This window comes from Trachurus japonicus, chromosome 15 (assembly GCF_045865225.1).
Source record: "Trachurus japonicus isolate A0001 chromosome 15, Traja_1.0".
NCBI lineage: Eukaryota > Metazoa > Chordata > Actinopteri > Carangiformes > Carangidae > Trachurus > Trachurus japonicus.
In genome coordinates this window covers 10341009-10464894 of record NC_140921.1, presented here as the reverse complement: position 1 = coordinate 10464894, position 123886 = coordinate 10341009, and the positions used below count along the sequence as shown (strand labels likewise).

General features: G+C 40.2%; 6 protein-coding genes across 7 annotated transcripts; 3 read left to right on the top strand and 3 right to left on the bottom strand.

The window, feature by feature from the left end:
• Window positions 1-3841: 3841 nt before the first annotated feature.
• Window positions 3842-9610, top strand: LOC146973216 (myelin and lymphocyte protein-like). The gene is made up of 4 exons (XM_085799510.1): window positions 3842-3961; window positions 8040-8204; window positions 8395-8535; window positions 9140-9610. Exons 1-4 carry the CDS (start codon window positions 3875-3877, stop codon window positions 9212-9214), a joined length of 468 nt encoding a protein of 155 aa, XP_085655636.1. The 5' UTR covers window positions 3842-3874; the 3' UTR covers window positions 9215-9610.
• Window positions 9611-11877: 2267 nt separating this feature from the next.
• On the bottom strand, window positions 11878-25938 carry LOC146973215 (myosin heavy chain, fast skeletal muscle-like). Its single transcript, XM_085799504.1, has 39 exons — window positions 25715-25938; window positions 25377-25520; window positions 24884-25040; window positions 24622-24649; window positions 24437-24545; window positions 24254-24346; window positions 20938-21001; window positions 20711-20809; window positions 20517-20620; window positions 20278-20416; window positions 20059-20177; window positions 19805-19954; window positions 19555-19725; window positions 19157-19463; window positions 18813-18889; window positions 18631-18718; window positions 18426-18543; window positions 18216-18339; window positions 17986-18122; window positions 17630-17885; window positions 17185-17427; window positions 16903-17079; window positions 16633-16778; window positions 16435-16525; window positions 15952-16341; window positions 15733-15859; window positions 15507-15625; window positions 15117-15313; window positions 14844-15027; window positions 14593-14758; window positions 14358-14482; window positions 13956-14264; window positions 13675-13878; window positions 13451-13576; window positions 13159-13329; window positions 12739-12843; window positions 12552-12647; window positions 12299-12430; window positions 11878-11996 (listed from the first exon to the last, which is right to left on the bottom strand). Exons 1-39 carry the CDS (start codon window positions 25916-25918, stop codon window positions 11979-11981), a joined length of 5814 nt encoding a protein of 1937 aa, XP_085655630.1. The 5' UTR covers window positions 25919-25938; the 3' UTR covers window positions 11878-11978.
• Window positions 25939-33776: 7838 nt separating this feature from the next.
• On the top strand, window positions 33777-41369 carry LOC146973213 (myelin and lymphocyte protein-like). Of its 2 annotated transcripts, none has more exons than XM_085799503.1 (4): window positions 33777-33987; window positions 36417-36584; window positions 36695-36817; window positions 41230-41369. In XM_085799503.1, exons 1-4 carry the CDS (start codon window positions 33895-33897, stop codon window positions 41302-41304), a joined length of 459 nt encoding a protein of 152 aa, XP_085655629.1. In that variant the 5' UTR covers window positions 33777-33894; the 3' UTR covers window positions 41305-41369. The 2 variants fall into 2 exon arrangements, with proteins under 2 accessions (XP_085655629.1, XP_085655628.1); XM_085799502.1 differs by lacking the exon at window positions 41230-41369 and adding an exon at window positions 37036-37578.
• On the top strand, window positions 38597-41166 carry LOC146973214 (myelin and lymphocyte protein-like). Its single transcript, XM_085799087.1, has 3 exons — window positions 38597-38734; window positions 40740-40907; window positions 41017-41166. Exons 1-3 carry the CDS (start codon window positions 38642-38644, stop codon window positions 41164-41166), a joined length of 411 nt encoding a protein of 136 aa, XP_085655213.1. The 5' UTR covers window positions 38597-38641.
• Window positions 41370-43922: 2553 nt separating the features above from the next.
• mrps5 (mitochondrial ribosomal protein S5) lies at window positions 43923-67575 on the bottom strand. Its single transcript, XM_085799501.1, has 12 exons — window positions 67483-67575; window positions 66434-66574; window positions 64532-64657; window positions 63629-63742; window positions 61577-61696; window positions 57908-57942; window positions 50475-50565; window positions 49873-49919; window positions 49684-49741; window positions 46190-46252; window positions 45322-45458; window positions 43923-44417 (listed from the first exon to the last, which is right to left on the bottom strand). Exons 1-12 carry the CDS (start codon window positions 67529-67531, stop codon window positions 44193-44195), a joined length of 1206 nt encoding a protein of 401 aa, XP_085655627.1. The 5' UTR covers window positions 67532-67575; the 3' UTR covers window positions 43923-44192.
• A 41131-nt stretch (window positions 67576-108706) lies between these two features.
• LOC146973211 (uncharacterized) lies at window positions 108707-109887 on the bottom strand. Its single transcript, XM_085799208.1, has one exon. It carries the CDS (start codon window positions 109856-109858, stop codon window positions 108707-108709), a length of 1152 nt encoding a protein of 383 aa, XP_085655334.1. The 5' UTR covers window positions 109859-109887.
• Between the last annotated feature and the right edge of the window lie 13999 nt (window positions 109888-123886).

Below are 123886 nucleotides of genomic sequence, written 5' to 3'. Positions count from 1 at the left end.
AAGGTAATTTTGCATATAATTAAACATACTTTGTAAAATATGTGGTTGCAACTGCTTATACCATATAAAAATGAATCATACAAACACGTAAGTAAATGTGCATATACAATTTGTGCACTAGAATATTGATGTGTAGCATATTTGGCAACATCACTCTTGATATAATAAGGATATGCATGCCACATTTCTGTATAGGTGGTAAGACATTTGTGTTTGTCATCCCTCTGGGGAGGTCAAAGGTCAGGCCCAGCTCCTCAGCAGACCCCCTGGAGCTGGAGCTCACAGGGATTCATCAAAGCACAGAGTCACTGCAGAACAAAAGTGCATCATCCTCAAGTTGAAGTTCATCTTGGTGGAGAGAAGTCCTGAAACATTTCATTTCTTCTTTATCTTTTTGTGAATGAAAAATATGTGTGGGATTTGTAAAACAGGAGCCAAAACACAATGCATTCTTTATCAGGGTTTGTGTGTGTGTGTATTACATTATATAACTACACCTGATACTGACAAATAGCCATTGTTTTTTGACGGAGCTGGCAGGGGTTCCCATGGAGGTGTTTGTGTACATAGATATGTGTGTGTGTGTGTGTGTGTGTGTGTGTGTGTGTGTAGGCCTGTAACCAGATCCAAATGGAAGGAGCTAGTCCAAGGTGTGTCTCTTTTAACATTGGCCAAATGCAGCTTGTCGGCTGCCTGGTGAGAGTTACCCAGTTTCACTGTCTGTTTATCTGGTGTTTAGACGAGCCTATAGGGCAGTTTTACATGTGGTTAGGCGAGATAAAATAAAAACAATTACATGTTATGCAGATCTTTTTTTTTTTTTTTTAACAGAATCAATTGTTGGTAAGAATATCCAGGGTATCTAACTCATACAAAACAATACCAATAGATTTTTTTTTTTAAATACAATATTCTGTATATGTTAATGGCTCTAATGTGTCAGTAGATGGATATATAGAGAAAAATATATATTTGTGTCTGAAAACCCAATAAATGACAGGTTAGAAGTAGAAACGTATCACAAATGCTACTTTATGTGAATTTATTGGAAATGTATTGTAAAACTGTTGTTAATTTGTGTGAGCATGACCTCATAAAACCTGAGAACATAAAAAAAAAAACCTTCAGATTATACTGGGGGTGTGGTCATCAAACTGTTTGGCTAATGAGCTGCCTGGTTACTCTTCAAAATAAAATAAAACATAATAATTTCACCCCCAAACTGACACTTTTCACCCCCAAATAACCTGCATTGAAACAGTGAAGGTGTCACGTGTGTGTCATTGATTGTGTTGCCAAGAATGTAGAACAGCTTTAATGAGCTGGAGGAATCTGGCAGATGTTCCTGCAGTCATGTCAGGTTCTGTAGGATTGTGTCTTGTGAACATATCAGTGACCGTTTGCTTTGCAGCAACAGAGAAAATTTTACAAACACAGTTTTAGTGAAAATGGGGCGAACAGGTTAAGTCGGGGTGAGTCAGCTTGGGCAGGACAAAGCCAGTTTATCCTGTTGAAAAGACACCTTCCCAACATGAAAGCTTAACTTCCAGAATGATTCACCACCATTTTGTACGGGCAGTTAGCCAAGGGCATCATTAGCGTGAATCCCAACATAATGCACGTTTTACAAGAAAAGACACTCCTTGCCTGAGGCTTGTTTTATTGTGAAATAGTGCAGCGATCTGTTAAGTAGTGAACTGAAACACGGTCAAAATGATACATGCACGGCACGCTCAACTTTCAGATTATGCATATGAGCCTGTTATGCGTCTTTACTACAACTCAGATACACTTAATTGTAAGCAATGGCTTTTCTTCAGTACTTTTCTTCTTCTTCTCTTGACCTCCAGAAAAATGTCTCCACTTTGTCTAACCTGGTGGTTGGCAAACAACTTTTTGTTGCATTACCACCACTTTTCTCATGTTTATTAGCTTCAAATGGAAGCTTTGAATTCACTGTCCACCAAAAAAAATGAACACAACTCAAGCACAACACTGACATTCTCCATTTGTATCCGTGTGTGTGAATGATAGGCCTATTTATTTAGTGACAACGCTGCTGAGTGACTGATATTGAATTGACAGAGATGAAAAGACAGAGCATCGTTCGACACAATGGGTTTTGTATGTTGTCCTTAGATTTAATCCTCTGGCCTGGAGACCATCACACTGTGTTTGTCAACTGGACTGGACGACACACTCAGACAAAAACCCCAACCAGATCACACACTGTGACTCACAGCCGATTGATCTGCACCTCAAAGATAAACTTGATGCTGATAATATTGCTGTATGGATGAAGATATAAACTTAGCTTAGCGTGATTAGAAACAAGGGGAAACTGCTAGCACAACTTAAGTTCACATTATAGGCCAACGCCTTTCTTTAATCCATATTAGGTTTTACAAGCATAGCAGTGGGACCAGTGCGACCAGTATCTCCCTGAGGTGTCTCATGGTTGAATCATTTATTCTCTTCAGGTGGAAAGCTACAGTGTGATGAATAAAATATTTGATCCCATGCAGCCACTCCTGAACTCTCTTTCTTTCTTTGCTTTGTTTGCTCTCTTGTTTCAGTCCAAACCACCTCATCTACTTGTGTGTTCCTGTTTGACTTTTCCTGTCCCAACCCCTTGCTGTCCTCATCCCTTCATGTTCAGCAAAGCGTGCATTGTGTTAACAAACCAAACACACTGTGTCTCTCTCTCTACCTTCGTTCATTAAGTTTTATCTTTGAAACCAGTTTAACATGAAAGAAGGTCAGTGAGTTTCTACAAAAACACAACACTCAGACCTCCATTTAGCCCATCCTCAGAAACACTGAAGTTGTGTTTTTAAAGCGTGTTCGTGCATTTGCTTGCACTATGAGTATTCGCAGCCTGTTTGTATTTTTTTTCCAGTGTTGTGAGTTTTTACAGCGCATTTGCAGCATTTGCATGTGACATCAGTTTTTGCAGTACGTTCCTGTATTTGCAAGTGTTGTGACTTTTTCTCAGTGCATACATAATTGAACCGATGACACACAACCGATGTTGCACACTTATTTGCATGTGTTTTACTGCACTGGGCTCTCAGGGCCACCATAGACATTGATATATAGGCTAGCTAGCATAAACAGCTGTTTAGTTCCCAGTCCAGAAGAAATGTTGCACATTCAAACTTTATCCTTGTTTCCCTGTTTCCACTGGTTACAACAAGCGCCAATGTTAACTCTCAACTCTTTCACATTGGAGCTACTGTAGCATAGCCCTTACTTGTCATCTCACCTTCCGATAGCGACTCACTGTTTCCTCACTCTGTGTGTTAGAAGGTTGAAATATTCTGTTATTATTTTGTTCTATAAGTCTACATAGGTAGATTAATTGATAACGTATTGTATATGAGGCAAATTGTTTCCTTTTGTGACAATGCAACAATGGCACATGACATGTCCAGAGCTTAAACTGAAAATAATATAAAATTTTCACTGTTTTTTAAACCATGGTCACAGTGGATGACGTTCACCATCAGCTCCTTTGTTAACCAATGAGAACACTTCATTAGTTGCCTCACAATCACTTTTTTGTGTACATGTAAACAGTCTTGATGCTATTTATAGACAGACAAACACTATAAACAAGTGAGGGCACACAAACACAAAAGAAAAATGCACAAAGACACAGAAACACACACACACAGGCATCCTCCTAGTGGACAAACAAACTCAAAAAGCACCTGTTGAACAGGTAGTTTCTACTAGAGGAATGGATGTGTTTAGACAGCGGAGGGAGGTGCAGGCAGACGGAGAGAGAGAGGAGGAAGACAGCCTTTAAAAAGCAGATTAAAACTGGTCCCACGTCATTCACGGTGAAATCACACGCACAGTGTTTTGGACTATGGCCTCCACCACCTCTGGTGATGTTCTGCCCACGGGCAGCGGGATCTTCACCTCCATCCCTGACGTGTTCTTCATCCCTGAGTTTGTGAGTTTCATATTTATTCATTGTTATTTCGATTTTTTCTTGTTGTTTTTTTTTTGGTCATGTTTCTTCTTTTTCCACTCTCTCCACTTCGTGAGAGAGAGTGAGTGACAGGTCACCACCTCCACCCTAATTCCTTTTCTTGAATTGATGTTTCCCTTATGGCTCATCCTCCTCCACCATCCCTCATTCAGTTATTTCACAACCTTGTTTCCTCCTTTCTTTTTCTGCCTCTGTTCAGATAGAAATCTGTCTTATGATCTTGGTAAAATGGTTGATGTTTGATCAGTCGAGCCAGCACAGAGGAAGAGAGACCACTTAACCAGTCAAGTAAAGACTGGAGGAATTGGTTGAAAAACGATCCAAGTGACTGATGAGGAGGTTAAAGCCCTACCAATTAAAACCGTTTAGCCTATACCTGATTTTGATAATGACAGTTTGTCCCCATGAGACAAAATATTCCCAGATGAAAAGGTGTGTTTCCATAGCAACATGAAAACACAGTCAATTTTAGAAACACTTGAGGTTGAAGTTTTCAATGAGGTTCAATGGTCCAATAATTGCCACTTTTTTTTCCTGAAAACAGACAAACAAACAAAAACAGTGCAACAAGATGCATCCATTCAATCCCCGAATAATAAAACAATTAAGCAGAATTTAAAGGGGAAAAAAACCTGTCAAAGGCTTAGCTGCAAAATTTCATGAAGAAATGTTTAACCTAAACTGATTTACAATTTGCCTCTATCCTATTTTAAATTCTACTTACGGATTGCCTGTGCTCTCACTGAATGCAAGATCATGTCTATATTGGGTCAAACAAAACAGCTGTTTAATGAACTATTCAGAAACTATTAGAGGCTGTTTGCAGTTTTTATACAGGGAACTTTGAAGATTAAATCTGTGTGACTCAGGTGGAAAAACAGCTTTAGTTGCAGTGGGAGGTGTAAGTCTAAACCAACCGTCTCCTGCAGGTTTAGTTGCTGCCTCTGGTCTTTTTTCTTGCCGCTGGTCATCACGCTTTTTCACAGCTGCAGCACTGGCATGGAAATATACAGGTAATCAGTAGTACTGGTCAGAGCTGTGAATCTAAACCAACACGACATTATATACAACTGGTTTGGCAGCTTTTTGCTTGGCAACAGTTCAGTTTAGTTTTCCCGGAGTTGAACTGAACGATCGAGCAAGTTCAAAGAGGGTAAGTTCAGACAGGAAAATCCATCATGAGGACATGAACCTGAACTCAAAAGCTTCTTGTCATGCAAAGTGTCCTTTAGAAATGCAGAAAGTTGACGTGTGCTACATTCGATGAATGAAATGAATGGAATGAAATGAAGCACGCCGCCAACAATGACTTAATACTGTTAATGGGATGTTGTTTGACTTGGCCACAAAGTCAAACAAATAAAATGTTGAACAAAAATAAGCACAGGCCATGCTCGACTGATTCTCCATGGACAATCCAGCCATCGACTATAAAAGGATCACGGCTTGATGACATCAAAGTATTGGAGACTGTACTCAGCTTGGATGAATAATAGTTACCATGGATTCCAATGGCAACCAAGAGTCAAAACAAATGATTACTCAAAGCGTAGCAGCGTTAAACCCTATATAAATAGGTTCCAAATACCAGAAAAAACACATTATTGGTTAAACATTTCATCATTTTTAAGGCTGCAGGAGGCGTTCACTGACAGTCAGGTTAATTTTGACAGTTTTTGCAGGAGCCGACTTCAAAGGTAGATTTCCTTTGTTAATTTAATAGGCTCCAGGTCAACCCCCTTTAACTTGGGAGAGATGTAAATAGATAAGGTCCCACTGGTATGCAGTTAAGTGAGTCTGATATGGAGAGTGGTGGAGATAAGGTTTATGTAATATTTGTTGATAATATACCACTACATGTGCAGCTCTAGGTAATGTTTGTCTGTTTGTTCTCACAGAAATCAACTGTTTAGTTGCTCCAGGCGTGTGTTCATGTCAATATTGTTTTCATCACAATCAGATATTTGACTTATTTGAGTTTCTATAAACTTAACGAGCTGTTACATCAAATGGAAACCAAAAGGCGGAGACAGTTTCGATACCGAAAGTCACCAGTTTAAAAAAAGACATACTGTTCTTGAATTAATTCGACAGAGGTTTCTATTTAACTGTAACCACGAGGGAAACCACAACTCAAATAAAACATCCAAGACAAAATCTAGGTAAACACAAAAGATGAATTATTACTTACTGAGTTCAAACAATATCTTACCCATTTCAAACACTATTAATAAAGTTACCTCTTTGTATTTTAAGGTTGTGAAAGATACCATTATATATTGAAAAAATGAGATTTGAAATGTTTTCAACCACACATGCAGGTCAGGTCAGCCAAACACAGGGCAACTTTTAACTTTTATCAAAAAGTGTATTATCCCTATGGAAAAGCAAAATGTGACCATTTTATTTTTCATGTTATATGTACAGTATCTAGACATAGAGTGACATTTAAGTTTTGAAAGGCTGGATTCTGGAGAATTAAAACCATTTGATGTGAATGTGCATGGAAACCATATGTTTAGCAGTTAAACCAACAGAACATTTGAGCATCAAACTTCCTGCATGCATGTGCATTGTTTACTTGAGGGCGTTGCACATTCTCTGCATGTGGTCAGACTGAGTGTTGCCGGCTATAAAAAGCATAATGGTTCTATTATGAAAAGATTGTCAGCAGACAGAAACCTGTTGTTTTATGTTTTTAAGTACTAATTATCTTTCATAAAAAAATGTCAAGGTTTTTAGAGAGCTGCTGAATTTACTAACAGTAACTTGTACAGTACGTCCCACTCTAATCTTTGGGTTTATTATCAGTGCAGCATAATTCGAATGATTTTTGTTTAAATTGAAAATCCGGTGTATAATTCACCTCCCTCCCAAAAAACAAACACTTTTTAACTTGGAGAGTAAAACAGGACAATGCCTTTTTTTATTTTTTAGTGTAAACAGGAGTTGTTCTCCCTCCACATGATGCCATATCAGTATTTTACTCCAGTGCCTCTCCTGCACACCTGATACTTGTAGACTTAACAGTGATTGGTTGAGCTGAGGCACCTAAAAGGGGGGCGGGGCTATGTGTGTATCCCTAAACCAGGACACAATAGGCCTATTTCCCAGCAGACATGTTGACTTGTTGTAACAGGAAGAGCAGAGGCGTTACCAACGGCACAATCGAGGAACCTGAACCTGAAGCAGCCGCAATTATTATTTTTTTTATTATTTGCACTTGTAATTTTCCTCTTGGGAATAAAAGGGCCTCTCGTCATAAAGCGAGAAAGTCATGTTGCACAATGAAGTATTTGTGGTATTATTTAATAGTCCATCTTATCGGAATAAAATGTTTGCCAAAGGAGGAGAGAGATGTGGAAATACACAGAAGTATGAATGTAGAATCCAGTTTTTATATAGAGACTAAAATATTCTTAAATCCTCAGCTCATTATGACTCATTGTTTTAAATAAGAATGTATAAATACCAGTAAAGGATTATATTTCTCACCAGAGCCTCCTCTCAGTTTTACTGAGCTGTTTTATAGTGAGTTTAAGCATCATAAGCTGTATTTTACTGTTCACTCTCACTGTAAGTGACTGGTGTACACAGTGGTGAAGTTAAAAAGCCTGGTGATGTTGTTCTACAGAAAAGAAAAGAAAGAAAAGAAAAAAACCCCAAACAAACAAAAAAAAAAGGAGAACTTTTAAGATGGGAAGTATTTTAACACTGGATTTAAATTACAGTCACGTTGCTGCTGGATGTGTGCATAAGAAACTTTGCTGACAGGTTTGCCACATCAGTTAAAAAGGTAAATGTCAGTGTTGTGTTCTTAATTTGTTTCAGTAAAATGGCCAAACCAGTTTGACATAAAAAAGCTCAACAGTATTGATTTAGTGTAAGAGTAAAGTATTTGTTAGAAGTTGTAAACATGAAAGGGGATATTCTGTCTAATTGACCGGTGTTAATGAGTCAGGTTGAGTCAATAAATTGTTATGATTCCTTTACTAACAACAACAATTTTTCAAACCCCCCTAAACCCCCCTCCCTGCAGGTGTTTGGAGGTTTGGTATGGATCCTGGTGGCCTCGACCCGAGTCTTCTCGGAAAACCCTCTGGGCTGGGTGATGTTCGTGTCCGTCTTCTGCTTCGTAGTGACGACGCTCTGGTTCTTCATCTTCCTCTGTGGAGCCAATCAGAGCAGCATCTGGCCCTCGTTGGTAAGACATCCAGCCAACCGGATTCACAGTATTTAATTAAAATCCCAAATGATTTTTGCTGGCTCTTTCCAGGCCAGACAGGAAAACTATTTCCTTCACTTATCCCATCTTCTCTTCTTTGTTTTGTGTGACACTCTCCCTCCTCTTTCCACTTCCCTCTACCTCCTCCCATCTCTCTGTTTCTCTGCAGGATGTGGGTTACCATTTTGTGGCTGCGGTTTTCTACCTCAGTGCCTCGGTAGCTCTGGCGTACGTCACACTGGTGATTGGGAAAGCTACCACCCTTTCTGATGAATTTCTCAAAATCTATCGACTGGATATTTCTGCAGTGGTATGATGATCAAACACACAGACTGATCAACACAGTTACACTAGGGACAGTATGACACCAGAGTCTATGTCTGTAGGTATGACATAATGTAAGTCACAGTGAACATATTCAGATTCATGAAAATACATAACTATCAATAGCACAGTCATTCAAAGTAAAGTTCCTGCATTTTCTGCAAGTTCTGCTGCAGTAATAATTGAACATTGTAGGTAAGTGCAATAAATGATCAGAAGTAAAACTACTCATTATACAGATTTGTGCTGACTGTCCTCAAGATGTCAGTATGATTCCAGTAGATGATCCTAATTTGCCTCTGACATATCAACTGGTTGATGTTATGGGTTGTATCTCCCCTTTTTTAAATCATGGACTGAAATGTAGATCTGCAAACAATCAGACAAATGTAGTAAAGTAAACTGTATGACAATGTGGTGGAGTAACAGTATAAAATAGAAAGTGGTGCTGAATTTTAAAAACAAGCTTGAGCTAGAAAGCTGTGATAGGATCAGAGAGCATCTGTACTTGTGTGGTTTAAATCTTATTGTTGATAGCTGCACTTTCCTGTGTCTCAAAGTGACCATCGCCCGTCTGTGTGTGTTTTCAGGTGATGTCCTACTTGGCCACTCTCTTCTACTTCCTCCATACCATTTTCTCTGCCCTCCGATGGAAGAGGTCCTAAAACAAAACACCAACAACCACGAGTCAAGAACAGGATGGAGAAGCCAAGCTGAGCTTTCATTAGGCTCAACACAGATTGGCTTTTTATTTTTGACTTTTTTCTTTCATGATAAAAGAGTTATTTATGCTTTTGAACCAAGTTGGAAAAGATGTTAAATGAATGAGTGGAAAACAAACAGGCTGTTGATAAATCGCCTGGTTAGTGTTGTATGTACACTATTAGTTAGAAAGGCAGAAATCCTGTCCAAGGTCAAATTTGTTAGTAGCCTATAAATGTACCATGAGCAAGGCAAGGGAGGTGTAAATTAAAAAAATAAAACTCACATCTAATTAATTCAGGAGCAAGTATTACATGATTACATCAAGATGAATTTACAAGGACATCCACAAAATAGTATTTTTGTCCTTAGATAAGAATAAAAACAAAAACAAAAAAACAAAAAAAGCTTTGCTTACCAATAACCCCAATGAGGGAGCAATTGCTTAATTATGTCACAGCTTCATAAAGTTGTATCAGAGCATGAACTTTAATGTAATATCTTCAGGATATTTTAATGTCAGCAGTTAGGTCCCAGCCTGCATCAAATATTCACAAATCAGTAGTTCAGTGCATCTAAATTACTAGTTAATCATGGAAAGTTTGTACCTTTTAAAACCTGAAGCCTCCATTATCTACAAGACTTGTTTTGAGAAAGGGTGTTTCCTCCATGTTTACTATGAACAAATGGCAACTATCTATAAATGGATAAATACTTTTTACTTTTGACTCTAAGTCCTCTCATTCAGTTTCAATACACTGGCTTGAATGTTTAAGGCTTTTTTTTTTTTTGATGTGATGTATGAATGAATGTTTCCACATGATTTGTTGGTGTTTGTTGCATTTTTATGAGAACTTAAAAAAAAATTCAACCTGTAAATATAAGATGATTTCGCATATGGTAACTTTTAGAATCTATGGTGTAAAATACATTATTAGCCTAATGGGAAATACCAACATGATAGCTGTTCAGATGTTGACAGAGTGGAGAGAGACTGAGTTAAGCCATAACGTGTCACAGGATGAACTCTATGAGACAAACGAATTGTGTAGACATGTCAATTTCACTGATTTGCCATGAAAAACAACTGATTGTTCCAGATGGTTTGCTACAGGAGGCTTTTCTCTTTATTTTAAACCATGATTAAAGGTTTATTACAATGATCCTGGAGGTAAATCGTCTCATTGCTGCAGCACTAAGAAGAATTTAAAAGAGAAAATTCAGATTTTTTACAACAGTGTATTCCAACATTTTAACAAGTTCTGACTGGTTCACATATGAAAACTACTATATCAGGACCCAGAAATCTGCCCAGTCACAGTCATGCAAGTTCAGTTTAAGTTAAAAAAGGATTATGAACACTGCTGGAGTAGACTCAACGATATTGAGTCTTCAAGATATATTTCCATCACTGCTCTGAAGATAATGACAGGTTAATGAACCTGCAGACAAGTTTATTATGTCCCCAATATATCTCTCTGCTTCTGATTTACAGGTTTATAAATGACCACTGAAGTGAAGTGGTGTTAGTGTTACACAGCCCAGGGATACAAGTTTCTCACTGGATAATCAATCTGAATCTGTGCATGTACGTATCCATGTGTGTGTTTGATTAGATTTATGCGTCCGTGGGAGAAATTTAATCCAGGGAGTTTGTTGTTTTCATTGTGATCTTCCTTTAAACTTTGAAAAAGGAGCCTTTGCTATCTGAGTTGGACATTTTTGCTGGATGACACAAAAATGTGATGAAAAAATCCATCATTGGAAACCCCACAGAATGAGAAGATAAAGGATCATCAAAAGCTTGAGTGGAGACCTTTTCTACTCCAAGAATACAAGACAAGCTTTAATTTCTTCCAAGAGACATGGTGCAAAGACTTGTATGACTTTGCAAACTACAGCTATTTACTGTCTGTGACTATATGGCTTTGCTTGGATGGAGGTTAGGTTTTTTTTAAATTATATCAGAATTTAAAAAAAAAGAAAAAATAATATTTGTAACTTATCTATTCCATTATATTGCACATAGTATGTGCAATATGCCCCCGCATAACAAGGGCAGAATAAAGTTGACCATATACTAAATATGCTGATTGAGTGTCTGAACCTATTTGCCCACAGATTTGTCAAGGTTATTTTAGCCTACTGTATAATAGATGAGGAGTGAGAAGGAAAGGGCAATTGCAGCTCTTGTGTGCATTTACTGTGTTATTAGGTAGGTCGGTAACACACATATCTCCTTCATTCTTCCAATTCAATTTTAATTTCTACTTGACTAACTTCCTCTATCCCTTACTTTGTTCTTTCTTAAGAAATGACAGTAATATAGGGATGAAGCTTTAAAAATTAACCAACTTAGCATTAGCTAAATGAAAAATAAATAAATATTGAAAACCATTTACTACCATTGTTACACAATGTTGCACGTTGGAAATCTTCCCAATGTGTAGCTACTTCTTTGTTGTACTCAATACAGACAATGGAAGAGTGCTTCTGAACTGCACTGTACTTAGAGATATAGGCTACAGTTATTGGGTTGCTATGCAGCCACTTTGTTTTGGACTACTTATTTTTCCTGAGAAACCAAATGAATTTATCATATGAAAACAGATGAAAGAATTCAGGATAGTGATCACAATAATAATTTTAATTGAAAAGTTAAAGAGACGCCAGACAGTGGTTCATATTATATGAACTCTCTTGAAATTGGTATCTGTGTGATGACTCTTACTCAGCTTTTTCACCCTAAAAAAGGAAGAGAAATATCAATTAGCAAATAATTCCATTTTTTATATTGCTTTCTTATATGGCTGTTTCAACAGGGTTCACCAGTGAGTACTAAGTTCTGGCATAATAATGTATAAATAACTAATGGGTACACATGTAGTAATATAGTTATGATTACTGACTAGTGACTACTCATAGGCTGGAATGCCAACAAGATCATTGGCATTACTATTGATGCCAATGTTTGCTTGTTTATTTCATTAATTCCTCAAATGTACTTAAAAGGTGCCAGTCAAGAATTTCTTGATCACATGACTTACCTTTCCATGATCACGGCTCTTGGCTCTCAGCTTATTAACCTGGGACTCAGCAATGTCAGCGCGCTCCTGAGCTTCTTCCATCTCATGCTGAACCTTTCTCAGTCTGGACAGGTGGGTGTTTGCCTGCTCCTCCTGTGAACGGTTTAGAGTCACAGTATGTTGCATTGCATTCAATGAATGATGAATGATCTTGTATATTATTATTCATTCGTGCAACTTTCCCATATCTAATAACACAAAAAATTTGACTCACGGCTTCTTCAGCCTGTCTCTTGTAAGCCTTGACTTTAAGCTGCAGCTTGTCCACCAGATCCTGAAGTCTGTGAACATTCTTCTTGTCCTCCTCAGTCTGTACAAATTAATAATAAGTCATCAAGGAAGTATAGATACAAAGGAAAGAAATGAAGAATTTACAATAATCTGTAGGTTTCAGACATTACCTGGTAGGTCAGCTCCTTGACTCTCCTCTCATATTTGCGGACTCCCTTCACAGCATCAGCCCCACGTCTCTGTTCAGCATCTACCTCGGTTTCCAGTTCACGGACCTGTAACATGATACATTATAATAATAATAATAATAATAATAATAATACATTTTATTTAGAAAGCGCCTTTCACGCCACTCAAGGACACTTTACAGCAGTTAATATCATCAGCAGTTAAAATCATCAAAAACACAGAATAAATCATCAATAAACAATACCAGAACAAAACACACAGCACGGAATAAACAACATTAAAAAGCACAGAATAAACAACAATGAACACATCAGTAAGAATGAATAATGAAAGAGATGGTCAAAGAGATGAATTCTTCTCAAATTCATATGCAATGAACATGTATACTATATAGTCCATACCCTGGACTCCAGCTTCTGGAGCTGCTTCTTGCCACCCTTCATGGCGAGGTTCTCAGCCTCATCCAGACGATGCTGCAGGTCCTTGACTGTGACCTCCAGGTTCTTCTTCATCCTCTCCAGATGAGCGCTGGTGTCCTGCTCCTTCTTCAGCTCCTCAGCCATCATGGCAGCCTGAAATCATGATCGGTGTAGAAATATCGTTTTTAATCTGGACATAAATGGTGAGGCGAGAACATTTTTTTGGTCAAGTTGCCTTTTAAGGAAAACAGAAGACTTGTAAACCTAAACTCACATCAGTGATGGCCTTCTTGGCCTTGTCCTCAGCGTTTCTTGCTTCCTGAACGGCATCATCCACCTCACCCTGGACTTGCACAAGGTCGGCCTCCAGCTTCTTCTTGGTGTTCAGAAGACTGGTGTTCTGAATGGTAAAGACAAGAAGTCATGTTTGAGATAATATACTCTATGCATAATGTGTTTTAAATAACACTAGTTTCTGTTGAATGAATGGAATCAAACCTGAGAGTGCAGCAGTCCAACACGCTCACTAGCATCAACCAGCTCCTGCTCAGCCACTTTGCGGCCTCTCTCTGTCTGGTCCAGAGCAGCTCTCAGCTCCTCAATCTCAGCCACCATCAGGCCATTTCTGCGCTCAACCATGACAACCTGCTCCTTCATGTCTTCCTGTCCTCTGATGGCTTCATCGAGGTGCAGTTGGGCATCCTGACAATTACAAAGAACAATGAGCAATCTGGGATTTTTGTATGCTTATTTGAATTGAATGATGAAAACACCCTTACCTTGAGCTGTCCCTGGACGTTCCTCAGTTGTTTCTGGGACTCAGCAGCCTGGCGATTGGCGTGGCTCAGCTGAATCTCCATCTCGTTCAGGTCTCCCTCCATCTTCTTCTTGACTCTCAGGGCGTCATTCCTGCTCCTGACTTCAGCATCGAGAGTGCTCTGCATGGAGTCCATCACCCTCTGGCTGTTCCTCTTGATCTGCTCCATCTCCTCATCCTTCTCTGCCAGCTTCCTGTCAACCTCACCCTTGATCTGGTTGAGCTCAAGCTGAACACGGAGAATCTTGGCCTCCTCATGCTCCAGAGTGCCCTTTGAAATTCACAGACATACCAGAAGTTGCCTTTTATAGAGATATAACCAAAATCAACGAAAGGTTATATACAATGCAATTAATCAAATTACCTCAGCTTCCTCCAATGCTGACTGGATTTCAGTCTTCTCAGTCTCCACAGTCTTCTTAGCTTTCTCCAGCTCATGGATGCTCTTTCCAGTCTCACCAATCTGTTCAGTCAGGTCTGAGATCTCCTCTATTGAGCAACCAAGACAAGGCACAGTTAGCATCACTCAAACCCCCTGTATGCAAAGTGAAATAATTATTAGGACAGTTCAATTTTTAAATCTAATTAAATGAACATACGCTGCAGGTTCTTGTTCTCTCTCTTCATGGTCTCCAGGTGATCCAGAGCCTCCTCATAAGAGTTCTTCATCTTGAACAGCTCAGTGCTGAGAGAGCGAGCCTCCTTCTGGGTTCCTTCCAGCTCGGCCTGGCCCTCCTCATACTTCTGCTTCCATTCTGCCAGGACCTATACAGTTGGTTGGTTACATTTTCATCTGATAAAATGTGTTTTTATTTCCTTTTTTTTAATTATTATTTACTAAACTACCAACCTTGTCAAAGTTCCTCTGCTTCTTGTCAAGGTTTGCTGCCAGAGAATTAGCTCTCTCCACATCAATCATGAGGTCCTCCACCTCACCCTGCAGCCTCTGCTTGGTCTTCTCCAAGGAGGCACACTTAGAGTTCACAGCCTCAATGGACTCCTCAGCATCCTGCAGACGCTGGGCAAGCTTTTTCCTAAAATGAAGAATTTGTTAATTTTTACCATTACTATAAACATACAATTGAAGGAACATAAATTAAATACTGAATGGGTAATTACATACTTGGCCTCCTCCAGCTCCTCAGTGCGCTGGATAGCATCAGTCTCATATTTGGTCCTCCATTGAGCCACCTCACTGTTGGCCTTGGACATGCCTCGCTGCAGCTCGGCTTTGGCCTCTTGCTCCTCCTCAAACTGCTCTCTGAGCAGATCACAGTCATGGCGAGCTGATTGAACACCGTGAGCCAGGGCGTTCTTTGCCTGTTAACATGACAAAACACTCAAACTTACTAATGAAGCAGAAAGATATTGTGTCAATAAGTACTTCACCAAATCAAAATGTGTCAATTAAATCATCTAGATGCATTTCATTTCCTGGTATCTTCCAAAAGGCACTTGTTAAATCATTAATGTTAAGCATTTTATGCAGTGACCACTGTAGATATTGTTGTACCTTCACTTCCTCCTCAACGTGTCTCTTGAGCTCCTCAATCTGCTGAGTGTAAGCCTGCTTGCCCCTGGTCAGCTGGGAAACAAGAGCTTCCTTCTCCTCAAGCTGGCGAGAAAACTCACCTGAAGAAAAACAGAAGAATGACTTATTTTATTACTTACTTAATTACTTACTACTATATAATCAGATAAATTCACCAACCGACCAGTTTCAAATGAAGGTGACTCACCATTCTCTGTCTGCAGTCTTGCTCGCTGTGCATTCATGTCATTCAGCTGGCGAACATTCTCATCATTTTTGGATTTGAGTTCACTCAGCTGGTCCTCAAGAGTTCTGCACATTTTCTCCAAGTTGCCCTACAACAACAGAACATTGGTGTTGTCCACTTCTTCCACCCAAATAGGACATATTACAAAGCAAATCTCTCACCTGTAAACAAACCACTCACCTTTGATTTGGCAACAGCCTCCATGTTGCTGGACAGATCATCAATCTCCATCTTGAACTCGCTCTTCTCCTTCTCCAGCTTCTGCTTGACACGCTGCAGGTTGTCGATCTGCTCTCCCAGCTCGGCCACGCTGTCGGCCTGCTTTTTGCGAAGAGCTGCTGCGGTGGCCTCGTGCTGCAGGGTTGACTCTTCAAGGTCACGACGCAGCTTCTGGAACTCGGCCTCGCGCTTCTTGTTCATCTCAATCTGAGCGGCTGTTGCTCCACCAGCTTCCTCGAGCCTCTCGCTGATCTCCTCCAGCTCCCTGGAGAGGTCAGCCCTCTGCTTCTCAACCTTGGCCCGAGCAGCCCTCTCAGCCTCAATCTCCTCCTCCAGCTCCTCAATGCGAGCCTAGATTTTGATGGTAGTAACATCGAGAAGTGCTCATTCATGATTGACTTTTTTGTTCCACTTGGTTAACAATTTGTGTAAAAATAATCTTACCTGCAGTTCCTTGATCTTCTTCTGAAGCTGAGCACCCAGGGACTGCTCATCTTCAATCTTGCTGAGTAGCTGGCTTATCTCAAAGTCTTTCCTTGATGGAGAGACCAAGAAAGTTGTCACTATCATAATGTTTTACTGTTGCAGTGTAATCTATGCAAGGAAAAAAAAGAACTGATCAGCAAATAGAGAAAAGCCTACTTCTTGATTTTCTCATCAGACTGCTGCTTGTCATTCTCCAGATCCATGATGGATTCCTGGGCCAGTTTCAGATCTCCCTCAAGCTTCCTCTTGGCTCTCTCAAGGTCCATGCGGAGCTTCTTCTCTTGCTCCAGTGATCCCTCAAGCTGTGAAATAAAGTTTTTTAATCATTTGTTGATTTCAGATATTTTAGGTTTAGAATATCAAAATAAACAGTCCTTCATGTCGTTAGAAGGCAGAACCACAAGGATAAAGCCATTGTTTTCTTACATCATCCACTTGCTGTTCCAGCTTTGTCTTGGCCTTGGTCAGAGTGTTGACTTTGTCTTCCTCTGCCTGGAGATCATCCAGTGTTTGCTGGTGAGCCTCTTGGAGTGCTTTCTTCTCCTTGGTCAGCTTGGCAATGGACTCATCTTGAGATGCCATCTCCTCTGTGAGATTTTTCACCTGAAAATAATGTGAAAGATGAAAACATGTAATACATTCAAAGGCACAGGGCATCATCATCAAATCCATTTTAGGTATGTATAGGACACTCAAAACAAAGTGAACCTTGTTCTCTGTGGCATGTTTCTCCTTCTCCACTTTAGCCAAGGTGAGCTCCAAGTCATCAATGTCCTTCTTCAGCTCAGAGCATTCATCCTCCAGCTTCCTCTTCTTGGCAGTCAGCTCAGCATTGATTTCCTCTTCATCCTCCAGTCTCTCGGTTGTCTCTTTGAGTTTAGCCTCGAGCTGGATTTTGCTCTTAATGAGTCCTTCACACCTCTCTTCAGCATCCCCCAAGTTCTCACTTTCCTATGATATATTTTGGACATAAAATAGGATAATTTACTTGTTTGTTTTTATGCTTTGGTATTATTATTATTATTATTTTTTGCTATTTATTCACAGATTACTCACAGTTAATGTATATCTTCAGAATGTAAGGACAATTTTTTTTACTGTCCGTATCTCCATAGATCTATATCTATGTATATATTCCTGGCACGTCACTTACAGCAGCCACTTGCAATTGCAGATCATTCTTCTCCTGCAGAAGGGAAACCATCTTCTCCTCCAGTTCCTTCTTCTTGGCCAGGGCAGTAGTCAAGTCTGCCTGCATCTTCTCATAGTTGTCCTTCATCTGCATCAACTCCTTCTCTGTCTCAGCACTCTTCAAAAGAGGCTTGATCTTGAAGTACAGGTTCATCCATGGCCAATTTTTCACATTCATGAATGAACGAATATTGTACTGGATTGTGAAGATGGATTCCCTGGAAAAAAAATATTTACAGATCTCAAGGAATTGCTGAGGATGACATCTTTAAGAAACACGCCATATAACTGAACAGTACAATCTTCAGTATTGCCTACCTCCTCTCCATCATTTTAACAAACTCTTTCCTCATGAGGTATCCTCTGGCAAGAGCCTGAGTCATGGTCACCAGCTCAGCCAGTTTTTCATCTCTCATCTCCTCCAGGGTACCCAGCAGACCAGCTTTGAAGAACACCTATCATGCCAAATAAAGAAAATCCGTGATAAACATGCATGGATACAAGAGAATAGCTACATAAGCAAAACTGTGGATATTTTCTGAATGTACCTTTGTGTGTCCAAACTTGTACTGTGTGTGGTCCACATCAATGGAGCCCAGCAGCTTCTCTGAAGCTTTCTTGTTATCAATGAACTGTCCCTCAGGGATGACGCTGGCATTCAATACTTTGTATCTACAATACAAAATTGTGTTGTTATTCATATTTACCATGCATTTTGGCTTGGTGTTTCTTTTACTTGACTTATACCAAAAAGTCACCTCTGCTTAAAGTCACCGTAGAGGATTCTGCTGGGGAAGCCCTTTCTGCAAATTCTGATGCCCTCCAGCACACCATTACACCTCAGCTGGTGGATGACCAAGTGGTTCTCCATAAGACCTGGAAGTTTCAAATTCATAGTATTTCAAATCCCCTTGTGACACTTTGTAACATAAAATTCACAAAGCAGGTCTTTGAGCTTCTTACCTGGGGTCTTTGTTTCATTGGGAATCAGGCAACGCACAAAGTGAGGGTGAGTGCTCCTCAAGTTGGTCATCAGCTTGCCCAAGTTCTCCTGTGAATTACCATTTTGAGAAAGTGTATCAATATGATATCAATATGAGGTTTTGAATTTGAATTTGAATCCAAAAACAAGAAAGAATACATACTCTGAAAAGAGCAGACACAGTCTGGAAGGAACCACCCTTCTTCTTACCACCCTTCTTGCCACCGCCTCCAGCAGCCTCTGTTTTTCAAAACATTACATTTTAATATAGATATTGAACAAATGTTATGTACGTATATCTTAAGTTGTGTTCTTATCTTTGATAAATTAAGAGAAACTTTTGCAAATTAATGCTGTTAGAGTACAACATTATGTTGAAATTTTAAGTCATTCTGAAATTAATTGTTCTAACCATGCAGAAGTTTGAATGAACGATGCACACGTCTATATAGAATAGTGAAATTTCTGACTCTTAATTTAATTCCTTTTCTTACTACTATTTCTTACCATCAGCTCCTGCATGAGCTGCATACAGGAAGGCCAGCAGTTTGTTGGAAGACTTCTGGTAGAGCTGGACGACTGAGTCATTCAGGGGGTCCTTGTTCTTGTCCAGCCAGCCAGTGATGTTGTAGTCCACTGTACCAGCATAGTGCACCAGGGAGAAGTGAGCCTCAGCCTTGCCCTTTGCAGGCTTTGGCTTCTCAAAGGCTTTGGTCTTGCCAAGATGCTGATCGTGCAGCTTGTTCTTGAAAGTTGTATCAGAGGCCTTGGGGAACATGCACTCCTCTTCAAGGATGGAGAAGATGCCCATTGGCTGAGAAGAATTTACATTTCTTGTTGAAATTAATCTGTAGTAGCAAGTCAACCATTAGCCCGTGAAAAAAGCAGTATGGGTGGCCACTTACCTTCTCAATCAGCTCAATACAGGCAGCCAAGTCCATACCAAAGTCAATGAACTCCCAGTCAATGCCCTCCTTCTTGTACTCCTCTTGCTCCAGGACAAACATGTGGTGGTTGAAAAACTGTTGCAGTTTCTCATTGGTGAAGTTGATGCAGAGCTGCTCCAAGCTGTTGAACTGTAATTACAGCAAGGTATTTAATTCCATTGTCAAATAATGTAAGACTTTCAGATTTCTCACCTCCTTTCAAACTTACATCAAAGATCTCAAATCCGGCGATATCCAACACTCCAATGAAGAATGATCTGGCCTGCTTTGTGTCCAGCATCTCATTGATACGGACGACCATCCACAAGAACATTTTCTCATAGATAGACTTGCACAGAGCCATAACGGAATTGTTGACCTAGAAGTAGAGAATCTGGCATTAGAATTCTCCTTGAACCATGCTGCAACATACATTATTTTAATAATTGTCATCAAGTCACAAACAATTTCTTATTTCATTACCTGTGGGACAGTCTGACCTTTGGTGACCATCTCATTTCCAACCTTGACTCTTGGGTAGCACAGAGCTTTCAGCATGTCAGCTGAGTTCAGGCCCAGGAGGTAGGCGATTTTATCAGCAACTGATGGAAAGAAAGACAAGGAGTGTTAAATACACGTGGACTTAGGAAGGAATTCCACATTAGAAAACTTACATGAGACTGACATAATTTTGGTAATTACCCTCAGTGCCATCAGGTTCTGCCTGCTCCTCACGCTGCTTCTGCTTGAATTTCATGTTACCATGATGCATCACAGCACCGGTGAGCTTGTAGATGCCCAGTTTCTCCTCACCATTGAAGCCCAAGATGTCAATGGCAGTCTGCAGTGGAAAATAAAGGAAAGTTATCAGTATTTGCAACATTCCCTCAGTCCATTGACTTTTCAACATTTCTGATGTCTCTGTCTCATATCTGTCTTACATCTGTTGCAATGAACTCCTCCACATCATCAATGCTTTTGACAGTGATTTCACCCTGACTGACCATGTGGTAGTCATAGGGATTGGTGGTGATCAGGAGAGCCTCTGGAAGAGCAAACATGAATTCATAAAGTTATCTTCTACAGTCTGCAGTGTTTTTTTTTTTTAAATTTAGGCTCAAGATGCCCCAGTTACCCAGGAGCTCAGGCTTGTGGCCGGTCATCAGCTGATAGAAGATATGGTAGCTCCTCTCAGCAGACAACTGGAAGGTGACACGGGACTTCTCCAACAGATCTATGTTCAACAAATTAATAGGAGACAACACAATGTTTGATGTATAACATCATTCAACAAATGTCTTTAGAATCTTCCAAATTATTATCTAATTGTATTAATGCAAAATGTGGGAAAAAATTACTTACATGTTTCAATATCAGCTGAGGCCAGTTTGCCGCTGGTTCCGAAGTGAATTCTGATGAATTTACCCTAAACATATTAGATTTTGGTTAGCATCATTCTCTATACGCAACTAATAGTAAGGGCAACATATGAAAATCTGGGAACTAAATCCTTACCAAGAAATTTCTTCACAGTTGTCTTTAGGAACATGCGTAGTATGACGTCTTAAAATGTTGAAATTCAACTCCCGTGGGAAACCCCCTAAAAAACGACTCAAAGTTGGGGTACCCGGTAACTGGATTTTTGAACATTCCGAAATGTTAAATTTGGCCTTGAGTAACTTGTGAGGGGTCAAACTAGGGGTTTTTCATGATTCTGAGTTGATTGCAAACATTAGTTTTACACCCAAAACACTCCTTGGTGGAAAAAAAAACAGCCACACCCACTTTTCTTGTTCATCGGAACCTCCATCACCACCACCAATAGAATGTTGGTGCAGGGAAGTTCCATAGTGCAGTTTCAGCCGACGCGACCCGGCTCAGGCTGCAGCGGCAGCACCATTCATCCTATTAACCATTTTTCTACCATTGCAATGAGTCTGGAAACATTATTTTAAGGCCGAAAAACTCCGCAATGTTACTTTAATGCAAATTCAATCATGAATTCTTTGGCCTTACCACTGCAACTTTTCTGCAAATTTGCTATCATAGACCACTGTGGCTAGCTGTGGTCAGCTGTGGCCACAGTGTTTCCATGTTTTTTTTGCATGTCTGTGTTTTTATTACTAGTTATTGTTTTCATATAACATTAAGTTGTATGCGGATCGGGAGCGAAAGAGAAGGAAAGACATGAGGTGCACACCAGATTTCACATACCAGTAAAAACGGAAACATACACATAGCCTACACACACACACACACAACCTCACTATTGGGTACATGTTGCTTTCTTCTACTTTTTATTTATTGCCATGGTAAATCGGCCTAGGTATTGTTTAGTGGTAGTTGTAGTTGGTTAGCATTTAAAAGTGAGGAATTTCGAGTTAGCTAGTGCTAGACATGTTGAAGCCATATACAACCTTAGATCATTGACAGACACTTTTTACACCTTATGTGAGAGCATAAGAACTTGAAATATGTCATGTCATTGCGTTGCGTTGATAACATGCATAAGAAACTTAAAAATTGTGGTAACACTTTATTTGATGCCTATCTCTATAATGCATTATTGTCATACTTATAATGGGTTTATAATAATAAAAGTTATAATGCAGTTATAGCACTGTATAACTATGGTTATAAACACTCATAAATGATTATAATGCTTTTATAACAATAATCATAACACACTATAAAAGCATTTTATCTGTCTTATAAGGTCAGGTATTAATATATTATAACTATTAGGAACTCACTGACAATGCCCACATTGATAATGCATTAAAATATAGTTATAATGTGTTATAATTGGCTTATAAAAGTGTATAACCATCATTATAAATACTCATAAATGATCATAAGGCTTTATAACAATAAGCATAACATATTATAGACCATTATAACTATATTGTAATACTTGACCTTAAGCCAATATAAAATGCTCTATGATGTGTTATGCTTATTGTTATAAAGCCTTATGATCATTTATGAGTATTTATAATGATGGTTATACACTTTTTATAAGCCAATTATAACACATTATAACTATATTTACGATGTATTATCGACGTGGGCATTGTCAGCCAGTTACTAACAATTATAACGTATTATTATACCTGACCTTATAAGTCATCATAAAATGTTTTATAGTGTGTTATGATTATTGTTATAAAGCCTTATGATAATTTATGAATGTTTATAATTATAGTTATACAATGCTATAACCACATTAAACTCATTATAAGTATGGTTATAATGCATTATAGAGATAGGCGTCAAAGTCTTACCAAAATGGTTGTTAGTTGGCTAACAGTAAATAATATGGTTAGTTAGCCAACTCCTATGTGCGACTGAATCTGATGACCATCTCTGACCATTTTATTTTCCTAAATGCTAGCTGACTGCTCCATTAGCTATCAAGCTAGGAAAACATGGCGTAGGCCTATTGTCATCGCAAGGATTTTTGCAGAACGGTTTAGGCTATTATAATAAAGGTGATCTACTATACTCAATAGAATACATTAGAGATAAGCTATTCCTGTGTATGACAGAGGTTTTCTTTAATGTCACAAAAAAACTTCTACTATTACTACTGAATATTTAATGTAACTTATATTCTACCTTTTTACATTGTTGGACATTAATCTAGCACACACGTCAATGTCATGTCAAAAACCTGGGGGCCAGATCTGTCCTGCAATACACTTTTATATGGCCCTATTATGTTAATAATGGCCCACCAATATAGCATTCACATTACTCACATTACAAATCCCATAATACACTACAACAGCTACCACGGCCATGACCAAGCAATAGGCCCAAGCTGGAATGAACAAGTTTGTGACACACTGCAACATCTTTTTCCATTCTTCAAAAACAACCTCTTAGAGCCTGGATGCTCGATGGAGATTGATGCTCAGTGTGTGTGCAGATTAACATGATCATGTTTGCAATCAATGTAGCACCACTGTGTATTTTTTGTACTTTTCCCATCTTCATTTAGAACAAACTTGTTTCAGTTGTTGTTGGTATGTGAAATCTGGTGCATGTCCACTGTCTTTTCTCTCTCGCTGCTTGCTACCGATCTGCATAATAAATTACATCTATAATAACTTTTTTAATAAATTTAGCGACACCACAAAATCCTGGAGGGTCTGTAGAAATATAATAGAAAAAAAAAATAGAAAAAAGGGTAGAAAGTTATATTGAGTATTTAGTAGTATTATGTAACACAACCTCTGCAATGATAAGGAATGGCTTCTCTGCAATACATTCTATTGGTGGTGGTGATGGGGGTTCCGATGAACAAGAAAAGTGGGTGTGGGTGTTTTTTTCTCCACCAAGGAGTGTTTTGGGTGTAAAACTAATGTTTGCAATCAACTCAGAGTCATGAAAAACCCCTAGTTTGACCCCTCACAAGTTACTCAAGGCCAAATTTAACATTTCGGAATGTTCAAAAATCCAGTTACGGGTACCCCAACTTTGAGTCGTTTTTTAGGGGGTTTCCCACGGGAGTTGAATTTCAACATTTTAAGACGTCATACTACGCATGTTCCTAAAGACAACTGTGAAGAAATTTCTTGGTAAGGATTTAGTTCCCAGATTGGTCAAATATCTGCTAAAATGCCCTTACTATAACAAGTAATGTTGTTTATTCATTTATTGTATCTTGACTCACAAAACGAGAGGAGTTGTCATTCCTAATGGTCTTGGCATTACCATAAGCCTCCAGCAGAGGGTTAGCTGCAATGATTTGATCTTCCAGAGAGCCCTACAATAAGATAATAGAATAAAGCTTGCATATTGTTTATTGGATATTTACAGGCACATTTCTGACCATTTCTTCAGCAAACTATTTTACCTGCATCTTGCCTGGCACTTGCTCCTTCTTGCCTCCAACCACTGCAATTGTTGCAAAGTACTGGATGACACGCTTGGTGTTGACAGTCTTTCCTGCACCGGATTCTCCACTGGGGAAAGAGAGTGATATTACTTTTTTTGTGTCTCTAAGATAATGTCATTGTGTGATTTTTTTTCATTACTCACGTGATAAGGATAGACTGGTTCTCACGATCTGAAATGAAGAAAATGTGTTAGATAATATTTTATACATTTATACCATCATATACCATGTCATAATCTACATAATTTCTTTGAGTGTGTCTTGTGTCCTCCTTAAATATAACATCAATAAAACGTGAGATTGGTTCTCATTGGTCTGAAATTAAAACAAACCTCATGAGTTCCTCTTAAGTTAAATTTGATCTACTATACATACACATTTAAACACTTTAAACTTTGGCCTTACCAGTGAGCATGAACTGATAGGCATTGTCAGAGATAGAGAAGATGTGGGGTGGTGCCTCAATCCTCTTCTTGCCTCTGTATGCATTCACAACACCAGAATCGTACACGGGAAGCCATTTGTATGGATTCACGACAACGCAGAACAACCCAGAGTAGGTCTGTAAAAATGCATTCAAATAGAGCACAGAAACTGTATCAGGTACACACACACACACATATACACAGAGTAAGTTTACTTATTTTGGCTTACAGCTTTATAAAGTCACATGCTTGATGTGAATTTAAAAGTACAAAACTTCCACCAGGGAAAGAGGACAATAACAAGCAATAGAATGAAATGAAACGGATATTCAGACAAGCTAAATAAAACCCAGAAAATGTTTTTAGCTGCTTGATGAAAATGTCCCATGAGATTAGGGATCACAGCAAAAAGGAGACAGCATTGACATTTTTGGTTAAAATATCTTGAAAAGTGTGATATCATGCAAACTCACGTATAACATCCATGATGCATAACGGTCTTTGAGGTTATACAAAACACAGGGCTCATTGAGGTGGGTCATCATGGCCATGTCCTCAATCTTGTCGAACTTTGGAGGATTCCTGGGATGGATGTCATCCTCTTTTACAGTGACAGTCTGAAATTGGAATACAGAATAATATTTTAAATGTACATGATATGGATGCAATTGTAATTGACTGTCAGAGGGAATTTAAAATACACAGAGATGAAAAAGATCATACAGCTTTACTAAGCTATTGTTTCAAATGAATGAGAACAAGGACTCAGATGGAAGTAGATAGGTATGCTTCAGATAATAAAGTCACTTACCTTTCCCCCATCTGTGTCAACTGTGGCTTTGCCACCCTCCTTTTTGACGAGTTTCCCCTTGACATACATCTCATCAGCATCAGTCACAAAGTAGGCTGTTTTGGCATCAAAAGGAGTGTTTTGTGCCTCAATCCTCTCCCTCTCTGGCTTCCGGAGGTAGATAGCCGCCGGGCCATACTGCTCCATCTCCGCGTCTGTGCTCATGGTTGCGTTTCAGGTGAGCCTGGAAAGGTGAAAGCACAAGAGACCACAGTATTTATGATTGATTTTGGTAGCATTTGTCCGTTATGGAGGTAGTTCTGCACACATGACTTACCTCACTACCCCAGCTGAGCGGCACAGATACCGTATGTTGTTGCCCAAGAATGCTTTTAAAGATAGATTGAGATGGTCATTGAACAGAACACAAAATTAAGTTAGCTACTACTTAAATATCAATACAGTTGTGGTAAATTGTACAGTCCAATAAGCCTTTGTAGTTAACTCACTTATACAAGATAAGTTCAGAATAGATAAGACAAGAAGTGTGTTTTCATGGTGTTTTTAAAAAAAATAATCATTCATAGAATATACACTGCACAATTACTAGGCAAGTGAATATTTTGACCTTATTATCATTTTTATACTTATTTTTCAGCTTCAACCTATATAAACTTGAATGTTTGTTGGATTTAAGCATTATGGGGTGATGTGTATTTGTGTATTGAGGGAGGGTGTGGCCAAAGTGATCAAAGCGGTTGTGTATTTCCTGATGCTGCATTTGCTTGTCTCCTATTATCTAACTGGCCTGTTTAACTACCCGGGTCAGCTTGTTCCTGTATCTAACTGAGAAGTCTCGGTGGTAAGTTGGTTGTTGTCTATATTAAGGTGTGTGCATAATGAGACATGGCAAGGGCAAGGAAGGATGAAACATGACCACCACTGAACGAGACTCAGGAAATATCTGAAGACACATTTTTCAAACATTTTATGGACAGATGAAATGAGAGTGACTCTTGACAGACCAGATAGATAGGCCATGGATGGAGTGGCACAGGAAAAAGTCGCATTCAAGAACACCATGCATCCAAGTACTCAACTGCATTAAGTCTCATTTCATCTGTCCATAAAATGTTTGAAAAGTCTGTCTTCAGATACAGTAGCTATGTCTTGGCCCAATTTTGATGTTTCATCTTATGAGTCTTGTTCAGTGGTGGTTGTGTTTCATCCTTCCTTACTATGGCCATGTCCCTGAGCACTGAACACCTTGTACTTCTGGATGCCTGATAATCATGCACACCTTAATATAGGGTGTTGATCACTTTGGCCACACCCTCCCTCATTACACAAACACATCACCTCATAATGCTTAAATCCAACAAACATTCGAGTTTATATGGGTTGAAGTTGAAAAATATGTATAAAAATGATAATAAGGTCAAAATACTCACTTGCCCAACAATTGTGCAGGCAGTGTTAAGAATAAAGCTTTACAGTAACTATTAAGTGTAATTGCAACATATATCTACTTCATCTTTGTGAATAACATATTTGATTATGTATTACTTGGCATTAAAAACTTATCTGATAAGTTTGAGTCATGTGAAAATTAATGAAATAATAAGTAAAAAGAGAAAATGTAAGAGTAAACATTCACAAAGCACTAACCTGTGTGGGATGCCTTCCAGTTCTCAGGGGAGTCTGAGGCTCCTTCTTATATAGATGGTGGAAATGCCTGGTCAGCAACAGCCTGCTTCTCAATTTGGTCAAGCATTCCTAGGAACACTTTATAATAGGTACATACTATTAAGCATTAGTTAAGCTTTAAATATTAAATTAACCATTTATAACACATGAATACTCATTAGAATGTAGTTTATAAACACAGTTAAACATGTTTTATTCATCATTTATAAGCACTAACTGTAATAAACTATATACTGAGTATTCATGTGTTATAAATGAAGAACTCTACTATTCATGCTCAACTAATTCTTAATAGTGTGTATTTATTTTTTAAAGTGTTACAGCATCCCCTGTCATCTCAAATCACATCCTTTGACATTGCAAGCTTTTTCTGTGTTTAAGATATAAGAATGCTTAACTTTTAAAGTAGCATTAAAACAAGAAAAAGAAAAAAATGTGTACTCAATGTAGCAGGCTGGGTCAGAAATTTTAGTGCAATTTTTGTAAGTCTAAAAATGAAAATGTGGAAACAGCTTCAAATTAATTACACACGAGGTATAAACTTGTTGCTATTGTAAGATACGTTGAATGTCACTGGCATTGAATGTCAGTGTCAGCATGGCCACATTCAGAAGTTTGGATTTAAACTAAGTACCATGGATATACTTTTTGGATCACAGTTTTCAGTAAGATAACACTTAGCATTGTTATATAAAAGTCTTACATGTGATACATTCCAGAGTGAATACTATGTATTGTTATCATATAATGAGTTTTATAGAGAAGCATGGCATTTAACTTTATTTTTGCTCACAAAATTAAAGAGGGATAGTAAAGTATGTCCCAAAATTATCTCCCTGCATTACATGGCCAACACTCATTTTCTCTCAATAAATAATTTAATCATGTGCATTTAGATTCTGGAAAATTTGGGATCGATTTCAATATTTCATTTTGCAAAGCTGTCTCTGCTTACTCTTGCAAAACATGCCCATAGCCATGGTTGGAATTTAATTTTGGAGAAGCAGCCAAGTGTTGCTGGTATCCAGTTGCAGACCATTGGCACATCACATGTACCTCTGAATGCGTGGTCCTTCCAATAAAGTTCAAGTGGTATAACCCCTTAAAAGCTTTAAATACTGAATTAATCATTTATAACATATGAATACTCGTTAGTATGTAGTTTATAAACACAGTTAAAAATGTTTTACTCATCATTGATAAGCACTAAGTGTATTTATAATCTACATACTAATGAGTACTCATGAGTTATAATGAAGAACTCAACTTTTTTATTAATGCTTATTGCTTAATAGTGTGTAGGCCTACTTATCTTTAGTGTCACAGCATCCCCTGTCATCTCAATATACATCCTTTGACATTGCAAGCTTTTTCTGTGTTTAAGAAAAAGCCTGGCACTGGCATTGAATGTCAGTGTCAGCTTGGCCACATTTAAGAAGTTTGAATTTAAACTAAGTACCATGGATATACTTTTTGGATCACTGTTTTCAGTAAGATAACACTTAGCATTGTTAATTAAAACTCTTTAAAGATGGATAGTAAAGTATGTTCCAGAATTATCTCCATGCAATACATGGTCAACACTCGATAAATAATTTAATCATGTGAATTTGGGATCGATTTCAATATTTCATATTGCAATGCTGTTTCTCTTTCCTCCTGCAGATTAAACATGCTCATAGCCATGGTTGGAATTTAATTTTGGAGAAGCAGCCAAGTGTCGCTGGTATACAGTTGCAGACCATTGGCACATCTCATAATGCCTCTAATAAAACTGAAATGTGTGGCCCTTCCAATAAAGTTCAAGTATCACACCTTAAAAGGACATGAATGTTTTCCAGTAAGGCTTAGATAAGACCTATATTAAGTCCTACTTGGATATCAAGTCTTATCCTCATGCCACATGTGATGCTATGGGTGTTGTTGCTGTTATGGAAAGTCATTGCCCTTGAAAAACTATGTGACTCTTGTTTTCAGACATTGCTGACATTGGCTCTAAAAAAGGAACTGGACTTGGACAACTGTCCAAATGCCCTTTGGGAATAATTGACACCATAACAGTCATAGGCTGAATAGAACTTTAACTGTCAGCAATTACAAGAACAAGAACAACAATAACAATAATGATAATAATAATAATAACTAAAGCTCCAAGCAGCTGTAAAGGGCTCTGGCGGCTCCTGCCCCTCCCCTCGATGGGAAAGCACGCACACACACACACACTCCCATGCTTGCCTGCTTCACCCCCACTTTCGTGCTCTCCCACCTCCTCCTGTGCACCCCCGAGTTCTGCCCCGCCCCGCTGGTGCTCTTCCACTACCCCTCCGTGCCTATCCAGATGAAGATGTAGAAGCTGATCAAGTGCCTGATTCAGTGATATTGAATAGAGAGCCGAAGTGGAAGAGAAGCTCACCATGGGACCTCAATTCGGAAAAAAATCTTCATGTAAGTGAATGGGAGTCGAACTTTTATTTCGTGATCTGATTAAATTGTGTCATGAGAAAAATATATGACCTTAAAGGGATAGTTCAACATTTTGGAAAATTGGCCCATTGCCATAATCGCTATAGTCCTAGTAGTAGGTTTGTTACCTTTAATTGTCGGCAGAAGCTATTTTTAGAAGAGCCGTGAGCTGCTCAGAGCTACGCTATGGAGGCTAATGGGATTTCTTGGTTTCCCTCATCAAACTCATCAAATACACAATCCAACAACTCCAAAACGCTCTGGTGGACAAGTTGTGACCTGCACATTCACCACGCTATGAGATAATAACAGAACGTTACGAGACGTTACGAGTCATTTTAGAGGTAAACACAGAGCCTGCTTGCTGAAAAACTGTCCCTGAAGGCAAAGTGCATCAGCGGTTTTGCATGAATTTACCTCTAAAACAACTCTGTCTGGTAACGTTCTGTTATTATCTCATAGCGTGGTGAATGTGCAGGTCACAACTTGTCCACGAGACTGTTTGGAGTTGTTGGATTGTGTATTTGATGAGTTTGATGAGGCAAACCAAGAAATCCCATTAGCCTCCGTATCGTAGTTCTGAGCAGCTAGCGGCTCTGATCTGCCGTTCTAAAAATAGCTTGCACCGACAAATAAAGATAACGAACCTACTGCTATGACTATAGCGATTATGGCAATGGGCCAATTTGCCAAAATGTTGAACTATCCCTTTAACCTATTTAAAACATTGCGTTGCATGCCAAAAAAACAGCAGTTTGTCGTAAAACGGTAACGTAAGAATTTATTTTGAGTGAAGACCGCTCTACGGACTACAGTAACAGGCAGTGGAGTAGCTGATACAGGAAAGGGCGGCATGTTGTGTGAGACATCACCTGTAGTTTTTCTGGTTACGGATTTTCTGAATTTTATTTTATAATAGTTTTACAACAAACTGCTGATTTCTTGGCATGAAACGCAATGTTTTAAATAGGTAGAGGTCATATATTTTTCTCATGGCACAATTCAATCGGCTCACAAAATAAAATTTTGAGTCCCGTTCACTAACATGGAGATATTTTCCTAATTGAGGCGAGTGTTACTTCCTGCTTCCGCTTAGGCTCTCTATTGTGGCATGTAAGATATGTTCTCCTATCTGCCACCGGGGGAGCCAGAGACCACAAGGCAAAAAAGAGACATCATCATTGTTCTTTCAGGATGGAGGATTGGGTTGCCGATCGGGGTGGCTCGCCACTACTCCAGACTAGCATCCGCGGCCGTCTCATGGTGTGCTGCCTGAAGGGGGCCGCATGGTGTAGGTGTAGTGTTTTTCACAGCCACATAAATCCCAGACTGGGCCCTGCTCAGACTGGAAGATTCAGAGCGGCGCATTGATCGTTCAGAGCATAATAGCAGGCTTGTGTCAGGGTGTCAGAGACTTATGCGTCTGGACACCTTCTACAGTATAAGCCTACTTGTTTTCATTTGCCTACTCTAAAAAAAAACCCTAAGGGGGGGGGAGGTTGAAAACACTTTTAAGGCTCATGGCGACTCATCATAAATGCCAGTATATTGTGGCCAATACTTTTGATTTTGCCTTTATATACCACGTAAAAAAATGTTTAATATGCCCATGCTTGGTATGTTTTTTTTCACCACAACTTCATCCAATAATTCTGAGAATTAATTTTTCACTTGAACCTACAGCACTTTAACACATTGGGCCTAAAAATACACAGAAATCACCAAATCCGAATTGAAAAAATAATATACTATTTATTACAATAAAAAATACAAATATGCTCAATGAACTGTTTTGGAACTTTAAAAAGTAAATATAGGTTGCAAATATGAACATATAAATGTAAAATTAAAATTAAGTATTATTTAATAAAAAAATAAAAATATTTACCATAAAAAGCATGTATATTTATAGGCATCTTTTCTTTTTTTTTTTTACCTTGCCAGCTGCAACTCTTCAGCGCGGACTAAGTGCAAAACTATACAGAGGCCTACACCAGTGCTTTGTGTTCCAAGAGTCTAAAATAGTGCAAATGTAACATAAGAGGTAAAATTGAAATGCAATAACACTATATACAAATATTTCAAACAATTTACAGTAAGGGTCGTTTCCAGGGCTCCAAGTGATGGTGTCGCTGAGCCTGTGGAGCTCTGGGGTCTCATTTATAAAACTGTGTCTCTGCATTTGCCTCTAAAACAACTCTGTCTTGTAACGTTCTGTTATTATCTCATAGCGTGGTGAATGTGCAGGTCACAACTTGTCCACAAGAGCATTTTGGAGTTGTTGGATAGTGTATTTGATGAGTTTGATGAGGGAAACCAAGAAATCCCATTAGCCTCTGTAACGTAGCTCTGAGCAGCTCACGGCTCTGCTCCGCCGTTCTAAAAATAGCTTGCACTGACAAATAAAGGTAAAGAACCTACTACTATGACGATAAAGGGATTATGGCAATAGGCCAATTTGCCAAAATGTTGAACTATCCCTTTAAAGTGACGTACGCCGCTTTCAGGCTCCGTTTTTTTGCTTATAAATGAGACCCCTGGACCTCATCTGTCTCCTCCCACGCCCTCTCCGGGTAGGCCTCAGTGTAGGGTCCTCATACCTGTATATAATTAGAGATTGTTCAGGTTATTGTTGAGCACATGGAGAGTGAATTCAAATGTGGGCACTAATTTAATTCTCTGGCTCCCTACCACAATATGAATACTTAAGAAAGAAACATTACAAGTAATAAATGAATTAACATAAGATATTTCACTATGACACATAAACACTCTTCTCTATACGCATAAACCTACCTATAACGTTATATACGCCTCTCATCACTGGCGACTCCTCTTCAGCCGATGAAGATGAAGTAACCTCACCCTCGGCGTCTTCCTCGCCATAAAACAGCCCGAGGGCCTCGTTTTCGCCTCGAAAACACTCCATACTTTTCCTAATAAAACACTGGTCTTATCGTCGCTGGCTCCCGTCGCTAAAACTCCTTCCCGCGGTTGGTTTCCGGTTCAGTGATTTTTTTTGTTTTGTTTTTGTTTTCAAACTTTATTGAAACTTGCCAGCACATACAGATGCATATAAGGGTGATTCTTCCTAGAATTTGTGTCCCTGTCAGATATAACAAAAACTTAAACACATTCCTTGTTTTTTTTATTTTTGGCACACTACATGACATGAAGAGGAACTTTGAAATGGTCTGAAAGGCTATGTTGCCATGGCAAAAGTTCTTTCATCTCTGCACTTTCACAGGTGTATCTGTTTCTGCGGGGTCTCCACAAGCTGTTTTCAGGGGTGTGGTCCCAAGTCCTTAAAGTGACGTTACGCAAGCCCGATGTCTCTCCTCCGGTGCGCTCCTCCCCTCCCTCTCCAATACCTTGCTGCGCAGCTCGAGACCTGAGAGCTCAGCTCATCCCAGTGTGCTGCTGCTGCACCTGTTGCTCAACACTGCTCAGAGGCAGCTCTTCCGCCGTGTGTCGCGGTTTCATTATAAACCAATTTGACTTGTGTCCATCGTTTTACATCTACTGTAATAGCCTACTTCATCTGTGCTCTTCTCCTTTACCAACCGCACTTACTTTCTCACTGATCATCTCCTTTGCTGTAGCTTAACAATGTGTATTTGTCACCTCTGCGATCAAATTGCATTTCTAGTGTTCATCCAGCTCTCCATCCAAACTCTCCAATGCGTAAAAGCCATTTCAATATACTGCGGTTAGCGCGTGTTGTCATTAAAACAATTAATCTGATCATCCCCCAAAACGAGCTATACGACCAAACATGCAAAAAAAAACATGCAAAACAAACAAACCCGAATGCGCATCTCAGCACGTTTTACTTTATTAATTAATAACCAGGCCCTCAGGTGTTTTGGGGCGGGCGGTGGATGAAAATGTGGGTGGTGCAGTAGATGAACGGGTTTGTGTGCAAACTGAGCTTTCTTATAAGGGTCAGCAACACCTACAGCTGCTCCATTAGTTCAGAGGAGAAGGCAGGTCGATCGCTGTTGACTCTCTGGGTGAAGGAACAGGCAGAGATGGCTGCAACTACTGCACAGCCAATGGGGTCGCTGCCCAGCGGACTGGAGATATGCACCACGGCCCCGGATATTTTATACCTGCCTGAATTGGTGAGTGGACACAACGACAGGAGGATGAAGTCTTTTCTTAAGGGAGTCTGTCCACTGCTGTATTCAGTTACTGTTAGAAATGCGTTTACATTTCTTTACAAAATTGATTTTAATGTATTTTAGAAAAAACAAAGAGCAACAAGCCATTTTTTTCAATGGCAACAATGAACCATGAATTATCTTCAAATTGTTTCTCAAATGACATCAAGTTGTGTGCTAACTAATATAAGCAATGAAATTAAAGGGAAAACATAATAACACATACAAGTATGTGATATTTACACTGTTAAACTGTTACACTAATACATTTTCTTTTTTGCATCAGTACCACTATACAAATATGAATTAATCTGCTACAGCTCAGCCCAGCATGATGTGATAACTTCTTGGTCTCGAAAACATTTTAACCAAAATTGGCTCTAATATTTTACGTTTCCAAATAAGTTGGCTATACCGATTTACAGAAATTGTTGCATTTTTGGTGAAATGGGAGATGATGAACCTGAGAGGAGCCGCCCAAAGTCACATCTCACGTTTCCCTCATATTCTATCTGTGCTACTAATCTTAGAAAGAATGCGGCCAACTCGTCTTGGATGATGACAAAAGAGAGACAGTGCTCAGATAACCGCCAGACAAATAAATTGCTCAGGGGAAGGTGGCTCTGTTTATACAGTACATCTGTTTATGTTAGCTTTTAATTTAAAGGAAGGGTTGTAATGCGGATGAACGCCCTAATTCAACTATGCAGCAAGTTGTCAACATTTATAATCCAGCTGAATCATTATTTACAGGCTGCAGTTTGTCCAATATTTTACACACTGAGTTCATTTTATGGTGGTTTTATACACTGTTAATGTTCTTTCTAAGTTTAGTTCCCTAATTCTTGCATAACTGTATCAACAACTTAATGCAATTGCATGAAAAAAATCCACTTTTACAATAAAAGCCAATCCAAAGATTTCCTTTTTTGTTCCTGTGAGGAGTATTTGATCCTTGTGTAGTTCTGCAACACTACCTGCATCAAATTCATGTTTGGTCAACAACTCCGGTGACTGACTGTCACACCCTGTTCCAGTCAAAATAATGGTACTGAAGGATGACTTAACAGTCAGTAGGAGCCAACGCTTGGATGAGACACCACTTATCATTATTTAACTTGTTAAATTCTTCCCTTCCTTAAGAAACGTTTTCCCTCCATCTGCTGCTAACCTGTCATGGCTTCAGGGGGTTTTAATAGTTAGGCTTGAAAAATGTATCACAGCTTAGCCTAAGTATGCTGCAGACAGTATGCTTGCAGGTCATCTGGGGAAAACCGTCTCACCTCAGGAGCAGAAACCAGAGTCTGAAGACATGGTTCTGCTGCTGGTAGGGTTTCAGTTCCTCAGGGAGTTACAGAATATGTTCATTTCAGAGTGACTGCAGGATTCAGTCACTTGGGCTGCCACAGTAAGACAAAGGGAACAAGGGTTAAGATGGGCAAACAGGAGAGAGGGTAGAGACGTTGAAGAGAAGTAATAACAGAGGTGTTTGTTTCAGTCTATTTGCTCTACATTATCAGATGGGTGTAGGTGGAGTACGGTTTGTTTCAGGATTGAGAAACAGTTCAGGCAATGATAGGGAAATATTAGAGTCTGAAATGTTTCCTCCCAGCGCTGCTCACACACTGTTTCTTTTCTATTACGGTATATTGAAATACTTTCTATATTCTTTTTGTTCATCAACAGTTCAACAGACTATTTTTAATTTTCAATTTAGTCTTTAAACTGGAGACATTTTAAAATCCTATGTACGTATGTACTCCAGTTTTTTTTTCTTTTTCTTTTTCAGTTTTTACAAAAACAATAGTTGAGGCTTTCTTTACTTTTCAGGCAATAAACCAGTTTTCAAACTGCCCTCATCTCCCAGTCTCGTCCTGGACTCACATAATATGAATTCAATTTTCAGACTTATACCCTCAATATATTTGGCTGCATGATGGTGGAGACAGGTATTTTAGTTTAGGTTTTTAGTGTTCATACATGTACAGAGCAACTTTTCCTTTAGGTTGTGAAGTCTTGTTGCACACGGGAGTATTATCAAATTTAAACCAACCAGCTCAACCAACTTCTTTGCTTTGTGTCTCTGGAAGGATGTTTGTTTTATACACAACTGGTAAAAGGGCTTCTGTCGCCTATAGTCTAAGCTGTGTACTGTGTAAATGCAATGTCATTATCTTAGTCTCTGTTTCTTGTTTTATCTCTCAACAACAAAGGCAAATATGCTGCTAAAGATGATCTTAAACTGAGAGAGAAAGAGTCACTTCACTGATTTTACACATGAGGTCAGTAGTTTGATGTCAGAGTGCGTGTAAAGGAAAAAGTGTACATGGAATAAAATTAAATGCTGCTTCATCTGTAGCGTACCTTAATATCATTCCTCTGCTCTGCAGGTGTTTGGTGGGTTGGTTTGGATCCTGGTGGCATCAACCCACATACAACCGGAAAACCCTCTGGGCTGGGTGATGTTCGTCTCTGTCTTCTGCTTTGTTATGACCTTCCTCTGGATGATCATCTTTGTTGCTGGCTGCCACAAGAACGGCTCTGGATGGGCTGCTGCTGTAAGACAGAAAAAAATATTGTGATTAGGAAACAAAAAATAGAGAAAAAAAAATTAAAAGCTGTGTACTTTTTATTAATTCATATTTTTATTTAACCTATGTGTGTCCAGGACTTTGCTTACCATGGCCTGGCGGCGTTCTTCTACCTCAGTGCAGCTGTGGTTTTGGCTTTTATCACCATCCTGATGAAAATAGGCACATTAAAAATCTACCAGATTGACATCGCTGCTGTGGTGAGTACTGACTTTAACACAATATAAACAACTTTTTACTGTTTATGTATTTCTTATTCCCCTTGATGAAAATGATGTAGAAATAACAGATTCCAGCTGCTACAGTGAGGGTTAAAAGGACTTTTTCATTATCCACATTAGATTTTTTTTTTGCCCTAAGATGAAGACAGTGATGTATGAAAACTACCATTTATTTTTAATTTGTGTCTGTGTATCAGGTGTTCGCTCACTTGGCCACACTCCTCTACTTCATCCATGCCATCCTCTCAGCCATCCGATGGAAAAACTTCTGAAACTTGATGCTGATCCTGTGTGACCAACAAGTCGTTTGTGTTGAGCACAGTGGAAATACTCACTCTGCTCAAATTCATTATGAGGGATTTAACCTCAATTTTGGGACATTTAAGGTTGAGCGATTGGAGATACTTAGAGCAGAATAAACGTGGAGACAAATGAAGAGCTGTAAACCACAAATGTCACCCTGTGTGTTCTTATGAAAACAAACATGGGGAGTTTTACAAGTAATTTTTGTGACCTGACAGCTCAGTGTATACTTACTTTTACAAGTAACATGAAACATTTTTGAGCCAATGGCCAATTAGAGAATGTGTTATATTAACCTGATTAACACACCTTTGTTTCTCTACAGCAATGATAAACTATTTTTTAATTGATAATTGTTAGATTGTTTTTAACTAATTTTTTTCTTTGCCTTATAGAAATACCATAACAAATGATCAGTTCTTTAAGGATGGTGAAATATATTTTGTATCGTCAACATTAAAAGTAGACCTCAATGTAATCATTGTTGTGTCCTTGTTTGATTTTCTTTCATTTCTGTGAACTTTACACCTGGTGGCATGTACAGTAGTACAGCAACAGATGATTGCAACACCTCTTATTGTTCTTCTTCCACATAGTTTGGATTTTCCATTTCCATCACCTTCTCATGCTGGGCATAGCTATGTTGTCTTGCAGCACCTTGCCATGATAACGGTGGCCATGATGTCACATAGCATCACACAGCAACTCTGTCTCGTAATGTTCTGTTATTATCTCATAACGTGGTGAATGTGCAGGTCACAACTTGTCCACCAGAGCGTTTTGGAGTTGTTGGATTGTGTATTTGATGAGTTTGATGAGGGAAACCAAGAAATCTCATTAGCCTCCGTAGCGTAGCTCTGAGCAGCTCATGGCTCTGCTCCGCCGATCTAAAAATAGCTTGCACCGACAATTAAAGATAACGAACCTACTGCTATGACTATAGCGATTATGGCAATGGGCCAATTTGCCAAAATGTTGAACTATCCCTTTAATATTCCATAACTTTCCACCGCATGAACCACTAACAAACCCACCACCTTGCTTTTTGAAATACTGGGTGACATACTGTCGACCCTTTGCTTCTTTCTCTTCTCTTAGTTTCCTTTCTTTCCAGCTTTCCTGGCTCGCTGTCTGTGACAAACGGGTGCTGATGCAGTCGGATTGAACCATTTTACGTAAATAGCGGGGTGGGGGCGTGGGGGGGTAATGTTTCCAAAACAAATGAAGTTATTGTTACCAGTACATTGTAAATAAAATATATTTGTGATTATAAGTTAGTTAATAACTTAGTGTCATATTATTTTTTGTCAGTATTACAATTTTATTAGGGGCCTTTCTGGGCCCCTCTTAATCATGGGCTCCTAGAATCCTTCTCCTTTTCCTCCCTTTTCAGCATCCCACTGAGATTTCTTATAAGAGTCGGCAACACCCACAGCTGCTCCATTAGTTGAGAAGGCAGGTTGATCGCTGTTGACTCTCTGGGTGAAGGAACAGGCAGAGATGGCTGCAACTACTGCAGGGCAAATGGGGACCCTGCCCCGCGAACTGGAGATATGCAACCCGGCCCTGGATTATTTGCACCTGCCCGAATTGGTGAGTGGACACAACGACAGGAGGACAAAGCGTCTTAGGTCTTTTCTGAAGGGGGGGGATCTGTCCACTGCAGAAATGTAGTTACTATTATAAATGCATCTCTTTACAGAATTGATTTAAATGTATTTTAGAAAAAACAAATGTCGCAACAAACTCTTATTTTTTCAATGGCAACAATGAACTATGAATTATTCTCAAATGGCATCAAAGGCAGCAAAGGGCCACCAGTTTCAGGATTCAAACCAGGACCGGCTGCAGTGAGGGCTGTAGCCTCTGCATATGGGGTGCCATAATTGATTATACAACAAACTCTGATTTAAAAAAATAAAAAAATAAAACAGTGAACAATGAATTATGTTAAAATTATTCTTCAAATGGCATCAAGTTGTGAATGCTAACAAAATACAGTATAAGTGACAAAATAAGAGGGAGTTAATGCCACTTTATGAGAAAAGTATGTGGTATTTACACTGTTAAAGAGTGGACGGATGAACTGAGTAACTTTTTTGTAACCTTAATGACTTTTTTTCACAGTACCACTCATACACAAATATGAATCCATCTGCTACAGCTCATTCCGACATGATGTGATGGTTTCGGAAAAATGAACAAAATTGGTTTTAATGTTTTACATTTTCAGGCTTTGAACTGATTTTGACTTGAAAAAAGGATCACAGCTTATAGTTCATTTGCTTGCATGTCATCTGGGAAAAAAACATAACCTCACCTATTGGCCCTCATTTATCAACCTTGCATAGGATCTGATGTAGATCCGAAATCAGTGTATACCAGGTGTCACGTGTGATTTACAAAAGGTGTGTATGTTGCTGATTTTATTGTAAAACTGCCAAGGCATTGATAAATCTTACCTGCAATATATTTGGCTATAGGGACTTTGGAGACAGGAGAGCAACTTTTCCTTTACACAAGGGAAGACAGTATTATCAATTTTAAACTAACCAACTCAACCTACATCTTATTTCAAACTTAACTCTTTTGTTTTGTGTCACTGGGGGGATGTTTGTTTCATACACAACTAGTAAAAGGGCTTCTGTGCCTATGGTCTAATATAAGCTGTGTACTGTGTAAATGTAATTTCATTATCTTAGTCTCCGTACAGTGGCGGAACCAGAACATGGCTAATGGGTAGGCCTGGAAAAATCAGGATGGGCCTGATTTGATTTGACACTAGAACCGCCCTCATCCATATCCTGTATTCTGTGATTTTCCACTTTTCATTTCTAACCGGCCCGTTTCAGTTTTTGCCGGTACACTCCCGGTGTCTCCTCTCTTTCTTTCGCTCGTACGCACAGACTGGGAGACCTATAGTTTTAATGTAGCCTAAACCCAAACGGTCTGTGAGCCTGTATCCACCTGCTCCAGTACCATAATAACCCCCCTTCTGATTGCTCATCAGTCAATCGCATTCAAGATGAAGTTGGTTTTTATGTTTTGTGTATATTATATGTATTATATTCAAGAAAATAAAAACCACATATGCAAAAAGGGGCTGCTGCTTCACCCGGCTGATTCTTTGCTAAGGTGCTGGAGACATCAAAAGTGTCCAAACTGAAGAAAAAGATCTCCGCACACTTAGATCTATGCAAAAGTGAGATTGCATAGATCTAAGTGTCTTCAGAAAATAAAAACCACAACCAAACTTTTAAAGCAAATTACAATAAAAAAATATAGGCTATTTTAATTTTTTTTTCTTCTTCTTTTTATGAATCTCACTGGGTGGGCAGTCTGTCAATCTGGGTGGGCTTGTGCCCATCCAGGCCCACCCATAGCTCCGCCCCTGCTGTACCTCTCAACAACAAAGGCAATATGCTGATGAAGATAATCTTAAATTAAGAGAGAAAGAGTCACTTATTTTTACACACAAGGGCGTTAGTGTATTTTTAGGTCAGTTTGATGTCATAGTGAATGTAAAGGACAGTGTCTATGGAATAAAGTTTGGCCTAAAGCCTAAAGCCTACCACAATAACATTCCTCTGCTCTGCAGGTGTTTGGTGGTTTGGTTTGGGCCATGCTGGCTGCAGGCGGCGTACAACCGTCAAACCCTCTGGGCTGGGTGATGTTCGTCTCTCTCGTCTGCTTTGTTGTGACCTTCACCTGGAAGATCACCTCCACTCTCGGCTGCCACAAGAACAGCTGTGGATGGGCTGCTGCTGTAAGACAGAAAAAAAATATAGTGATTAGGAAACAAAACATAGAGAAAAAATTAAAAGCTGTGTATTTTTTTATTAATTAATATTTTTATTTAACCTATGTGTGTCCAGGACTTTGCTTACCATGGCCTGGCGGCGTTCTTCTACTTCAGTGCAGCTGTGGTTTTGGCTTTTATCACCATCCTGGTGAGCAAAGTCAGATCTGAACACTACCACCTTTACATCGCTGCTGTGGTGAGAACTGATTTTAACACAGTATAAACAACTGTTCATTTGTATGAAAACTACCATATTGATTTATTTTAATCTGTGTCTGTGTATCAGGTGTTCGCTCACTTGACCACACTCCTCTACTTCATCCATGCCATCCTCTTAGCCATCCGATGGAAAAACTTCTGAAGAGTGATGCTGATCCTGTGTGACCAACAAGTCCTGTGTATGTCTGTGTGAGTACAGTGGAAATACTCAGTCTGCTCAAATTCATTATGACGGATATAAGCTCCATTTTGGGACATTTAAGGTTGAGGGTGGGGACGCTTGTAAACCAGAAATGTCAACCTGTGTGTTCTTATGAAAACGAACATGGGAAGTTTTACAAGTCATTTTTGTGACCTAACAGCTCAGTGTATTTTTACTTTTACCCCGCAACATTTCGAGCCAATGGCCAATTATTATATGAATGAGAATGTGTTTTTTTTTTAATTTTTATTATCAACCTGATTAACACACCTTTGTTTCTCTGCAGCAATGACAAAATATTTTTCAATTGATAATTGTTAGATTGTTTTTAACTTGTGTTTTTTTTCCCCCTTTGTCTTATAGAAATACCATAACAAATGATTTTATGTTACAAATGATGGTGAAATGTATTTTCTAGAAATAAGATAAGACCTAATGATTAATTTTTTTGTGTCGTCATCGTCAACATTAAAAGTAGACCTCGATGTAATCATTGTCGTGTCCTTGTTTGATTTGCTTTCATTTCTGTGAACTTACCAACTACTTTACACCTGGTAGCATGTACAGTAGGACAGCAGCAGGTGATTACAACACCTCTTGATTCTGCTTCAGGTATATTTGGGTAGGTGGTGAAGGGAAGTTTGAGTGGTGATGTTGTTCCACACACTTTGGATTATATCTACTGTATTTCCATCACCTTCTCATATTGGGCAGCTATATTGTCTTACAGCATCTTGTCATGATAATGGTGGCCCCATAGCATGTTGTCTTGTATTTAAGATTAAAAACAGCCTTCTTTTCCGAAAAAACATGAAGTTTCAAACTGCTTAAATGGATGTTACGCAACCTATCCCACGAACTGTTAATGAAAGCAAACCACACTGACAGAAAAATAACGCTTTCGTGTTTCAACTCAGTTCAAAATAACGGTTCAAAAACAAAAAAAGTTTTTCAGGGAAAAGGGTAATGCACTGTCTGGGCTGCTAGGTAACAAGACAGCGCACGAGTGGACTCTTTAATCAGTTTACTTGGGTTATGCAAGGTGCAAATTATGTCAACACATGTGTTTACCTTACAAACATCCGGCTCATTCTGCCAAGTTTATCTAATTTCCCATGATTAAGACATGGCCAGGCACAGATTTGTGGATCAAGATTTAATCCAATCTGACCATGATAATCCTGTCAGATCATGAAACACAGACAGGTGTGTGTGCGCACCATGAATATATTTTTTATAACCACCACAGTAATTAAGCAGACAAATTAATCAGCTCTCTTTTTCCCCAGGATGACGGCGGAGTTTGACCAGCCGATCATCTCAGGGGACAGAAGGCTGCTGCCTCTGAGACGACCCGCTGGTCCCAGTGGTTCCACATGTGGCTCTTCACGTCCCTGCAAACGTCAGAGCAACTTTGCAAAAAGGCGTTATAAACTGACATAATGGTGATCTAAGCGGTTACTTTCGGCTCATCCATCGCTTTCGTGTACTCTATCATTTCCAATCACTGCTCTCTGCTCCCTGAATCACATTGCATTAGGAGTGATAAGTTACTGACAGGCTAACTAAGGCCCGCCCTTGGTGCCGGGACTGCTAAAGCCTGTCCATGTCCAACTTGCTGTTATAATTATATGTCAAATGGGTTACTCAAATCACAAGAATTGCAGCTTTCCAAAGACATGTTACACAATGTGTCTGACTTAGGGTTAGTCCAACTCTGTCCACGTGTTAATTCAAACTAATCCGATATCTACAATTGAGTAGGTAAATATTAACTCTGCTCTTTTCAATATTGAAAGCCAATAAGGTGGATAAGAGTCCTAAAACTATTACAGCAGCTTTGTTCAGAAGCAGAGCTACAAAAAAAAAAAAAGTTTTTATGGGAAGGACAACAGTGTGGGAGGCCAAAGATCAAAGCTGCGACTTGTAGCAAAATTTCATACAATACATCCACACACCATCACCTTCGGCTTAGTGTTGAACCTGTGTTAGTGATGTCTGTCCCTTTACAGGACATCTTCATCCTTCCACTCTTTCTTTCAGGAGCTCTGTTGATCAGCAGCAACATCTCAGAAATGTTTCAGTCTCAGTGGAGCAGATGGCTCAATGCTTCCACCTGCTGACTCTTTTGGGAAAATACAGACACAAACAAACATTATAAAGAATCACACGATTAATCCACACAGACATCTTATCTTTTCCACTGCCTGAACGTGGATGACAAATTCAGTCTTTTTACAAACTTCGTCTTTGTTAGTGTGTAAAAAAACCTGAGTACTCTCCATCTTCTCATTTAGCCATGTGCTTTTAACAGGTTTAGAAAGTTAAAACTTTGCTATTTTACGTTGTTTCCACTGCTGAAGTGGGAAAGCTGCAGGCATCAGGAAAAGAAATGTTTTTGGCCTTGATCATCAGATGTTCTCTTTCACATTTTCTTTACCTTTCACATTTCAATTTCAGTCATTCATTCATTGTGCAACCAGATAAACGGCACATCAGTGTGAAGGTCAGTTGCTGAGGGAAAAAACACTTTCAATGAGTGAAGCTTTTTTTTTTTTACATTTACATTTTATTTATATTGTACTTTTGAACTATTCCAACAATTCGAACATTGACATTTAGGTCATTCATTCTTTACCGAGTGTGAATATTGGCCTTGTGGAGGTGTACTGTAGCAGGAGAACAATGGTGTCAACATGTAATCCAAGTCCTTGGCTGACAAACAACAACAAAAGGTTTTTGTATCACACACAACTTGGACATCTCTGGTCTTTCTCAGTCCAGTTGTCTGTCCTGTGTTCTGATCCAGTCGTCAGTCCGCTCCCATCCTACCAGATGGTGCGTTTGACACCTGCCCAGACTGAGCGTTTGGTTCCCTGTGCGGCTCGCACATCGTCCCAGTGCAGCCGGGTGTTGAGGATCTCGTCTTCAGACTCTGGGTTGGGCTGTACTCCGTCTTTAGGACTCGCCACCACCATGGGCAGCGGGCCTCGCTCTGACTGATACTCGACAACGTGGAGCTTCTTCTTGTCGGCCAGATTCTGGTGGGAATTCTGCAGAAGACATCATAATAATTATAATAAGAGGTGAAGTAGCAGAGAGATGTTACTGAGGCTCTGGAGTTGTTCGCGATGAACACGACTCACAATTGCAGCCAGATGTGTGATTAGTTATGCCAATCAACTTAAAGCTGATAATATGTCGCTGTTGTGTTTGCACTGCAGCATTTACAAAGATAATGATCAGTGAATGAAGAGGGCAAATTGTTTATCATCATCAGAGATCGTAACATTGCCAACAAAGATGTTTAAAACCCCTTCTTAAAGGGATAATTCAACATTTTGGCAAATTGGCCCATTGCCATAATCGCTATAGTCATAGCAGTAGGTTCGTTGCCTTTAATTGTCGGTGCAAGCTATTTTTAGAACGGCGGAGCAGAGCCGCGAGCTGCTCAGAGCTACGCTACGGAGGCTAATGGGATTTCTTGGTTTCCCTCATCAAACTCATCAAATACACAATCCAAAAACTCCAAAACGCTCTGGTGGACAAGTTGTTCTAGAGGTAAATTCATGCAAAACAGCTGATGCGCGTTGCCTTCAGGGACAGTTTTTCAGCAAGCATACTCTCTATTTACCTCTTAAACAACTCTGTCTCGTAACGTTCTGTTATTATCTCATAGCGTGGTGAATGTGCAGGTCACAACTTGTCCATCAGAGAGTTTTGGAGTTGTTGGATTGTGTATTTGATGAGTTTGATGAGGAAAACCAAGAAATTCCATTAGCCTCCGTAACGTAGCCCTGAGCAGCTCGCGGCTCCGCCGTTCTAAAAACAGCTTGCACCGACAATTAAAGGTAATGAACCTACTGCTATGACTATAGGGATTGTGGCAATGGGCCAATTTGCCAAAATGTTGAACTATCCCTTCAATGCACAGCTTTCTTTCCCAGTTGCACTCACCTGATTGGCTAATCCAGTGAAGAGAGCCCTGGTGATGTTTAGGTAATTGATCGATCCATTTACTTTGCAGTACATGTCTTCGATGCCGATCAGCTTGCACAGAGTGATGACTGCACGGTGGCAGTGGAGACCATAACCTGCAAACACAGAAAGACACATTGATGTCTCCAGGGCTGGACACGACAGGTGGACAATAGAAATATATTAAAATAGAAGCATGTTAAGCAAGTTAGTGTACCCCCTTTTAACTTCTCTACACGATAAAGCATTCATCTCATTTATGGACAACACTATTTTCAACCATTAATATAACATTGAATGACAGGGTTTAAATTGAGAATTTATCTCCCTCCTAATATAACAAATTTATTTCCAGAATGAAAACAGAATATCACTAATGATTTAAACTGATGCAGCTTATTAAAAACTATTCAACTATTAAAAACACATCAGTTAAATACACTGTCGTTTCGGGAATTGTATCCCATTATGATGATTAAAGTGGGCAGTGTGTTGTGTTTTGAGTTGATGCCATACACTCCATCCTGCTGCTGTAAACACTCACTAGAGGCTAAATGTGCATTAATGCAGCTGAAAATGCACTCCATACATCTATTTGAGCATCATCATTTTAAAACTACAGAGCTCAGCTGCTTTAGGAAATCACTGAGGCTTTTTTTCCCCAAAGGAAATGGGAATGAACTTCTACGTTTATGACTCATGTTTAATGTCCTCAGCAGGAATGAAAGGGCTCGCGGCCGAGAGCCACGGACCGTCGAGAGATCGTAGAATAGAGATGAACAAAACACACCGTCGGTTCGCCTTCTCCTTTCACCTCAGCCACACCAACAAATGAATACAAATGTACCTTCGCTTTGTTTCTTCATGCGCAGCGTCGTCCTCTTGAACTTGGAATCAATGTCGTGGTAAACTGTTGGGGAGGAAAACAAAAACACGACTTGCACTCAGTGACTGTCGAGCAGAGGGAACAACCGAGCCGACACATAATAAACAAAACAGACAAAATTATTCCACAAAGTCTCATTAAGCTCGTGAATTTCTGTGCCGTTTCCAGCAGAACGCGCTCGTGTTTTGTTTTGCATCCTTTCTCCTGTTCTCCCCCAGGACTCGTGTTTCTCTACCTGCCCACCAGATGTCCTTCCACATGCCAGCGTCTCCCGCTCGCCGCAGCAGCTGTGGTTCATTAGTTATTCAGACACACCGAGGCCCCGGGTGGGAGCTGTGTGCCGCTAAAATGAGGCCCTAATATAAGACGAACGTACAGCTCCAACACTCGAGGTTAAAAATCTAACCGCTGTGTCACATCGCTTTAAAAAATCCCACTGGCTGCCGGCTCCGAGACGCTCAGCTGGAATTTAACACGCTTAATGAATTAAGATTTTGTAGCTTGATGATGCTACGGAAGAGAGGAACAACAAGTTATGGATGTACTAGGGAACAAATGGAGAGGACAGTGTTATTAAAAGAAGCAGAGAATGTGGTGGTGCTCATCCTGCCGGGGAAAATGCAAAACTAAATGTCAAGCACGCACACACACACAGACACACACAGAAGGAGGGAAACATTTGCTGTGGCTGCAGGGGGTCCAGGCTCACTTGGAACAGAGTGTGAGTCTTTTGTGTCACATGTGACTCACAGATCCATACAGCGACAAAGTCTGAGTACATTAGATTAATGTGAATACAGTAGCTGTGACTGGGAGTTTTTCAACACTTTAAAAACAACTACACACAATGACGCAAATACTTCATGACTTGTAAAGCTTTTTTCTTTTTTTGGCATTATTCATAACCACATTTATATGATTAACTCTCAATTAATAAGCTCATCTTTAAAGAGACCACGAGGAGTTTGCTTTTGGTTATAAAAGAGTCTCATATTAATGTGGATGAAACTACGTTACCCACACTTGTTAATGGGTCCATTTTCAATAAGTTATTTTGTCTTATACTGTAGTTATTTTGTAATTATGCTCGCCCAGCATTTCCTACTTTCGGTTTCCTGGGAATAACGCCGCCGGATCGCTGTTTATGGTCGGATCTACGACGGTATCTGATCGTCTTCGAACCTCTGACTTTCAATCTTCATTAATGAAAACATTCTTGTTTGTCTTGTGCCAGTCCAAGAATTTCACTGTGCGCACAGAGGCTCATGGGAAATGTAGTGTGAAAACACTTCGCTTTCCAAAACTCCTCGTAGTCCCTTTAATAAAAAGCCTGTTAACACACTCACTAACCTTTAGTACACATCTACATCACTGTGCAACCCAAACCCTACCCCCCCCTAATGTAGAAATTTACATAATCATCCAAATAGTTCATCATTTACTGACACTGGTTTGTGATTGATATAATACTTGATTCAGGTTGTGGAAAACAAAACAGAAATGACCAGACATGCTGTACAAATTGTTTATATCACTGAAGCTACATGATTATTCACAAAAACCTGGAGCCTGGTCCTGGGAGAGAGGGAGCACTGGTGCCAACAACAAGAACAATAACTGGACGGTGTGTGTGGAGCTCAGACTCCTGCCAGAACTCAACACTCCTCCAGATTATCAACCTGCAGCTTCCCAGGTGTTTTCTGTTTGTTCGCCAGGTTTGTTTTCACCAGCAAAACAACCCGTTCTGCGTCTACGTTGGGGACAAGCAGATGTCCGACTTCCTGACCATCCAACACACCAATCAAGGAATGAAACTGTTAATCCTCTTGGTGGCAGAAGTCCCAGAAATGCACCGTCACCAAAACTTGATTATTATTGGTCTGATCGCTGGATTTATCAAACAAACAAAGCAGGAGGGATGAAAACTGTCCAACACTGTCGGCAACTTTGTTGAGGTGACAGGAGGAGTGATAACAGATGAGACCTAGAGGCTGTTGTTTTTAATATGATCACAAACAGTCACATGAGCCTCTAAATGACTCTTTATCTGAAAGCGTTTGCGCGAGGAAGTAAACAAACAACCAATCACATGACGGTTCAGACAGGTCGCAGATGGTCGCACAGTGCGAGCTGGCATATGGAAGGATCGTTTTTTTATCTATGGGCCTGCAAAAATTAAATATACCACAGCTCAAACTGGGTGGAAACACACACACACATACACACACTCTTCTTGTCTGGTTTCAGGCCAAAGCAGGAAGCTAACTTTCTCCTCCGGTGGGCGCGATGGAGGCTGATGACTCACGCATACGCCATTAATCTTCCTGGCTTTACTCTCCAGCAGCAGCAGCGGCAGCCAAATGGAGTTTTACAATAAGAAAGTACGAGACGTGCATTTTAACTCCTCTACCTTTTCTGTTTTTTTTTTTTTCCTCTTTAAACCAATCCATTTTTTTGATAATGTCACTTGCATGAGTTGGGGCATGAGATCGGAGGAGACGGTGCAGGAGTGGAGGAGTGGAAGGGATCCAGGAGAGGAAGAGGAAAATTAGAAACGAGATGGATGTGAAGGAGAGATGGATAAAGAGCAGGAGATGTGGGGGAGAGAAACCAAAGGGGTGGAAGAAATAGAGTTGTGATGAGGGACAGCCTATTTCGGGCACCATTGGTTCTGGAAGTCAAGTCCCATTCATTTTTTTTTTTTCAGATGAAATGTTTCATGGCTCACAGTTGGAAACTCCCTTCTCCTGGGCTGGCTCACATTTAGTGCAAACAGTGAACAGCTCTAATAAAAAGAACAGACACTATACCTCAGGTCCGCTGCAAGATAATGGATTTGCTTAGTCGATGTATACAACAAATTAATTATGCGTTATCAAAAATGACAACATTTAGAATTTTGTGCCATGAACTCCTCATGAAATAATGTAGTAAATGTCTCTTTATCTTATTGGCCTAATAAAGCCCTGGTTGTATTGCCATCTTTGTGATATCATCCATTATTATCTATATTATCCAGTGTGTTTGTATTTTTAGGATGAAAAGTCACTGATCTTAAAATTGTGTTAAATGTTTTTGGCAAGTGACAGTTGAGAAAACACATTTTACAGCTTAAATCAACATATTTGTGGATTCTAAGCGCTACAAATCTGTGTTTTGTTTCACAACTGTTCTGATAATTGAAGCAGGTATAATATAATTAAATAATCTACACCATGATAAGGAACCTGTGTTGAAAATATGAAGTTTCTACGTTCACCCTCGACCGAACTTCTAAGTTCGGTCGAGGGTGATGCATGATGCAGAAAAAACGTCGACATGTAGTTTTGTGGCTGGACATACAAATATAAATGTGAAATCAAAGTGTGGATAAAAACATCTGGGATCAGCTGCTCAGGAGAAAACAAGACAGAGAGGGAGAGGAGAGGAAAGGCAAACACACACACTTCACTTACTGGTGTGGTTGTTGTATCGATCTATGTAGTACAAATAGTGGATGGCTCTGTTCTTGGCCTGCACACACACAAACAGAGGAGAGAAGAAAACTTAACACTTAAAATACAGAAGTACAAATTGTGGATAACACAAAACTGACTGACTGATTATTATTGATCGGTAAACAAAGAGCTTTGTGGCATTATTACCTTCCTCAGAGCCGTGTTTCTGTCTGCTGCCTTTCCCAACGCAAAGCCTGGAGGGAGGGAGGACAGTCAGCATTAAAACTATGAGTGAGTGAGTGAGTAAACTGTGTTATTCATTAGTGATGTAGCCAATTATTCCAGATGTTCATGTTTTCTGATGCTGCCAAAATAATGTTATTGATTATCTAGACTCTGGAACCAGATGCTAAAGGCAGGTGAACCTCAGGAGTCTGTGAAAACCTCCCTCAGCACTTTCTATATTTTGCCACTCACTTCTGAAAAATGTGAAAAATGTCAAAACCATTTCCTGCGCATCCCTGTGTCTACAAAGAGCAAGAAAGTTATTACTTTTTTTTCTTTTTTTTTTTAAAAGTTTTCCAAACACCCTGAAGCTGTCAAAATCTTTTTTTGGTTTGTTTCAATGTTTTTAGAAACCAAAAAGTTAAAATGACTTCTTCCAAACCAGTTCCAGGTTTTAAAATAACTGCTCCCATCTTTTTTTTTATTTTTTTAATATTCATCTTTAAAATACATCATTAATGTCTTTATCATATGTGTGTATGAAGATAAGTTGGTTAATGATCAGTTAATGAATAGATTCGAACCTGCGGCTCCGTTGCCGTTTCCCACAGCGACCAGAGCGCTGATGGATCTCTTCCTGCCCTCTTTGGCCGTCATGTTGAACACACTCTTCACCTAGAAGACATAATATTACACACCAAATGAATTATAAGATGAACATATCTAACGTATTTCAAGAGAAACAACAGACTTCCTCAGTGGTAAAATGAAAGATCATCTCATAAACTCAATAGTCTGGTGATTTATCATGGTATAATAATCATTTCTCAGTGGTTAACAATGTGGAAATCAGAGATTATTCAGAGATCATGTCTTCTACCAGGGCAAATGTTTTTCAACTCACTCCACATGTTCAAAATTCTCATTTTTTATAATCAAATGTATGTTTCCAGTTTTTGCTCCAGTCAAAAGTGAAGACAAAAGAAACATCTAAGCATATATTATTTAAGTGTGTGTGTGTGGGTGTGGTGGATCCAAACCAAAATGTTGGTCCACATTCAATTTACTTTCATCAATCTGGGATTAAATGGTCATCCTGTAGTTAATAGAGCTGCAGTTTGACTTTGAAACACCAGGGGGCAGCCGTGATACACGAGTCCAGAGAGGAGGGAGGTGGGAGGGTGAAGGAGGTGATGAGCAGTTCACCGGAGAGGAGAGGGAGAACAAGAAGGTGCAAAGGAAGAGATACAAAGGCCAAAAAGAAGATGAGTGCAGGTCTGAGATGAAGGAGATGAAGAAAGGGAAGAAGGGAGGAGGGAGGAGGAGACAAGGTTGCGAGGAGAGAGGAGGGAAGTCAGAGAAGCAGGGTGGTGGTAGGAGGAGATAAAGGAGAGGGATTTAGTGATTTGTTGGGCATTAAACACAAGGAGGAAGAAGACGCAGAGGGAGGATGAGAGGAGAAATATAGAAAGAGACAAGAAAGAAAAGGAAAACAGAGGAAACAAATGAGAGGAGGAGTGACATGACAGAGCAGCAGAAAGCGAAAGGTCTCAGAGTTGATAATGGTTCGCTTCAAAGAATAACACTGTGTGATTGAATGCAGGACTTTGCCTGCGTCTATACTCGTGTGCTTGTACCTTCTTTGTGAGGACCTGTTTGAGTTTTAGTTACAGGGACACAGTGACACAAGTGCAGTGTTACACAATGAGTCGAACAGTTTTGCACAAACGAGTCCAGTTCACATTCGGGTGATAAAAACCAACCAGAAAAGCCAAATATAAAATCAACTACAAGGGCGTCCAGAGAGCAACACACTCCTCACTGCAGAGAACATAAAAAAATAAAAATAAAATTCAGTTCATTGTAAAATGTTCTTCTCTGGCTCACACCCGTCCTACAACCGAGTTCAGTTCAAACCGGGTCAAACTTTATGCGTAAACCTGCCAACAAATAAGCAATCATGCATGAAAATAAACCTGCTCCTGACAGAATATCTTGGGCCAAAGACCAACATTTTTCTTTAAAACATGACAAACACAAAGAAGCTGATGTCTCATCTCCAATCAGAATCAGATCCAGATGTTTTTACACCATTTCTATCTTCGTTTTGCATCGGTCTTTATTAATGATCATTTTAATTTCACATATGCTTCACTTATAATATGTGAAGCATCTTTGAGCATCATAAAACATACTATTACGAGTATTATTGTTAGCACTTAGCAGCAGTCGTAGTAGTTGTAGTAGTAGCTGTTGTTGTGCGGGAACCAGCAGCTGCCTTCGGGGCACTTATCTGCCCTGAAACACACAGTTCAACCAACGACGCTTTCATCCTCACCAGAGAGCACAAGTGACAGAGCAGTGTTGAATTTTAGCTGAGGGAACTTCAAAGTCGAGATCTGCCTTCAGCTCCTCTGGTTATGTAACACACACATTTCAGTAAAGGGTTTATAATTTGACTACAGGGCCACAGCAGAAGGATTGGGGTCAGGGTAGCAGCAAACACCACAAAACAGTGAAAACATACACACCCCGCAGGAGATACACACAAACCTGCACACACACACACACACACTCACACAGTGTTGTCTCTGCTGGGTCCCTTACACTTGCTAACACTGGAAACATACTGTATTCTTACCTTACTGTGCATATAGACAAGAGCGTGGGTGTTTTTATAATTAAATGTAAGACATAAATGCAACATTATACTTGCATACTATGGCTGCAGGCAGCAACATGTTGTTTCTCACAGTCACATGAGCATCTGTGTGTGTGTGTGGGTATTGTTGAGAATTTGGAAACATCGCCTCTGCAAAGATCCCAACCAGATGGGATCTTTGTTTTTTTGTCAATCAAAATTCAACATGTTCTGCGTAAATGTGATTTTGCAGCAGCTCACAGCCAGTTTCTATTAAAAGTGTGTATTGATGCCTCTGGGGGGGTTGTTGAGCTTTTGGCTTTTTTTTTTTTTTTTTTTTTAACGCGCCTCGTTTTCAGCGTAGATGCAGCAGTTTTTGGCGGAGAGCGTCCGTGGCACAGCACAGCAGATGGGCCGAGTTTCTGTCCGCCGGATGAGCGACAGCATGGCGGTGGGAGGATGCTTCTAGCTCGCTCTCACTTCTGTTTCATCTCTTATTTTCTCAATCTGTTGCTGCATGCCTCTCTATCTGTAATGTGTCTAGACTCGGCGGTGCAGGGGAGGAGTTCTCACCACATGGAACCAGAAGACACCGCAGGAGCACAAACCCGCGCCAACAACCAACACTTCTCTGACTCCAACTTTCGAACCGTTTCTTTCGCTGGTGTTCAGAGTTGATCTTGATCCTAAAAAAACACTGAATAGTGATAAGAGTTACTCCTGCACTGAAAAGATTTCTTGCACATGCTGCTGTGGAGGACAAATCCCTACAGAAGAATTATTTCATTTGAAAGTTGGTATGTACGAGTTTTTGGAATCGCTACATAGCCTGAACAGCTGTAGCTACAGCATTAATGGATGTTCACTCAAGAGTCTAGAAGAAATGTTGCACGTTCAGACTCAAATTTCATTCCTTTACCTGCCAGTAGAGGAAAGAAATATTTGCTTTTACTCTTATCTCTTCTTTCTCTGTCATTTTTTCCCCCTCTTCTGAAATTAGCAAGCTAACCAGCTGACAGGCTAATGAGCTAGCTTCTTTGTGATTGACTGCAGCATCCAAGCTAAGTTCAAACTAAGATGAGTAAATAAAGCTACCAAGGTGTTTTTTAAACTTCTTGTGAACAACAATGGCTGAAGCTCCATGTTTCCATGTTTGGTTGTGGAGAAAAATGACTTCATGAAAAATGAAATCATCTTTAACTGCATATTTAATCTGTACTTTATGTTTTATAGTGGACTAAGAGTTGCAGCGACAATGTGTTTTGTAGCGTAGCCTATATCGACAAAATGCCAACAGGATTTCCCCATTAGCTTCTGGATTACTGTAAATTACTTGAAGGTTTTTGACATTAAGATGTTTTGTTCAGGATAATCTTCACCAATTAATGCCACTTTTGTGAGTTTTTGTGGAAATTCTTGATCAGTTATCAGTTTGTTTTCATTGAAAAACACATGCAGTATTTTAATTACTCTTTATAACTTTAAATTGATGGTTTGAAGCCATGAAAATACATTAGTGAATCACACTGTAAATACTGAGCAGAAGAACAAATAAGTAAGTGTATCTCTTTCCACATTCGTTCTGCGGTGAAATTGACCGAGTTAAAGTGTAAATAAGTCTCTTGTAATGGAGCTCCTACAGAAACAGATTAGATTTCTCACATTTAATTGCAAATGCTGCAATTTACAATCAATTTGGCTTCGTGATGAAGTAGAAACTCTTCAAGTCATTTCCACAGTGTACACACACACACACAGGGCCTATTTCTTCCACGTCTTTGCTGTGGTGAATCTAAAACATCCACAGGTAAATCTACAAGACTTTCTCTTCACACTTAGAGCTAAACATTTCATAATAGACAAACCAGTTAGACAGACTAGTTATTGAGAATAATGACATTTTGACTGTTTCTATTTTAACTGGTGCACTTTTTCCAGCCTTTACAGCACTTGTCATGTGACGCTACGCAGCCAATCACTGTCACCGTGAGAGATGACGTTGGAGAAATAAGTGAGATTTCCTTTTGTATAGTTAAGCACAGAGATCTAGAATAAAGTTATTAAAGGTATATGTATATAAACACACAAGATTTGATTAAATAATCATTAGTCTATGCATCCATCCTTCTCTCAAATGTTTTCCCGGGTTGAGTTCAACCATCTTGTTCCTGATTAAAGTCGTGTCGCTAGATTAACTTTCACCAGCGCTGTGTGATGCGACGACTGTCGGCTTTCATCTTCAGATTTATGAATTTGTGATTTCTATCATCTTAATTACGATCCGTAAAGTGAAAATCTTTGATGCTGTTAAACAGTTACAATATCAAACTCAGCAAGAGAAGCACCATTAACTCATAAATCCAATGTAAATGGGATTCTTGCAACAGTGGTTTCAAAGTACAGGGAGTTTTTTGCAGCAGGGATTATTATTTCCTCAAATTTCATGCAGAGATGAGAGAGGATATGAACTTTTAACATCCTGTATCACAAGAGTTGCTTTTAACAAATTAATAACCAATGCCCTGTATGAGAATTTCACTTCAGTTATTGAGCTGTCCACATGTCTCGGGCCACTCTACTACATCCTTGTTACAATGCAATAACGTCTAATGTAATTGAAAGTTCTTGCAAAGTTGATCTCATCCAGCCCGCTGCCTGTTTACTTTCAGTAAAACTTTTCAAGGTTATTCAGTTCAGGGAAGAGTGAGAGGCTTTAAAAAAAAAAGACAAAAACCTCTGTTCTGACACTGAAGACGCTCCATCTCTGTTAATGAAATCACAGAGTCCCGTCCAAGTGGCTGCTGCTGCAGCTGGAGAGTGGCCATCGACATCACTTTTCTCTCCGTCACTCTCCTCCCATTCTTCTCTCCACTGTTACCTCTGCTCTCCGTCATCCCTCGCTCTCTCCTCCATCTCTCTCAGGTCCAACTAACTGCACCTCTTACAGAGACTCGGCCAGAGACTGAGTGATTTAACTTGATGGGAAATGTTTTCATTATCTGTCCCTCTCTGTACTCTACTCTCTTGTCTCACTGGTTCTTAGTTACAAATCCTGCAGAGATGGAGCAACGAAAACATTTTTCACTCTTTTAAAGAAAATATCTATAACATAACTTCATAAAATTCAGTCACTTTTTAAGCTATTTTTGGTCTCCACCATCTCCAGATGTAAATATCTTTCTCTTTCACTGGTAAATGCTGCACTGTTCTGGTCACTTGCTTTGTTGTCCTGCTGTCTGGTGATGAGCTGGTTAATTGAACATGATCTCCAGTTAAAATATTTTCTTTTCACTTCTTTATCTCTTAAAAAAGTCATTTAATCACAACTCCCACCAATAAATAGATAAAAACGATACTGTGAGATCCTTCATCAACAAACACTTATCAATATACTTGTATTATTAATATGAGATCTCTACTTGCCACACATAAGTAACGTACAAATCCTGTGTAAGACATGTTTCAGAGTGGTTGGAAACTTTCTGGATAAACCAAATCCAAACATTTCAGTGAGTATGGTTGATTTATATTTTAGTACCAACTCAGATGAGTCCACGGCACTTGAGACTGAGCTGGCAAGAAATAAATCTGGAACTAAATCTCTGGTCAGACTTATAATTAAAAAAATATATATATATTCGGGCCAAGTGTATGTGGCACACTGTGTTTAAAATTATGGCTTCTTTTATTTAATTCATGAATTTATTCATCAAAATAAAGTTGTTTTGGTGCTGAAAAATGTTTTGAACAGTTATGAAACATTTCCAACGACGCAGTAAAGACTGATCAAAATCATCAACCGCATTCACAGGAACTGTATAATTATGTGTAATCTCTGTATTCTGTACTCATTACTGGTAATGCATTTAGGTGATTTCATGAATATCAATTATTGGAACAGGTTTGTTGAAATATTAACTTTCTCTACAATTTAAGACTTAATTTTATTATTAATGTCACACAGTCAGCCACCTTTTCTCCATACTTTCTTCTCACCTTCTGACTTCCTAACTCACTCTCACAGTTTGTCCTCCACTCCCCCCCCCCCATCTCTTCCATTTCTCCTCAGCTTTCTGTCACCCCTTCTCTCTCCCTCCTTCCCTCCCTCCCTCCTTTCTTCCCTCCCTCCTGCTGGATGTGTTCACTAATGGCATGCCGGCATCATCGTCCTTGGGAGACAAGCCTTTTTATTCCAGTAAGCCTTTTTCATTTCATTAGGCCTGAATTTATAGTGGCACGCACACACCCAGACACACACACATACACACATGCAGACTCCACCACACACACACACACACACACACAATATTTATAGAGGGAGACGGCACCGTAAAAGCATCCGTCAGTTTCCATGGGGGGAGGCTAATGTCTGTGACACCACTTTTATTTATGCGGGCAGGAGAACTGGGGAAGACTATCAATGTGACACCAACAAATCCGTAGACGTACAGATCCAACGTCAAAAACAAACTGAAACAAAGAAGAAAAAACACTTTTGTGGGGGTAAAGTGTGTGTGTGTGTGTGAGAGAGGAATTGGCCACATTAGTTTAGCGAGGTCCATTAGTGGTAATTGGATTAAGGTAAAGTACATGAAGACAGAATCTAAATGAACGAGGTCTGTCCATGCAGCTCTTCGTCTCTTTCTCTCTCTGACACAGACACAGACACACACACACACACACACACACACACACACACACACACACACACACAGGCTAGTATTGAACTAAGCAGTGTGACCAGGGTTTGAGTGTGTAAGTGGGTGAGAGCTCATCCCTGGAGAGTTGCCGGTTCAACTCCTCGGCTTCAGATTCAGTCTTGTGTTGACAACATGAATTCAGTCTAACCATTGAAACTTAAAGGGATAGTTTGAGGAAAATACAGAGACTGCTTGCTGAAAAACTGTACCTGAAGGCAATGCACATCAGCGGTTTTGCATGAATTTACCTCTAAAACAACTCTATCGTGCAAGCTATTTTTAGAGCAGCGGAGCAGAGCCGCAACTGCTCAGAGCTACGCTACGGAGGCTCATGGGATTTCTTGGTTTCCCTCATCAAACTCATCAAATACACAATCCAACAACTCCAAAACGCTCTGGTGGACAAGTTGTGACCTGCACATTCACCACGTTATGAGATAATAACAGAACGTTACGAGACAGAATTGTTTTAGATTTAAATACAGAGACTGCTTGCTGAAAAACTGTACCTAAAGGCAATGCACATCGGCGATTTTGCATGAATTTACCTTTTATCCCTTTAACTGATGTCACATTTCTTGACTGAGTCTGTTTGCCATTTTATAAACCTGAGTTATTACAAAACAAACAACCAAGAGAAATGATGTAGAATAACACCTGAAGATCAAACACTCACCTCGATGACGCGCGAGTCAAAATCGTTGTATGTTTCTGTGAAGATAAAGAGAAAGAAAGTAGTTGGTTAAAAAACAAAACAAAAAAAACCAAACACTTCTGGGCACAGGTGCACACACTCAGACAAATTAAACCAGGCAAAATACCCAGAAGCCCTTGCAGCAGTGTAAGAAGTCAACACTTTTCATTGTCAGTGACCTCTGTAGGATGTTAAGTCTCCCAACAGCAGCCTGTTCACTTCTACCCAATTAACAACAAACAAAAGAAGAGAGCTGACTCGAAGGCTCGGAGGACACAAACACACACACACACACACACACACACACACACACACACACACACACATACACACACAAACATACACAAACAAACACCTCAGCTGGGACATTAGCCCACCATCTGTAAGAAACTAAACCTGATCAGAGACAAGCAACCTAGTTACAGCTCTCCGCACATCACATTCACCAGGGCCCTGTGTGTATTTGTGTGAGTGAGAGCGACAGACTGTGTGTGTGTGTGTGTGTGTGTGTGTGTGTGTGTGTGTGTGTGTGTTTCACTGTGTGACAAGAGAGGAAAGATCAAGGGGAAATGAAAGGAAGAAAAACCACGGAGGATGTGAGGGGAGCGGAGAAGAGGAGAGGAGAGAGTGAATGAAAAGAGGAGGAGCAACAAGCGAGAAAAATGCGCTTTGCAGACACAGAGCCGAGTCCCTGGTCTGTCGGCAGCTCGAGGTAAACAGGCTGAACGCAATCCTACCAGCACAGAGCGAGGTTTTAACGTGTAACCTAATAATAAAACTGGGGGCAGGCGGCCGGAGTGGATCCGCTGGAGGAGGTGATAAGACTAGAGAGAGATGTACGGTACCTCCGAGGGCTTCAGTTTACATTCAACCTTCAACCTTCAGTCCTGATATGAACTATTAATGGAAATATTATCAACATTTCAATGTGGAGCCAAATGCAACATCCTCATTGATGGAACTGATTATCTTTTGATAATAGTAAAGTAAACATTGTGGTGCCTCAGAGAAACTCTTGTCTACACACAGATATTTCTTTACTACGTGATCCCATAAAAAAATCACTTCCTCATCAGTCGAAATATTTTTCCAGAGAAAATAAAATGCAAAAATGACTGGAGTTGCACCATGGCAACAGTGACCAGGACAACTGGCAATAACATTCAAGGTATTTGGCGACTTTCATATAGAAATAGCCTACTGGGTTTGACGCTTAACCACAAAAACACAAGGAGGAACCAGCAGAGACAGACTGTCCTGCATCATACCATTTACATTTATGAATTATTACCATTATAATAATTATGAATATTATTATATAGTTATTTATTTTACTTTGAATTTATGATTTAGGCTGACTATTGAGAGTTACATTTGAAGCAAAACTGTATAGGCATCTGTACAGTCACTACTGCTGTGATGTTTGACAAAAAAGTTAAGTTAACGTAACTGAAGTTTGTTGAACAAATGCACGGTGAAGTCTGTGTCTGACTGGAAACACAGGTGGTAGCATGTTTGTGTTTAGCAGGTTCAGTGTTTGCAGTGGGTTGGCATAGAGACATGCCAACCTCTTTTAGTTATGGCTGATGAGCTGGTGTCATTGGTTTTGTACTGGACTGAAAACATTGACCTGTTTCATAGTGACCCATCCAATAGAAACAGTGGAGATATTTAAAGACTAAAAAAAAAGAGAGGAGTGATAAAACAGGACATGGCTCTAAAATATAGCAGAGGAATGGTCTGGTCATTCAGGGTCAAGAGCACAGAGGGGAAAAGAGACGAGTTTGTGGGAGGAAAGAGATAAATAGAGAAGGTGATGAAGAAGAAGAGGGGAAGGGGGGAGGAGAGAGAAATGGGATGAAAGACCGGAGGACAGAGAGACTGAGTGTAAAACTGAACAGCAATGACAAGAAGGTAGGAGGGGAAAGAAAGACAGAGTGACAGAAGAGTTAAAGAGACTAAGACAGAGAGGAGGGGAGAAAGGGAGACAAGTGAAAGACAGATAGAGGCAGAGAGAGTGAAGGGTATGAGAAGGAGAGAGAGAGTTCTGGAGACAGACAGTGTGACATGGAAAAGCAGGGAAAAGGAGAGAAAGAGAGAGAGAAAGAGAGAAAGATGTCGATCTAAATAAGGAAACTGTCCCACATGGTCGAATTCTTATCTTCATCAGGGCCTAATGGGCCACCGTACAGGCCTGTCGCCATAGCAGCACATCCCTTATTACTCCTTTAGTGCTCCATCCATCCCCTCCCTTTCCAACAGTCATCACCGTGTCTTCCAAACCCACGCCACTCAGTATATCAGAGTGTGTGTGTGTGTGTGTGTGTGTGTGTGTGTGTTGTCGCAGTGAGACTTGCTGTGTCATGAGATAAGACTCATTATTGCTTCACCAGGCGGCACAGGAGGAGGCAGATTTACACGTCTTCACAGAGTGTTATGCAGACGTGAACTAATGTGAACCTCCGCACAAATGCATGTTTCTAACTCTGGAGGGAACTATTGATTACAAAAACAACATTCAGCAACTACAAGAAAAGTTCATTCTGTCATTTTCAATGATGTAATTGAGGCTCTTCATAACAAACTGTGCAGTGGGAATTAAAAATGTGTTTATTTTAGTTTTTTGTGTAATTGACTAGTGAGAACAAGCTTTCATTCTTGTTTTGATACAAGTTTGGGGTTTGAAGAGTGTGTCCGACAAAACTTACAAGAAGGGACAACTATTTTTTGACTTTTTAAACTAGAAAACAAACTGCAGACTAATCTATTATAATTAGATATCAGATGCATAAATCAACACTATTACATACTTAATTGCTTCTGAAACAAGGGATTGATATATTACTCTCATTAAGTTACTGATTTGTGCAGCTCATTTGTGTCTACAGACAGAGAGCTCTTGGCCTATTAGTAAATGTTCTCTGCCGTGGGACATTGTTTCTCGTCACCGTTGGGTGTTGATGATCCTCGTTTGGCGTGAACATTGTTGAATTTTCAAAACAAGAGGTTATAAAGCGACAACAGAGCAGAACCTCGTCTTCAGTGCTGACTGAAGGTCAATGGTTATTCTCAATACATGAGTCAAAATATAATTTGCAAGATGTTTGTAAATTTGTTGTACAAAAAGCTAGAAAAGAGACTAAAAGGAGATGTACATGTATATCTGTTGTTGGAGTTAAACTATGGAATGATGCTAACCTGGATTTACGAATGTGTAGTTCATTTTCGGTTTTCAAAAAAAAAAAAATGGTATGCAGGGCAATTTTTGAAGGCTACAAATGTTAATGTTTGTTTTCTTTTGTTTTTCTCATTTTCTTTTTTTCTCTGATATTTAATTGTCTTTATTACTATATATTTAAGTACTGTACCTACTGTACCAGTACCTTATTGTTTCGGTCTTTTTCTGGTTTAGTTTTGCTTTTATGTATGTTTGTTTTGTTTGTTTCCTTGTTTGGTTTTCATATTGTAAGAATGCTGGGTAGCTTAATTTGGTATGTAGGACAGGCATTAATATAAGCATTATGCTTCTGTCTGTGCCTTTTCAGTCACTACCTTGTTGATAATGTTTGTAGCTATTATGTGATGTGACTGAATAAAGAATTTCATCATCATCAAGGACACAGTGAGCCGCTACTGTAAAGTTGTTCTTACCTCCGTTGGGTCCGGGGTCGGGGCAGCCCAGGCTGATGCCGCCCCAGGAGTTCCCCGTCCATCCTCGCTCCCTCTTCACCTTCATCTTCCTCCTCCTGTCCCACTCCTCCCTCTGACGCACTGCAGGGGACGGAGACACCAAGAAAGAGAGCAGCACATTTAACACCGGCAAACCCCCCAAGAAAAGTGTACACAGGCCGCAGCTGACTTCAAAGAGATCAACGCGATAAACACGGCGAGGCGCTATCCGTCATTGTCAAATTATCCGTGCAATTACTGTCACACACACAGTGGAGACAAAGTGGCAACTTGTACCTCACACCTGTGATGCTTGTGCTTCTCCACATTAACTCCTGATTTCCCCCCCCAGGGCCCTTCCTCTCCTCCTAGTGGCTCCTCTCCTGTTAAGTAACTGCTCTTTGCTTTAAGTGTTTGACGGATGTGATCGCAGTGACTGGTCAGCAGTTCAATGCATCTGGGCCTGGAGACACGGTGGAGACAAGCTGCTGGAGTTCAAACTGAGCATCAGAGAGAGGAGGAGAGGTGATTTAAGAGACTTTGAATGTGGTGTGGTTGTTAGTCAGTCTGAATATTTCAGAAACTGCTTACCAACCATATCCAGCATCCAATATCTAAGAAGTTTCTAAGTTTCTTATATATTCAATTATTCAATATATAAGAAGTTTCTATCCACAAGCTGTCAGGCTCCTGAATCAGAACATGCCATGAGCATCTCTCTATCTCTCTAACTCTTTTGCCCTTTGGTTTGCACTTGATCTGCTTTTTAAACTTGGATGTTTTTATACTGAAATGCCTACTTGCTGCACTAATGAAATTATTTTCTAACCTTGTCTATATTTTAAATTTGTTATTTATATTTACTTAATTTTTTTAACATGTTTTTACTCGAGGGACAGCACAGTCTGGGGGGTGTAGTCAGGATTTCATTTCACTGCTTGTTGTAAGTGTACACTTTAACTATGCATGTGACAAATAAAGAATCTTGAATCTATCTGTTATTGCCAGTCTCTAGATCTCCCCTTCTCTGCTTTTGCTTTGATCTTTTATTATTATTATTATTATTATTATAACCTTTATTTATTCTCGAGAGACATTGAGGTTGCCCTCATTTTCAATGTCATCTTATTTGACTATCTACTTGTATATGTATTTTTGTTATACTGATGGTTTTTAATCTCACTTTTTGGGGTAAGGACAGTCGTGAACTACGTCATTTTGGTTTGGATGGTGGTTTGTTCTTCTTCCTGTTTTGATATCTTTGTGAAAGCAGAGAGCACAGAAAAACAACCATATCCTGGGTTTTTAAAGGAGGATGGTTTGAAAAAAAAAGATAAAATATCGGTAGTTCAGAGGTCGAAAGAACTCAACTAACTCCAATACCCATTCGTTACAACCGTGGGATGCAGAGGAGCATCTCTGCATGCTCTGGTCTAATTAGACTGTGATATTCAGAGGGTCAGAGCGTGGTGTAAACAACGAAAGCCTGGATCCATCCTGCCTTGTATCAACTGTTCTGGCTGCTGCTGCTGGTGGTGGTGGTCTAACAGTGTGGGGGCCCACAGTCAACCTGACTATAGCTGCTGACCATGTCCATCCCTTTATGGCCACAGTGAACCTGAATCTTCTGATGGCTACATCCGACGGGATAACGCACCATGTCACAAAGCTCAAATCATCTGAAACTGGGCTGAGATGAAAATGAGTTCACTGGACTCAAACGGCCTCCACAGTCTCCAGATCTCAGTCTAATAGAGTTTTCTACTTTTGGGATGTAGTGGAACAGGAGAGTTGCTTTTATAGTGTCACATAGCTGCAGCAGACCGATCTGCAGCAGCTATGTGACGCTATAAAACCAAAGATGAGTGTTTCCGGCACCTTGATGAATCTGAAGTCTGAAGGCAAAAGGGTCCAACCAACGCCAGACTAGCAAAGTGTATCTAATAAATTTCATTTCATTTAAAATGAATGCTCATTACGTAACGTGTGTTTGTGTGCGTGCGTGTCTGAAGTCGGAGCATCCAGTGTCTGTACCTAACTCCGCCTGCACCTCCAGCTGCTTGGCTTCGCTTCTCCGAGTTATGGTCTGCATAACCTGATCCTTTACCACCGGGCTGTTGAGACCAGGCCACAGGAAACCACCTCGACCTGCGAGCGAAAGACACAGACAGAGAAAAAATAAAAATGGAGAGAGAGAAATAGTGCGAAAATACATGACACCTTTTAGCTTAGTGTAAAAAAAATAAAACAATACGACAAAATGTGCCTTGTGTTTACAAAAAGAAAGAGGCTGAGGAGATATTTACAGTGTGTGTATCTGTTTAAAGTGTCCACACCTATGAAAAAATGTATTTTAAGATTTTAAACTTCCTCTCTAGAAATGAGTAGCTAAAAACTCCATTGAATAATGAATGAAAAACACCGTAGAACAGTTTGGTTTTTTTAAAAAAAGTACATATCCAAGGACAGACGTATGAGTCGTGGAGGTGTAAAGGGTGATAAATGAGAGACATTTAGTTAAAGTGAGAGCAGAGATGAGCAGAGACACTGTGACACAGAGACAGAGACTGAATGAAGACTGATGGCTCCTCTTAACAGAAAAGTGAATAAAGCAACTCAGGAACGCAGGAAACAGAGACAGAGACAGGCAGAGAGGACGAGGGGGTGATTCCTCTCCTGAGCAGCAGAGCGCTGTCATAAATTAATCAACACTAACTAATGAATATTCTAGTGTGTCGTGTCCGTCAGCTGCTTATTAGCATTAGGAAGACACAGTGGTGCTGACCCACAACTCTGCAGCAAAGCAGAGGAAATGGTGACAACACACAAACAGAAAGATGTGAACAAGCACATTTGTTTGTACATCAGCAGAGAATGAAAGACAAACAGAGAGATAGAGAGAAGAAGGGAGAGAGAGAGAGACAGGTGATGTCTCACCTTCTCCGATGGTCTGTCCCCGGTTCAGGTCCTTCTTCATTTTGCGTTTGGTTCTTTTCCCTCGGCCCTTTCTGGCTCCGGCTCCCGTCTCTGCCAACACGCCTTTCCACAGCTCATCAGCCGTCACTGTTAAAACACACACACACACACACACACACACACACACAAAAACATGAACATAATGATCTTTACTTTTTTATCTATGAAAGAGAGGAAGGAAAAAGAAGAAGGAAGAGTAAAAAAGGGAAGAAGTAGAATAAGAGTAGGAAGAAGGAGAGAAGATAGAAGAATAGAGCAAAAAGAAGAAGGAGGAGAAGAAAGAAGGGGGATGAAAACGTAGGAAGGACAAGAAACAAGAAGAAGAAAGAGAGATGAGAAGGAACGAGGAAAAGATGAAGAAGAAGGGATGGAATAAGTACAGTAAGAGGGGGAAGAAGAAAAGATAGGAAGGAGGTAGAGGAAGAGGGGAAAGAAGGATATGGAGTAAGAAAGAGGGAGGAAAATAAAGATGATGGAAAGAAGGAGAAGAAGAGAAAGAAGAGGAGGATATAGAGGAACAAGAAGAACAAGGGAAAGAAGTAGGACAGGAAGAAGATGAGGAGGAAGAATAGAAAAGGAAAGACGAAGAAAGAAAGAAGCATAACAAAGAGGAAGGAGAAAGAAGAAGGAGAAGGATAGAAGAGGAGGAGGAAGAAGAAAAAACAAAAAAATGTATATTCAGCTAAAACACACCAACACCTACAGTATTTGACTGTAAACTCCCATTGAAGTCTACTCTAGACTGTTTGTTTCCATCAGATCCTGAACTTCTCACCTCCACAGCTCTGAGCTCAGCTCCGACGCTGCTAATGACTCTGTGTCCACGACTCCACGCTCTCCGAGCCCGTGGCTAAATCTCCAATCAGCAATTTCACTTAGAAAACTAAATTAACGTGTGGCACTAAAACAAGCCGCAGTGAGGATGTATGGAGCCTGTGGGCTGTAACGGCTGCGAATAAAGATGTCCAACAAGTGACATATGGGATCGCCAAGGGACTGTAATTAAAGTACACTAAACTCTTAGTGTTTGCAAAGGCCTGACACCTCCAGTGGGGACAGCACAGACCCAGTTTAGGACCTGCAGTATATCCACAGATTAAGACCTGTCTGAAATCACCGCACATCACTGAGCTGGATACTAAAAATAAAATAACACAACTCAAACTCTACTCAGAGTAAAGATTTTAAGACTCTTTGTGGAGAAATGTTTAACCCAAAAACAGAAACAAAGACAGTGTGTTGACATCCCTCCTATCTATCTATCTATCTATCTATCTATCTATCTATCTATCTATCTATCTATCTATCTATCTATCTATCTATGCAAACAGAGGATCTAAGGAATCGATTAAAGAGTAACCCCAGATCAAAGGTGCAAAGTTGTTAAATATCAGGGATGTCCACGACTTTTGGCCATTATTTAATTGATTATCTTCCAAGGAAGCACAAACGTGCGAATAAAAGGAAAAAGAGAGGAAGAGAGAAGAGCAATAACTGTGGGGATATTGTGGTTTAAAGAGCAAATCTCCAGCCAAAACTTTTGTGTTTTTGTTGAATCCATCAAAATCAGAGCTGCAGCTCATTATTTTTTGGATGTTGTTAAAAAGTTGTGGTATTTCAGCTCAAGCACAATTTAATCCTGTGGTATCACAACTACAATAAAAAAAACAACAACATCACTGTGGTAAAAATGAACAAAGCCATTCTGTTGCATGTAACATTACGATTTGATCCAAACTCACCGGTGCTTTTCTAAAAAATCTAGTAGGATGATTCACTGTGGGCTCTACCTGGGAATCAGTTCTGTTCTCCAACGTGGAGACAAGAGATTATGGAAACAACATTTTGATAAACTGAACTTACACTTGTTGAAGAAGCTGCCCTGCCTGGTTTGCTGCCATGCTGTTGCAGGAACCGGGGGAAGCGCAGGATTTCTTTGGAGCAAGGCAGCTGAGGCTCGACTCACCTGAGCTGCTCCAACAACGGTGCGGAGAGGTGCAACACCTGAGAGAGAGAAAGAGAGATGCATCAAAATTTGCATGAAGCAGCTTTAATACAAAGGCACACCTATGAATATAGAGAAAACATGTTATTGTTTTTGTTTTGTTTTCATTAATTTGACCTTTTTAGGTTGAAGTGTTCAAGAGTTACAGCGGGTTCTAGGAAATAAGTGTTCATCTCATCAATATGCAAATGTATGAATAAAGAGGTTATCATAGTGTCAGGAGCTTCTTTTATTCAGAGGAATTGAAATCCCCACAGGAGAGACAGAGAGGAAAGTAACGCCTGATTTAAGTTTGTTAAGTGTGCCGAGTTAAAGCACACACTCAACCATTGCACAACTAATCTAAAGTCATTTTCTCAGATGCGTCTGCACCAGTAAGTAGACAAAAGTAAATTAAATTGAAAGAAATTTAAATGGAGTCTGGTCATCTCAAAGAAGCCAGTGGATCACGAATCATCAGCACTAATATTAGGCTAACACGCATAAGACAAGTATCACTATAGATTTAAGAGATACAGTAGTAAACAATAAAAGAAATACCACTTAATATCTTGATAAATAACTATTAGAGATCAGAGCACGTGAGCAACACCCAAGATATAGAGCAAACACATCGCCATAAAAATCTGAAATGCAAAGGTCTGAATATTTTCTCAACTGGATAATATACATAATTTCATACAGCACTGACATTATAGATATTTTCCAGACACATTAGATCACAGTCGGTCCTGCAGTAATGACAGCAGGCTAATGATAGTCTGGTCCGGGGTCAGTGAACGCCCCACGACCAGGACCAGAGCAGAACCGTCTCACTGCAAAAACATCGACACTGAAAACAAACTCATATATAAACACTGCACAGGTTTAACGAAGCTGTGGAGGATAAGAAAGAGAAATAATTCACCTCCGACTGTGATGCGGAGGGCACAGCACACCCGTACGGCCGCCGCCATGTTGGATTTGAAGGGTCCTTCAGAGGACAACAAGGTGACCGATGTACGCCTGTTGAAAAATACGGAAATGTACCTTACAGTCTATGAAATGTACAGGATCCTGATTTTTTTTTTTTAATTAAATTGTGTGTATTTTATATTGAGCAATGACAATACAATATTAAACTATTATTATATTACATTGTATTATAGCCTATCATCATATCATATCATGTCATATCATATCATACCGTATTACAATTGTCACTGGCTACCTTAATTTTGCATTTAAAACATGGCCAGTTTATAAAATGTGATGCATTGTTACAAGGCCCAACAACAAATAAGTGTTTGAAGCACCATATTTGCTGCTTTTCAAGCTGCTATGAGTGCACGACTTTCATTAGTAGGCCTATATGAAACAAGAAGAAATAATTTCAGCATGAATGACACTAAATGCTTGTGTCGTTTCTCTGACAAGCTCACACTACAAGGAGGCAAGACAAAATCAGAGCAAAACCAGAATTAAGGAGATTTTCTTTCAGGAGGATGTCGGTTGATTGGCTGCACATAATTACGTTTTTTTTTCTTTTTTAACCTTTTCCCCTGATATTAATCATCACATCAAGATGAGAAGAAACAAGATGATTATAATGTGGAGAGGAGGAGGGGAGAGGTAGCAGAGAAGGGAGCAGGTGTTTACAAATGTGTTCATGCAATAGGCTATGTGTAGCCTATTTGTATTCTTTTTTTTTAAAATTTCAATCAAGTATTTTGTGAACTCAGTTTTTCATCATTTTTCATAAACATATGTTTTCCTAATTTCAAGTCAATTCAGTTTTCTGTTCAAACTCAGAACTTGTATTATGACATTTTATTATAAAACAATGCAAATCACAATAAAGGCTGATACTAAATTCAGCTGCTGTAAAGTTCCATTAACTCACATCTTGATTTGCAGTTTCTATGTGCACCAAAAACAAAAATCTGTGAAAGATGACACACTTGAACACACAAATGTGTCATGTGGATGTATAGGCTATAACACAATGCACACACACAGGCATGCAGCTGCCTCTGAGCGTGAGCAGCAGGCCTCCAATCAGCACTTTTAGCTTTTGGACATGACTGAAATGCAGCAGAGTGACTGGTAATTATCCACTGTGCGTGTCTCAATTTCACTTTATTCAAGAACAATTTCCTCAACATTACAGCCATTTTCCCCTCCTAAATACAACGACGTGCTGCTAAAGCGACGGACAGCCGTCCAGCTGTGTGACGACAGGAGGTGGGAGTCGCTGTGAAAGAATCAATGCCTTTCCTCCAATTTTTCCTCCAAAATAATTGCCCCGTAATGACAGCTTCATCCAGGGTTTTATGTAAAAGAGTGAGTCACTTTTCTCGGCTTTGTACAGCAGTGAGCGGAGGAGTGAGGAGTGGGAAAATATAATATTTTTTGAGGTAAACACTGCTGCCGGAGTTCAGTGCAGCTCAAGTCGAAGTATGAGAAGTTAAAGTCTTGAAAAAATACAGAAGTGCAGCTCACTTAGAAAGTGTTGGTGATGCAGTTTCTGACTGAGTGGGCTGCTTCAACCCAGAAGGGTCAGTTATTTGTCTGTTAAAGAGGATTAGACTGAGTTATTTAGATGTTAAGTTAGATGAATTATTATGGGAGTCCTGGATCATGGATAAAAGATGACTATAAGCATTATTTTTAACATCTTCTCCATCTTTCCTTTGCATGTTCTCTGCTCATTTGCACTGGAATACAAAGCACAGCTGAAGATGGGAATAAAAGTGAGTTGGAGATCACATGTGCTTATAATATTGTGTACTAAAACATTAACTCTTTAAATGTTCCTTGCTTAAAAACAACATAAATTCCAAAAAAATCAAAGCAAAATCCAAAATAAAGATCCAGCTTTCGCAAAAAAATAAAATATAGGAACCGCCTGAGGCGCTGAGGGAGTGTGTGAGGAGTAAGGCCCAGAATAACCAATGTTAAATCTTGAGCTCATGTTGTAGTTATAGTAGCTGAACTTGAACTCTGTGTTTTCCATCAAAGACCTGAAATAAGACCTCTTTTCACCTCCAGCTGCGGATTCATAACTCTCCTACACTCCACCGCGCTCTTATCTGGAAGTTCAGCGTCACCTCTCTGCTCAGCTCTTATTGCTTTTCTCCACTGAGTCTTTCTCTCACAAGATCATTCAGGCTTCAGCAGATTAGACGATATGATCTGTTGTCTTTTAGCTCCGACCTCGACTGCCTGGATTGTTCCTACTGTTACTGTTTGTACCGAAGCTCTCCTCCGAGGCCGCTCTGTGAAACAACTCATCTCTAAAGTCTGTCTAAATCTTAATTGCTCCTTCGTTTTATGATGCAGGAAAATTATTAGGCTACATAAAATGTTTACTTCTGGTATCTGAGAAAGTGTTATTGTCTTGTACTTTCATATAAGCCTATTTATTCGACATTTCAGGAGATTGATTACAACAAACTTTATAAAAGTTGGTATGGCCTCGCTCTTGTACATCAACCAGCAATATTTTGCTCATATGCAATTACATTTTAAGCTAACATATACCCATCAGTCATACGGTAAATTTATGAAGCTGTCTTTTATGGTCTGTTGTAGTTATCCATTTCATAACATTCAATGTAAAAGTTGCTTAGATATTTTACTGAAAATCAAGGTCAGATTCATATTTTTGAGAACATGCACAAACCCATCTTGGCACAAATCAGGATAAATATGTTCAAATTTGTCACTTGTCAAATATTGGCCTTCACAATGTAGTTCAGACTCTGACACACACACACACACACACAACCCTCACATTCACACAATATGAACAACATGAAGAAGCAAGACACAGACAGAAAAGGACTCAAACAACAGAGGAACAAATGCTTTAATTCTTCCATCTTCTGCAGGTGGCTTTAGAGATTATAGGTAGACATCTATTTCACTGCCAAGGACTTCTCTCGTTCAGGACTGTGTGTGTGTGTGTGTGTGTGTGTGTGTGTGTGTGTGTGTGTGTGTGAAAGAACAGTTAACTTTATTTATGAATCCCCCTTTAAACCCAGAGAAGGAGATAAGCTATAGAGCAATACAACCGCAAATCTGCAAATACCAGCGAAATAAAACAAGAAAAAACAACATTATAAATACGACAGTGCATTCAAATAGTTTTTAAAGTGAAGTGCTGACCCAGCTGACCTGAAGAGGAGGCTGCTCCATATCGCTAAAGCTGAAACTTTGAAAACAGCTTTTGTTTTGTTTTTTCAGCCTTGACCAAAGAACACGAGGCAGCTGTTGGTCAGCAGATGTGAAAAGTGCCGATGTTGAATATAGAGGTCTACACTAAGATTCAGTTTATGGGAGTGAGTGGGAGAACAAGAGGACACAGTCATCTTATATTTCTTATGTTCCTCAATTTCAATTTTCTCAGAGCGGTGTTGTTCCTGCACCACATTTTCACCTGTCAGTCAAAAATATTGGTCAAACTCACACCTTCCTCCTCAAGGTTTCTGGGAATTTTACTAAAGGAAAGTGAAACTTTCTGTTTTTGAAGAAGTTTTAGTTTTAGTGTCTGTCACTTTATTGTCAGTCTGTTGTTTTTAGTGGTGTATTAAGTATAAAGTAAAAAGGTTGTTTCTTTCCTCAGGGGACAAAAAGTTAGGTGACAGTTAAGTTTTTTTTTTTTTTTTAATATTTTCAAATTTATTGAAGATCCAAAACCTGAAATCTGTCATTTACACAAAGTATTCAGACATTTTGCTGCAACACAGTTTAAATACGACTGAATGTCAAAACAAAAGCCAGTAAAGTTTGAACCAGGGCTCAGATACAAAACTGCAAATATTAATATCAATGTGACATTTAAGCTTTTGACATTCAATAAATTGGCAATTTGATTTTCACATTGTCCTTCTGTTTTGGACTGATGAGCAAAAATGTCAATTCAATCAATTTATAATTAAATCTACAAAATAATTTTGTGATGGATGGACAAAACTAATTTAAGAAGAACTGAATTGTTCTGTGATGCCCTGAGTTACAATTACTGTAAAAATGTGAAATACACTGTTTGTGTACATGGGAGTTAGTAAAACACAACTTTAGGCAATCACATACTGACAATCCTCATGATAATGTCAATTATTCAGAGGCTGATTTGCTCATAATCAGGATGTATTGAAGTGGGATGAGGCAGTGACACAGCAGCAGAGATTAAGAGCAGAAACCGGCAGGAAATAGAAAGAAAGGCAGATGAAGACTTCTCCCGGTGGACTTGACTTTGGGTCATTTTAACCTGACGTGGATCGATAGCGTAACTCCCTGCTGTCCCTTCTCTGACACCTCCTCCTCACACAGACAGGACAGGAGGCGACAGGAGGTGACACCACCACCACACCTAGCTTTAACTGCATGAAAAAAAAAAAAAATCTTGTCACAGAGTCCTTTCTAGCCTCGTTTTAATCTCTTTGCTCCAGGAAGAGTTTGGAGGCGTCCATCTCTCAGGGCGCCTGACAAAAGATAACTAAACCAACTTCAACTTTTTTTTTCTTTTTTTTATCTCTTCATCAGCTCAGTGCAAATGAGTAAGTAAGTAAACACCCAGAGCAGCTGAGCATAAAAACAAGAACAGTTTAAAGGAGTTCTTTCTAAGTTTTCTCTACTGAGGAATGTGGCTTGATGCAAGGGAGCATAAGAGCTTCAACCCATCATTGCATGTATAAAATAACAGATTATGAAACACCTACTGGGTAACACTGAAAAATGGGAGGCTGCAGTCAGTTGCTATTGGAGAGTGATGAAAGACAAGTGTTGGTATTGGCATTACTGTAGCTCTTATCGTGTTAAGGAATAAAGTGTGATGCCAAACTCATAAAGTTTCTCCTAGATTTGTAAGGAAACAGATTGAATTTGATACCACATGGGTCTTAAAATCAATGTAATCACTCATCTATCAGACGATGTAGCCCAAACTTTGTTCAAAATTATATTTTCGAGTAAATTGTGAAAGTGGGGTAGTTTTTTTCGCATTGGATAATGTAGGTGCGCGAATTATGCGTGACGTTGCTCACGATTCATCACCCAATGATATCAGGATCCGTCATCCGTCAATCAAACGTCTGAGAAAAACCAGGAAGCTTTGACAGCAAGTAGCCTAGTGGTTTTTGCAGGAGTACTGTAAGTGGTTTCGAGTTGTAGTGAGCAGTTTCATGGGTTTTGAGAGTTATTATCTAGTGTGCAGTTGCAAGTGAGTGAAACACTGTGTCCCGCCTGGTCCCGCCCTAAACATTGAATGTCCCGCCCGCTCTATAACACCCAATCAAATTTGTTTTCCTTATTCGTGTAAACTTGTGTGGAAACTCGTGTAAACTTGTGAAAGGAGGCGGGACAAACAGGACAAATGGCAGTTTCTGAACACCTTTACAGTAAATGCTAACGTTGGCCATGTATTAATGGGGGGAAAAAGTCCTTCACAATCAAATGGAAAACCATGGTATATATTTTTAGAGGTGTTTTGCTCTACTTGTTCTGAGGATCAATGCCATGGATCATTGAAGCTGTTCAGCTGGCTCACAGAGACATAACGCCTTGCTTATCCACTTTATGTTGATTTCATTTTCATTGATTTGTTACAGATCTGCAGGTCACAATTGCCTGGTTAAGCTGCTCACGAGTGTGTCTGAAATAAAGGTCACAGAGTCTGGTGACATTTTTTATTTTTTGCTTTGCTGTTTTGCTTAACCTTTTTAAAACCTTTCTTTATTCTGGCTGGTTTCAGTCACTCTTAAAAGCTGCCCGGTACAAACCACAGTCTGATTTGTTGTCTGATCTACTACCACTGTAGACACATAGTCAATTACTAAATCTGGTCAATAACTGAGTTTTGTCCATAAGTCATCCATAAGTTGTAACCATTGTTACATTTTATTGTTTGGCGACATCTAGTGGTCGCAGTGATGATGACAGGAGTAAAGAACGAAGGACGAAGCTTTGCGATGACGTCATTGGGTTTGGGATGGATGTGTCAACAAAACACAGGAAAAGTGTGAAAGTTAAATGTGCTGTGTTAACTGTAACCATGACAAAAGACATCATCAAGCATTTTGGAAGTGTGTATTTAAACTTAAACCATGATCATTTTTCTAGACCTTACCAAGTAGCTTTGGGCCTAAATCCTAAGGTCTGAGGACTTGTTGGCAACAGCAACAGCTAGGTGCTGGAGGCATTGAGTTTTTGGGTTGTGCCTCAAGGTTATTTTATATATCTGGCACAAACATGCATTGTGACACAAGGATGAACTGATTATATTGCTTGTGGTCAGAGGTCAAAGGTCAAAGGTCAAGGTCATGGTAACCCAACAAAACACTGTTTTGGCCTTGGGAACGCAATATTATTCCTCGGGGTAAAACTTCCACAAATTGTAGAAATATCCACTCAGTCTGAAGCATGAGTGAATGTATAAACAACAGTGTTCTGCCATAACAGACTTTAAGCAGCAATTATGACGAAAAGTAACGCAAATAGTGAATATTTCATATCAAACAGGAACCTGAGACTTGTCTGGGTGGCAGAGGCAAGCAACTACAGGTCTTTCAGCAGAGTCACTTTTCTAATAGATAATAGATAATAGATCCCTGTGTTGGGGAGATAGGCTGTCTTCCCATTTCCTGGTGTTTCCCCTCCCTCTTATGATTGTATGTGTATGTGTACGTGTGTCTGGAGCTGGGCGTGGTCTGCAATCTGCTCACTACTCACCTGGTACCTATCTGCTGCAATACGTTTGTCTGTTCAGCCCATAGTGGTAACAACTATCATTTTGAAAAGTGTTTGTGATTAACGCTCTGCCTGCCTTATAGGTTGCTCACTGATCCAGAACTCACCTTGCCCTGCTCAGCCGCCTCGTCCGGCCCTGGTCTAGAAAATCTTTCAGCAAAACACTCACCTACACATCTGGAACACTCTCCATCCCTGACCCCAGTTTTTGCCTTTGCCACATTCACCACCAGATAAAGGTTGGCACTATTTTCACACTCCTGATTCTTTGTTCTGCTGTTTCATTAACTGAAACAGCGAGGTCTCTTTGGACTCAGTTGGGTTTCAAGAAAAAAAAAAATCACTATTACGGTTTCAAATCTTCCTTTGAGAATGAGAGAACCAGGATATTCTGTTCCCTTTGTTCAGTCGCTGCAGAAGCAAGTGGCAAACCAGAGTCGACTGATTTTGTTTGATTCAACTTTAGTTGCAAAATGGGCAGTAACTTGGTGACTTATCACAGGGGTGATATTTTCAGAAAAGAAAGTGGTGCTGTGGGGCGGTGCGTGGCGCAGTGGGTAAGGCGGCCGCCCCATGTAGAGGCTACAGTCCTCAACGCAGGCGTCCCCGCTTCGAATACCGCGTCGGGCAGACCTTTCCTGCATGTCATTTTACCATCTCTCTGCCTCCCCCTTTCCTGTCTATCTCACTGTGCTGTCACATAAAGGCAAAAAAGCCCAAAAAATATTAAAAAAAATAAAAAAAGAAAGTGGTGCTGTGAGTGGAGTTACTGTGGTATAATTCAGGCTCAAGCACGTCTTCCTTGTAAACTGTGAAAAATAAGACTGTGGCTTTGCTTTTCCCTCTGCTTTGTTTGTCTATTTTCCTTTCCCTCGCTTATGTATATTTGCTTCCAGCCATTTTAGAGTTTCTCATGCAAAATTACATTATAATCATTGCTATCAAAATGAACCCACCTCCTCCCATAAAAGCACCTCCTTCTCCTTCTTTTCTTGTCTTTATAGTTTAACAGAAAAAAGGCCTGAAAGTTCTTACACAGATCATAAATTATGCAGCCACCTCAGCATCAGATGAAAGATTTACCATGTGAGACATTATGTAATATTAATTGTTGAAGAAACCGTAGAGCAAAGGGGGAACTGTAGAATTGTCTGCGGGAAGACAAGGAGCGATAAGATACTGAGATAAACATGCAAAAACAAGATCATGTTAGGAAGAAAATAGGGAACAGTGAGGAAAGAAGAAAGGAATATGAAAGACAGAAAAGAGGACAAGGAAGCAAGTGAGGGTGCACAGAGGGAGTTAGAGGCAAAACAAAAGATGATGATGATAAAAGAAAAGGAAAAGGAGGACAAAATGTAACTGGTGGAAAGAAGTGGGAAGGCAGAAGAAGGGAAAAGGGCAGGAAAGAAGGAAAAGGAAGTGTGGTGAGGTTGAGATGGAAGATGAGAAAAAATTAGAGGAAGAACAGACAGGTGGAAGACATAAATTGTCAAAGGGAGACTATTATTCATAACAGCTGGTTTAAATATTCATGCAGAATAAACCACTGAGCTGTGTCTAATGTCACTTCGACCCCCTCTGCAACCCTTCACCCTCTGACCGTCAGAGTGTGTGAACTCAAAACTACTGTTAGAAGAGAGTGAATAAAAATATATAACCCTTTAATTTGGGATTATAAAGCCTTTAATAACATAAATACATGTTGAGTGTGAGTCAGACAGGCTGGTCTGTTTGATAACAGAGTCATTACACCTCTGAAAATGAACTGAAAGAAAACACTTCTTGGTGAGTTGCTGCCTCGCAGACATCAAAGACAGACTCATACTCGTACTTCAACTTGAAAAGATTGAATTTTCTGTGCATCAGCTGCTTCACAGGATTTTTTTTTACACCTCTACTTATTATGTTGTAAGCTCTTTTTAAGGTGGGCCACTTCAAACTGAAGGCAAATTCAAGATCGATTTGAGTATAAAAGGGGCAGGACCCGAATATACCGAACACTCTCTCTTTCATCTAGAGATGAATGACCATTATTTTAAGAATGAAAAATAACCTTAAACCCCCCCCTGTTCCCCTCTAATGTGTGTTTGGCTTCACCTGGATGTTTGATCTTCACTGTGCCGAATGATGTAAGCGCATTAACATTCATTTCTGGATGTTTCAACACAGGTGAAACATTCTTTCTGAGCATTTCCTGCAGTGTCTGTGTCTCTGTTCTCACACAACCCGTCCTCCTCCCTACAAGCCACCAGGGCCATTGCATAGGGGAGAAGGGTGACGACAACTCTAGGGGTCTTGGGCGTTCTTGCCAGCGACCTCTGCAGCCCCAGAAATCTTAAATGCTTTCTCAAATGTCAGCTCCATTTCAGAAAGCAAGTGTCTTTGAATGCTGTCATCAACATAAAGATCAACATCAACATCTGTTTCACTGTGGAGCCAAAGTTACAATCCTGTGTTAATCTTCTCAGCCCTAACAGCTTCATTAGGTTGGCGGGAGCATGAGTTGAATGCATGAATCTTCTGCAAATCTTTTTGGTCCATGCTACACATTTACCATGTGTATACTCGAACCTCCAGCCTCCTTATCTAAAATCAGTGGCATTACTCACAGAGCTGTCCAGCTGGATGTGAGCCCCCAGGCCCACCTTCTCAGGTGCAAACAGCAGTCGGACAAAATGAACATACAGTATACAGTAGCATTTATCAGCTAAAGAGTCAAATGTTTCCCCCAGGGTTAGAAGTAAAAAAAAAAAAAAAAAAGACTAAATCTTAGACATTTTCTAACCAAATGGCCATATACCGTAGTCAAACCTCAACCTCCCGGTCCAAAGGCAATGGCCTTAACCACTGACCTATCCAGCTGGATGTTGTCTCCTTCAGAGATGGGAGATAGCGGTATAGGCTCCCCATCCGCCAGCTTGGCCACTGTCTCTTTAGGCAGCTCCTTAACATGCAGAGCCATGGTGCAAGAGACACAACCCAGACAAAACCCAAGGAAGCCATGGAGCTGCATTTAGTAGTGAAAGCAAGAGAAAAGGTACCGGTACTTCTACTGAATATAAAAATGTTTATAATGGCAAGGCAAGGCAAGTTTATTTGTAGCCTATAACCCTTTTTTTTTTTTTTTTTTTTTTACAGTTTGTCTGAAAGGGCTTTACGCAAAAAGCATAACAACAATCTCTGTCCTTTGACCCTCACATTGACTCAGGATAAACTCCCAAGAAAAACCTTAACTTACTGTAACTTAAAAAGTGGGAGAAAGCTCAGGGTGAGCAACAGAGGAGGGATCCCTCACCCAGGACGGGGGAGGAGAGGAGAGTCTAGGCCTATGGCAGCATAGCTACTGTATAAAACGATTCAGGGTTACCTGAGCCTAACTAAAAGCCCCATAATAGAGGAAGGTTTGAAGCTTGGACTTACGTAAAGGTGTATAGAGTGTTTGCCCCTCTCTAATGGATGCAAAACCATTGTATCTCTCTTCCATAATTTTCTGAAGTTTACTTTGTGTAAGACTGAACCCATGTTTTTGAGATCTGGGGTGACTTAATTTCCTTGTATTTTATTTAAAAACGTTGTCACCAAAGAAGCTTTGGCATTTCACAGCTAGAATAAATGTCATCAACTCCACATATTTCCAGGAGCTACAATAAAAACTTATTCTAACAGAATCTGTAGAATAATATCTAACAACAGGACCCCCATAACTCTTTATTCTGGACCAAGTTCAATTCAAAGCTAAATTGTTTCCACTCAAGATGCCAGAAGGCATTTTGAGAAATGAAGGCAATCATTACAGTAACTTATCAGGCATTTACTGAAAATGTAACATTTCAACACAAAACCACTCCAGGAAGGCAATAAATATCACTGACTGATATCTAACATTGCCAGATGAGAAGTGGTGGGAGGGAGTTTCTCTTTACGTAAAAAAAGGGGTGAATATCTTGATGACAACAGGTTTGACAGGCTATATGATAAAGTTGAGAGGGAATCAGCGCGGAGCCCCTGGGTAGAAAAACATTGCTGTTGTCAGGAGGAGCAGCAGCAGCAGCAGCAGCAGCAGGAGGAGGAGGAGAAAGAAATAAGAAACAAAACTGATGAAATTCAATTGTACATTTGGCTTGAAGGATGGAGCAGGGCAGGAATACGGAGAAAGAGAAAAGGGCGACTTGAAGAGGAAGTTAGTAAAAAGCAGTAAGAGACTAATGTTTATGTGTGTGTGCACATTTGTGTGTGAGAGAGAAAGAGGGGAGTGTCTTTATTTGACCTGAACAAAGGAGAAAGGAGGAAATGTGGAGAAAGCAGAGAATAGAATGAGTTTTAAATGGAAATGTGTTAGGCAAGGTGAACACAGGAAGATGGGAGGTAGGAGAGGAGGGTGGGGAGGAGGGAGGGTGTGTGTGTGTGTGTGGGAGGGGGGTGGGGGGGTAAGTGACAGGAAAAGAAACGCAGAGAAGCAGAAACCAAGGAAAAAAGGTGTCAGGCAGCAGAAAAGGGAACTAATGAGACATAAGGACAGAAAGAGAGAGAGAGAGAGAAAAAAAACATATGGACACCCGCAGAGAATAAAGGCAGGATGAGGGGAAAAAAGAAAGAGAATCACTCAGTCATAACATTAGCAAGATAAAAGCATGAAAGAGCAGGTGACCTACAGAGAAGCCTTACATAAACTACAGCATTGTGCATTGTATTTTAAAGAAATTCCTTTTGAGTTAAAGTTGGAGACCGGTTCTGGTTCTGGTTCTGGTTCTGGTTCTGGTTCTGGTTCTGGTTCTGGTTCTGCATAACAAAAATACATGAGTCATAATCCTTCACACCTGTTTCAGCAAATGAGTGAAAACTGTTCTTGAGATATCAAGATCACTGTGATATAGATGAGAATAAGATGAAAGTAAACAAAATGTTAACAGACAGAGTGGAATATATGAACCTAACATGTAAAGATTATATAAGGAACTGGAACAATATTCATGCATTCACATGTGCTAATATTGTATGCAGGTTATTGTAGACATATTGTATACTACGTATATAAGCCTGTCAGTTGAAGTTGATATAGTACATTATAGGACTCAAAACGGCTGAGAACACTTTAATGGAGAAATACGTAGAAATGAATCAGAAATGAATATAACACACATATAACCTCGTTACATATTGTTAAGTTATTTCTGCAACATGTAATGCCACAACAATCATCATACAATATCTTTCATAAATTAGTATACAAATTCCACTACGTATTGTGAGATGTATTCTGTACATTCTACACAATAACAAAATTTCAAAATAAGATCAAATTCCACTAGTGTTATTCTACCATGTTTACAAAATTGAATCTTAAAGCAGAAGTAAGTGGTCCGGTCGTTTTTGCTAATGCTGCGTTCCAGGCAGGCTTTTGAAATCGTAAATTACAGCTTCAAGTCACAACTTACGACTTTGTAGCGTTTCAGGCAACCCACTCGTGTTTTTCCGACCTGTTTTACCGGTGAAAGTCACTATAACGGCCACTCGTAACTTCCGACCGGTGAACTCGTACCAGATCGAACTGGTACCACTTCACGGTCGGAAAAATACGAGTTTCCTTGAACACACCATAACAGTCCTCGTCGCTACGTCGCCACATTCACGGCGTCCCTTGGCTGCACACACAGCCCTGCATGCCGTTCTCTCTCCTCATTGGATAAAAACTGTAGGATACGATAAATGTATTCTCTTCGGCTCAGAGCAGAGCAGAGTGACTGAGAGACCCGTGTTTCAGACCAAACACTCTATGTAAGTGATTGCTGTCGGAAGATATAACTATTTAAGACTTATATTAACACAAATATATCACTTACTTCTGCTTTAAGCACTCAGTCACAATCTTTGGGCAGGGAAACCCTGTACTTCTCACCTGCTTTAACAAATGTTTTATTTTGGTGACGGGTTAGTAGCAGCACAAGAGCTTTCCCATTGTCAACATGAAGATAACAACTTACACTTACACCCTTCAATCAATAAAGTGGCTCCTCTCGAACATCTTTTGTCACAGATTAAATATTCAGTGCAGGATTTAACTATTGTAGAACCAGAGAACAATAAAGGAGGACCTGAAAAGAAATGCTAAATTCCCATTTATTTAACTTTCTACAAAGTAGAGCAAATTCATGCTTTCTCTGCCTGCAGTATCCAGGATCAGCATTTTAAAGTGCCCAAGTGGCCTGACATTTTTACTTTGACATGCCCTGTGCTGCCCACCCAGTAATCTTCTGCTTCAGTTATGCCGGATTCATTTACAGTGCAACTTACAATAAAGTTTGACATTCAAGTAAATTCAATTTAAGCTCACCCAGAACCTCACACCACTACCTCCCCCCTGGATATCTGTTCATTATCTACTGACTTCTCTTAATGTCAGACAAACTGTGTCATCCTGAGCGGTGGTAAAGGGAGCGAGGCAAAAAAGCAAAAAAAAAAAAAAAAGAGGCTCGGGACAGTATCACATTTTCACCTGCAGTGATGATGAGCCAGCCATGACTGGGATAATCCACCGTTACTCAGTCTGACACTGCAGTGATACATTGCTTGGATTCATATGAAAGGTTTTACTCATTACAGTTACACAGAGGGTTTTGTGTAATTTCTTGTGTGTCTAATTTAAAAACTGCTGATACCTACTTTTAATAATATCAATCATGTTTCCCTGATGAACTCACTGGGGGATGTGGTGGAGAGACGCCCACTGAAGATGGTGGAGGCCAATCTGAACAACTCGGATCATCCACTTCATAACACCTTGATGGACCAAAAAACAGCGGTGGTGGACGGCTCCTCTCTCTTCACTGCAAGACAGAGACAGGGACATAGCTATAGGATCAGGCTTTTTTATTCTTCTTATGAGCTGCCAGTATGTAAAGCTTTAATTTCTTTTTTAACTAAATTGTTATTTTCCACGCTCAGAAAAGCAACCCTATCTTATTCCGGCCAATAACAACAACATAACAAGATGTCTACAAGTAAAAGTTGCACAACGCTGTCAGCATAACTAATTTAAGACTAAAACAAAACTAAGTGGCTAATGGAGAGTATGATGTACAGCGTTGATGCTTGGAGAAGACATTGCAACCTCAGGATCACTAAAGATCCTTCGGGGGGTGTTTTGATGAGTTTATGATGATGCAGCCGTCTGGGAAAATTTGACTTTTAAGTTGTAGTGAAACGCACCATTAATATAACACAAAGATTGCAAGTGCAAAACTTTATGCCAACCTCTGGGGAGGATGATACATTTTCCTAAACATAGCCACGGATCAGTGCACAATTATGTCACAGCTTTTCCTAGAAAAATGTTCCAAGTTAGCATGCTAATCAGTTAGCCCTGGCTTGTTGTAGCCATCCTCTCATATCTGGCTGCCCTGAAGACTTTACATTGCTCAGAGAGTGAAACACAATGTTTTGCCTGAAGCTCTCTGCAACACTGCTAAACAGCTGGTAAAGCTGCACTAGCAAAACTTACAAATAGCTTCTTCAAGGACAGACTACGGGAATTAATCACTTCTATTCTCACCAAATGTTTGACCTGTGCCAAATCACACAGAAAGTGAAACCAGAAGCTACCACATCACCTGAGCGCCCTGCAGTCGTGCAAAGCTGTTGCCAGTCAGACTGAGTGAGAAACGTGTTTTCTAAATGACTGTCATTCCATTATTCATTTACCCAGCATTCTGCACTTATTACACTTGTTGAATAATGTAAGTTGATAAATAATTTACAGTGGGATAAAAATGGCACCAGTTTTAACTGTGGGCTCACAATTAGTTCAGGGTAGAAGTGAATGAGAGACAAGGGAGTGCTAAACGGATAGAGATCTTTGTAATGAAACAAGTTTGTTAAATAAAGGTATGCAAAATCCAATGACAGAGACAAAGTAAAGATTATTATTAATTATTAACTTAATGTATTTTCAAGACCTATGGAAGGTAATACCACTAAAACACTCACAGCACACAACAACACTGCATGGAAGCTATATGTTTTAAATCTAGTCTTGGCCATGCTGGATCAATACCGAATGTAGACCTTACCAGTCATTTAGCATTGACCCAACGGTCTCTCTGAACATTCTGTTTGTGATGCACGCCTTAAATCTAACACTTAATGGCTGCCGGGTTGCAGGAGAGAAAGCTTTACAGCCATAATCATTTCCCTTTAGTCGAAACACTTTCCACCTCCGGCAGAAGCGCTTTGTCCTCAGAAGACATACTGCGTCCTTAGTAAAAAAATCTCCTCAGATAAAACATGATCCTTTCCTCAAAACAGGACAGCCCTTTGAAGCCGGCTCAAAGTAGTAAGAATGAGGGTTTAAAGCTGGGGAGGAGAAACTGGACTTTCAAAAGCAAACCAATAACACATGTAACATTGTTTTAGTTCAGGTTTGTGTTGAATCAAAGTCAAACAATCATAACTGTGGAGCTGAAATGGGATATTCCTACTTCTTCTCTTTACTCAGTGTCTTTAAAATCTGTTATAATCATCCACAATGTATCCCATTACAGCTGGTGTTTCTCCTTGTTGGAGGGAGATCGGATCTTTGTAAAAGAAAATAAAAGATAGAAATAAAAAGTTCATTGAATTAACTGTCATTTGTTCAGACACTTGTGGTCCTCAGAGGGTGAAACCTTCTCACCTTTCCCTTGCACCAGTTTGACATGTGTGATGTTTGCCATGTGCGAGACTTCTATTTGCCCAGACGATGAAACCGGATGAAATCAAAAAGGTCAAGCATAAAGCATCTCATCATGTAATGGATGATTTGGCACAAAGTTTCACGGTTCTCAGATGAGCAGTCTTAATGACTTTGATGATCTGCTGACCTTCTCCCCATTGCATTTGATTGACATTTGTTATTTTGAGTGAAAAAGTCCAAGTCTCCTTTGGATAAAGTCTATCACCACCAGCTGTATCACCAACTTTTCACGTATTTTTCAAAATGTGTCTAATATCAAATACCAAATGCTTACAAAATTACGTCCTTGTCAACCTTCCTTGTGCTGTGTTAAGCATTGATTATCAAATATATAGGCATGCTAAAACCGCCTAAGATGGCAAATCGTAAACATGGTGAAATATTAGCACGCCCATGTCATGCTATCAGCTGGCTCAAACCACTGTGGCATTAGGGTGCAGCTTCCCAGAGCTGCTAGCATGGCTGCAGGCTGTTGTTTACCTTGAAGGATGGGATTAAAATTAAAAATGAGCTCTAAATGGTTTCATGTCTTCAGGTGATATCACTGCGGCGGGCGAACACTCATCAGATCTGCCTCTCTCTCTCTACACGTCGGCTTTATTCAACCTGTCAGCATCATGAATGATAAGATAGGGTAGGAATCAAATAACATCTCATCTGACAAACCAATCATAAGGAGAAGGGTGATCCTCAATGGCCTGTAACGCCAGCAGAGATATGAAACACACACACACACACCTCGAGCGTAGCCACGGGGGCTACGTTTTACAGCAAAGCACAACTTGTGATGTTGTGTTACATAAACTCCCACACCCTCCCTCCATTTTCTCTCGTCTGCAGCTTGACTGCGTTTGACCCTTAAGCAATTCCACTGCTCTCGGCTCTGATAGTTATCCCATCCTGCTGCAAAAAGCTTCTTAGGCACTGCAATATACTGCCATTTGGAGAAAAAAAAAGAAAAAGAAAAAAAGAAGAGGCATGTATCACTCTGTTTTCACTGAAATGTGGATGGCAATATGTGCAGCCAAAGATTCTCCCTTCAAATCAAGTTCAGTATGTGAGTTTAAAATGCTGCGGCCTCTTCTACTCCATCTTCTTCTTCTTACGGCACCTTTGTGTTAAAATAATAGCTACCGTCTATAGACAGAGGTTTAAAAGACTTTTCTAGGCAGCAAAGTCAAGGTTTGCTTGAAGAAGTGTGAAGCCTTGACCTTATTGTACAGTGGTGCGCCGGGGGTCACTGGTGAGCTCTGTGAATTTAATTATCCAGAATGAAAGCCTTTCAAAGACATGTAGAGATTGTAGGATAATTCCCCAGTTAATACTCCCTCTGTGTGAAGAGAGGGCTTTAGGGAGAAGAGAAGGGACGGAGTGACATCAAGAATAGAGGGATGTAATGTAAAAAAAAAAATGAACAGGAGAGAGGAGAGGAAAACTTTTTTGGGGGCATTTGTGACACAAAAAATATGAAATCACCAAAAGATCAAATGGAATTACTATAATATAATATTATTAATATAAAGCCAACCAATAAATCATATGATAGGTAAAGAGATAGTGCTAGTATTAGAATGTCAATATCATATTGATTACCTATATTAAAACATTATTGATATTCTAACATTTGTTGTTTGATGGTCAATAGACATCTAATTGTAGGGATTGAGGTATGTTTCTCTTCTTTCTCACATGTACATTAAATTATTATTAATTAGCCATTTTCACATAAGCTATAATTAGATACATTTATTGCACTCTTTATAATTCAATTATAAATTTGTATTCAGTGAAATTTCTGCATTTTCTTCTTATTATTATTATTAACATTTAATTACCTATTCTTCATTGAAACAGGTGGGGCATTCAGAGACTTGCTTAGGGGCACCCTGTGTATTAGTATTGTCTAAATATGTTTTGCCCTCTCGTAGTAAACAGAATAATAAATAAGCCGTGGCCTGCTGTGGAAACCAGACTGAGGAGAGCTTGCAGGCCTTGACCCTGGTGGAACCACACAGAGCTGTGGGCATCACAGTGAAGTTAGTTTGAACTCCTGTAACTTTAATTCTCTTTGACATGGAGAGATGTAGCTCAGAGCCACACCATGTACACTACAATTAAGATCAGTGAATCACAACCACCATAAAATAATCCTGTTATCCCCTCTCTGTCCGTGTGTCTGTCTGTTACCCTGGCTGGGAGCACTGGTCCCCCCCCACCCCCACACACCCCCACACACCCCCACCTCCCGCTCAAGGTCAGGGACAGCGAGGGGTCATCGGACCACCAGCAACATTTCCAGACAGTGAAGACCAGTTACCAAGGGGGAGAACTGGGCAAAGTGGGCGGGAATTACACATTTGTTTATGAGGTACAAAGCGTAATGAAGAAAAACTGCAGAGTCTTGGCAGAACAGCCCGTCTGTGCTGCCAAATTTGCACAAGTGCTGAGTTTATATCACTTTTTCTCCTGCAGGGACTTGTAACGTCTGGATTTGAATCAGATTTGTGTTTTTTTTTTTTTTGGTTTTCTTTGCTGGAAGTGTCACCCTCTCTGCAAGGGATAATGTGAAACCATTATTTACAAGGAAAAGGTTGACTGAGCATGTTTATTCTTTTAAAGCAGCAGCGTGCTTTAGACAGAGAGCTTTTCATGTGGGAGCAGCCCAGTGCCAGATAAATCAGATCAGATTTTACTCCAATCTGATTTGATTCATCAAATCTAAGCAACAAATGACAGAAACCGTTCATGCAAACATTTGCTGTCCCCAAAGGGAGAAGGGCCCCCGGGTATCATACTGGCGCATTATTTTTGCAATGGCAATAGACCCCCGTAAACTTCCCGTGAGGATACTGTACACCGCACCACTGCTTCCCACAAACAGCCCCATGTGATGCATTCAGGGATAACAATGTAACTTGCAGTATTTGCCCGTGGTCTGCAGTTGTGCTACGAAATATCACATCAAATATCACAATGCAATTGCCCCACAGAGATTTTCTCATTGTATCATTAAAGGGATAGTTCACCCTAGAATGATATTTCGCTCATTATCTACTCACCCTCATGTTGACTAAGGGCTGGAAGAAGTTTCAGAGTCCACCGTCCCTTCTCTGAGTTACAGGGGGTCTTGGCATAGCAGTGCATGTCCATATAACGGTTGCAAAGGGACACCAGAGACTCTGAAACTTCTTCCAGCCCTTAGTCAACATGAGGGTGAGTAGATAATGAGCGAAATATCATTCTAGGGTGAACTATCCCTTTAAGGAGACATCAAGAACAATTTGAAAACTGAAGGTTTGGCTGCCAATTGACATCTTGATTTAACTCTGGTTTATTTTTTGTACTTTCAGCTTTCACAATTTGTTATGATCACTTTTTTTCTCCATATATGTTCCTAAACATTGTCCAACAGGTCAAAATAGCAATGAGATGAACAAAAAAACATAATCAACGTTAACTTTAGACCCAGATCATCTGAACCACTATAGCTTCCCTACTGCCTCCCTGTCTGTCAATCTCTGTCCTCTTCTCACCGTCTCCCTATGGTGTTTCTCTCCATAGAGCATTGTAATGACGACATGTGTTGTGATTACAGTCACGTTCAACAGCTTCACAGAGGAGCCCTGACAGCTGAGCAGGACTTTGATGCTCCCTCTCTGCTGCCAGTGCTTCATAGACTCCAGGGTGAGGTCATGGGTGAGGAGACGTGTCATTGAACTCCTGACAGTGGGATTTTCAATTGAGCTTGTGTGGATGTTTCTATTACAAAACTGGTCTGTGCAGGGGAAGTGGATGTAGGATAAACACAGTTTTTTCAGCAGTGTTACAGGCACATGCGCAGGTGGATCAAAAGTTTTAAAAAGAACTGTTTTACTTAGATGTATCACACTGGACAGGATATCAAATACACGGCTTAATGGTCTAAAAGCAAACTGCTACATCAGCAGAATAGGAAAATACTTCAATACTTGATTGAGTGTTTACTCTTGGAAACAGCAGCTGTCGTAAAATTACAGGACGTGTATCCAAATTTTCCTCGACTTCTGAGGCAGATCATGTTATAATGTTATAAACATCAAAAGCTCCATAACTGTCACAAAGTTTTTGAACTTTTGAACCAAAATTAGATGAAAAAACCTTTAACTGATCAGAAGAAAATGGAAACTTAATTATCTACGAGATCAAAAGTACCAAAACAGCTAACAAACTGACCGTGTGGTGAACCTGTTCAGTCAAAACAAGCTAATTGCACATGTTTAGATCTTTGTAGTGGACTTAAACCTACTCTTTCTTTCATCCATCTATCCATATGGATATACTGCTTGTCCATGCAGGCTCTCCAAGGACCAGCAGACCACCTGGAGCAAACCCCAGCTGAGATTGGGCGAGGGCAGGGTACACACCTTGGACAGGACGGCCGACACAGAGAGGAAAACAACAACACAATGCTCAGACTCACAACTATGGGCATTGTCAGAGTCACCAGTTAACCTAATGTACGTCTCCGAGGATCGAAACCAGAACTTGCCTTCTAGTTGCTACAGAAAATAAGGAGAGGAGAATCATTTCGTAGGAGAGAGACAAGTAAACACAAATGCACACACTCACTCGATGTACCTCTTAGTGCCTAAATTGTTTGCTTAGTGTTTTACTATACTAAAAGCCATAGAACAACTTCCACAGAAATATTGAGCAAGCAAAACAGAACAGTTCCCCTCCAGCAGTTGACCAACATGAGCACAGCGCCAGGTTGAATTAGTGAAGTAAAATTAAATGACAGTTCAGTCTGATTATCAGGCTCCTGACCAAGACAAACGAAGAAGCTAATCCATGTTAACTGTGTTGTGTAACGGACTAATCACTCTAAACAAATGAACAGACCTCATGAATAACAATGCCGCTGCCAATTAAAGCAATATTTATCTCCTTCAGGACTGAAATCATTAAGTCATCCCCCCCATTATCCATATACACAGTCAGATTCATTTTTAGGATGATAACCTGTCTGCCGCAAACCAAACTGTGACGTCAACTCACCACTGGACTCTCTGTTTGTCTGCATTCATTTTTTAAATTAATCCTCCTGCTTTGCATAACAGTGCAAAAAACGGTTTCATTCTCAGGAAACAATGTGAGTGGCTTTTATGCAATAAGGTTTTCTGTTCATCCAAAAGCCAAAATTCAGGGAGAGCAGCTCTAATGGTGTTCACAGACTGATGCTCCGCTTCAAAATAAAGCACGAAAAACAGTTTTTCCATCTTTTTTGTGAGGAGCAGGTTTTGCCAAAACAACTGAGTCACATTTTTCTCTCTTGCACATACACAAACACACATACACTCGTCTCTTTTGCCTCTTTCCCAAACTGTCATCACAATGATGATGTTTTTGTCCATACAACCATGGAAAGACATGTTCACAAAAGTACCCACACATCCACACAAACTCACTGCAAACACAATTTTTATTGTTGGACAGGGAAAACAGTTTCGATGTTCTTGACTCCACACAAGGCAAATGATGTCATGAAGTTGAAACTGTGCCCGGAAGCTCATTCACTTAACTAAACACACACACACACACACACACACACACACACACACACACACACACACACACACGCACACACGCATCAGTGAGGTGAGGGGACATTTACTGATAGGAAAGCAGAGACACTTTTCCCATAGTGGGTTCCCTCTGGTTTTCCTTTGCCCAGATGAGCAAACATGTGAAATGTGCAATATAGTCGATCTAGATACTTCTCATTAACAGACAACGACACACTCAGTGTTGTGCTTAGATGCCCTAAATGAGCCCTGTTCATTGGACGTGCTGAATGATAAACTGAACACATCTGTTTGCAACTAATGAGTGAACCACACTCACGCACCAGCAGGTGGTGGTAGCGAAGCAATAAGTTGTAAACTAACAAAAAAACACCAGAAAAAGAAGAACAACAACTGTGTTTTGGACAAGGGGGCAGTTGTCGGTCTGAGAAGTGAAGCTCACTTCCACGTTCAAAAAACTGCAATCCTCTCGGCTGCCACTGGGGGCTGGTGTCAGAAAGCAGCATTCTCCATTGACCCCCATGTTAAAATCGCCGATTTTACATCCTCAATCAACTCTAGCGTTTTACTATTATTAGGTTAAAAATTCTCGCCAATTAGGACGCGTAAACGTTGAGTGACTGGTCCGGAGTGGTCCGGAGACAGCTGCTTTGAGGCCAGTGGGCGGGTTCTCGGCCGATAAATCCAACATGGCGCTGTTCAGGCCGCCATATTTGAGTCACAAAAACGACGATGCTACGTCCATATTCTTTACAGTCTATGGTTTTGGATTTACAGCTGCATGTGAGGGTTTATAGACAGTTGCAAGACACACTGACCTGCTGCCACCACAGGAGGGACATTGTGACTATGTGGGACAACTGTTACCAATGAGAGATTGTTAAAAATGTTGATGTAAGTTTTAAAAAAATAAACACACCAACTGCAGGTTTCAGTAGTGGTGCTTTCATCCCTCAAATGAAAGACTGCATTACAAACTATAACATTTCAAGGTGAAGGTGGCAAGGTGAAGAGGGCCCATGCGGGCTTTGAACCCCAGAGTCCCAGGTAACAGTCAGGCGCGCTAACAACTTGGCCAAAGGGACATCCCCAGTTGCTCAAATCTTACACAAATGTATTGCTTCATTTCTCACCATTCACTCACCAGCTCAGTGGTAGAACAACAAACAGTGAGGAAGGCATCCGTTGTGCCATCTGCTGAAGCTCTGTATTTATGCCATAAAACAGCTAAAAACTAACAATAAGGTGATAAACATTATTGATAAGGTTTTAATCACACACACACACACACACACACACACACACACACACAGTCAAATGGAACTAATATGACCTTTGAGCCACTTTTCAGCTCTGCTACAGCTCAGTGCAGCATGACAATGGCAAGTCCTTTACACACACACACACACACACACACACACACACACACACACACACACACACACACACACACACACACACACACACACCATCTGATAAGAAACCACAAGCACCGTGGAAGGAGCAACAAATTCATGTTCACTACACCATAATAATGGCAAGATGGGATTTAGTGGGCTGTATCACATGCACGTATTGTGTGTGTGTTTGATCGTAAGGAACACAGTCACAGTCTATAGGTATAGCCTACTTGTAATATATGCACATGAACACACACAGACACACACTTAGATGCAGGTACGTTTATACACATTTGCATGGTTCATTGCAAATTGTAAGCCCTTATTCATTCGGTGGTGAACAGTATATGGTTTTATGGCTTACAGGGCTCTCAGTGTGCACACATGAGTGATCACACACACACACACACACACACACACACACACACACACACACACACACACACACACACACACACACACACACACAATCAACAAGGATAGTGATTTAGTAGGTCTGTCACTAGGTGGTACACACATGCACGCACATGCACACACACACACACACTAATGCAGGATAGATCAGATTGTCAATAACTAGACTGAAATTGTCTTGGGGGGAGGGGATGCTCACATTTGTAGAGACCTTGCACTTCCAACACACACGCATGCACAGACACACACACACACACACACACTGTTGGCACCGTGTCCTCGGGGACAGATGTTAGCAGGTGAGGGGAGAGTAATGAAATGTAAAAAATACGAAAGGAAAACACATATGGGCTCTGTGGAGATGCCCTGCAGGACTGGGGGTGAGAATGAGAATGAAGAAGAGAAAAGGCAGAGAGAGAGAGAGATGATGCTGCAAAATCTAAAACTTCCTCCACCAGCACAGAAGTCAATTGTCAATTATTCCATCTGATTATCACCCTGAGTAATGTTTGTCCTGTTTATCCGACTGTACAATGTCCTCTACTTTGGCCAATGTGAATCTTATTGTGGTTTCACCAGCAGCCAGACTGTGGTTTAGAAGTATTTTTCAGTCCTTGCAGAAAAATTCAGTTTTTTTTGTGATTGTTGCGGCCAAAAATCCTTGATTATGCAGCACATTTTCTTCAAAAATGAGATGGAATTGGCGGTGTAATCAAGAAATTTTATGCGATGAAATTGCGGGAATTTGGAAAAATTGCGCGAACTTGCAAAAACTGCGGTTTGATGAATAAAAAAACACTGGCCAATCATTCGCCTTCCTCATCCTCCATCCTTAACACCCATCTCCTTCGTCTCCTTTTGTGCTTATTTTTGTTGGCAAATGAAACTAATTTGCTCTTGTGTGAAGAAAATGCAACATTTTTCAACTTTCTGCAAAGATATATGTGACTTCTTTGCAACGGAAATGCGATGATTATGAATTCATGCATATTTTGCACATTTTGCACGGAAATCATTGTTTTATGCGGCGATTTATGTAGCAAAAGTGTGGCTCCCCGCATAAATGTGTGGACTTTTGCTGCGTTGAATTATGCGATCACATACAGTAACCGCGTTTTTCTGGAGGGACTGATTTTTTGACCAGCACCTATTGTTCAGCCAAACACTTCTCCTTTCTCAAGTTGTATGCTCACAGTGAAGGTGTCATGTTCAAACAGCCATACTGTCAATCCAGGAGAGGAGACACAATCTGTACAAATTGGAAAACTTTGGAAGAACAGGAAGGTGGATTTCTCCTCTCAGGTTCTGCCCCGGACCAGTTTCTGCAGACTGATATCAACCCTTAGTAATTAAAGCATTAGTGAGACAGTGAGCAAACAAGGTGGCGGGCGCCCACAGGTGTTACCACCAACATAAACAATAGTTTTTGTTCTATTCAGTGTGTGACAGTGTGAGCCAGCCTTCACATTACCAGGAGGCTGAAACAAGCAGCTTAATGAAGATAAGCCGTCGTTAATTTAATTATTTACACCTGTGTTTCCTCTGCTGCGTCATGTTGAAGGAGACCAAACCATAGCAATAACACTACAGTGTTTTAATTTGTAATTCTTTACACGGGTTGTTACTAAGAGAAAAAAAAAGCAGCAGCATGGAGGATTACATTTTTTGATCATTAAAAAACTAAATTGTTCTGACTGTCATTGGCTCAGTGCCACCCACAGAGACACTGTTGTAATTGTTGCCTGATAACCAAACCCCAACTGTTGTTTTGTTTGTTTCTTTTTGTTTTTTGGCACTGACTGAGCTTGTAAACGGGATCTGGCTGAATAATGTGGCCATTCAGTGTAATCAGAGACTGGTTTCCATCTGGGACAACAGGTGAACCCAATTAACTATGTGACAGGTCGACAAATCACAGGCAACGGATCACAAAGAAACCCTGCTCTGGTGAGTCCATGCCACGACTAACATCCGTCTTTTTTTTTTTTTTTTTAAACATATCTTTATTGTTTTTTATATTCATACAACACAGAACACTTTAAACATATGGCAGTAATAAAAATAATAATGAAAATACTAATAGAATACAGAAAAGGTAAATAAATAAAATGTCATAATAAATAAATAATTAAAAAGGGATAAATTAAATAGACAAATTAGTCAGAAAAATTACTGAGCAATAAATAATAAATAAATAAAAACATAAATAAAAATAATCATATAAAATAGTAATAATAATAAATTATTATTAATAATAATATTCTTAATATAGGTTACATCGTACACTCCAATCATAACATCCGTCTTTTACTACAGTACGTCTCCATGCCGTTGACAGACAAAGCCGGCCGTGTAGTGTTTTCAACACAGGTGAGACACATCAGGTAATCAGGATGAGGGAAAGCACAGGAAGACAAGATGGGAACTTCAAAATAAAACAGGAACTAAGGACAAACCATGGCAGTGTCGTGACATCACAAAACATAGTTTTGCTACTGTACTGTAGGTGCAGTATCTCCCCAACTACTTAGAGTTTGGTGGCCAAAGGTCAAAGGTCAAAGTCATGTGATGCCAGAAAACACAAGACAAATTTCAGACAAGTGGTTTATATCTTGATTCTGGATCAACAGGGATGCAACTTGAACCTAGAGTGGCATGGGCAGATAAACACATTGGGGAAACCTTGAAATGTCATTTTAGTGGAAACCTCTGTATCATTGAATTATTTCCTTATCTCCTTTAGACATTCCTGAAACCTTAGGGGACATTTTCATATTCATAGTCTGGTCCACCTTCTCCTGACGAAGGTAGAGAAAAGCAGTTTCATTAATTTTCACACTAACTTTGGAGCAACGCTAAAGGCATTATAGCCTGAAGCATTTCCTGGGCATTTTGGCAACTGCTTCCCAAGCTAAGTCTTTAATGAAGTATTTATCCTAATCTAATTAAATCTTAAACGGCATAATCCCCTTTTATGAGGATTATATATCTTTGTGCTAAAAAACAATAAAAACAATCAGTGAGAAGTGTGAAAAGGTCTTACTTTCAACCAAAAACGGTTTTGAGGTTTTAGCTTTGGGTTATATCAACAAGTCCACTTACATTGTCGCTAGTCATTACCCATGAATCATTCCCATCACGTTTTAGAAGGAGGAGGGCAGGAGTTATATAGTCAGAGAGAAATACATTTTAAGCCCCAAGTGTGTGGGAGCCATTAGCTATGGAGCCATGTTATTATGTGCCTGTCACCTCAATGATAAGTGGAGCTATTGTGGGCTGCACTGCACAGTATATGTGGCATTTATACAGAACTATTAAGGTAGAGGCAGAGCATCAGGTTTTTGAGCATTGTATTATAAAAGCCTGATCTTTCCATTGTAGCTCTGAATGATCTATTCACGGTCTATCAGACCAGTTAACCATCCCTCGCCACATAAACACAGCAGCCACAGGTTTCCATACGCCATGGATAGGAAAATAAAGTAAATCGGTTTGTTTTCTCAGGTCTGTTTGTGTGAGTGATATGTGCACAACCGGTGATATCGCTTCCTCCTTATCAAATAAAGTGGGTTTCTCATGGTCGTCAGTTGACAGAAGAGTGTTATCCACTTTCCCCATGTCCACATAGCTGACATTTATCTTATTCACTGCATAATGTGGTTTATTGACAAAAACTTTCCGCTTTAAGGGAACCCTAAAAACTTCAAGGAGAGATTTCACAAAGCTTGATGTTCGCCACTCTACTTTCAAGGATTAATGTATCTTACAGTAATTTGCATAAGAATACACTTCCAGGCAAGTAATCCAATAATGTGCCAACTTTTGAACACTTATTGAACTTTATGATGAAAGATTCTGCTTCCGAATGGTGGCAAAAACAGGGGGAAAAAAGTCTGTCAAAATCTCTGCTCAGTATGACTAATGTAAAATATGAACAGCAATTTCCACCGTTTCAATGTCATCATCTCATTCGGTACAGCCAGGACATTTTGAGTGGTTATTAAGCGTGACAGCTGAAAAATAAATAAAGAGCTGTAATTCTGCTAAATGAAGTGTGTCGTTGTGAGCCAGCGTGTTCTCCTGTCTGCATATATTAACCTATACGTGCACTGCACATACTGCATGTGTGAGCTTACTAGTGCTAATGAGAATATGTCGGTCAGATTCAGGGAGAAGACTTTCAGTATTATTAGACATGAAATCCAAATCAACCGTCACACTTCACCGATGTCGGCAAAGATGATCATCTAATGAGCAGTGCAGGGGAAAAGAAGGATTCATAAGCATTTAACATGACAGCAGGGAAATACAATATGAGGCTGTTAGATGTTATGTGTTAGGATGGCTGCATGATCCAAATCCGGACACACAGCACAGTAGATGCTGTTTAAGAATTGATTTAAAAAAAAAATAATAATAATTACTGGATGGTGAGAACATGCATGAAAATAGAGAAAGAACAAAAACCATAAATAGGCAAAAGATAAACAAAATTCACAGGCAGAAAAAAAGAGATGACTAAATCAAGGAACCTTCACTGGAACAAAATGGAACAAAGTAATCGAGCATACTGTAGGTGAATCACATTAGTGCAGGGCAAACAACCAAACTGGAAGGAAACAGGACAGAGACCCAGGAAATAACAATGAACAAATTAGAGTCGAAAACCTGGTCCAAACTCATCTAAAAAGCCCAAACAGACGTAGTCCTCCTGGGCAGATGATAACAGCATGTCTAGGAACATTCAAAACAATAGTGTGTGTGTAATAAATAGCTTGTTTTTAGCCATGCTAGCTGTGTCTCTCTGGATGTGAGTGTTGGTTTGTCTGTAGCTGAAACTTTGTCTCTAGCATCACCAGCAGACCGACACATTTGGCCTGTTGAGAAATGTCCTATCATAATAACTTTGATACAAATATATCCATGGCTCTTTATGTGTTTGATGACCTTGACTTTTTCTTTTCTCTATACAGTTTTGCATGAAATATCTCAACAACTACTGATGTCACACAGAGTTGCCAACACTAACAGTATTAGTTTCATGGATTTGGCAACAGCAGGCAAGAAAAAATAGACAATGCAGCAGTACTAAAACCTGCAGTTCCTGAAATGGCCACTTGAGGCTGGATCCAAAAGTGAGTCAATCCTCATAGACCCCCATTTTAAAATGCTCAACTTTACAGCAGAAATAAACGTGTTTACAGTCTGGTACAAATAATGGTGTTGGTCTCAGTCTAATTATTTCATGTAAACCGTTTGGAGGTTGAATTTCTATATAAATCACCTGTTTTGTCCTAATGCAACTGTTTTTATATGACCTTACCAATTCGTGTATATGATGCCATTGAAGTGATTAATCAGATCTATCAGTTCCCAAAAATATATATTTCTGATATTATCCTGTGATACTCTGGCTGTTGTTTCATTTACAGCAGTCATTCCTGCAAGGCCTCAGGGAGCAAAAGTTAATCTTGATATATTGCAGACAGACAAGCTGTGAAATATTCATTTCCCCAATTCAACATTATTGCCTGAAAGTTTTAATACACAGGGGGAAACGTGCAGAGAAAGGTGAGCACTGAACCCCCAGGAGTCACCTTTTCCATCGACTATTCCAAGATTTTATCGCATTTACCTTTAAGAAACTAATATACAAGATGTGCCAGGTGAAGGCATCTTAATATTTTACAGCTTTTCTGCTTTACTGGCTTCGTGTCTGCTTGTTGAAGCCAATAAACTGAGTGGACATCACGCTGCAGCTTTAATTAATCAAAAACAACCATAAATACAAACCATAAAGAAGATCACTGAATCAGCATGGGAAGGACGTTGCTGCAAAAAATTCATAATTGGATGGATATCACCTCTGGTAGAAAAACCAGGTGCAGGGAAAAATGTGTCTATCATGGATGTTTCCCCACAGTCTTGTTCTGTTGTACAGGATTAAGATCAGAATCGAGTGACGTCGTCTGTGAAGCTGCAGGTTAATAAAAATACATCTTGTTCTTAATGTTGTGAGATTAGTGTATATGGAGCATGTCCTCTCTCTCTCTCTCCCTCTGGCTCTCTCTCTCTCTCTCTCTTTCATACACACACACACACACACACACACACACACACACACACACACACACACACACACAGCCTATGTCCCACTTGGTGAATCCTGAAATCGCCATGAAAATAAGATCTGAGGATTAGGAGTGGTCTGATCTTGGCCCAGTGCATTGGACTGCAGATTTACTGGTGCAGGCACGGGTTTAATGCATTTTCTCCCAGCAGAATTACACACAGACATACTTACACACAGTCACATGACTTCGAAACATAACACGAACACACACACATGTATCCAAAGGCCCACCTCAGGAAATCTCATACATTCTGACTTGATCTAGGCTAGGGTCTAGGTTAAGCCAGTCTGCTTTAAGAGGATTAGCATAAAGTTAATTAGCATATGGGTAATTAGCATAATGTGATTTTTCTATGGTGACTGATTGACATTCCTGTGACCCATCCATTACATAACTCATAGCTGCTGGTTTCCTTTGTGCACAGCCAAACTTCTCTGGCAAGAAACTACAGAAACTTTGCCAGGACAAGATTTGCCTGAAACTATGCTTTCAAAGTGTCGACAGGAGAGGACAACAACATTGATTATTTATATACTTGAAAATATATTGCTTGCTCGCTAATTTGTCATTGCTTCAAAATGAATTTTATGTAAAGCATCTGTGTGATGTCAGTTGTGACCAAATTTCCGATCACTTTTTTCCCCTACAGTTACATATTTTCACTGCTAACCCTCCTCCCTCCCCCCTGGCCATGTGCATTTGATTTTAACAGAGCCGGTGAGAGGGCAGTCCGTGAAGTGACGTCTACTGAGGTGGGTAATGTTAACAAGAGATTATGGATTACTGGGCATGTGTCCTTTTTTATCTCCACCAATATGCCGACGATGCACAACTTTTTCATTCAATCAACACATGGATATTTTAGAGTCTCTGATTCAGCAGTGGTCACCTGGCAGTAACAGGGTTTTACAGAAGTGCTAAATGAGGCCTGCTCCAGATTTTTCCATTGTTTCTTTAGTTTTATGTTTGGAATAACACATTTTATTCTGCTTTCATGGAACATTTTAGGCATAAACATTGACACATTTTGGTTTTTTAATATTTATAAACACAGAATTGGATTAATAATAATCCACTTAATGAAATAACCACGGCTGGGGAGATGTATTTATATTTGATATAATGGAATAAATGCTTCCTCAGACTTTTGGCAGGCGCTGTGAGTAAATGATGGGTCTTAGTAATCAACTGCAATGTTACAGATGAAGGTCTGCTGAACTGTGATGAGATTTGTGGTGTCAGTGGCTGCTGCTCTTTCCACCACCACATGCCACCATGAGAGTTTAAGTGCTGACTTTCAGAGTTTAAACCTCCTGCAACCTGTCTACATGTCCCACAGAATCCAATTGAATCTGACATATGCTGTAGAAAATACACACATCCATCTACTTCCATATACTGTATGTCTGTTCGTGTGGTAAGGGTACAGAGACATCTTGTCATTATTATGCTGTAATGAACAAGGTGATAGAGCAGCAAAATCGCTCCGAGGTCTCATCATTTCCATCTGCAAACGAGTAGAAACCAGGTCAATGACATATAAATTAAAAATTGAATTAAAGAACATGCAGAGAAAGCAAAACACAAACAGCACTAAGGAAAGGATGGCTGAATGTGTCGCCATTAGAAAAGTGTTTCAAGTTAGAGGGAAATGAAATTATGTAAGTTTATGATTTATAAAATAGCTCCACATTCATATCCTTGTTCTTATTATCATGTGTGCCAACATCACAGAATTATATTTGGGTCTCATCTCCTTACTTTGAAATGCACTGAGCTCTGCAGTGCACAACCATTGTGCTAACAGTGCACACATTGAACTGAAACAACTGAAACTATGAATTGATAATGCAGTTTTAAGTTATTTCATTCAGGAACACTCTCGTCATTGATTAAAACCATTTATTGCAACAAATGGGATACAGTTAGGCTTGGCGCTGAAGCTCCCTGGATTGACAAGTGCTTGCTATGTCGTTCCAGAGAGACAATGAATACCCCTGGAGTGGAATGAGAGCACTGAGAAGATATGGAGCCATTTAAAACTCTGAGACACTGAGAAGGTGGAGGCCGGGGTGGAGGAGGCAAGCTTTTAGGAGCAAGGCAAGCTGTGTGCAGCGGTGTAGAGGGGGAGATCAGTGTGACAGCCTAGATTTATAGGCCGCCTATGGTGGGAGAATGAATGTGATTGGATAGAGACTAATGGGCTGGCTGTCAGCTGACTACAGCTGGAGCTTGAGACTTCTGTCCTGCATGAATTTGCGCAAAGCTTAATTTTCACGAACAGACTTGGGGTTAAGGGTTCACTGTTCAACATGGAACTGCTGTGCAAATACTGAGCACTTTGCATGCAAACGCACAGCTGGACGTGCTACAAATCACCTAATTTAGCTGTAGAAAAACAAATAAATCACAAGTGGTGATTTGATTACATTTGTAAAACCCATTTCCAGAAAGCAAAGCCATTAGGATTATGTTAATGATTTAATTCAATGTTTTATTTATCTGCAAATGGAAGCAGAAATTGATTTTTAGAAATTCCTGCACTGGCCACCTTTGTATTAAAAAGAAAGAAAAGAAAAGAAAAACTATTGGATGCTGCTGCTGGGGTGTGATCTCTGTAAACATGGAAATTGGATTCTCCTAAGATCAAGAGTCATGTATTGTACAGACAAAGCTAAACAGATTGTTTGCATTTTTGTGATTGTGTGTGTGTACAGTACATATGTGTTGGGCTTTGACAGTAGTAGCTGATAAACTCTACAGTACAAACATCCTGGACATTCCTAATAAGCTGGATATAAAACATTTATTTAAAACACATTAAAAAACGTATTTTGTTCCATTATTAATATCATTAGGAAGTGTAGTGTAAGTTAATAATATAGTATGTATAGTATGGACCTGAGGGCTCATCACATGTAGCTGAAAAACTGATGATGTTGACTCTGGACTGAATCCCACTCATGTCCAGTATGTTGCAAAAGCAAGAAAAATAAGTTATTTATCGTAGATTTACACGGCCCCCGTCTCCTTTGGAGAGCCGGAGACAGTGTGGCCCTTGGGCTTTATTTTCATTCTGCGGTGGAAACAGAAAAATGTGGAACTGTTGCAGAAGCAGTGTTAAGGGATGTAATTAAAACATCACTAATGGGAGTGTATTTAAATTTGTCATTTCAATATTAATTAAGCAACAGAAGAGGAGGCATTACAGTACTGTATATTGTGACTGACTTGCAGGAATCATGAATGAAAAGCATCTTTGGAAACCTTCATCGCACATTGTAGAGGGAACTCCCCTACCTACTGAATATGTCAACCTGCACAGCTTCCTTAGTGATTTAGAGCTAATGAGTTTGAACCTGTGCTCCAGTAACACCAGATCCCCTGCATTGTTTTGGTTAGAGCAAAATCAGACGTCAAAGAAAGAAAGTGTTTCATGTTTCATAAACAATTCAGGAGCAAATTAGACCTCACTGGAAAACAGACTGCAATAAAATAACAAAACAAAAAAACAGAACAAAGTTTTGCCACCTGTGATTTCCATTTCTAGTTGTGAACTTCTGAACTGCAGACTTAATCTGAAAACATGAACATGTACTCTTCATTCAAAGTGTGTCCTTTTTCAAATTTAAACTGGCCAAAGCTATCAAGGCAGACTCAGTGACTGAATGTGAAAATGTGCTGTGTGAATCACACAGGAAGCAGACCAAATCTTGGCGTCTGTGATTAGACCACGAGACTCTATACCCAACGGGCTCAATATGCCTGCACAGTGAGAGCCGTTGCATCCCTGTGGTAATAACATTGTTTATTTATGTGTTTTTCCTTGACCTTACAAGAAGAATCGTGAAGGCCATTTTAAAGAGTAAATCTACTTTTAATAACCTTTTACATTTTTTTTGGCTGGCGTTAAAGGTGGGATAAGGTTTTCTTATATAACACAGGCTAAAAATACCAATGTAGACTAGAGACCAAACACACATTTTGGATTTACTTTTAATGCTATGTTAGCTGATATTTTGCACCAGAGAAAATAAATGCAGCCGGCCTCAGGTTGAGACATGTCAGAGAAAAACTGTTCAAAAATCACCACCAAAGCAAATGTTAAATCACCCTTGTCTGTATTGATAACTTTGTTGTTCTAGCTTCAGGCTACACTAAAATACAGATTGTACGCTGACCTTCATTTACACTGTGAGCGATATGAAAGCTCACAGAGACAAACCCACAACCCACCGTTGCTCTTATTCCCAACTTGTCTTCTCAAAGTGGTTTGGGCATCTTTTCATTTTCAGCCTCCTGCAAAGCACCAAGTGGCAGATAAAGAGATAGTGACGGCAAAACTAGAACAGAGCTTAACAATAGAGGGATATTGCGTTAAATTCAACTAGGTGTACAACTCAAAACACACACACACACAAGGAGGAAGTTGAATTACAAAGCTGCACACAAGTAAAAGGTGATTTAATCTTTTTTTTAAAGTTTCTCTTGGAATAAAAAAAATTCCTCACCTCACCCCGTCTTCATCACTCTTCTTCTTCTGTCTGTCTCCCTTCACCTCAGTCACTTAAGCAAGAAAAACTTTTTCAAAAGGCTGTTTTCGTCCCCTGCCGTTTTTATCGTACAAAAACAATGTTACGCTACATTAAACGGAGACGGGTCAAGCACTAGGACCAAGCGGAAAACGGCCGCTCAAGCTGAAGTATATAGCTACTCATCACAAACAGAAACCTCCTCCAGGTAGAAGATCTCCTGCAGGACAGTGATGAACGGCTGCTCGGTCTCTTTCTCTGTCGGACATCGGAGCTCCCACAGAGGAGGGAGACGAGCTGCTCCGGTGTGATACCTGTTCAGGTGCAAGTTTTCCCCACAGTGTAGTTTTTGACCACTGGGACCTGTCAGCAGGAGATCAAAGATCAGGCCGGTGTTTCACAACCCCACATCAGCCAAACCATGTCATCATAGGCCTACAGACGGTTATAAAGCTGTGTTCACGGCACCTAATTATAATTTCCCAAACACTGATCGCTGGGTTTTCTGACGTGATTGGTGCAACCATGCGACTGATTGTAGCCTACACACATGTGCGTATTAAGCCTTCAACCACCAGTAATCATGCTTTCTCACAGTTGGAATTCATTTTCATGTTGGTGCTGTTAGTTACAGTAAAACAGCAGCAAAGGAGTTGTGTGTTTCTTCATATATAAAACTATACAAAAGATATTAGCCTAATATTTTCTTCATTGAGTGATGCAGGTCTGTTAAAGTTTGGGTTCTCTAGGCTACACAAATAGAACAGTCTCACTGAATCAGAACAGAAATGGATCTGAGCAGTTCATTGTGATATTCATGATGTATTTGTCTAAACGTAGTGTCTGTTAATATTATTTTCTTAACTCATTGATGCAGTCGTTTACTTAATGGTCGGTAAGTTTTGTTATGATAATAGTAAACACCCCCGTAGCCTACTCTTAATATTACACCACTTCACTCCTCGCCCACAATTCTTTCTTTCATTGACGTCCTTTCTTTTTTTTCTGCATCTCACTATTGTGATCGTATTCCATCCCTTTCATCTTCATTTTTGCATCTCCTTCGTCACCCGTTCTTGCTTCCTCCGTCTCATTATCTCGTCTGAGTTTCCTCTCTTTTGCTCGCTTTTTCCTCCATCCCTCCTCCCCTCCTCCTTTCTGTTTTTCTGAAGGAACAAATGGGTCCATCTATCAACCCCTGGCTGTTTATGGATGCAGGGATTTGCAGCTCAACTTTAAAAAAAAAAAAAAAATTCTCTCAGCATTTTCACAGCCATTTGTCTAAAATCTTGACAGCTCAGCCACAGACCCCTGACAGACAACTGGAAAACAGACCTGCTATTTGCCTAATGACATCAAGTTTATTATGTCACCAATTTCAGACAGGAGACAGAGTCTTTAAGCACCTGCTTGTTGAATTTGTTCAGGACTGGCAGCTGGGACACCAAAGCAGTCAAACAACAGAATAATGCTTTAGCTACAAATGAGCAATAATGGCAATTTGAATTAGTGACATCTCTTGATATTTAAGTAATGGTTGCCAGCCGGTCCTCACAATCACAATAGGAAGTATGAACAACCAGGGAGCTGAATGTTCTTGAGAATTTCACAACAACGATTTTAGTTTTTGTCAAAATTTCTTTCTTTTTCTTTCTGACAAACCTCATACAGTCATTCCATCACAGTTTGTAGACAGTAATGGTGTTGCAGCTCAGAGTCCTACGTCTCAAGATTTACACTGAACACCAAAGTGGATGATGGTGGCAGGCAATTTAGAGCCCTAAGAGATAAGTGGCAAAAATCCTGGATGGATAGATAGAGGTGTAACATGAGTTAAAATCAATGTCAATGTAAAATCAAAGATAAGCATAGTTTCTTAAGTCCTTTTGTCATCAGAAATGTTTTTGCCCTGTCTGACAATAATAATCTTCTCATTTAATTTTCTTGTAGAACTTTGTGAGGCTGCTCTTTTCTGATTGTTGACATCATTTCGTAGCCTCATCTGCAGTGGGCAAATGCTTAGCAGAGCGCTTGAAAAATTTCGAGGCAGTGGGTTTATGACATTCATTATATTCACAGGATGTGAAGTGAAGTGCTGCACTCCTCTAAGTAATGGAGCTCCGAAGTGTCCCACACCCCAGATGAAAGACTTCTGGACTGAATGTAACTCCATCCAGGTGATGAGATAACTCTGCCTCTTGGCCACTTAGGGAATGTAGCGCTGCCTTAGCAATATTAGTCATGCATACAGTATAGGAATTGGACTTACACACACATTCATCTAGACATACGGTGTAACCCCAGGTCTGACTCACCCACACAACATCTCTCTTACTCTCTCTCTTGCTCACTCATGGAGGTGATCCTGCAGCTGGCAGAGCTTGTGTTTACCACGTGACTTGTGTCAGAGGAAATGAAAAAGGTTAGCCGCTCTCTGCCTCGGCTGCTCTCCGCTTCAGTCACAGTGGGATCAACTAATTTCACAGCTAGCGGCTCTGATTGACTCTGTGCATGTTTGTGTGAGATGAGCAGGATCATCTCTGTAAACATAATGTTGATGATGATATGATCCTAAAAACCCAAATATGTTCACTGTGCGATTTGGAAATCACTCTCCCGGCGCTTTTCAGATTATTGGGACTCAAAGCAAATATGACATCTTTATCTTTGTTTATCCAACGCACTCTACTAGAATACTTTTAACTCTTTCATCCAAGAGAGAAGAGAGAGACAGTCTGATCAAACTTTGTGGAGTGTTGCAAGGAGACAGCCTCAGCAGAGTGACCTGCCTTGAATCCAGATTGATGATGTGGTGAAAGATTCAAACTGTTATAAATTGCATCTCAATTCAGGGGCCACATCCTTCAAAAGGACGCCTTTGACCACAAAGGTTGAACCAAAATGTGATGGCCACACCTGCAGAAAGTGTTTGAGCTGCCTCTTTATTAACACATTGCTCCTGACACCTAGCAACCCTTTAAACAAGAAACTAGAGGTTGTGTGGCCCTTAGTTTTAAGAGTTGTATTGTTAGCTGTTAAACTGAACTGAAACTTAAAGGGATAGTTCACCCTAGAATGATATTTCGCTCATTATCTACTCACCCTCATGTTGACTAAGGGCTGGAAGAAGTTTCAGAGTCCTCCGTCCCTTCTCTGAGTTACAGGGGGTCTTAGCGTAGCAGTGCATTTCAAGGCAACGGTTGTAAAGGGACACCAGAGCTCTTCGTAAAAAAACACACACAAAAAAACATCCAAATACCTCCATGATGCTCGTATGTAATGTCCGTCTTGTGCTGAAGCCCCAAATTGCGTAATTGTCCCGAAAAAAATTAAATAAGTCCACATTCCAAGCATGTTTGTATTAGCTCTGTGTCTGTTGTCCGGTCGTCCGCTGCCAGCGCGCATGCGCAAGGTTCGCACTGAGACCGACTCGAGTCTCAGTCTGGTTGCGCATGCGCGCTGGCAGCGGAAGACCGGACAACAGACACAGAGCTAATGCTACAAACATGCTTGGAATGTGGACTTATTTAATTTTTTTCGGGACAATTACGCAATTTGGGGCTTCAGCACAAGACGGACATTACATACGAGCATCATGGAGGTATTTGGATGTTTTTTTGTGTGTGTTTTTTTACGAAGAGCTCTGGTGTCCCTTTACAACCGTTGCCTTGAAATGCACTGCTACGCTAAGACCCCCTGTAACTCAGAGAAGGGACGGAGGACTCTGAGACTTCTTCCAGCCCTTAGTCAACATGAGGGTGAGTAGATAATGAGCGAAATATCATTCTAGGGTGAACTATCCCTTTAATATCCACAATTTTTAATATAATCCTCTGGCTCTCCAATTGCATTTTCTGGTTCCCATATTATTTTGCATTACCAGTGTGCAATGTCTTTGGATACAACAGGTTAATGGGAGGAACAATCAGTTGGAAGGGGAAAGGAAGGCTGCATTTCTCTACCACAGCTGAATGAGAATAGTTACACTACCATGGGTTTCATGACTGTTAGAGAAAACTAATAAAGGTAGCACATGGAAGCAGAGGTAAAGGATTAGAGGCCATGCAGGGGGTCAAAAACAGAAGGGCATCAGCAGAAACAGTATGGAAAGCCGGAGCTGGGCTGGCAAACAGGGTAGCAGAGTAGCTAGTGGACCAGTATGTAAAATATACTGGGGAGCTAATGAAAGAAATGGGAAGGTGGAGTAAGTGAATAATGGTAGAGTTTGTGACATGGTCTTGGCCTTGTGTTTCTGGTGTTCCCTCCCTTTCCCCTGCAAATCCTCTTTTCTCCTTTACATCTGTGTGTGTGTGTTTTGTTGTTGTTGTTGTTGTTGTTGTTGTTGACCATGTCGCTCCCCGCTCCCTCTTGGCTGCATGATTGCCAATCTGTCTACACACCTGCCATTCATCAACACATCAGCCCTGCAGTGCATCCACTCTGGTGCTTCACCCACTCTCTGCCAGATCACCGCTTCAGTCGCGGTACCACGCCGCCGCCACCACGTAGAATTGTTTTTGGTCTCCGTTAACCGTGTGTATTTTCTCCGAGTTAACCCGTATTTTCTTGCGCTCCCGCCTCACTGATCACCACACAATTCACCTCCACGAAACCAGCAGCTCCCGGTTCCCTCGACCCCCTGCCTCATCAGTCTGTCCCCATGCTCATTCCCCTGCCTCATCCAACCCTGGCCTTCATTCCCTGCCCTGCCCCGAAACCCTAATTTCCCCCCATTCACCAAAACAAGGCAATAAATCTCCACTTGATCACTACCTGCAGTGTTTGTGCTGCATTTGGGATCAGCTGTTAAATGCAGTGTTGTGATAGTGGTGGATGGGAGAGCAGCAGGGGAGAAACCCTGAGAGATGACATATGAAATGTAGCCTCACATAAACTTGCTGCTGTGATTTTTGTAGCTGAGAGACCAGAGTTTGTCAGTTTGTCTGGATAATATGTTATGTGACTCAGAAATGATCATTCAAGCGGTGGGTGAAAAGGACGTGCATGGACTGCATGTTTAGTACTTTTACGAGATGGCAGCAGTCAGTTTACAGGAGGCTGCATGAGAGATAAACCCTGAATATGTCGGCATATGTTGGTAAGAAGAGAGATGTTTTCATCTTGTGTGTGTGTGTGTGTGTGAGAGAGAGAGAGAGAGAGGACAGAGGCAGGTGGAATATACATGTTTGTGTGGCCATATGGGTAAACATATGGGAATTTTGGGTTAATATATTCAATATGCCATATGAATCTCTAAGTGTTTGAATAAGTGCCAAGTTTGTGTGTGTGTGTGTGTGTGTGTGTGTGTGTGTGTGTGTGTGTGTGTGTGTGTATGTGTGTGTGTGTGTGTGTGTGTGTGTGTGTGTGTGTGTGTGTGTGTGTGTTGGTTTGACAGGCAGGTACAAACATGTTGGCTTTAGAGGTCAGAATCAGTGACCTCAGACACAAACCAAAACAAATTAATATTGGACTGAGATCATCTCTGTTGCTCTGTTCTTTTTCACTCGCCGGGGAAAGATTTACATTTGCATTTGATCATTTAAAGTAGCTAAAAGTGGCAAACACACACACACACACACACACACACACACACACACACACACACACACACACACACACACACACACACACACACACACACACATTTCAGCTGACCTTCCAAAGTAAGTCCTTCGGGATGACGATTTGTTTATAAGTTGGATTTTATTGAAAGTGTGTTTTTAACATTTTAAGCTGTGGTCAGGCAGCTGAGTGCACTGTTTCACTTGTTCAACTATACATTATAAAACCTGTGTTTTTAGCTCAACATGAGGATGTGCAAGAGTTTTTACATCAATAATGGATCAAATGTAAAAGGGGTCATTCACAGCGATTAACCTGCATAAATGTACAAAATCATCTGACTCACTCTGTGAAGCACTTTTAAGCTCATTGTTCTGGTTTTGTCGACATAACTTTGACCATTTTGTTGATTCTCAGTCGCATCAAAACTGGGTTAGGTTCAAAAGACCTCATAAATCCACTGCACCCTGTTTATCCTATGTATTTATTTGCTGTATATTCACCTGCCAGGTGCTGCTTAATGTACAACCACAACATTACAAGCTTTAGTCTTGTCCCTCACTTGTGTGTGTCTGCCAAATGATGCTAATGTAATGTAAATGTATTGTTACAGGTTTTAATGTTGCGGCAGATAGGTGCATGTTTTTTTTTTCTTTCTTTTTAATGGACACAGTCTGGCTGATTTCATTATTGTCAGCTGATTGCCACTTATCACCAGCAGATTTTAATCAACTAACAGCGGAGGCCGTAGCAGAACACCCAGTGAGACATCAAGCAAACTAGAAATTAATCCATCACACTGTTTTCATCTCTGAGAAGAGCAAGATGGCACAGGGCAAAATGGTTTTTACCCTCCAATGTGGAGCGAAGCAGCAAAACAAATCACCTTTTTTCCAGGTTCAACGCCGTTTGTGAGGATGTTTGCCTGAAAAATTAGATATCGATTTTTCCTTGTCTTTGCTGCCCTCGTGATGTTTTGTGTTGTCGTCTGTCATTCATTAACTTTTTATTCTGTCTTTCATTCTCTCTCTATTTTCATGTACCACACAACCTTCTCTACATTTACCTGTCATCTCCTACACTGTCTGATATTTATTTAGCATGCAAAGCATTAAAGCGTCTTCCCTGTGAACAAGGTGAATATTTGTACGAATAATTCGCAGCTTAATTTACTTTCTTCACACGGCAGCCATGTTTGATTTATACCACGTTCCAGGTGGGTCGCCCTACTTTGGAGAAACCAATGTAAACAGAGGCAAACTCCACCAGTTTTTTCTCTTTGACATACTCATTATGCTTGATTTCCCCACAGGGCCAAGAGTCTGCAGATTTTCCCACAAGCAGGGAATGACTGATTTTGCTGAGTGGGTTATTCCTCTCTTGAAAAGAAAAGGAAAAAAAATCTGTATAATGTGTTGTATCTATTTGGGAGAATAACATGCAGAGTCACTCACACAATTTGCCATTCTTGTTTTTCATCTTTCTTCCTTCCTTTCAGCCCAGTCTCCACTTCCCTATAACTCCACTGAAAATCATTGAATCTCCCCATTTTTGTTTTGTATTGCTCCCCACATATTTAGTGTTTCTTCTGCATCCTTTTGATGTTTTCTAACACCTCGCCTTCAGTCATCTATACGTCGCACCTACAGGCGATAATGTTGTCTTCGGGCCAGCTGGATCCCCAAAACCTTTCTTTCATCTATAAATGCATGAGCAACCTGTCAGGTCTGTGTGTGTGTATGTGTGTGTGTGTGCGTGTGTGTGTGTGTACTTATCTGTGAGATATAGAGAGCAGTAAATCAAAGTGCTGTGTTAACCTCCTGTATGTCAACCATGCTTCCTGCAGACTCTCTCACATACACACACAGCTACATTTACAGCCATGCAAATGGACACACACACAAAATTTATGCAAGGAAATTTTCTAGTGTTAATTTTCAGATTCTGAATTTATTTCTTTGTATGTGGGTGAACAGTGGACTCTGTACACAGTGACCTGGTTTGTCTATGTAAGGGAGCACATTGGTGTTTTGGTAAGGAGTCACATTGGAGGCTGGTTGAGGTTAATCAGTAAAGCTTGGCGTTCCTCTCTCCAGCTCACGCTGCAGGTGCTCAGCCTGCTGCCTGGTGGTGTGGACATCAGCCTCATACTTCTGGGTGTTTTGGTAAGCTCTCAGTTCTTCTTGGAGAGCAATATTCTTCCGTCTCTCTGCCTCAAGCTCTGTGGTGAGCTCAGAGTTGAGCGACAGCTGAGTGTGGAGCTGAGATTTAAGCCCCTCTGATTCTTTCTTCAGAATCAGCTCCTGCTCTGATGTTTTTTGCTGAAGTAAGCTGATCTCTTGGGTCATCTTTTGTTGGATTGCGATGATCTCAGCCCTCAGGCTTTTCTCCAGGTGCATATCTTCCGTCACCCTGAAGGCAGCATGAGCCTTCGTTTCTGTCTCCGGCTCATGCTGCAGGTGCTCAGCCTGCTGTCTGGCCCTGAGGACTTCAGCTTCATACTTCTGGGTGTCTTGGTATGAAGCCTCTTGGAGAGTCATGTTCTTCTCTTTCTCCTCTTCAAGCTGCGATGTCAGTTCACAGTTTAGTAAGAGCTCAACATTGAGCTGGGTTTTCAGCTGCTGCAGCTCTCTGTTTAGAACCAGCTCCTGCTCCGATGCTTTTTGTTGAGCTAACCTGATCTGTTGGGTCATCCTGTGTTGGAGCATCTCGATCTCAGCCCTCAGGTTTTTCTCCAGGAGCTGACATTTTGACACCATTACAGTATGAGCCTCCTTTTTTTTCTCCAGCTCATGCCGGAGGTTCTCAGCTTGCTGTCTGGTAGTGTGGACTTCATCTTCAAACCTCTGGGTGTCTTGGTATGAAGCTCTCAGTTTCTCCAGTTCTTTCCTAGTCTCTTTCTCCCGGTTGATGCACATTTCTTTCATTTGTTTCAGGGATTTCTTATTGTACAATGACAATGAAAGCAATCTTGATCTTGATCTTGATTTTGATTGCTGTTTAGCCAACTGCGTTTTGGCCTGCTTCAACTCTTCATAGAGTTGGAGTGCCCAATTACGTTCTGTGTCGCAGGTGGCGCTCTTGTGAGCCAACAGGATATTCAGGGTGGTGATTTCACGATGGAGATCCCTCGACATCTTCATTTGGTCCTTGAGCTTCTCCCTCAGTTGGTGGATTGTTAGCTCTCGCTTCACTTCAGAATTAGTACTTGCCATTTTAAGGAAGTTCAAAAACGTAATGTCTAATGCTCTGAACAAACCGTCTGGTTGTGTCTCAGCAATGTGTGTGTCATGAGATATTATGTTCTCTTCTCTGTAATCTACTGCCTAATGATGTCACAATGTGTGTGTTCCATTCTTATTGATCAATCATTGTTCACTGACAATGACCATATTTGGAGAAATGTTGAGATTATAATGGGTGTGTATTGCGTAGAATGTTCAGGCTAGAGTGGGTGACATCATCAGCTAGAGTGGAAGAAGTTGTCTGAAACTGTCTGAATTTTTTCTCTTTACACACTGCTCCTGGCAACGAATTTCACTCTACACACATTTGAGTTTTTCCACGTTTCTAGACAAACTTGACAAAGTGCTCAAAAAAGCACAGAGAGTTACAGAATCTAAACTATGAGTCTCTGAGCGCAGCCAGATCCCTTCCTATCGCCTATCATCGTAGCAACTCCCTCAAATTGCCGCGGCAACCTCTGAGCCTCAGGCCAGAGCCACAGCTGAGGCCCGTCATTAATTTGGGACTCCTCTGATAACTCTGCAGTTAATCAACTTCTGACCCCATGCACTCCTCTCTCTCACTCTCTCTCTCTCACACACACACACACACACACACACACACACACACATATGCCGGCCGCCTGCCTGTCAGACAGCTAACAAATGGAAGGCAACTGTATCTCAGTAAATACATTTATAGGCCTATGTATATGTGTGTGTGTGTGTGTGTATACTTGTCTGTGAGAGATATAGAGCAGTAAATCAAAATGCTGTGTTAACTTCCTGCATGTAAACCGTGCCTCCTGCAGACTCTCTCTCTCTCACACATGCACACACACACACACACACACACACCGGCCGCCTTCCTGTCTGACAGCTATCAAATGGAAGGCAAGTGTATCTCAGTAAATACATATATGTATATATAGACTATTTTAATCTATCAGGCGAGTGTGACAGGCCTATTTCCTCCGAGCCCGAGATGCTGATGGTTTAGAGGGAATTCAAAGCAGGATCAATTTGTCACGTTCACACTGGTCTCCAGCCCGCATCACTAACCACTACTGTGTAGCGGGGCTTCATGTGTCTGAGAGTTAAACCATATCATCATGTTCTTTAACCTCAGCAATGACCATTACTCCACTGAGGCTCTTATGTCGAAGCTATTTACATTTAAAAAGCAGAATCATCAAAAAAATATGACAACCGCTGTGATTAAATGCTGCAGTGAGAAGTTTCCACGTCGAAGCAGCAGCTCGCCGCTCTTCATCCGGTCCTCAGCCTCAGTGTTTGGTCACAGCCCAACACACTACACTCTCCTCGAGGGGCTGTCACCTATACGCTTAGGTCGATGTAAGCAGCATCTGAAAACTCTCTATCCACTGCAGTGGCACTTCGTCCCTCACTTTGAAAACACGCACCTCCCCCTTATGTTTTTTTTTTTTTTTAATTCACTAGTGTTCAGTATCCTCTACTGCAGTGATGTCCTACTCCTCCCTTAATTCATTTCACTGGAAATGCTGACACATACTGAGCTGAAATATTATTTTATAATGTGCTATAGCTCATATGATTTGCCATAATGACAAAAGAGTGTCACTGTGATCATTTTACAGCAGTAAATTCCCTATTATCAAATAGTCATCTGCAGCGTTTTGGTGCCAAATTATGTTTTCTACAGTAAAGAATATATATTTATTATATATATTTCATTCCCTTTCCAGTACTTCCAACAGCGTAGCACCTTGCTTTCTTTATTCCTACAACAGAGCTGCTTCAATTTTATCTCCTGCTGTTTCTCTCACTAACTTGATATAAAGGGATTTCCCTGAGATTTGTGAACAATACAACAGTTGCACCTGCGATCTTCTTTAGCATGGTGTTAGGGTAAGAATTTGCATTTTCCACCGTGCAACTAATAACATCTTTCTCTCTCTCAAATCTCCCTAACATGGTGTTTCAATCCCCACATCCTGACTGACTCTGTAACGCATAACTTCACCTCCATCTACAGTACCTACCATTGGTGTCAGAGGAGCTATTTGCTAAGTAAGTACAGTAAAAACATGTGTTAACTCTGCCACATCTTTTTTTTTTCCAGTTTAGTATTTTAAGCAGCTTGGGCCAGTATATTTCTGATAGTGACTCACTGTAGCCTCTAATCTCTATTCAACAAAACCTCAATGCAACAATAGTTGACTCTCTTATCAAGAAACCACCTGCTCCTGGACAGAGACCACAGATAAGAATATTTTTCTTACTTTAGAAAGCTCTTCCATAGCACATGTATTTGTGCTCTCATGTAAAGTTCAACACAAGTTCAACGACAAGAAGGCAGGCAAAAATCACTCAGTCAAAACCAGGAGATCAATCATATCAGGCAAGCAGGAATCCAAAATAGCGACGAGCAGGGTCAGAACAGAGATGCTGAAGTGCTGAACACACACAAGACAATCTGGCAGGGATCAACTGAAAATGGACAAGTATAGGCCTATACTGTATAATGAGAGACTAACAAGCGAATGGGCTGCAGGTGAGGGGAATGAACAGATTGCATGGCCGGGTCTGAAATGACAGGAGAGTTAATGATGAGACAAGTGAAGGCAAACTAGTTCTCCTTCAAGCAGAGTATTACTTCCTGCAGACCCAAACAAACATGTACTGTATAATAGAAAAAATAGAGCAAATTCACTTCTTTCAAGGATAAACTGGCAGATCTCACGTGCCTTGTACAGCCTCTTTAAAACCAGATAACTACCATACAAAAAAACACAGGACCTTGCACAGCAGTTACATCTGTAGTTCTGTACTAATGTAATTCATGGGTTTTTCTAAGCACCATCACCTTAATGAGCCTTCTCCATCTGCTAAGTTTCTGTTCACCTTTTTTGGACTCAATTTAATGCTGTGCTTGGCAGCTACTGAGATGTGAGGTGAAATTTCAATCCCCTTTTTCCCCTTCATTTATATTTGCATTAATGGCATTATAAGTACTGCATAAGCTTGCAACGTTTTAATTTAGCCAGCAATGCAAAGCCAAATTTAATTATTGCTAATAGCTTAATAAAAAAACACATTTTAGTCATATAATACTGTATATATGCATCTGCCTCTGTCCATAAATGTAGCTTTAAATCATATCAATCAAACATGAAGCTGCTAGATAAACAGACAGGCTGACAGATACATGGCCTCGCTGCAGTCTCTGTGCTTTTCCACCGCTCCACAAACACAGTCATAACCTCCTGTCACAGCCCGGTGCACAACATCTCTTTGTCTTATTACTCACTTTTACAACTGGTTTCCTCTCTCTATCCCTATTTTCTGTTCGCCTCCCTCCCTCCCTCTCCCTCCATCAGGACATTATGAAGTTGAAATAGAGGCTCCACTCTGAGGCGCTGCCTCAGAGGATGCACGTTCCAGCTGCTGCTGTCTTCGAGGCCAAATATATAAAATGCAGAGGGACAGTGACAGCTAATGTCCCGTGTCCTCTGAAATTGGATTCCCTTCCAACCTCCCCTCAGTTTTGTGTCTCACTTTGCTTCATCTATCAATAGTGCCAGATTCAATTCAGCTCCCCGAAGTGCGCAACATCATAGAGAACAACTTAGTCAGTGTATTTCAGAGTGAAAATGGCTTAAATGGCCAAAGTGTAATAAATGTGCAGGACTCTTACAGTACGTGGGGGTGTTGCTGCAGACACTGGCGGCCAACTTGATAACTTCACAGGCCACAGTGACACGGTGTGAGGGAACAACAGGACCTCATATCCAGTTTTGAAGGACCACTGGCTGATTTCTACACTGTATTCTATGTATTTAAATATGTAATGTCAGTCTAGAGGAATAAAAATGTGTTTTTTTAAACACTGAAGACGATTAAGTTGTCACGTCTGCCTGACAGCACTGAGGTGTCAAGATAAAGTCGTTCTACAGAATACGTCTTATTCACAGCTTCAGGGAGGGAAGAACTGACACATTTTAGTATTTCAGTTCTTGGTGATTTAGGTGTCAGACTCACAAGAGCTGTGTCTCAATCTGGGGTCTGCATCCTTCGGAGGACACATTTGAAGTCCGACTATTTCACAGCGTTGCAACAAGGCCTGTCCCAATTCAAAGGCTCTTCCAAATCTGGCCTTCTCTCACCTGTTCTAGGAGGATAGACTGCACCTAGATCCTTCGTGAACAGGGCTCTGCTGGCTGCATAGCATGACGTGAGGAGCTGAGGAGCTGTTGGAAGTGTAAAAAAAAAAGTTAAAATGTTTAATGTTAAAAAGTTGATTGTGTTTGGACGCAATTGGGAAATGCTCTTAAGGCTAGACCGTCCAATGGTTGATTAAGCCGTCGGATGTGCCTCCTAAGGCCACGGGCCCTTCGAAGGATGCAGCCCTTGAATAGGGACACAGCGAATGTGTGTCTTAAGCAGTGAAGGTACCATCTTTAAATGGCTTCAAACTGATTAAAAAAACACGTACAGCTCATCATTCACACACATCTCATTCGTCCCTGTTGTCTTGGGTTTGATAAAAACTTTCTGTGTGGATAAATGCTCCGTATGGCATTTTCTCTAATGTCAAACTAGAAGAGCAAAACAATGAATCTGCCTAAATGGGCCATCAATAAAGACATAAGATTATCACCAGAGAGGCATCCAAACCATATTCGTATTTGTTCCTCAAATTCAAAATATGTAGATTCACAGCTGAGAGCAAACACAGACTTAACATTTTTTACGGCTTCTTACAGACAACCAGACAAATTTTGACTTCAGCAGTGGCAAAGTCTGCAAGCACCTCTCCACCAGAGCCAAAGACTGCTGCAGCTCCCTGATGTATTTCACTAGAGACACTTGAGCTTCCTCTCTTTGAGCCCTTAAGTCTTTCATTTGGATTTTGGAAAATTCACCAAGGATTGAAGTAAAACCAATAAAACTCCACAGCGTGAAACAGTGGGCTGTGGGCATCTGCCAAGCTCAATGTAGTGGAAACTATAGGGTAGCATTACAGAAAATAAAAATACAAGAGTTTTGCATTGGTGTGTAATTTTACTATGTATTGTGCAGTCTTTGCACAACTGCTGCCTCCACAAATATGTACTGTAGTTATTTGAAACTTTAATTTATACTTCAATGTTTGTTATTCCTCTTATTCAGTTTCAAAATAGTTTTAATCCCCTGCAATCTTCATTTAAATAACACACTTCAATTTCACAAAAAAAGAAAGAAAAAGAAAAGTTGAATTGGTCCTGTCCACTGCTGCAAGCCACTCACGCATGGGCTGTTTGTGAATAAAAACCTTTGTGAATGAGTTGTTCAAATCCTTTCCTCCAGCTTGTGGTGCAGGAGTTATAATTTTCTGTCCAAACCCAACAAAAGCCGGTAACCAGTCGCTGAGCCAAACCTGAACTGAGCATTTTATTTTTTATGTCCAAACAAAAAACCTGAGCCTGACAAATTAATTTGGTGCCTTGTCATGCAGCTGTTGGTGTTACCATGGTCACATTTAACCTATTCACTCATTATATGTGTAATCCAACATGACTAAACCTGCAGGCTGAGACCTGATTTCACACGTTTTGTACTTGAGCTCAGTTGTTCTGTAGGACTCATGTTCTGTTGGCTCATTGAACCAATGTTGGTGACTGTATAAGGACTCTGAGATATTTTGGGTAAGTCCACAGGTACCCACAAATACACACATACTACTGACACACACTCACACACACATTCCTGTATGGGTGTCAAGGTGAGGTCTGGTTTCACTAACCTGAGAAGTGGGGAACATGATTTCTGCTAAACTCACAGACAAATACCTGCTATAGTTTACCACTGGACAGGTCTCTGGCCCCATTTTCCATCTCAGCTACTTTAAAAATAGAGGTAAAACATCATTTATTTTACAAACAAAGTGAAGACCTTTTCATTGGGGCAGTATTAGGGGCATCTCTAGACTATTTCAGATACCTGAAAGCAGTTGCTCCTCTCAACCATTGTATGTGCTAGTAGCACAGACAAACAATATGAGGTTTGTCACGTCCCATCTTGCACCTTAGGCTACATTTTCTATTTTCTTCAAGTTTATTTTGTATATCAAAAGTTCCACTACTATGAAGCCAAACTTCATTTTAAAGAAGTTCTTTTGACATTTTTGACCCCAGACTTTCTCTTCTCTGAAGCCTTGCATGCATTTTCCTTTGAATCATAAACTCAAACTCAAAAGTCTGTGTGCTCCTCTCTCCTTAACACGAGTAGGGAAAGAACTATGGTAAGTCCGGCCATTCAGATAAATTAATCAGTATAAAGACAATATAAAGATTGAAATTTAAATGAATAACTGTTCCTCAAACAAAAAAGCAGGCAGCGGTGTGATCCGATCCACTGGTTCAGAAACTGTCCTTGTGTTTTTAACGCCTTGTCTTTGTTCTAGGCTACAGCAGCAGATTTACACTGTCAGCAGAGTGGCTGTGGCCAAGGTCAGACTGCAGCTCATGGGTGTGTGTGTTTGTGTGATTTAAGCCTCCCGAAGGTGGGCACTTAAGTGTTGATGATTGCCCCTGCGTGATTGGGTGTGTCTTTGTATATGTATGAGGCAGCCTGGTGATTTTAAGTGATGTATTAACACATTGAAATTTCACTTTGCTCTCAGACAAATGTGGCTGCTGCAATTTATGGCACAGCTGGATCTGTTGCTTCCTCTTCTGGTATGTGTGCTAAGACTATCGACAACAGGGAAGTCTGCTCTCTAGAATACAGTATTTCTGTCTGTCATTTATTCACTTAATGAAGATATTGTTTTTCTGAACCATATTTTGTAAGAAAACATGAAAAAATTGTAATGGACCACATACAGATCATACTGGAAGGAGTATGTTGACATACAAAGTGTAAATGTACATGATTGTTTTCGTACTGATGGGAAGACTGTAGTTTAACCTAATTATTTCACAGGTAGTGTCCTGCTTTTAGGGGCCGGGCAGCATAAGCTTACAATAAGTGTTTAAATTTTAAAACTTTGAAAATTCCTACCAAACCAACGGTACATGCAGTTTTGCAACTTTCACCAAAATGTCCAAAATATCTCCTCCCACAATTTTTGCTCAATTGACACCAAACTTGCTGGAGAGCATCTTCAGACTGTCCTCCACAAACAATCCACACAGATTTTTGATTTATCAAAAATTGAGCCTTCAATGCATGAAAACGTTTGTCAGTACTGTAAACATATACCATCCAATTCTTACTAAATATATTTTAAATCTTCCTGAAAAAAATGGACAATATTTTGGAGTCATGGCTGATGAAGTTTGGCAAATATCAGAATTTTATCTCAAAAACTGAATTTTGTAGAACATTTTGAATTCTGCTCTCATAGGAACAACTGGAGTCAATGTAAGAGTGGCATTTTTATGATCTATAAACCTGCAGTAAACATGATAGACGGCTTCATTGCTGTATTTTCCTTAAGATGTCTATTTATATCACTGATGGACGTAAAAAATGGATGCAAACGTAAAACTGTCCATCTGCGACGCTCCATCACAATGACAGACATGAAGTACATTGATTCTCCAGAGGCCAGAGAGCTGTTATGTAAATCCTATTTCAGTTTTTTTTCGGTTTGTTGTTTTTTTTTAGTATGCACACACCTTTGCAGAAAACCTTTCAGACAATCTGTGAAAATGTGTTGCGTAAAAGCCATTCCGCTCTGTCATTATGGGTAATTTAGTGAAGCTGATTCCATAAGGCTCTGCCGATATTCTCCTTTTTTTTTTTTTTTTACATAATTCGATGGGAAAAGTGCTGCTGGTTGCTCACATCACTGTGATGAAAGGCATCAAATGAGATAAATTGGGATGGTGACTATTAAACCCTCTTGCTCTAGCTCTTGCTCTAGCTGCATCTCCCTGCAGTGATTGAAAAACATCAGCAGCTGGTCTCCCGTGAAGCGTTTCAACTGATTGTGAGAGACGCTCATTCAAACAATATACAGCACAAAGCTGATTGGTTGAGCGTGGACCCAGCTCGTCAGACAATCTTCATCGAAATGTCAACAGTAGGCACAAACACACTCAAAAACATAATCATGACAACGTTTTTTTAAGTGTGTTTATCACTCAAGGAAATCACAATTTTGAAATAAACAGGAAATTGCTGTTCACTGAAGTCTCCATGAAGGAGATTATTCAACATTTTGAGAGTTGTTTTTTATCTGTTGCTGGGGGAGTGCTGCTAATCTGCCTTGGCCCAAATTCCCAAAACATCCCAAACAGCACCTCCTCACCTGAATATCAACATGGTGTAATACCCACATATTCAAAAACGTTGAAACAAGTCTGTGGTTTCATGGGAAGTTACGTTTTGTAGCTGTAACTTTCTTTTCATTTCAGACCCTGCCCTGCAGAACCGCTGCCAGCTTTTCCACACTCCCCAAAGTATACGAATATGACTTATAAGCCAATAAGATAATCTTTGTAATTATCCCCACCACACACAGTGTTGTGATCCCAGTCAGCAGCAGCAGCAGCAGCAGCAGCAGCAGCAACAGCAGCAGCAGCAGCAGCAGCAGCACAGCTCCTTCCTTCTGCGAAAGCCAAACACATGCAGCAGGTGTGACGATGACCATGCAGAATTAGGTTTAATTACTTTTCAGGTACTTTTGTAAATGTTGTTTGTAGTGCTGTCAAATGATTAGAATATTTAAACACAATTAATCTCAGCATTTTTCTGAGTTAATTGTGATTCATTTCTTTTTATTTTCTTGCTCCAAAAAAAAAAACAGAAACTCAGAGCATCATGGTAACCATAGTTTGGGGTCACTACAGTAGGTGACATGACTTGGAAGCCACTGAAAAAAGCTATTTTTTCCTAAAGATATTCATATAAAATAGAGGGAGCACGAAAATACCATACAAAGTGGTGGATATTATTCCACTAGTGTAGTTAGACCATTCTCCATTGGTTTGGGGTCACGAGGTCACATGACCTGGAAGTTATTGAAAAAAAAAAATCCTAAAAATATTAAAAAATAATAGAATAAGAAGTAAAATACCATACACATTGGTGCGTCTTATTCATCCCAACCAATTTTTTTTAACTTACAAATATATATGTATATATATTTATGAAGTAGAATAATAATAAAAAAGTTGTGTGATAAAATAATAATCAATATGAAGACAGTCAAAAGAATGACATGTTATTTGTTGACAGTGTGAGACATTTGGATTTAAAGACTTTACTGTCTTATGTTTTATTAGAAAATGTTGCACACTAAGGTATGATACCCCAAACCCCCCATTTACTGTGTTCAAATGAAGCCCATGCGTGTGCATTCATGCGTATCACCATTGGGGTTTGTTGAGGCAGTCTGATTGCAGGCAGAGAGTCTGTGTTGCAGATTTATTCTAGTTTAATAAGGGATGGCATGGTGGGTGTTTAAATTAGTGCTTTTTTTTCTCTCATGTGAGGCTCAAATGAGGCTTCAGTCTTGAATCTGCTCCTGGGTTTAGGTGGAGGCTTGTCAACTTCACTGTGTATTTTGTTCGGTTATAACAAGGGCAGTCGTAGGAGGCTAAAGTGCCAGTTTAGTATTTCATGTTCCTCCTGTGTTTGATATAAAGCAGGCATTTGCTCTGTAAAAGGGAGCAAATAATTCAAGTTTTATAGATGAGACATTCAAATAATTCTAATGTGAAGGATTTCACAGATTTAAATAGATATAAATAGTCCTAATAATTTAATTGCATATACAATCATCTGGACTAACATTAGCACACATTAGCATCCATGACCTCTGCAGTTTGATGATCTCCTGGTGGACTTACAGGTCTCAGATTCGATCTATAATGGTAAAAAAAAAAAAAAAAAAAAACAGTGGACAAAATCTTCAAACAGCTTTGGCTTAATTGAAATGTTTATTTTGATAGTATGAGTATCTTTAGATGCAACCAGAGAGTCAGGTAGTTTCAAGTTGAAGTGAAAGGAATGCACTTGGCTGAGCACACACAGCTGTCAATCTTTTTTTGATATTTACAGTAAGCAGACTACTTGTCATGCATACTGAGGGATTTCTCGTGATCAATGATGATGTTTTTTGTGAATATCTGTGCTGAATAATGTTTCCATGTTTGTTTATTATGAAAACAAAATCTAATATTGCTCCAGAATATGCAAATTAATTATATGGATATTTGTTTTTGTTCATTCTTTGCTAAAACACTTGAGTTAAATATTCTTACAGTACATAGTTATAATCGTGAGTCATACTGACCAATGTGGGTCATTTTATATTGTAGGGATTTATTTTTATGATTCCACAGTGTCTTTTATGAATGGGAAGTGTTCAGTCCGATTTCTGTGCCGCTTCTTGATAAGATGCTGAGCTGTAATGCAGCAAAATGCGATTTAGAAAACAGAGACTTCACAAATTATCACAATCACTGTCATGTTTTCTTTAACAACCACATGAATTAATCAATTTCAAATCCACTTGACTCAGCAACATTACATTAGTTCTGTATCCGTCAACGATCTGTCAGTGCTGTTTGTTTATTTCATCATTTTGAGTAATTTGTAAAATTAAACTGAATGTGATTGAGCTCAGGAGACGCTTTAAAGACCAGAAAGATCTCGTTCTGAGGGGAAAAAATTAAAGGCTTGACATTTTATTTAAATAGAGACACAGTGGGGAGACCTGCTCCTGCTGTGTGTGTTGATGTGTGTGTGTGTGAGTGTCGATGTCTTTGAGTGCACCCGACTGTGAGTACAGTCAGTACAGTCCTGTCTGCATGCTTATTTTAATTTATCTCTGGGGTGTGTGTGTGTGTATGTGTTGTTTGTCTGTGTGTGTGTTTGTGTGTGTGCGTGTGCATGGTTCTGAACCATGGGTGTCTCAGTGGGGGGGTTTCCATTGTTGGATAGCTGCAAAACACACACACATACACACGCAAATATGCACACGCACACGCCGTGCACACACACAGACAAACACAAACACGCACACATCTGGTTAATTATCAGCAGGAAACCTCCCATCTGTTTGCTGTCAAAACAACAGGCATCACAGGTCTTCACACACCATACACACATACTGTACTCATCTCCATGGGTACTGACTCCACACACACAAAGATGCACGCACACACACACACACGCCCTCGCACACACGCACACACATACTCAGCGACTGTCAGTAATCGTGACACAGACATGGAGATAAAGGTATTCATGAATCCATGACGCAATAACAATTTCACCTTCTATCACCACAAACTGACAGCCTTTGTTCTTCGAGACGCACACACACACACACACACACACACACACACACACACACACACACACACACACACACACACACAACACACGTACACACACACAGGTGACATGAATTTGGGTTTGACAGCTTCTCAGACTTCGTTACAGCCCTAAAATATGAAGACCGATAAAGCTGATACAGTAGATCAACGGGCCTTAACATTTTCACTAATTAGCAGCACCATCAAGCAGAGTGCGTGCAGCATCTCTGTGAAACTTCAGAAACTTCTCTTTAACCTTCACCCTCCTCTCTTTCATCTGTATCCGCCCCGCGCGACCAAAAGCAGATCTAACAGCTGAAATCAACGAGGGATCCGCAGCCTCCACCCGCTCTCACCTGCTCAGTCTGTTGCAGGCTGAGAACAGCTGCTGCGCGCCATCAGTCAGTCATGAGAAATGCAGTCGTTACCTAACAGAGAGTTCAGCTCGGGAGGAAAATAATGGACCCCAGTCAAGTTTCTGAGGTCGTGTGCAGAATGAGCTTGTCAACAAAGAGGGAGGGTGGCCACATCTGGACGTGTCATGCTGTTGCGAGCTCCAGCTGTGTGTTTTCCTGTAATCTACACTGATGTAATGTAACAGCACTAAACCCCAAGAAACCTGTCAACAATGGATCTTTGTCGGCAGTGTGAAGGGAAACAATCGGTTTTCGCTCCCAGGTTAAATGGCTCTGCAGTAATCTCAGGTATTGTATTGACAGTGAATCAAGACGGATAGAGCCTCTGTAGCATCACCCAAAGGTGTCTGAAAAGTCGTTTTGGAAACTCAGATTGGGTTGTTACAGTATGATGTCACCATCTTGCAGTTTCATTGTATTTTAAATGCAGTGGCAATAAAGGTATATCTTCTTATCTCTTTTCTTGTCCATTCCATAATTAAAAAATGGGCAATGAGGATGGGAGTGCATACCAGCATAAGAACTTCAAGCCCTAGTGAAATTTAAAGCAAGTGATCCGGTCGTTTTGGCTAACTTCTTGTCAGCCGATGGAGTTAGCAGGCCCCGCCCTCGTCTCTACGTCACCACATTCACGCGCATCCCTTGGCTGCACACACAGAGAGGACCGCCCCTTTATGCCATTCTCTCTCCTCATTGGATAAAGGTTGTAGGATACAAGAAAAGTTTTCTCCTCGGCTTACAGCAGAGCAGAGTGACTGTGACAGACCCGTGTTTCAGACCAAACACGCTATATACTGTAAGTGATTGCTGTCGGAACATATAACTATTTAAGACTTATATTAACACAAACATTCCGCTTACTTCTGCTTTAAATGAGTGATTTATATAAAAATCCAAACATTCATACAGTCATCATGCAAAAGCAAATCACTCATACAGCCCAAAACAGGTTGTAAACATGTTTATATCTGCTAGAGTTGGGCAGTTTAACATTAGAGTCAATGGGGATTAACTAACTTTTTTGAAGCCAGCCTCCAGCAGCCATTCAAAGAAGTTCAATTTTTTTTTTGGTATTTCCATGTCGAATTAATTTTTATACCTCGGAGGGTGCCGCTTGGTATTTATCTGCTCCAGCTACAATCAGCTGTGATGTAAACACAACACCCAAGTGAACATGCAAATTTCATCCCTTCTCCGAGGTTTCGCAGCACAAACACTGTAAACAGACCTGTCGTCTTCACAGCACGGTGCTGCTTAAACCCGAAACACCAAAGCTGCACCACATGCTGAGATGGAAGAGTGACCTGCAGCTCTGGAATAAGTTTCAAAAACACAATCGGGGCATGAGATGCAACCAGCCGCGTCGCCAGACAGATTTCACTGGGGCACGTGCCCCAGTATTGATCTGCAGTGCCCCAGTAAAAATTTCACCAGTAAAAAATTAACTTCAGAGTTTTAAGTCTACATAGCATAGGCTACGGAATGCGCACACAACTACTTCATATGGTAGCCTAATTTATTCATGTGTAGCGACTTCAGCTGATTTGAAGCCGCTGTCAGACAGAGAGAGAGAGAGAGAGAGAGAGAGAGAGAGAGAGAGAGAGAGAGAGAGGCGCTGTGAAGCAGCTGCGTGAGGCACGTAACGTTAGTCGACAACCATAGTGCGAATTACAGGGGGGTTTGGGGGGTTTGACCCCCCCAATTACGACTTCGACCCCCCTAAAATAGGTACAAATAACAGATAGGGGGGTTGAAACATTTATCTTTCTTATTAGTAATCATAAATACTACAATAAACAGTATTTTCCATAGTTATGCCAGGAAGATGCTTGCAGTAAAATTTCAGACACCCCTAGTGGACTAAACCATTTCATAGGAGTGACTGGCTCACTTCCAAGTCGGCGCGTGCATTAAAAAAAAAAAAAGACTTCACGCCATCTCATGGAGCGCTGTAAATTAATGTAAGAAGCTATTTAATACACATACTGACTAACTTTAAGAGTTTCAGAATTATATTGTGTCAGGTGTCTACAGTTCATCTTGTACATGCCTCCTACCTTTTTTTCTTTCTTTTTTGCTAGGAACACCTCTGGGGCCTCATTTATCAAAGAGCGTGTAAAAGTCCTCTTAAATTTTCAGTACGACGGAAAGGCAAAATGTGCGTACGACCAAAAAATATACACTCTTTTCAGATCTATCAAACTCCGCATACACACGGCTGCACGGTATTTCCCTTGATAGATCACACCGGACCTGAGAAAAGCGTGGATGAGAACACGCCTCATACCCAGCCCCCTAAACGGCCC

Coding starts and splice junctions, on each gene's coding strand:
- LOC146973216 (XM_085799510.1), top strand. CDS start 3,875: ATGGCCTCCACCACCTCTGGTGATGTTCTGCCCACGGGCAGCGGGATC. Junction 3,962..8,039: donor TGTTCTTCATCCCTGAGTTT/GTGAGTTTCATA, acceptor CCCTCCCTGCAG/GTGTTTGGAGGTTTGGTATG. Junction 8,205..8,394: donor GCAGCATCTGGCCCTCGTTG/GTAAGACATCCA, acceptor GTTTCTCTGCAG/GATGTGGGTTACCATTTTGT.
- LOC146973215 (XM_085799504.1), bottom strand. CDS start 25,918: ATGAGCACAGACGCGGAGATGGAGCAGTATGGCCCGGCGGCTATCTAC. Junction 24,650..24,883: donor CTATCAGTTCATGCTCACTG/GTAAGGCCAAAG, acceptor TCTTCATTTCAG/ATCGTGAGAACCAGTCTATC. Junction 12,844..13,158: donor TCCAGAAGCTGGAGTCCAGG/GTATGGACTATA, acceptor ATCATGTTACAG/GTCCGTGAACTGGAAACCGA.
- LOC146973213 (XM_085799503.1), top strand. CDS start 33,895: ATGGCTGCAACTACTGCACAGCCAATGGGGTCGCTGCCCAGCGGACTG. Junction 36,585..36,694: donor GCTCTGGATGGGCTGCTGCT/GTAAGACAGAAA, acceptor ATGTGTGTCCAG/GACTTTGCTTACCATGGCCT. Junction 36,818..41,229: donor AGATTGACATCGCTGCTGTG/GTGAGTACTGAC, acceptor TCTGTGTATCAG/GTGTTCGCTCACTTGACCAC.
- LOC146973214 (XM_085799087.1), top strand. CDS start 38,642: ATGGCTGCAACTACTGCAGGGCAAATGGGGACCCTGCCCCGCGAACTG. Junction 38,735..40,739: donor ATTTGCACCTGCCCGAATTG/GTGAGTGGACAC, acceptor TCTGCTCTGCAG/GTGTTTGGTGGTTTGGTTTG. Junction 40,908..41,016: donor GCTGTGGATGGGCTGCTGCT/GTAAGACAGAAA, acceptor ATGTGTGTCCAG/GACTTTGCTTACCATGGCCT.
- mrps5 (XM_085799501.1), bottom strand. CDS start 67,531: ATGGCGGCGGCCGTACGGGTGTGCTGTGCCCTCCGCATCACAGTCGGA. Junction 63,743..64,531: donor GGGACAGACCATCGGAGAAG/GTGAGACATCAC, acceptor TTTCGCTCGCAG/GTCGAGGTGGTTTCCTGTGG. Junction 44,418..45,321: donor TCACTGGATTAGCCAATCAG/GTGAGTGCAACT, acceptor TGTCTTCTGCAG/AATTCCCACCAGAATCTGGC.
- LOC146973211 (XM_085799208.1), bottom strand. CDS start 109,858: ATGGCAAGTACTAATTCTGAAGTGAAGCGAGAGCTAACAATCCACCAA.